Source organism: Podospora anserina, chromosome 1, assembly GCF_000226545.1.
Source record: "Podospora anserina S mat+ genomic DNA chromosome 1, supercontig 6".
Lineage (NCBI taxonomy): Eukaryota > Fungi > Ascomycota > Sordariomycetes > Sordariales > Podosporaceae > Podospora > Podospora anserina.
Genome location: NW_001914851.1, coordinates 519,224 through 657,274, shown reverse-complemented (window position 1 = coordinate 657,274; position 138,051 = coordinate 519,224). Strand labels below are relative to the sequence as shown.

The following is a 138,051-nucleotide window of genomic DNA, read 5'->3' as shown; positions in this document are numbered from 1 at the left end:
CGTTGTTGCCCGGCCTACCGCTGTGCTTGTCCCAGTCTGACTTGACCTTTTCGTAGTAGCAAGCCATCTCACGGAAGTAGTTGCAGTACGTCTCGGCCAGCTTCAACCACCGGGACATCTGCTTGAGGGTGGAGAAGGTTGTCCCAGTAGGACCGTTTTTGGTGATTTCAAGATCACCTGAAAAGGAGGGGAGCATGTGGCCCTTGGTGTCCATGTGGGGAAAATGGACGGCGTAGATACCGACAAAGGCTGCAGTCCAGACAGAAAACAAAACCAGTGCTGACATGGGCAGCTTGTCGCCACAGATTTCCACCAAGTCAACAATGTCCCTCGCCGCACGGAAGATCTCCTCGGCACTGGTGTCCCAGAAGCCGGCCGGCTCCTGACCCTCAGTGAACACGGGCTCGTCGAGCGGACCCACAGGCCTGTCACAGCGGATGGGGATGAACGGGATATACTCCCGGTGAAGCATTATCCTGCAAACAGCACCGAGCATATGCAACGAAACATACACGCTACTCGCTTGGTGGTTCTCGTGCTTGTAGTAGTTAGAGTCCGACCACTGGAAGTTGGGAGGTAGATCAGCGTAGAAACCCTCGAGTTTCTCGCGCAGCTGGCAAAACTTCGATGCCGAGTGCCATGGAGCTTCCGTCTCGGTGAAGCGACCACCCGCAAAGCTCCACCGTGAGATCTCGCCCCAAAGGTCAACCAGACGTACAAAACGCCCCAGGACACTGTCGCTGATAGGCCGCTTCTTGTCGATTCCCGGGACAGGGTTCAAGAATCCCGTAAAAACGTCCTCTGACAGATCAAACGACATTTCGGCGCATGGGAGCTGAATCCGGAGGTCCTCAGATCGAATCGTAGACACCCGGTCTTTACCACAGCCCAAAAGACGGTCCAGTATCAGACAACTGAACATGGTCCTCCTTCGAATCTCCTTGGCGATAATCATTTGTGAGTGAGGAATGCTAGGCCCTGACGCGAGCGCAGGTCGCATGCTGAACTTCTTTCCGGGTTCCCCATCGCCATGGCCGAGACCCAAGGCCTGGGCCATGCGGATAGCCACACCGACATACATCCACGCAGCCATGCCGCCAACTCTCGGGACCGCTTGGCTCCATTCGTACAAGCCAAGCATGAGGAAAGCTTGAACTCTTTCCACTGAGGCCACCGTCATGCTGGTCCTCAGCCCGCCTAGAGCTTTAGTCAGGATCTCGGCATAGTACTCCGACGCCACAGACGCCTTGAGGTCAGGTCCAGGGGGCTGCGGTTTTGGTGTTGCAGCAGCGCTTGATGCATTCTTCGGCACGGTAACATATGATACCAAGGTCTGATGGAAGCGCGCCGTCAAGGTCAGAATGCCGAGCAGCACAAGATTGATTTCTGGGGATGTATCGCTGGGCTTAGCCCTGAATCTGCTCCCCAACTTCTCCTTCAACGTTGCCAAGTGCAGGAAAGGCAACTCGGTCGCAAAGTGAAGCCGGTATATGTCAAACAGTTGTGACCAAACAGCCTCGTTTAGATACGGCATCGATAGCACATCCTCGGCGATCATAGCGGCCGGCACGGCACCCTCCATCTTCACGATATCCTCCATCCTCCGCACCCGCTTGCGTTCAGTGCCCTGCTCCGCCTTTGGACCGGCGGGGGGCTCTGAGCGCTTAGGCTGCACCGGCGGCGCTTCTGGATAGGTGCATTCTTTGCCATTTCGGATGCAAGTGTCGCACGGCGAATCGCCACCTGTGTTGTTGCACTTGATTTTTGACTTGCGGCAGCTCTGGCACGCAATGCTGGATCGCTGAGCTGGCCGCTTCGCATTGGCTCCCCGTCGACTGTCCGCAGTGCCCGGACTGCTGGGGCTGCCAGCCATCATTGTAGCCGAATTTGGTACCCGGCTGTCATCGTCAGGGACGACGACAGGCTTCGGAGTTGGTTGTTGAGCGCGGTTCCCGCCCCCGGCCGCAGAGGGGCGCGGCGGGCTGTGTGGAAGCGGCTGTCGAATATTCGGTAGCCGGTCTGGTGGTGCCGGGTCCGAGGGCGGTGGAGGGGCCGGTGAAGGCCACTCCGTGGGTGCGGGAGATGGTTCCGGCGCCGGTCCGGCAAAGGCGTCGTGAAACTTTCGTTTCGGGGGAGGTTGCTCCGACGGATCGGCCGGGGATAAGATGGACTGGATGCGCAGCTGGGACGCAATTGTGACGGCGGTTGGGTCTCGCGAGGGGACCCCTTGATACAGGCGCTGTCAAGAAACAAGGCCGTCCTTGGGCCACACTCCACAGTGCAACAGACTGCTACTGCAGAGAGACCGCTCGGCGGAAAGCGATGTGCAGGGCACGGGGAGGGGGAGGAGAGCCGAGGCTAGGTAGTCGGTGTCGTCGGGCGGATCGAAGAGCGGACGGGACTAAATAGGGTACGGAAGGTACTCACACTTCGGAGGGAGCGCGGCGAGATACCCAGATGATAGGATCAGGGAGGGGGGGAGGGCGGGCAACGGCAAGACGGAAGCACGACGGCGGCGCGAGAGAGGGGAGGGAGGGGGGGGAGCCCAGTCGAGGCAGCGCAGACAAGTGGCAGAGAGGGTTTCCCGGACGGGCCAGTGCTACCAGAACAGTCGAACGGGCGTTGGCACAAGGTATTACAGCGTCGACAAGAAATGCACGTAGCCGTCCTTTGCGCGCGCGGGTGGCCGGACGAGTCAAGGGCCACAGATAGCGAGAAAAAGGGTGTGTCTACCCGAAGAGCAATGTGACGCCGAAACGCAGCTGTTGAGTTGATCCGATCCTAACGATGCCGATGCTATCTAGCCTGCTGCGTGGGCCAGGCCGTGGGTCGTGGGTCGTGGGTCGTGGAGGTTGCGCGCGTGTGGTGGTTGTGGCCAACGGATACTCCGTACGGCAGGTAGCGGTAGCGGTAGCGGGAGCGGGAGCGGCAGTGGGACGCGCAACGGGATGGTCGACTAGTTTGCTGGTTAGCCTCTATGCTGCTTGATAAGAAGAGAGCCTTTGGAAGCTGATCTAGTCGGGGAGCACGAAGACGGTGAGGTGGGAAACGGCGGGCGGGAAACGGCGCGGTGGTGTTTGGGCTTGGGCGGGACTGGGACGCACACGAGATGCTACTGGCTGCACAGAGGCACGATGGTGCAGACAAACAACACAAGCCGTGAGGGTGGACGCAGCTTGCAGCTAGGGGGCTAGAGAAGAGGGGAAAAAGGATAATTCAGATAACCTACATCCAGATCGAGAGAAATTCGGAACAGCAAGCAACGGCCAACAAGCAACAAACAGTGTGTCGGCAGGGTCGGGTGCGTCAGTGTCAGGCGAAGCAGCTCCGAGTTCCGAGAGCGAGGGTGGACAGTTCCAGGTCAGGGATTTTTTTTTTGTAGCGTAGGTACGGATACCTGACGGGGGCGGCAGTGGACGGGATGTTTGGGGATCGATCGGAAAACGGACGGGGGTTTGGTTGGTGTCGTTGACGGCGATTCGATATCTCTTCGGCCTGGGCTATTTGGAGCTGGACGTGGTGGAACGGACGGGGAATCCCAAAAAAGAGGCGATGGGGAAAAAAAAGAAGTGGCCCGTTGCGGTCTTTTTATTTGACGGCACTGAGTGAGGACTGGCATTCCACAGAGCAGAGTCGCAGAGACCTCTCCTGCTGGACTGTTCATAGGCAAATCCCTGAAGATGAAGTGCCATCTGCCATCGAGGAACGGGGAAGCTAGCATCTAGCCAAGAGCCAGTCAACAGCCCTTCCGGGGACGGCTCGGACAGCATCTTCCCGGGTTACCATATCGCGAAGTTTTGCACCTGGGCCGGCCTGGGCTGAGGGTTTGGGCAGCCACCCACGGTCATAGTTTGACATGTCACGGATTGACATCAGGGACGAACGATGGGGCCTGCCTGGTATCAAGGAGCATTGCACTCCACGCTTGAAGACAGGTACTTTCTAGTCTACGCGACCCTTGACACATCCGCCCAATGTTTGATATGTTAGATAGGTTGTGAAACGATCTTCGTCTTGAAAACAATGACATTCTTTGGTACTAGGCGCATTGACCAACGGCGACCTGGGAAGCTCAACGCTCACACGGGCCACAGAACGCCCTCAGGTAAGGGAGATGTCGGCAAGAGGGGCCCTGGGTTAGCGCCTTTTTCTTTGACCTTGGCACGGCTTTCGAGCAACACCCCGCTTCCGCTGTTTACAGGAAGAAGATGGCGGCGTCGAAGAGTCAGGCACGGCACGGAACAGCAACGAAGCCTTATGAGTGGTTGACCTGAATACAAAACCCTTCGTTTACGCCCATTATCAATCTATGTTTTGCAGGACAATTTGGCTCACAGACTGCCCGCCTGACTCCCGGCCAGGATCTCTTCCTCCCACCAAAGGGCCGGCATCTGGATCGTTTCTAGGGCCGAACGGCATGTGGACACTCGCCTGTTTTGAGGCGGGCGGACCGCCGACGTCGCTTACGACCGACTCTCAGCAACTCCTCTGTGGTGGAACTGCTGACAAGACGAGGCTGGGCTTGTCCGTCAGGTCAGTGTTCCGAGGACGGTGGAACAAGCGCAACGGGTTCCTGTTTTCCAAGAGGGGCGGTGGAAGAGAAGAGGGCTTTTCGGTACGTCCGCAAAGGGACGATCTGTGAGCCATGCAGACGCACAGGGGACGGGAGATGCGTGAGGAGTAAGAAGTGACGAGATACGGAGTACAGGAAAACAAAACAGCACCTGAAAAGCCGGAAAGCCTCCCCGTTGGCTGGAATCCAACGGAATCAAAGACCGACGACCTGGAAGAAGCCTACTATAAGCAGTGTCGTTTTTCTCGCGGTAAATGCCTCGATTTGTTGGGTATTCACGCTTTGCTACGATGGGAGGACACTGCAGGTCGGCAACTGCACACTGATGGGTACCCGCCGCAGTGAAGAAGCCGAATCGGGAGTGCCTGCAGCCACTCGGCAACGGGAAATGCGCCCCTGATTCGATCGAGTCGAGCTCCCCCGACGCTCTTTTCCTCGGAACTCTCAAACAGTTTCGATCGTGACTTCCAGGTTGCACTCAGGCATCCGAACTCTGCTTTACCACCTTGTTCAGTATGCTAAAGAAGCCAGGTCTCAAGTTGGGCCTTGGATGAGGCTAGGGAAGGCCTATCTAGAAGAGCCTGTGGAAAGCAGCTCAGCCATGACAGCTTCGAGTTGAACAACGCAAGATACTGGGCTGTTTCCTTCACAGTTGCACAGTCTTCCAGGTTGGGCGGGACACGATCTCTTCGTGACCCAAACACCCTCGATCTGGCTATGTAACCAACAACTGTGCCCCGCCATCAACCACTCTTTGCACGCTCAAACTCCAGCCAGTCAGACCATCACAACCTAATTATTCCAAAGTACTGCACCCCCCTCCCCCGCACTCCCAGCAAAAAGGACGCCGCCACAAACCATACAAAAGGAAACACCGGCCAGAGCACGCGAGGCCCAAAGTTGACCTTACATCCGTCGGCCACGCTGAGTTGGATGAACACCTGGAGTTGCCGACTACCGACATGGAGCGTGGGGAGAAAACCGGAGGTTCCATGATCGCAACCAGCTCGCTCAGGGGTTCTATATGTGTACGCTACAGCGAGCGGGCTTTCATGCATAAACGACCCTTTTCCCTGCAGGTGACAACGGTGAAACAAATGCGTCATCAGTAACTATATCTGAAGATCAGAAAAGATGTAGAGCTAACCAGAGCATAAAACTCTCCACCTTTTGTTCCCTGTTTCATGATAGACACGGTGGCGGATGCAAGAGGTGTATCTTGTGGCATTGGAGGCTCTGATTTCATGCGGCAAACCAATGACGTCGCCCTTGAAGGGCGAGGCCTCGCGCCCATGCTCCACACAGGGGAGCTCTCTAAGCGCCCTGGGACCTCTTGCGCGGGGTGCTGGTGTCTCGCTGTTGCTATTTTGAACACTGGAACTGTTCGTTGGGGCAAGAACTGAAAGTGATAAGTGATTTAACCCCGCCTTCTTGGTCAAATCGTGCCATTGCGACAGAGCTATTCTTGCCATACACCAATCTTCCTGGGCGAGCGGTTTTTGGGTGATTTCATCGACTTGACGGCTGAGATAAAGAAGCCCAAGTCGCAGCGTCATCGCCCCTTTTTCGAGTGCAACACACCTGGACATCCCGCATCATCGCGCGGCGACAATATCGGCACATATTAACTGAAAGGACAGCCGACGTAATGGCTTCTGGACACAATGTGAGTAACCTACCTTGGCCACACCGATCTCACAGACACCCCAATCCACCAAAAAAACACATAATCTAATCCCATGCGCCAACCACAGGATCCAAAGCTGCTGTATGCCATCAATGGCGTAAAGGCATACCATATCGCCAATGGCAAGGAGCAGCCCCTCACGCCAACGGGCCCGCAGACATTGTCGCTGCTGATGGTTCCTACGAGCTCTGTTTTCGCCGACCCGTCCATCGACCCGGAGACGTCAAACGCCGAGCAGGACTTCTACCTCCATCTTCACCTGCCCCCTGAGCTCGATCTCCCACTGCCAGCCACCACGCAAATCTACCATCAGCCGCCAACCAGTTACCTGATTCCGCGGTGGGATTTGGGGCCGGACAGCGGCGCATTCACCAGGATTGAGTTTCCCTCGGTACAAAGCCGAAAGGGGATCCAGGAGGACGTCGACACATTCGAGACCATTTTGGCGCAATGCACCGCTTTCCTCGAGAGGGCCCCGCCCCCAAAAATTCATGGAAAAAGCGAGAAGCAGTGGTGGGAGGACACCGACCAGAAGGTCAGCAGCGGGGGTACTGGCTCCAAGGCGGCTGTCGCCACAGGCGAACAGTTGCCCGCGTATAACCCAGCAGACTTCAAACCTGGCGAGGCTTATGCGCGTGGAAGCCCCTCCAACACCGCTCACGCGCCAGGACAGATCGTTTTGGTTGATGAAGAGGACGGCAGCGTGATTGGCGAGCTTGCCGAGAACTTCCAGGTTGTTGAGCACAGTTCCCTGAAACCTGGATCGAAAGGTGAGTCCGAACCGTGTGGCACGGCATAACGGGTCCTTTCTAACCATTGTGATGTTGCAGATCCGGTCGAGATCACGCTCCCTGCCGATGGTGGTTCGAATGTTCAGGTGGCACCTATCTCCCCTGAGCTGTGGGATGCAGAGCTGCATCCAGCCTACAAGAATTCCTTCCTTGTCTCGAACGCGCACGCTGCCTCACGGCTCATCATCACTGGCTCCGACATGGTTGCCAAACTTCTCCAAGGCCAGGCCGACAATTACACCAAGCGATCCGAGCCTGCTGCGAAGCCCATGACCTTCAAGCCGACCACCAAGGAGCACATCCGTCGCATCGGCACCTTTACTGGCGGTGCGGCCACTCTGTCGGCCAAAACGGTAGGCCAGATTGGCAAAGTTGCACAGAACCTCGGAGCGACGCTCGGTGGACATGGCAAGAAGGCGACCACTGGTCACAAGGGGTATGGACCGGACGGCAAACCGCTTGACACATATAAGCCAGGCATCCTGAACAAGAGCATGATGGCTTTTTCCACTGTAATGGACGGTGTAGAGCAGGCCGGACGTCACTTGCTTGCGTCGACGTCAGATGCCGCCACAACTGTCGTTCAGCACAAGTGGGGACCCGAGGCAGGAGAGGTGAGCAGGTCGATTGGTGGTGGCGTCAAGAATGTCGGACTGGTCTACATTGATGTAACGGGCGTCTCGCGCAGGGCCCTGATCAAGAGCGTGGCCAAGGGGATGGTTGTGGGCAAGACATCGAAGGGCGAGTCTATCGTTGTGGGCGGGGGCGATGGCGGTGCAGCTGTTATTGATAATGACGGAGGAAAGTCGTCGGTTGACACACAGTCGCTGAGCGGAATGACAGTTGCGGAGGGGAAGCAACCAGCGAATGGCAACGGCAACGGAGATATCTATAAGTAGAATGTTGGCGAGGCAGACGAGGTATGGGCCATATTCTTTTCTACCATGACGAGTTGTTTTGGAATGTCCTGTTTTGATATCATAATTTAACGTAATATGAACGGGATGTTCGGATGAGAAATGTGTGTGATGATGAAGTGAGAGAAGATCGCAGGACTTACACAGGGGTATGAATACATCACGTGATGTCGACCCCCTGCCTTTTCATCAAGTCGCGTTGTGAACTGTCGAGTGGTGCCACCACTGACGGCATTTCATTGCTTCAGATAAGGTGCCTTCACACACTCAACAGCAGGAGCAAACAGCTGAGCTGGCTGATATAGGGGGCCCCGTCAGTCACACCTGCCGCCCTTTCACAGACAATGGGGCAAGTTTTGAAGACCGGTTTACGACTCTGACTACCTACCTAGCATCGACCGGTTGAGTTCACCGAGTCCCTGGCTTGTAACAAGTGACCGTTGGAGCTGAATCCGTCCACCGTTACCAAGTCAGAGCCGCCTTTGAGTCGCATCACTCTTTTGTTGATTGCCTGGTACGAACCTCGAACAAAACTCGACTTTTTAGTTACAAATTTCGTTTGTTTGCTCAAAACACGAATCCTCCCACTTTCACTTTCATTTGCTGCAAGTTGGCACTGCAACACGACCAGGCCGCTCCATGTGCTGCCGGTTCGAAATTTTGGGAACAATTATATTATTTATCCAAGCCCTGAGGAAGAGTTCAGACGAGAATACCAAACTCGATGAAAGAGGTCCGGTTATGACTGAAATGTATGTTTTGCATGTTTCACGCCCTTCATTCGTATGTTAGACTGACACTTCCCTCAGCTCACCCACATCCCAACCTCACCACCACCTTCATGACAAAAAGCCGTCACACCAGCCAAAATGCTCCACGAAATTCTGCTCTCCCTCTCTGGGCACCCCTCCCCGCTCCTCCGCGCAGCCGCTACCCTTTCCCCAAATGACCTTTCACCCACCCTCTCCCTCACGCCAAGCGAGGCCGCACTGCTCCAACCCCTAGCCACCTTGTCGACCCTCCACACAACAATAGCAAGTCAGTCAAATTTGATATCAACCAGCCACCCATCTGTCATCTGCCGATCTGTCGCCTCGTCGATTCTCTCACAGCACCTCCATTCATTTCAGCAATTTCTCCTCCAAATCGAAAGTGACATTCTCACCAAAGACAGCAAGATGGTCGGAGGGTACAACATTGTCCCGTTGACGCAGGTGGTGGGGTTGATCGAGGGGACGTGGAGGAGGAGGATGGAGTTTTTGGGGGAGGTGACGGGGTTTATGGTCACGGGGATGGGGAAGCAGCAGCAGCAGCAACAAGGGGAGCGGTGTACTGGACCGAGGTTGATGGATGTACTGAGGAAAGAATTGCAGACTGGTTATGAGGATGTGGAAGTGTTGGCGAGGGAGTTGCTCAGCGTGGCGGAGGGGACGTGGTTGAGGGAGGTGGGGGCTTGGGTAGTGTATGGACAGTTGCCGCAAAAGAGTGATGGGGACTTTTTTATCAGGAGGGTGGACAGGCGTGCTGTTGCTGGGGTGGGGACTGGGGAGACGGGAGTGACGGCGCAAGAAGAGGAAGAGATGAAATGGGAGGAGGAGTGGGTGGTGGAGGAGTACTTACTGCCGGGATTTGTCACGCCTGCTGCGGCGGCGAGCATGCTCTTTATCGGGAGGAGTTTGAACCAGATTCGCGCCAAGGCCGTGGGGGATTATTCTCTGAGAGGCAAGGGGCATTTGTCGACGCAGTTGGAGAGGTTGTCCAAGCTGCAGCATCCGTTGGATGCGGCGAGTTTCGGGAGGGCGATCTCGGATATCAGGAGATACCTTTCTAGGACAACTCTGCAGAAGCTGCTGCCGTTGAGTAAGGTTGTCGAGACGTTGGGGTTGTTGAGAGATTTCTTTCTGTTGAGAAAGGGGGAGTTTGCAATGGCGTTGACGCAGCAGGCGGATGAGAAGATTAGAAGTCGGTGGAAGAGGGCGGAGAATATGAGTTGGGAGAAGAGGGATAAGTTGGGAAATGTGACCGTCAAAGAAGGGGAAGTGGCTGCTGTGCTGAGCCGGACTTGGGCGGCGATGGGGAACATGAGGGGAGAATATGATGATGCTGGGGATGAGGAGGATGAAGGGGTGGAACTGGCGAGGGACTTGTTGCGGCTGACGATTGCGAAGAGACGGGCGCCGAGCGCTTCAGGGCCGGCAGCGGTGGAGAGCGGGTTGGTGAATATTGCTGACACTCCGTTTCGGAACCTGCTATTCTCGGTGCCGGTGGTGTTGACACTTAAAATACCATCGCCATTGGATTTGTTTCTGACACAGGCAGATCTGCAGACATATACTGCGATCAACTCGTACTTGCTGTCACTGAGACGAGCGCACATACGGTTGACAGATCTGTGGAAGATTACCTCGTTGAGGAGGCATCATCCTGCACCGCCAGGGCCGCCAAGGGGAAGCACACGAGGCGGAAGAGAAACGGTATTGCTTCTAAGACAGCGGCAAACGGCAAGGTCAGATATGCTTCGCAGTGCCTGGGCTACTGCTAGCGCCGCTATCTTCTTCCTTGGGGAAACAGAAGCTTATCTGCAGACAGAAGTCGTTGCTGGCTTGTCAGATGGCTTCCACAGGTGGTTAACCACAGGCGAAGACGACTACCATCCTCAGTCACAAACCGATCTGAACAAACCTGCCCAGCCACCAGCACCACCTACCAGTAACACCACCACCACCACCAACAACAACAACAATAACAACAACAACAACAACAACAACAACAACAAAAACAACAACAACGAAGAACAAGAAGCCAACGACGACGACATCTGGCTTAATGAGTCAAATACGTCTTCCCCACCACCGAATGCTTCTTCCTTTTTGGGTCTTCACGACCCAGAGACACTGTCGCATGCCCATAGACTCTACCTCCGCACGCTTGTCTCGCTGCTGTTGCTCTCGCGGCCTACATTCACCGATCCCCTTTATGAATTGCTTGTCCAGATCGACCAGCTTGTCGCTTGCGTCAACCGTCTTCATCAGGTGTGGCAAGCCGCCGATTTGGAAGCCGATGTGGGTGTTGTTGATGCGTTTGTTGATTTGGCCAAGGAGGAGAGAGATGTTCAGGAGGTGTTGAGGGAGGTGGAAATGAAGGTCAAAAAGGGAATCGAGGGGTTGGTTGGGGAGCTGAGGCGGCTCGAGGGGAGGCATGATCATGAGGATGTGGTTCTTGGGGAGGGAGGGGAGGAGATGGAGATGGTTATGAGGGAGAAGGGGGAATATGTACCCCGGAGAGTTGGGGGGTTGGATAGGTTGTTGATGAAGTTGGATTTCGGGAGTTGGTTTGGTGGTGGTAGTAGTGCTAGGGAGGATTATGGGGTAGAAGGGGAAATAGGGGTGGATGTGGTAGGGGGAGAACATTTTTGGTCGTTAGGGTCGGCTGAATACATGTGAGGAAGAGCTGGAAGGTGAAAATCAGAGTGAGGAAGTCGCTTTCGGCAAAACTAACGACCAACAAAAGCATGATTATGACAAAATCCCAGCAGAAACGGGAGACGGACAGCAGCTGCCGCGTCTGCGACGGGGATGCATTTTCGGATCAGCAGTGAGGGACAGCGTGGACGAGTGTCCTGGCAGCAAAGCAAGCACAGCAGGGCGAGAGGCGTGAACAGTTTTAGCATAGCGAAGAGTACGAGAGGCAGTGTGCAAAAGTGGCAAATTCAAGGATCATGTGACTGATATCATTGTATCGAGGACAATAATTTGTGTATACCTGCTGGGAATTCCCATTCGGTCATCAGAACCAAATGAAGCTCTCACCAGGTCCGACATGGACCATGGCCATCCCCGATGTCTTCGCTTACCTATAGTGCAAGGTTGAAACCACTAGCTGCAACGAGGGTACTAACAGAGCCGTGCCACGTTGTCAAATATATATACCGATATCGGGATATGAGTTTGTAATCCGAGTTTGTGGATGAGATGATTGCTTGTAGGCTGGGAAGAAGGAAAGATGATCAAGGCAGGGGATTAAGAGGTCATAGGATGATGGTCTGGACCTCGACAGCTGTCCGAAGAGCAAATAAAGTTGACAGGTACATGTCTCTTTATCAATTACGAGGCAAGTCGTTCTCTTGGTGGCACCGGGCTTGGGGCTTGCCCCAGATGACAATTGGGCCAAAGTCAAAGTAGGGAATGGTTCGGGTTGAAAGTGACCATCTCATTCCACGGTGAAGAAATTCATGAAAGAATTGCCTCTCTATAAACCCAACTGATCTTCGGACTCTACCAGCAGATGGAGGTAGTACCATTTGAGCTTGTCGTCCGACTTGGGTGGTGAGAAGAAAGCAGATCTGCGTGGTGTACCACACCTACCCTGGGGTGTGTCTTTTCGAAACCCCACCACCGGCACTCCCCCACCCGCACGCGCCAAACGTTCGAACCTAGTATCTCGGGGCCGAACCGACTTTCAAAGAGGCTTTAGAAAGACTGAACTTTTTTGTAGCTTCCCGTACCTGATCATGGCTTGTATCACCTCGATTTCTCATGACTCAAAGACGTACAAGCCCAAAATTCAACTGTCTGGTGTGCATGTATTGCGCTGCCCCGCGGTTTCTAGCTCTGGGATTGGGTGCAGCGGTCTTACATGACACCTGTTGGTGGAGAAGCCTTTTTTTGGACATCCCTGCCTATTGTGGGACACTGCCTAGCTTTTGGAGGCCTTGATTGGCCAGGCAGTGCCAGACAAACAGGTTGCTCCCACAGTGCCAGGGCAGAACCCAGACAGTGCCCCAGAGGGATGGGTTCTGCGGGTTCTGCTACCACCCGGTCGCGAGGTTTTTACACCCTCCCCCATACTCTCTCTTTCTCCATCCATCCCCAGTTGCCCACACCTCCCTACTCGGTACACGCCCGCCCACGATTTGGTGACGGGATGCCAGAGAGGGTCGAGACCCAGCATACCAAAGTTTACTTTTTTTTTCCTTGTTCGAGCTTCTGGCTTCCTTCTAGATAACATGTCCACCACAAATAGTCACCCCGGACTATCCTACAACGTCGGTAACATCAGGCGAGCCTTTCCGCCACCGCATCCACACAACCCACCCAACAAGCCATCGCCATCGCTCCCGCAGCACGCGTCCCCGTATCAGTCTCAAGCTTACCAGCCTCAGCCGGCGCCGTCGAGCCAGTACTCTGTCTACCCATACACTCCTCCCGCCGTCAACAGTCAACAAACGGTCCAAAATGCCGCACGACAGCCCTCGCAGGTGCCGCCCACGCTGCCCGGACCACGCCAGCGAGGCCCTCCTTCGAGACAGATGCAACCCGCCCCGAGCTACCTACAGCAGGCCATGAATCACCAGCCCATGGCCCAGCAGCCGATGACTTCCCAGAGCATAAACAACCAGCCCATGAACCCACAGCAGCTCAGCCAGCAGTCGCTGAGCCATCAATCTCTGAGCCAGCCCAGCCTGTCCCAGCAACCCTTGAGCCAGCAGACTCTCGGTCAACCATCGTTGAGCTCACAGTCTCTTACTCCCCAGTCTATCAGTCAACAGATTCAGCAGCAGCAGCAACAGCAGCAGCAGCAGCCCTTGAGCCAACCTCCCCTGAGCCAGCCTCCAATGGCACAATCCATGACCCAGTCTCTCAGCCACCAGTCTCTGGCCCAGCCGGTGCAGAGTGTGCAGTCGGTGCAGCCCACCCAGCAAAACGGCAACCCGATCATATCGCACTCTCAGCAGTCTACTCCCCAGCCTCCGCCCCACCCGGCCCTTCCCACCTCCCTGCCGCAGATTGCCCAGGTGCAGGTGCCACAGGTGCAAAAAGTCCAGCAGGTTCAGCCTGTCCAACAACAACCAACGCCTCCGCAGCCCGAGTCTGCCGAGCCGGTACAAGGAAATCAGGATGAAGAAATGGAGATGGGAAGCCAGGAAGAAGGAGAGGGTGACACGTCAATGGAGCCCAAGCTGATCGAGGGCACCCCGTTCGTGCCGCGTCAACCAATGGGGCCAATGATGTCTGCCCCTCCCGAAGGTGGTAGTTTCCCGACTCTGGAGGCTGTCCACAAGCATGTTTTAACCTACTGCACGTCTGTTGGCTATGCCATTGTCATCGGACGGTCCAAGAAGACGGTTCCCGGCCTCAAAAAGGTTCTTTTTGTCTGTGATCGTGCCGGCAAACCCCCAAAACGCGTGAGTCCTGAACTTCGAAAGCGCAAGACCACATCCCGGAAATGTGATTGCCAGTTCGGATTCTTTGCCATCGAGCAGAGAACCCAGTGGACGGTGCGTTACCGCCCAGATCCCGCTCACCTGCAGCATAACCATGGTCCGAGTGAGAGCCCACTGCTGCACCCGGCAGCTAGGAAGCTGGATAGCAAGATGGTTGAAGATATCAAAAATCTGAAAGAGAGCGGTATGTATCATCTCCTCCCTTGGGTTTACCTGTTCGTCCACTGACTCGACCCTCAGGGGTAGGTGTCACGCAAACGCTGGAGATCCTTCAGCAGCACAACCCCCATGTCCCTCTTCTTCCTCGCGATATATACAATGCCAGGGCCGCCATCAACCGACATCCTGAAAAGGTCGCAACCGGATTAGCCGAGAACAGGCCGACCATCTACAGCAAACCTCATCCGTCGGCAGAGGAAAGAATCAGGGCCGATCTCCGCCGCGAATTGGCCAAGACGAAAGAAGATTACGAGAAGATGGCTGAAGAAAACAGGAAGGAGATCGAAGAATTAAAGAACAAGTTGCGGGAAAAGGACAAGATCATTGAGAAGTTTGAGCAGTTCATTGATATCTGCAACCAGCGTGTCATGGTCAGCCTTTCGAGCAAGGATGATGCTAGTCGTGCAGCTGGTGCGGCAACTTCCTGAGTTTTTGGAGACGGTCAAGGCGTTTTGCTCTGGGTCAGCATATTTTCCAGCCTTTTTTATTGTTTCTTTTGAGAAAAAAAAATGAACGTTATGTGGCGAGCATGAGCGGTTGGTCGGTCATAAGGCATGGGCATGGTTTTGGGAAACGGCTTTTCACGAACAAAGCATGAGGCGTCCAGGTGTGGAGTTGAAATGGGATTGATGAGGGATGAGATGGGATGGACGGATGGATTCATAGTCCGGCCTGTGTGCTGGGATTTACGTATGAGGGCATTTATTATGGTGTGACTTACTTTTCAGCTGGCGCATAGTTGTTATGGGGATCTCGAAGTGGAGGGGAAAGAATGGTGTTTTCGGTTCTCGGGATAAAACGACATTTTTTGACACTTGAGGATGTGCTGCTTCTCTATGACACTTGATATGTGTGTACTTCCAGACGTCACACCACCTTCACAAAGGGGGTGTAAATAGCAACCGGATACCTACCCCTAAGTGGGAGTGTCTCCCTTGTGTGTTGATTCCCATGTAAAACCGTTCGGGCTTCTCTGATGATGGGAGCCATCTGACGGTAAAGCTGCAGATCAAATACTTTTGCAAGAGACTCGATTTCATAGGTAGATGGGTAGATGTACATGTACCGAGAATACAGTGCTGGCAAGTAGGTGACACTTTGATGTGGACATCAAGTTGTGTTTGTAGTAGATTTCTACTTGTGTTGCGGGGAGGGAATCTGTCTCGGTATATGGTTTGCTTATATGAATCTGAAGCGTTCTTCTCTCGCATTTCATTCTAATTCCAGTGATACATGCCACAAAGCTGTGTGCACTTTCAATGCCGAACGACAGCTGCCAGGCCTTGTCGGCGGCGGGACAGTTGCGTGGGTGTTGCTTCTGCAGCGCGCAGCATGAGGGGTTGGCCAATCAGGGCGCAAGCCACCGCATAGGGATCCAGGGCCCCTGACACATGCCCCCATGCTCATTCCGCGACAGGGATTCGGGGAAGTCGCGTCAAACGGGCAATCATTGGGTCGAGTTGTGGATGAGGAAACACCAGGCCCTGGAGCGAGCTTCCCTTTCAGAGATGCTCCATTCTCGACGACTACCTCCTTGCCACAACATCATCTTCTCTGACAGAGGAGGCTCGCGATAATAATCATCCATCATCCGCAACCTGAGATACCCCATCACGGCCTTCGCTCTTTTTTCCCGCCTTCTCTTCTCGGTTTGTGCATTTTGTTTGCACCAAGATTACTTTTTTTTGTTGCAGGAAGCCACACCGATCACATCCAGTCACGATTGCTTCGTTTACGCTTGTAATTTGTCCCCCCCCCCCCGCGGCCCCGAACTGAAAGACGTCCGAGAAAACGAACGATGAGATCGGCTTTTTCATAAGTCAACAAATCCAATACTACCTCCAACCCAACTCCCGCTCTTTGCTTCGCGAACGAAAAGAGGGGAAATCAAAATTACCACACAAACATGGAAGCGGCAACGCCTCCCCCGGCCACGAGCCCGGGCCCCTCGAACGGCGTCGGCGGTACGCCCTTTGCCTCTGTCGATGTAGCCCGGGTCATCGATCATATTGCTGTACTGTTGCAAGCTACGCTCGGCGCAACTCGACTGGAGCTTGAATCCCCCGGCAGTTTGCTATCTGGAACCCGGTATCAGGATACTTGGCAACGATGCTCTCGATGGGCCTTGGACACACAAGTCGCCCTTACCATTCAAAAGGACATTGTCGAGTTGGAGCCTATCGAGGAGGACCTCATCGAGGAAGATGTTAGTGTCATTTCTGAAGGTCAGAACATCGATTTGGTGAAAGAGGCACGAAAATCCAGGATTAACAGCGGTGCAGATGGACCTACGCATGTCTACAGTCTTACGTCTGATATGTCCTCGTCTGCAACCTCGACCACCGTCGGTTTTCTTGTGATCCTGAAGCGTGCACAGCCTCTGGACGCATCCATCCCCTTGACCTCCCAAATCCAGATGCTCAACCTTCCCGGCCCAGCCTACACGGCGGTGAACGCTGGTGACCAGGGCTCCATCACTTCCCCGTACGAGGTTCTTCAACTTTATCTTCATAACGGTCTGGCGCCATATTTTGATGCGAGCACCAAGAGCCGGCAGCAGGCGGCCAGCACTGGAAGAGGCCGCGCAGATGCAGACGCAAAGACTGGCATTCCTGTCACCAAGAAGCGCTGGACCGAGCTCGAGCTCAGCTTGTCCCATCTGCAGCAAAATGTTGAGATCCCCGAGGTTTCTCTGCCCTTCCACCCTGTTGTGCAGGCCGCACTCGACCAGGCAAGAGAAAAGCAGACGAAACCTACTATTGATCTGATTCCTGCGCAATTCCTCACAGACAGCGGTTTTCTCAACAATCTCCAGGCCACGGTAAACAGCTGGATCAAGTCGATCCAGGTTATCACTAAGATGACGAGGGACCCGAACACAGGCCCGGCTAACCAGGAGATCAACTTTTGGCTTTCCATGGAATCAGCATTGGAAGGCATCGAAAGCCAGCTTAGGAGCGAAGGTGTCACGCTTACCCTTGAGGTTCTCAAGCATGCGAAACGTTTCCAGGCTACAGTCAGTTTTACCGCAGACACTGGCTTGAAAGAGGCGATGGAAAAGGTGCAAAAGTACAATCAGCTCATGCGGGACTTTCCCCTTGATGAACTGCTCTCTGCTACCACCCTCCAGAAAGTGGAAGATTCGGTTGGCCAAATTTTTGCTCACTTGAACAAGAAGCTTAGGATCTGTCCCTACCCAATTCATCGCGCCCTTCCGCTTGTCGGGGCTATCTCGGCCGATTTGGACGAGGCTCTCCACCGCCTGTTGCCAGGCCTGGAGCTTGTCAAGCTCGACTACCAGGAGTTCAGCCGGGTTATCAAGCAGGCCGATTCCATCTTCAGAGTCTGGGATGACAGCATCAAGGAATTCACCAACGTGGCTCGTGATGTTACACGTCGTCGAAACGAGAGGTTTATTCCCATCAAGATCAACCCTAGGCACGGCGACCTGCAGGCTCGTCTTAAATATGTCGCCACGTTCCGTGCCAACCACGAGCAGCTGCAGCGGACTATTGTCAATGTTCTTGGGCCCAAGACCGATGTGAATGGTGTCTCAGAGGGTGCCAACGGCACGGTCGTGGTGGAGGAGATTGGTGACGTTGACGCCGTTGAGGAGGTGAAGCAAGCCTGGGAGGGCTTGAAAGACGTTGACTTGCTTGATGTCACTCCTGAGGGAACGGCCAAGTGGGCTCGCGCCGAGAACACGTACAATGAGCGAACGTCCCGCGTCGAAAACTCCATCATCGCCCGTCTTCGCGACCGGTTGGCGACTGCGAAGAATGCCAACGAGATGTTCCGTGTCTTTTCCAAGTTCAACGCCCTTTTTGTGCGCCCCAAGATTCGCGGTGCTATCGCCGAGTATCAGACCCAGCTTATCGACAATGTCAAACAGGCCATCACCGCCTTGCACGAGCGGTTCAAGCAGCAGTATGGTCACTCAGAGGCACACGCCATGGCCCAGCTTCACGATCTTCCTCCTGTTTCCGGAGCCATCATTTGGGCTCGGCAGATTGAGCGGCAGCTTGACACATACATGAAGAAGGTGGAGGATGTTCTCGGTGCTGATTGGGCTATGCATGCCGAGGGTCAAAGACTCCAAGCCGAAGGTGATTTGTTCCGCAAGAAGCTCGATACTCGGCCTATCTTCGAGGCCTGGTTGCATGATGTGCAGCGGAAGCAGATCACGATCTCGGGTCTCTTGTTCAACATTAACAGGATCCGCTCCGCCGGAAATGTGCTGGAGCTCGCAGTCAATTTCGACGCTCAAGTCATCGCCCTCTTCAAGGAGACTAGGAACTTGGTCTGGCTCAGCTTCCCAGTTCCCCACTCAGTCAACAATGTCGCAAAGGAGGCCAAGCGAGTGTATCCCTATGCTGTCAGTCTCATGGAAAGCGTTAGGACGTTTGCGCAGACCAACCGCCAGATCAATGACATGTCTGAGGTTTCGGTGCTGCTCAGCGGTTACCGCGAAGGGGTGTATCTCTTGATCGCCAAGGGAATCTCTCTGAGGTGGGAATCGTTTGTCAATACGTACGAAGTGCATTTTAAGAACCACGCGCAGAGTGCCATTGACAGCAATTACACCAAGAACGGAGAGAGCAAGCATGTCAAGTTTGTCAAGGATTTCGCCCTAGCAGTATCCCTCCTCCAGACCAAGACACTTCAGCTGGCCAACATTCATGGATCGGTGGAAAAAGCGCTTGCGGAACTGGAGAAGTGCCCTTATGAAGTCAAGGAATTTGAGGGCCGGCTGACTGCCATTCAGACAGCCGTTGATACACTCAACTTGGAGCAGTATGTTAACCTTGGCTTCTGGGTGGATCGCATGAACAAGCAAATCAAGGCCATCCTTCTCGCCCGTCTTCAGCATGCTGTTCAGGCTTGGATTGAGGCCTTTGAGGAGGAGTACTTGGAGGACAGGAGTGATCGGAAGAGAACACTCGAGACTGTCAACGCCCCCAAGACTGATGTTCCTGTCATCAAGAAGCTCATTCACGAAATCACCATGCGGAACCAAGTCATCTATCTGGACCCGCCTCTTGAGTTTGCCAGAGCAAGCTGGTTTTCCCAGTTGCAAGAGTGGATCGGTGTCATTTGCAACCTGAAGAAGATCAAGGCCACCCGGTACCAGATGACCATCAGCACGACGGTAGAGGACGAAGCGCGCTTTGACGACCTGCCTAGTGAGTGCACGGATGCTCTCTTGCGTGTGCAGACGTCAGTCGAGAAAAAGATTCGTGAGATTGGCGCCTATGTCGACAAATGGCTGCAATTCCAGTCTTTGTGGGATCTCCAGTCGGAGCATGTGTATGATGTTCTCGGCGACCAACTGTCGAGATGGCTTCAGCTTCTCCAAGAAATCAGAAAGACGCGCCAGACCTTTGACACCACCGAGGTCAGCCGTTCCTTTGGCCACATCACCATCGACTATGACCAAGTTCAGACGAAGGTCAATGCGAAGTACGACCAATGGCAGCATGACATTCTCATGAAGTTTGCCAGCCGGCTCGGCACTCGCATGCGCGAGGTTCACGCCGAGATTGAGAAGGCTCGTAAGGACCTCGAGGGCCAGGCTATGGCGGCCAACTCCACGGCCGAGGCTGTGCAGTTCATCACCATTGTCCAAACCTGCAAGCGCCAGGTGAAGCTCTGGGCGCCTGAGGTGGAGACCTTCAGGCAGGGAGAGTCAACCCTCGTGCGCCAGCGCTATCAGTTCCCTAATGACTGGCTGCATGCTGAGCAAGTGGATGGCATGTGGGATATGCTCAATGAGTTGCTCGCCCGCAAGTCCAAGATTGTGCAAGACCAGACCGACGCGCTCCGTGCCAAGATCATTGCCGAGGACAAGGTGGTTATCGACAAGATCAACGAGGTTGCCGTTCAGTGGAACGAAGAGAAGCCTGTCTCGGGTACCATTGCCCCCGATGTTGCTTCTGCTACCCTCAGCACCTTTGAAACTCGTATCACCAAGCTGCAGGATGACTCGGCCATGGTTTCGAAGGCCAAGGAGGCTCTCGACCTGCCCGCCACTCCTGACACGTCTCTCGGCGTGATTCTTGAAGAAGTTCAGGACTTCAAGTCTGTCTGGGCGTCACTCTCCACCATCTGGAAGAACCTTAATGAGCTGCGCGAGATTCTGTGGAACAGCGTCCAGCCAAGAAAGATCCGGTCCTCTATCGACAACTTGATCAAGATGACCAAGGATATGCCCAGCAGGATGCGCCAGTATGCCGCTTTCGAGCACATTCAGAACATCCTCCGTCAGTTCATGAAGGTCAACCCCATGCTGGCTGAGCTCAAGTCGGAAGCTGTTCGTGACAGACACTGGATCAAAATCTACAAGCAGATCAAGCCTGGCAAGCGGTACTCGCCTGTCTCAATGACGCTGGGTGACGTGTGGGACCTCAACCTTGTGGCGACCGAGGTCATCGTCAAGGACATCATTATCCAGGCGCAGGGAGAAATGGCGCTGGAGGAGTTCTTGAAGCAAGTCCGCGAGACCTGGACTGGCTACGGACTCGAGCTCGTCAATTACCAGAACAAGTGCCGTCTCATCCGTGGCTGGGATGATTTGTTTGCTAAATGCAGTGAGAATCTCAATTCGCTGCAGGCCATGAGGCATTCACCTTATTACAAGGAGTTCGAGGAGGAGGCCACTGCTTGGGAGGACAAGCTGAACCGTGTGCACGTTTTGTTTGACGTCTGGATTGACGTGCAGCGCCAGTGGGTGTACCTCGAGGGTGTGTTCACCGGCAATGCCGATATCAAGCACCTGCTCCCCATCGAGTCTTCTCGCTTCCAGAACATCAACAGCGAGTTCTCGGCTGTGATGAAGAAGGTGTACAAGCAGCCCAATGTGTTGGATGTTCTCAACATTCCCAATGTGCAAAAGTCTCTCGAGCGTCTGGCTGAGCTGCTCAACAAGATTCAGAAGGCGCTTGGTGAGTACCTCGAGAAGGAGCGTGTCTCATTCCCGCGCTTTTACTTTGTTGGTGACGAAGACTTGCTGGAGATGATCGGTAATAGCAATGACACCATGCGCATTGCCAAGCACTTCAAGAAGATGTTTGCTGGTCTTAACGGTCTGACTATGGAGGAGGAAGGTGTTATCACTGGCTTCACATCAAAAGAAGGAGAGGTGGTTCGTCTCAAGAAGGAGATTAACCTTGTCAAGACGCCCAAGATCAATGATTGGTTGGCCTTGTTGGAGAATGGCATGAAGGCTACGCTTGCTGAGCTGTTGGCTGAGGCTGTCGAGGACTTCACTCCTATCTTCAACAGCGGTGAGATCAACCGGGAGGCGCTCAACAAGTTCATGACGGCGTATCCCAGTCAGATTGTTGTGCTTGCCACTCAGGCTGTCTGGACTACTGCGGTTGAGCAGGCGCTTGCTGAGGGCGGCCAGAGTCTGCCAGCGCTCTTTGAGCGTGAGGTCCAAGTTCTTCGCCTGCTTGCTGATACGGTCCTGGGCGATCTGGAGGTGCTGCTGAGGAAGACATGCGAGCAGCTTATCACCGAGTGTGTTCACCAGCGGGATGTCATTGAGAGGTTAATCAAGGTCAACGCCAGCTCCAACACACACTACCTGTGGCTTCTTCAGATGCGGTATGTGTACACACCTGAGGGAGACTTCTTACAGCGTCTGCACATCAAGATGGCCAACGCCAAGCTCAACTACGGCTTTGAGTATCTTGGTGTTCCTGAGAGGCTTGTCCGCACTCCTCTCACGGATAGATGTTTCCTTACCCTCACCCAGGCTCTTTGCCAACGCTTGGGTGGCTCGCCTTATGGTCCTGCCGGTACGGGCAAAACAGAATCCGTCAAGGCTCTCGGTGTCCAGCTCGGTCGGTTCACCTTGGTGTTTTGCTGTGACGACACGTTTGATTTCCAGGCCATGGGTCGCATCTTCCTTGGTATCTGCCAGGTCGGCGCTTGGGGTTGTTTCGATGAGTTCAACCGTCTGGAGGAGAGGATTTTGTCTGCCGTCTCTCAGCAGATTCAGAATATCCAGCTTGGTCTGAAGCAAGGTGCTGAAGACGACAAGGCTCAGATTGAACTCGTTGGTCGCCAGCTGAAGGTGAACGCCAACACGGGTATCTTTATCACCATGAACCCTGGCTATGCTGGTCGTTCCAACTTGCCAGACAACTTGAAGAAGCTGTTCAGGAGTGTTGCCATGTCCAAGCCAGACAAGGAGCTCATTGCCGAGGTCATGTTGTACTCGCAGGGTTTCAGCCAGGCCAAGCAGCTGTCGAAGCACACTGTTCCATTTTTCGATCAGTGCTCGCAGAAGCTGTCCAAGCAAGCTCATTACGACTTTGGTCTTCGTGCGCTCAAGAGTGTGCTTGTCAGTTCTGGCGGGCTGAAGCGTGCTCGCTTGACGCAGGAGGGAGAGCTAGGCTCGGAGGAGGTCGTTGAGCCTGAAATTCTTGTGCAGAGTATCCGGGAGACCATTGCGCCCAAGCTGATCAAATCGGATGTGGAGATTATGATGGGCATTGAGGAGACTTGCTTCCCTGGTGTCAAATATGTTCCTGCCAGCCTGGAGAAGCTTCGGGGGGCGATTCAGCGGTTGGCTGCGGAGAGGCAGCTGGTTGTCAACGATACTTGGATGACCAAGGTGTTGCAGCTGTACCAAATCCAGGGCATTCACCACGGTGTCATGATGGTCGGTAGTGCTGGTTCGGGCAAGTCTTCTGCTTGGAGGCTGCTCTTGGATGCGTTACAGCAGGTTGAGAATGTGGAGGGTGTGTCCCATGTCATCGACAGCAAGGTCATGTCCAAGGAGGCGCTGTACGGAAACCTCGATTCGACTACCAGAGAGTGGACCGATGGTCTGTTCACGAGTATTCTGCGCAAGATTGTCGACAACCTGCGTGGTGAGGACACAAAGCGTCACTGGATTTTGTTCGATGGCGATGTCGATCCCGAGTGGGTTGAAAACTTGAACAGCGTGCTCGACGACAACAAGCTTCTCACGCTGCCCAACGGTGAGCGTCTCAACCTGCCACCCAATGTCCGCATCATGTTTGAGGTGGAGAATCTCAAGTATGCCACCCTCGCCACTGTCAGCCGCTGCGGTATGGTCTGGTTTAGTGAGGATACCGTCACACCGAACATGCTGGTCACCAACTATATTGAGACGCTGCGGTCTGTTGCGTTCGAGGATCTGGATGAGGATGCTGTCGCTACTGGGCAGAGCTCGGCCAAAGCTCTTGCTGTTCAGGCTCAGGCAGCCGGCTTGCTACAGGCCTATCTCACGACTGATAACCTCATCAATGAAGCGCTACAGCAAGCTGAGGGCTTCAATCACATCATGGAGTTCACCATTGCTCGTGTCCTTAATACCATGTTCTCTCTGCTGAACAAGGCTGTTCGCGATATCATCGAGTACAACAGTCAGCATGTCGACTTCCCTCTGGAGCCTGAGCAGGTCGAGAATTACATCTCCAAGAAGCTTTTGCTGGCACTCGTCTGGGCTTTGACGGGTGATTGCCCATTGAATGACCGCAAGCAGTTTGGTGACAAGGTTGCTGGTCTGGCCAGCTTCGGCTCCCCTCCTCTGGACAACACAAACTCGCTCATCGACTTTGACGTGTCGTTGCCCAAGGCTGAATGGACACCTTGGCAGAACCAGGTACCTACCATCGAAGTCAACACTCACTCGGTCACGCAGACGGATGTTGTCATTCCCACGCTGGACACTGTTCGCCATGAGGATGTTCTCTACTCGTGGCTTGCTGAGCATAAGCCTCTGTTGCTGTGCGGTCCTCCTGGTTCCGGTAAAACAATGACGCTGTTCAGCGCTCTCCGCAAGCTTCCCAACATGGAAGTCGTCGGCCTCAACTTTTCTAGCGCGACGACGCCTGACTTGCTGATCAAGACGTTTGAGCAATATTGCGAGTACAAGAAGACGCTTAACGGAGTCATGCTTTCGCCCACACAAATTGGCCGCTGGCTTGTCATCTTCTGCGACGAAATCAACTTGCCCGCCCCCGACAAGTACGGTACTCAGCGTGCAATTTCTTTCCTCCGTCAGCTCGTCGAACACAACGGCTTCTGGAGGACTTCAGACAAGTCCTGGGTCACCCTTGACCGCATCCAATTCGTCGGTGCTTGCAACCCGCCTACTGATGCTGGCCGTACCCCCATGGGTCCCCGTTTCCTGAGACATGCCCCCCTTATCATGGTTGATTACCCTGGCGAGGTCTCGCTCATGCAGATTTATGGCACCTTCAACTCGGCGGTTCTCAAGATCATTCCTTCGCTCCGTGGCTATGCCGAGCCGCTCACGCAGGCCATGGTTAAGCTGTATCTCGAGTCACAGCAGAGGTTCACACCCAAGATTCAGCCCCATTACGTCTACAGTCCTCGTGAACTCACCAGATGGGTGCGCGGTGTGTATGAGGCTATTCGGCCGCTGGAGACGTTGTCAGTGGAAGGTCTCATTCGAATTTGGGCCCATGAAGCGTTGCGCCTGTTCCAAGATCGTCTGGTTGCCGAAGAGGAGCGCAAATGGACCGATGATGCTGTCCGCAGAATCGCCATGGAGTACTTCCCCACCATTGATGAGCAAAAGGCGCTTGGTGGACCAATCCTGTTCTCCAATTGGCTCTCAAAGAACTATGTGCCTGTTGACCGCGAGCAGCTTCGCGACTTCGTCAAGGCCAGACTCAAGACCTTTTGCGAAGAAGAGGTCGATGTCCCGCTTATCCTGTTCAATGACGTCTTGGAGCACGTGCTGCGCATTGATCGTGTGTTCAGACAGCCGCAGGGACATCTTATTCTTATTGGTGTCAGCGGTAGTGGCAAGACTACGCTGTCTAGGTTCGTGGCTTGGATGAATGGCTTGAAGGTGTTCCAGATCAAGGTTCATGGCAAGTACTCGGCGGAAGACTTTGATGAGGATCTGAGGGAGGTGTTGAGGAGGTGCGGCTGCAAGGGGGAGAAGATGTGCTTCATTATGGACGAGTCGAATGTGCTGGATTCGGGTTTCCTGGAGAGGATGAATACTCTGTTGGCCAATGCTGAGGTGCCGGGTCTGTTTGAGGGTGATGATTTGGCTGCGTTGATGACGGCTTGCAAGGAGGGTGCTCAGCGACAGGGGTTGTTGTTGGATTCACAGGAGGAGCTGTACAAGTGGTTCACGGGGCAGATTGTCAAGAACTTGCACGTGGTGTTCACCATGAACCCGCCGGAGGATGGCTTGAGTTCCAAGGCTGCGACGTCGCCTGCGCTGTTCAACCGTTGCGTGCTCAACTGGTTTGGTGACTGGTCCGATCAGGCCTTGTTCCAGGTCGGTCATGAGCTCACGCACTCTGTGGACTTGGACAGGTCAAACTGGGCTGCTCCCGATACAATTCCTGTGGCGTACCGCAGTCTTAACCTGCCGCCGTCGCACAGAGAGGCGGTCGTCAACTCCATGGTGTATATTCACTACTCGTTGCAGCGGTTCAACAGCAAGCTCCTCAAGCAGCAGGGCAAGGTCACTTTCCTTACTCCGAGACATTTCCTGGACTTTGTGGCGCAGTATGTCAAGCTGTACAATGAGAAGAGAGAAGATTTGGAGGAGCAACAGAGGCATTTGAATGTTGGGTTGGAGAAGCTGAGAGATACGGTCGACAAGGTTCGGGATTTGAGGGTCAGTCTGGCGGAGAAGAAGGCCCAGCTTGAGCAGAAGGATGCGGAGGCCAATGAGAAGCTGCAGAGGATGGTTGCTGATCAGCGTGAGGCTGAGCAGAGGAAGAATGCTTCGTTGGAGATTCAGGTTGCGCTTGGGAAGCAGGAGGCTGAGGTTGCTTCTCGCAAGAAGTTTGTGTTGGAGGATTTAGCCAAGGCCGAACCGGCTGTTGAGGCGGCCAAGGCTAGTGTCGGCAACATCAAGAAGCCCCAGCTTACCGAAGTCAGGTCCATGTCTGCGCCTCCACCTGGTGTCAGGCTGGCGCTCGATTCAGTCTGCACATTGATTGGTCACAAGGTCAACGATTGGAAGCAGATTCAGGCTGTTGTCCGTCGTGATGATTTCATCGCCAGCATCATCAACTTTGACAATGAGAGGCAGATGACCAAGGCGCTGAGGATGAAGATGCGGAACGAGTTCTTGGCCAACCCCGAGTTTACCTTTGAGAAGGTCAACCGTGCCTCCAAGGCTTGCGGTCCGCTTGTCCAGTGGGTTGAGGCGCAGGTGCAGTACGCCGAGATTTTGGACCGTGTTGGGCCGCTGAGAGAGGAAGTGCGGCAGCTCGAGGAACAGGCTCTCCAGACCAAGGCTGAGGCCAAGGCGGTCGAGCAGACGATTGAAAACCTCGAGGCTAGCATTGCCACTTACAAGGTTGAGTATGCGTCGTTGATCAGCGAGACGCAGGCTATCAAGTCGGAGATGTCAAGGGTGCAATTCAAGGTCGACCGCAGTGTCAAGCTGCTCGATAGCTTGTCGAGTGAGAGGACACGCTGGGAGGAGGGCAGCAAGTCGTTCGAGACGCAGATCAGCACACTGGTGGGCGATGTGTTGGTTGCTGCTGCTTTCTTGGCGTACAGCGGTCTCTATGACCAGGTGTTCAGAAAATCGATGATGGAGGATTGGCTGCACCAGCTGCATCTCAGTGGTATTCAATTCAAGCAGCATAATCCTGTTACGGAATACCTCTCGACGGCCGATGAGAGGCTCAGCTGGCAGGCCAACACGCTGCCTGTGGACGACCTGTGCACAGAAAACGCCATCATCTTGCAGCGCTTCAACCGGTACCCGCTCATCATCGACCCCTCGGGCCGTGTCACTGAGTTCTTGCAGCGCGAGTGCAAGGACCGCCGGCTTACCGTGACCAGCTTCTTGGATGATTCGTTCACCAAGCAGCTCGAGAGTTCTCTCCGTTTCGGTAACCCGATCCTCATCCAGGATGCCGAACATCTCGACCCTGTGCTCAATCATGTGCTCAATAAGGAGTACCAAAAGACTGGTGGTCGTGTGCTGATCCAGCTTGGAAAGCAGCAGATCGATTTCTCGCCTGCGTTCAAGATTTACCTTTCCACGCGGGATCCTTCGGCCACCTTTGCTCCTGATATTTGCTCGCGGACGACATTTGTCAACTTTACTGTCACTCAGAGCAGTTTGCAAACCCAGTCTTTGGCTGAGGTGCTCAAGTCTGAGCGTCCTGATGTTGATGAGCGTCGTTCCAACCTCATCAAGTTACAAGGAGAGTTCAAGGTTCATCTTCGACAGCTTGAGAAGCGTCTGCTGCAAGCGCTCAACGAATCTCGTGGCAATATACTGGATGATGACAATGTCATCGAGACTCTCGAGACTCTCAAGACGGAGGCGGCCGAGATTTCAACCAAGATGAGCAACACCGAGGGTGTTATGGCCGAGGTGGAGGAGATCACGCTGCAGTACAACATCATTGCCAGATCTTGCAGTGCTGTCTTTGCTGTCCTCGAGCAGCTGCACTACATCAATCACTTCTATCAGTTCTCGCTGCAGTATTTCCTGGATATCTTCCACTCGGTCTTGCACGGCAACCCGCACTTGGAGGGGGAGCAGAATCATAACGTCAGGAGAGATCTCATTGTCAAGGATCTCTTCGTGGCTGCCTTCAAGCGAACTGCTCTGGGTCTGTTGCAAAAGGACAGGATCACGCTTGCCATGCTGCTTGCTCAGGCATCGCCCTACAAAATGGACAAGGGCCTGTTGGATGTTATACTTGATGAAAAGGTTGAGGGTAAGGACCTCTCGACTGACATTGGCGCCAAGGACGAGGTCTTTGCTCGGGCCAAGCGTATCACTGCTCTCAAGGACAAGATTGAGAATGTGCCTGAGGCGGACTGGGACAAGTTTCTTTCGGAGGAGCTTGCTGAGAACTTCGTGCCCAAGATCTGGGATGACAGTGTTGCTGAGACGGATCGTGCTCTCATATCGCTGCTCTTGGTCAAGCTTTTCCGTCTTGATCGGTTCGTCCCTACTGCCGAACGGTTTGTAACATTGGTGTTTGGCAATGATCTGTTTGACATTGTCGAGGATCTCAAGCAGACTGTCGATCAGGTTTCTGCTACTCGCCCCATTTCCCTTGTCTCTAGCCCTGGCTTTGACGCCTCTTACAAGGTTGACAGTCTGGTTGAGCGCATGCGTGTCCGCTGCACCAACATTGCCATGGGTTCCAACGAAGGTCTGGCCAGTGCGGACAAGGCTATCAGCAATGCTGCCCAGACTGGCTCTTGGGTTCTCATCAAGAATGTCCACTTGGCTCCTACTTGGCTTCAGTCACTTGAGAAGCGGATGGAGAGCCTGAACCCGAACCCAGAGTTTAGACTGTTCCTGTCTATGGAGTCTTCGCCAAAGATTCCTGTTAACCTGCTGAGAGCATCCCGAGTGTTGATGTACGAGCAGCCTGCTGGTGTGAGGGCCAATATGAAGGACTCGATGGGCTCGCTGAGCACAAGGAGCGTCAAGTCACCTGTGGAGAGAACGCGACTGTATCTGTTGCTGTCGTTCCTGCATGCTGTGGTGCAGGAGAGGTTGCGGTATGCCCCCAATCTGGGTTGGAAGGGGTTCTGGGAGTTCAACGATGCTGATGTAAGTCCCTCCGAACAACCTTTGCTGGAAATTGACAGGACGCTAACATGGAAAATAGTACGAATGCTCCGCCTTTGTCATTGACACTTGGATCGACGTCGCCGCACAAAACCGCACCAACATTGCGCCGACCAACATTCCCTGGGACATGATCCGGTACTTGATCACAGAAACCTACGGAGGCAAGATTGACGACGAAGGGGACATGAACATGCTGCGGCAAATCGTATCTACTTTCTTGACCCCGGCCGCGTTTGATATTGGTCACAAGCTTGTCGAGGCCACGCCCGAGACGGGGAGCGAGGAGCTGGTTGTTCCCAGCGGAACGTCCCTTCAGGAGTTTATGGGGTGGATCCAGAGGCTGCCTGAGAGAGAGCCGCCTACGTATTTGGGGTTGCCGGCGAATGCGGAGAAGTTGTTGCTTGTTGGGTTGGGGAGGAGCTTGATTGGGAATCTGAAGAAGGTGGTGGATTTGCTGGATGAGGGTGAGGTTTTGATGGAGGTTTAGGGGAGCCGAATGGTGAAATGGGGGTGGCTTAAAGGGGTGAGAAGGGTGTATGATAATTTGTTGGGTCAATATTGTGTACAAGTCAAGGTTGTTGTGAGGACATGTTGGAGTGTGAATAGTGGTATAGCCGTTTGACAGTGTATCTTGTTTGTTTTGCTTGGGGAGAATAAATGTTTGGCGCAAGTTGTTTTATGGAGTTGAATTGCTGTGAATGTCAAGTTTGGGTGTACGTTCTGCAAGGATCCCTCCGGTTCTGGGCTTCGAAGAGTCAGCAGCGAAACCGGCTTGTCCAAGGGAGACACTTGACAGCATCCATTCACCAAAACCCTCTTGATAACAAATCGTTCCATCATCCTTGCGAGAAAAAAGCCGAGCCGTGATTGCACCTGCAAGTCCTCTACGTCATGTAACCCACCCCCAATCTCCCAACCGCAGGCAACTGGCAACAACCGGAAAAGTGATTGATAGAACTCCCATCCGCCTCGGCCGGTCATTTTCCTCCGGTTCATCTCCAAATCAAGCTTTGCAACTCATCGGTACCGGCAGAATGGAGCTGCGAGCACGGCAACGTCGGTGATAAAGGCCGAGTCCGCGATCGTTTGATGTTGAGGGTTGCTGTTGTATCTGTCCGCGTATCGCCTTCTTGGTTGTAGTCAGCATATCCACTACATCTACCCGGATACCTGAGGGTCCGGAGATATGACGAAGTTATTCTGCCACCTCTCAAGTTTGCGGATTCTGTTGGTCGTCTTTTTTGCTGCAGAACTGTCAATCGTTATTTTGTGAGTGGGCTGGCGGTGTTTCAAATTGATGATGACATCACATCTCTCTTCATCCTCACCACCATCCTGGTAACCATCTCGACGGTTTTGACAAACATGGAGGCTTTTGTTTGTTTGTCTCGATCTCAAGCATCAATGAATCGAATGCTATGCAAGGTACGGGAGACAGTAACGATATACCACCCCCTCCTCCCCATCATGGAGGGTGACCACCAAACGGCATTGGGTGCACGCCGTCAGGGGATCTTCAGGGGTAAAAGAAACCACAACCTCAACCACCCATTGTTACACCCAGCAACCGGAAAATCCGGCTCCCATTTATTTGCCAGAGGAGAAAAATGATATTCAGGCACGACTTCCCTTTCCATCCCCACCCCTCCCTACCAAAGCTTGTTCCTGTCTGGATCGTCCCCAAATCTCACCCAATCCCATCGTTTGATGATGTGGTGGTTGGTTTCATGCATGTCAAAAAGGAAGATGCGATTCTCGATCTTGCCAACCAGAACCAAAATCGTTGCGCTATTCACGCAGTCACCTGTAGTATGCCCGTAGCACCCACAGTCGTCATCATCATCATCATCATCATCCAACAGCTCCACTTTGTCAAAGAGGCAGTGTCATTGCTTTCAGAATCCGGGGGAAGAAAAAAATCAGGTACGGGCGGCACAGTTCGAATCTCACCGGTTCGGAGGCCGGAAATCACGACCTCAGAGCTCCAAGCTTGGCCAATGATATTTGGATAGCCGTTTCTCATCTGCCTAACTGCGGCGCAGTCCACGCTGAATATTATCCCCGTGGAGAGTCCGAGGTTGAAGGATCTCAAAGACTGTTCAGCAATTAAGCAATATGAAAAAAATAAAAACTTTAGACATAAAATATGTGCTTGTGGTCTTCAGATCGTGGGTGACAGCAGCCTCGACAATGTCAATGTAAATATGTACAAATAAACCATCCGTTGACCAGCACTTGGCCAACTTCATGTGTTCACCCACCCTTTTGCCATGTCAGTCTTTTCCAGAATCGCTTCATGCCAGTCAGTCGATTCAGGCCCTAACCATCCCCTATTAAATCCATCGCCACAGCTGTCACCCAGAACGGAAAGAACCCCATTCAGACCGTACCTTTTGTTTCCAGCCCAAAAAGAAAACCTATCTTTTCTTGACCGCACACATAACTTTATCTTGCCTCCCAACCCAACTCAAGCAACCACCAGGCAAGCAGTAGCGATTGCAACGGAAGTGTCCCCCTTCCCTTATCTCCTAGTGTATCCACCCAGCCCGAAAACGCCATTGGTATCGTGGAATGCAAATGCAGTAATGAAGAAAACGAAAACTCGTCGCGGAAAATGCCCCAGAGAAAAAAGATAGTCGGGATTCGTTCGTGTACGTCATGAAAACCCAGCCCAGCCCGCCGACCCCCTATTTTCCAACCCAGAAAATTGCAAAACGAAAGAATTGATCGAGAAAAACCCCCAGTCTAATAATCGGGGTCTGGATTGGTGGCTCTCAGCACTCGTGGCGCATCAAGTCGTCTGGAATAGTCGTGGTTGTCTTGTAGGGAGTTGACGCTGTCGCGGCTTCGGTTCGGATCGCGTACGTAGAACGGGTCGAGTCGCGGGTCAATGGGCATGAGCTGGCTTCGACGTTTGGCCTCCCATGTTAATGGCTGCTCCGTCACTTGAGGGGCTTTTGACCCCATAGAGCCCATGCCCGAAGCACTACCACCTCTCATGGGTGAGATAAATCCCTGCTGCTCTTCTTGTCTCCTCTTCTTCCACAAGAGCCAGACGAACAGTCCAAGAACCGACAAGCCACCGATGATGCCTACGGCAATGCCGGCAACGGCTCCGGCCTGCAGGCCACTGCTAGAACTTGGCACCGTCCCGCCGGTGGCTTGGGGAAAGGCCGCCGTCACAGTTTTGACGACGCCTCCAACGGTTACCGTCTCCACTGCGCCGCCCGGTTCCGACGTGACGACTTGATCAGGCTATCGAAAAGTCAGCAATGTTCCATCTCAAATCAAAACAATAAAATGTCGCCAGACATCGCAAACAAACTAAAAATATATATATATATATTCATAAAAAAAAAACAGGGCATACAGGAGATGAAGCTGAAGATACACTCGCCGAGGAGATCGACGGTGTCACGGTCACTGTGATGTGCAATGTGCTCTGCACAATCTCAGCCTCAGTGGTCACGATAGTCACAGGGACGGGTGCAGGGACATGGGCCTGGGTGGTATGGGAAAGTTAAAAACGGCCGTAACTCCAGGGCTCTCAAGCGCGGCCAAGAGATGGAACAACGACTCGTGGTGCTGAGGCAGACAAAAGAAAAACGGCTGCGGGAGGGCTTCGGCGGGCATTCTGTGCTGTGCGCTCGAAAACTGGGGAGTACTTACGGATGCTGTTTTGGACGGCTGTCGGGTGGTGGAAAATGAGGCTGGCGGCGCTGTTGCTGTAGGCTTGAACTGGGCAATCTCAAGATACCCATAAACAGGACCCTTTCCACCGCAAATATCGTCGGGATAGCCCGGGCATGGAAAACTGCAGTCCGAGATGTCGTTCTGATCGGCCTTGTTAGGGACGGTGCTTGAGCACCAGCACTTTTTCTCGAGCAAAATTGCGAAAGCAAAGTTCAGATCCGTGCAGTTTATTCTGCAACGACCCATGCTCTGGAAGTCGCTGACAACTATCAGGAGTCACAACGTCAGTATACTGAAGCCGTGTGCCAAGATGACTGACCACCTACATGGGTCAAACTTGAGACCAGTGTTGTATCTGGCACAATACTCCATTGGGATAGAGGGCGTTGCCTGAGAGCGGCTGGATAGCAGAGCAATGATGCCAAAGAAAGCCCAGACAAGGGCGGTTAGTGGTTGCCCCATGGTGGGCGAGGCTGTATGGTGTGGTATTGGTGTGTTGTGTCGGTGTTCGTTGACCCTAGGGAGAGCAGCTGGTGGATCTCTCGTTTGGTACACGGCGATGTATTTCGTTGTCAATCGAGTCGAAAATCCCACGCAACTGTTCCCAGTAGATCCTCACACACGAATTGGCTGGGATTGGGCCACGGCCATGCCAGGTTGGACAATTTTGTCAGGTTGGGTAGTGGTGAAAGAGAGATTTGCTGACAGCGGGTTTCAGGGAAAGTTGGAGACACCTGAGCCCGATCAGACCGGCTGGAGATTGGAGACCTGATGGTTCGTACGAGAGACCTGAGCGAGAGAGCCGGAGATGGGATGAGTCCGTGAGCTAGAATTGAACACGGCGAAGCCGCGCGACGGACAGAACAGGACAGCGATGGTGTTCCCGCGAGGGTGTTGAAGGAGGAAGGAAGAGGAGAAAAAGGTGGTGTGTGTGGCGGCGTGGGGAGCGTTTGCAGGTAAAAAGAGAAAACCAGCCGGCCGAAGCACCAACAATGAGCAGGTGGGGACGGCGAGGAGAGGCGGGTGTTTGATGACAAGGATTGGGTGAGAAGGAGCCAGATCTGACCAGCGCTGTTGCCGATAAGTCAACTGATGGGCGAAGATGGCTCCGCTGTTGCTGGTTCAAGAGCACAAGTAATGAAATACTGGTACGGAGTGAGTACACGCTCAACGCTTCCCCAGTGTCAGCAGTTTCACCTGTTGCCTCTTTGTGTTTTTTTTGGGGGGGGTTTTTTTTTTATTTTTTTAAAATATTTGATGGGACACAGCTTCACACGTTTCTTGGGGACGGGAGAGCTGGAGGAGGAGAGGGGCTGCATGAACACCTGGAAGGCACAGCGCTGCCGCAGGGAAGGGTTGACAGGGCAAGCAGCCCCGCTGAGTGGTGAGGCCAGCGGAGCTCGGGCTCACGGGAAACAGCAACAACTAGGAAATGGATAATGGGCCCATGGCGTCACTGCCCTCGCTTCTCTTCGTGATTCCCACAGCTATCCACGCAGCCCCCCGGTAGCCAGTACTTGGGATTCTCTGGGTACGTTAGTGGTTCTGGGCGCTGAAAGCCACTCGTGGCCAATGGCGGCACGCTGAAACCGCTGGAGCGGCCTGTAGTGCCGTGAGATGCGCAGGATGCCCGGTCCAACCTTAGCACTGGGCCGCTTGGTGGGGTAGCCGGTACCCATTCTTCAGCTCACTTGGGTCTTGGGCATCGTGGAAATCGAGCCGCGAAAGACGCCGCCCGTTCCTGAAGATCTTTCTCATCGGTGGCTTGCGGAATTCTCGTTATCCTTCGAACCAATACACGCCTCACCCGAGATTGTTCGCGACCTGTCCACACAACCCCTTATCAAGGGCTTCAGAGACAGCTCAACGCGGCAGCAACAGCAACGCTTTAAGTGGGTGGTTGGCATGCTCGGCGCATCTCGGGACCCCGTTCTCCTTGGACAAGGAGGACGTGACTGGCAGTGGGTGGAATGCAACAGAATACGGGACAGTGCGACTCCACCACCCTCGTCGAGATATTCTGATACGCGCGACATTTTTTCCAGGCACGTTTCCTGACGGCTATCAATCTGTTAATAATTAGTGACAGGCTTAGCGCTACTAGGACCTCGATGGCCCTTGTAACGGTTGTGGACCACGATACGCCGTGGGTCGACAGCACACACACCACCATATGCCCTAGCACTAGGGCGTCGAGACGTCAGCCAAGGCTTATGAGATTCTCAAGTCGGGGCATTTCGTGGAGGAGGAACACATTCATCGCGGTTGTGAGCTTCCATTCCCGTTCCGACTGTCCGTGATTGATATGGACGGCTCCCAGCAGAGGAAGCCAGCAAGTGAGACAGGGCGGCAACCTGCATAAACCGAAACAGCTGCTGATGAAGGCGCAGACAGACGTGACAGCTATCTCCTTGCTCCCGACGGCCCCTATTTCCTACTACAAACCTCTGGCACCAGACCCGTGTTCAAGCGACTCGCACATTTCACCTTTTTGTTTGAGGCTTTCGTCGGCAGCAACGGCATCTCAAGCTCTCGGCGGAGGGCTCAAGCTCTCGCACTTGCTGCAAGCACGAAGCACCCCCTAATGCAGTGCTCTCTGCACACGACATGGATATCGCCCTTTGTGTGCACCTGTGGCCAGTGACTCAGCTGCTTCCATCTTCAGGTGAGGACACCTGAACGATTGGCTGATGCCACCCTCACGAACCTACAAAGACGATTCGTATACGACACCCTGCTCGAGGCCGGCTTTGGTCAGAGATAGGAGACATTTGTCCAGTGGAAAACGGTGGTTGTCAACCCAACGGCAGCGACCAGCCCTTGGAGATCTTCCCGCAGCGTAGGATGGGGTCACCAGAAACGACACCACAGATTATGCAGCAAAAGTCCATGTGAATCGATGCCCTCGTATTGCCGACTGCGCCCCTCAAGACGAGACGACACGCGTCCGCCCCTATAAAAGCCATTGTCAGCCAAGACAATACAGAGAAGTTGTGGTTATGGCTACTCGTACTCCATGAATGTTCCCAACATGTTCGTCAGCATCCCGTCCTCCCAAGACAGAAGAAGCGTTCGACGTTGAAACCATCAACCGCACGCGGGGGTCACTACCCGCATCAACGCCCAGCCTCCACCCCGCGATGTTACCTGTGCAAAGGCAGTGTAGCATCCAGGCTACAGGTGGGAAAAGGCCTCCGGGATCGAATTGTTCTCTCCTGCATCGTTGTATGTCAGTCTTGGTCCTGCGGCTCAACCAGGTTTTACCGGCCGCAATACCAGCGATAAATACAAACCTGAGGGGCGAGATAACATTGATGATGCGGCCGTTACTAACTGGTTGTTGTGGGGGAACGGAACAGCTCATTGTTTACCCTCTTTTCCACCCTGTGCGCGCATTCTGTCCAACCAAATTCTGGACGTTCAGGAAAACATTGTCTCGAACCTGTCGTGGTTGCTGTCACGCAAGACCCTTCGGCGCTGCCACAACAGCAAGCAGGCCACAGTCAAAACTTCCGTAGCGTCCTGCCCCCAAGGCGTCACAAGGCAAACCGTCGTGAACAGTCTCTTCTCTCTCGCCTATCACTTTCTCTTTGTTTGTTTGTCTCGATCATTTACTCAAGGGTGGGCGAGCTGCTTACCGACAAATTCACCGCCTGTCTATCTTGCCCAGCCTGCGGGCGGGATCCAGCAAGAAACACTGCTGTGTGTGTGCGAGATGTTGTCTCATCTGGTGACGATTTTGCTCATGATGGCGGTGAGTCCCACAGCTAGCAGAAATGCGGGGGGGGGAGAACACTGCACTCTGGCCCTGTCTGAACAGATGTCGCGATCTACCCTTTGGGAAAAAGCTTCCTTGGTGGGATCTGCATGAACCGAATTCATCAGCACTGCTTTTTTTTTCATCTTTGCCAGTCCGCGCCAGCCAAGAGGCTCGTTTTCGGAATGGCCAAATTCTCGTGAGAGTTAACGATTTCCCGGCTGAGGCCGGGCTAGCTCTTTTACTCTTTAGCAGATCTTAGCATTGTCGATCGGTTTGTCTTGGCGGGGAGCGTGGCTGGACGGTTGATGATCTGATTGGCGATGTGATATCGTGAGGTGCCGGGTCAGCGAAGCCGGTGTGCCCAGGCTGGTCGGCACGGTGTTATCGCGGCTGAGATCATCAGATCTCGGGTGAGAGATGAGGGTGGGTGAGAATCGTGTTTTCAGGCAGCGCTGTCACCTTTCGAGGAGCTGTTTCTGAGGTATGCCTCTGAGGGCTCACGATCTACCTGCTACGATAGCTGGTATCCACGGGGGTATATATGAGGGTGGCAGAGATGCAATATATCGAGGACACGATTAATGAGCTGTATCAACGTCCCAGAAAGCCCTTTCCACACATTATCATCTTTTCACCTGTTATTCTCGCAGCTATCTATAGATCTTGGTCAATTACAAGGTACCTTTGCTTTCCTCTCTCAAACGAATGCTTCCAAAGACTACTGCTACACCTCGTATCGCACTGCCGAGTCCATCCACCACCAATTACAAAAACGATAACCCAAGAATAACCCCGTATAAACGCCTTTTGACCATTCCAAAACGAGCGAGCACTATCCAGGTGCTTAGTTCATGACCAGTATCAAAGCAGTCGAAGTATCTATTCACCCCTTTTTGGGCGTCACCTCGTCCTCTTCACCCCCTCTCAGCGAGCTTCTCGAGCTCTTCGTTTCGATGCTCTCCACCATCTCCAATACCCTCGACCTCGACTTCTTGGGTCGCATGACTCTCTCTGGTGTCATGGTGGTGGGACTCAGGCTCACCCCAGGGTTCACCTCCAACCTCTCATACCTAACCGCCTCGGCAGTGTGCAACCCCTCGGTCTTGATCTCCGCCTGGCGCAAAGACGTGGAAGGTGATATCCCCATCGTATGCGTGGTCGTGATACTGCCCGCGACTGACTCCCTCTTCCTGTCTCTCTCCTCGGCTTCCTCCCCCTCTGGTGGCCGTAACAGCTCAATCTCGGGCAGCTTGCCCTTCCCCTTGTCCTGCTGTGTCGGAGCAGGCGGCCCATCCGTATCCCAAGTATCATAGTACCCGGCGTCAAACTCCCTATCCCCCTCCCTTACCACCTCCCCCACCTCCCCTTCCTGCTCAATCTCCGCATTCACCACCCTCAACCTCTCCTTTGGGACAGTAAACATGACCTGCACCAACCTCTGCTCCACCGCCCGCTCAACATCCCACTCCCCGTCCTGCGTCTCTTCCCCACCCCAGCTCTGCCGGTTCTGCTTCCGTCTTTGCAGCGTCCCCTGCCTCCGAACCAACCCGCCATCCACCCCCGTGCCGGCCTCCAGCTGCCCTCCCGGGCTGCCCAGATCCTCTCTGCTCCCCCCCGTCGCCGACGACTCCGGCGTTCCCTTCTCAAACACCCGCCTTATGCTCCCCAACCACGACCTCCGCTGCGGAGCTTTTGATTTCGAAGGACTCCCGGGCACGTAAACATAATCGGCATCCTCCTCGTCTTTGTACCCGTCATAGTTGTAAATCTCATACCCGCCCTGCCCGTCATCATACGTCTCAGCCTGCCGACCGCCGTGCAGCAGCCCCGGGCCTTCGCTCTGCAAAACAGGAAAACTAGACCTCGCGGTGCTAAACGTCGGTGCAGAGGAGGAGCTGCCTCCACTGCCACTGCTGGATGGCTTGGCCTCCCCAGCGGCCGTGGCAACCCTCAATTGCTGTCTCTCCGCACCAGGAACAAACGAGAATGCGCTCGCTTCAGACAGGTTACTTCCTGTCCGTTCCTCAACCAAGAGAGTAGGCGTATCGGGTCCTCTGGTCGGTGACCGGGTGCCAGTAACGCTATTCTGATGGCCCAGATACAACCTCGGGGGCGTCTTTGCCGCGATGGACTTGCTTCTCCCGATTCTAGCGGCGAGTACTGCGTCGGCGACATCAACGTCGTTTTGCCAGTTTTGCACCTCTGGATCTTGAGGTTGCGGAGGTGGTGCTGGTGCTGGTGGTTTGCGCTCGGGGCTGGAGCCGCCGCTTCGGGAGCTGATGCTCGGTGGGGGGAAGAGGCCGCCGATGGGGGTGGTGGCTGCTGTCGGCGTCAAGAACGGGTCGTCATCCTCGGACGAGTCCCGTGGCTTCTCTGGGCTCGCACGGCCAAGGTTACGGTGCCGGGGTTGCTGGCCGAGGTCGCCCTCGTCGTCCTCGTCGGCTTCGTAAATCGGCGAGATGAGATTTGACCGGCCTGCTCCTCCTCCGGGCCCAAATTCGTACGATGTCGACTTGTTTGTGGGCTGGTATAAACCTCTCGCGTTCTTCGCCGAGGGTGGTAGTGGTGGTGGCATATACAAAGAGCCCCCGGTCTTTCTGACGCCACCTCGCAAACCCTCGTAAGCTAGTGACTTTCGCCCTTGAGAATAGGGGTCGCCGCCACCAATGTACCATTCCCTAGCCGAAGCCGCAGTCCAAGGGAGCATCAACCCGTGTTCCCGCTCAAGCATCTCGTCGTCATTATCATCCGACGTAATCCCCCTCGGGAGGGAACCATTGATACCCTGTGACAAATCCCGGAGGGCATCGTTTCGAGAGCGAGTTTGCTGTTGGCGCCGACGCCAAAAGATGAACCCAGCCACCGAAAACAAGACCAGAAATCCAACACCCAGTCCAACACCAAGACCAATCTGCGTCTTCTTGGTCTCGTCACCCCCTTCTCCCTGGCCGTCGTCGCCCGATCCGCTCCCCTCGCTTCCCTCACCCCCCTGCCCACTCCCCGCCGAACTCGAACTCGGGTTTGGAAGTACATACTCATCAACCCACTCCATCCTCTTCAAATCCAAAAACCTCAACCCCTCCCCATCCCCGTCCTGTCTCTTTCTCTTCATCTCATCCCCACCGATCCCCCAGCCCCCATAAACAACCATAACATCCCCCGGCAGCACTGCAGCCCCATGCCCGTATCTCCCTTCCCCCTCGCCACTTCCTTTTACTCCCTCTCCATCCGCCCAAGCCCAATCCCCCAACCCCCCCAGCCCCATATCGACCACCACCACCTCCGGCTCCGCCCTCTGCCCCGTATCCCCCACCCACCCCCCATAAATCACCAGCTTCGTCCCATCCTCACTCAAAACAGTAGTGTGCCCGCTCCGACTGTCCACTTTCTTGTCTCCGTGAATAGGGATAAAACTCCACGTTTCTTCAGGCAGTGACCAGACTGCAGCGGTGCTCATGTTGATAAATGCTTGTTGGGTGTGTCCACCAAGCAAAACCCAGCCGTTTTGCTGGGTCAGGGCTCGTTCTCCAGACGCGGTGGTCCGGTTGGAGAGGGAGGGCTGCAGAGCGGTGAGGGTGAACCCCGCGTTTGGGATGGGGGGGCCGGGGGAGGAGAGGTATTCCCCTTCTTGGGAGGAGGTAGTTGAGGAGGCTGAAAGGGGGAGGCGGAACATGGAGTTGGAGTAGATGGCCGAGGATTGTTGGCTGTCGTAAGGGATGGGGTCGGAGAGGTTGGTGAAGGGACACATACCCCCGTACAGGTAAAGGGTCGGCGGGGAGACAGCAGGAGCTAGCTGGAGGGAAAAGGAGATTGTACTTCCCAGGTGGAAGGGCGCAAGAGAGGGTTGGGGGTGGGGGTGCCATCGGGGAGGGGTTGATGATGCTGAGTCTGGGGACCATGTCCAGAGGAAGCCATCAGACTGGGAGGAGCAGTCGCCGGCGAAAATACCCAAGGTGCCGTTGGCGAAGATAGTCGGCGTGAAGGCGCCGGTGATGGGGGGGGTGGAAAACACTGTTGTGGTGAGAGATGAAAGGTTCAGTGACAAGAGCTCGACGGCGCTATCGTCTCCGGTGGGCGTGAAGATGTAAGCTGCGCCGATGGGATGCCCATTCTTGTCTGGTGGTGGGAGAAGAATCGTTGTTGGAATGTATGGAAGCTGTGCCGAAGCCAGCGTGGAAAATACGAGTGCTGTTGCCGTCCATCTTGTCCTGGACCCCAGCCGGCAAGGTCCCGCCATTGTGGTCGCCCCCCGAATGTCGCACCACAGGAATGTTGGTGTTTAACTCAGGGACAGCCCGTCGCAAGCCTCAATCCAACTCCTCCTCACAAACAATGCATTGTTCTCTGCCGTCTTCGAGATGCTTGTCCTTGCTGGGTCCAATCTCGAATCCAAACAAACACTAACCCCACCGCGCCCGCTGTTGCATCCGATCTTCGATCTTAGTTCGCCTGTGGAGTTGACGAGCGTGTCCTGTATAGACCAGGGTTGATAGTTGTATGTTGTATATTTGCCGTCGCAACCCTCAGAAGAAAATCGGAACCAGGTCTTGGTGAGCCGGCGCGAACTCTTGTTTTGCTGTCCTCTCTCTTCCGTCTTTCCCGCCACGTCAAAAAAGAGAAGGCGCCAGCCTGGTCAGTCGCAAAAAAGAGGTTCCACCAAAAACCATTCCAAGAAGATGGCAGGAAATATCCACTCTTGCTACTCAGCTCCGGCTCCGAAAACTGCTTCAGCAAGAAATCGAGATGGCTGGAGAAATGGAGTCTTTTTCTTCTTGTTGTTCCCCAGAGCAATCCAGACCCTTGAATCGACAGAAAGCAAAAAAAAAAAAAAAAATGAGGGGAAAGGAGGGGAAAGTCAACAAACTGCCGTTTTCGCCATCATCCCGCGCTAACACTGATATGGAACCGGGGCTCAGGTTATCTGTTCAATTCAGCGTGCACCTGCAAAATGACTATCCCAAGAGCTTGTGTCTGATCGAGAAAGACCTGTCTCTAATCACGATTGGTCAATTCCCCTCAGTCCGTTTCTCTTTTGGGGGTCCCGGTGGGAAGCTGTGCCGCTGGTGCATGCACGGTCAGCCATCACCCTCACAGAGTCGAAGTCGTTGCCATGGCGACTATCATCCCGTCACACACATAGGTATACCGAGGGGCTGTCACACGCACACGCACACACACACACACACACACACCACAATGGATCCGTGTATCCGTAAAAGTCTCACATTGTATTAAAACGAGCAAGAGACACGTCTTCCGATGTGCTGTCGGTAATTCAAGCTACAACAGTACCACCACAGGTGAAATTGAAAGGGCAAGGCATCACATTTTCTAGAAGAACAGAAGCCAAAAGAAGCTCCCTCAAGATTTTTACTCCCAAAACGAGCACTTGGCTCACAGAATCCCGCCATCTCCCTCTTTCTCTTTCTCAAGCTGATTATCGTCTTGTCCAATTAGCGTTGCCGACATGTCCGCGATCGTGTCTTCTTGATCATCCGCCGGCTTTTGCGTCGAGAGGCTCTTGACATATTCATCCCACGCAAAGCAAGTCTGCTTATACTTCTCAGCCTCGGCCTTGGCTGCCGCGACGTCAGCCCTGGCCTTTTGGGCCTCCTCCTTGCTCTTGTTCGCCTGGTCGCGCGCATTCTTGAGCTGGTCCTTGAGCTGTTCGATGTTCTCCTGGTTCTTGAAGAGCTTGTTGATCTTGACCCTGTCCTTGGCATCCACGGTGCTCATGAGCTCATCGCGCACCCTGGCGAGCCTCTTGTGCTCGGCGATGAACGTCTTGAGCTCCCTCTCCATCCTTTCGTTTTCGGCCTTGAGCCGGTGGACGTCGATGGCGTCCTGCTCCGCCTTGGCAATGCGCTCCGTGTACCGCTTCTCCAACACCGTCACGCGGGCCGGGTCCGTCGGCGCGATGGCCTGCACAACCGTAGGCTGGGACTCGAGCAGTCTCGTGTGCGCCGTGGCGGGGTGGACATCGTGCGCGGGAATCACGAAGAGGGTATTCCTGCCCTGCCCGGCCAGACGGTAGAATCGCGACGGGATGTCGACGTAGACGATGCCCTGAGTGTACAACTCCGTACCCTCGCTCGACACTATGGTGACCTCACCCACCGCTCCGTTTGACTTGTTGATGGTGTCCTGCGCTTGCAGGAGGGTCTCCTGCTTGTCGAGGATCGAGTGGAGGTACTGGAAGATGTCGTCACCGGCATTGACAAGCACGTACTTGTCTTGTGGATAGACGATGGAGCGTCCCTCACTCGCGCCAGTAGGGCCAACAACAGAAAGGTGCTGACTCGGGATTAGGGCTTCGCCCGCCAGGGCGTCAAGAGCATTGTTGTAGGACCTCTCGAGCTCGTGCATCCGACCAACGAGATGCTGCGTGTACGCCAGCCACTGACCTAGGAGGGTATTGCGAGCATGGTTGAGGTTCTCCCTGCCCTCCTGGTCCGTCGGCAAGATGCTGAGCAGCCCGCCGGTGGTGCTGAACTCGTGGTCCAGTCTTTCCAAGCAGGCGTTGGCGTGCAGAACGAGGTTCTGATGGGTGGCATACGGCTTTAGGTTCTCCCCGGGGTTCCTCGGCTTGGGGGCATCGGCAAAGGGGCAATGATACGAGACGCCTTTGAGTTCATCGCGGGCGCGCACCTCGTTCAAAAGGGCCGTCAGGGGAATCTGATGATTTGCATCGTCGTTGGTGTAGGGGGTGCTCAAGTCGGAGAGAAAGTCAAACGCGTCATTGAGATTGGCTTTGAGGGTAAGAGGATCACTCTTGTCGGTGCTGCCAGCTCCGGCCCTGCGGAGGCTGCCGTCTCCAATCTCGGAGATGCCAGTTGTCGGGTTCAGTTGCTGGATGAGGATGCACAGTGACTGAGCATGCTGTTTGAGGGCGAGAAGTGTTGGAGCAATTCCCTCGGTGGACAGATAACCACAGTTGACGTGACGGAGCAGACCCTGACTGACCGTCTGCGCATAGATTCGCGAGAACTCGGAGTAGTAAGGCAGGGAAAAATCGGTAGCCTTGATGTAGCCGTCTTGTTCTCCATAGGGGTCGTCCTCGTGCTCTGCCGTATGGGCGTAGACTGCCGGTGCGGATCCCATGGTGTCCGATGTCTGCTCAGGTTGATGTGGTATGTGTTTGGCAATTGCTCACGGACTGTCAGACTTCTCGAGTATGCGAGATCAACCTGATGAAATCGTGGTTTGTTGATTATGTACCGTGGGTGAGTTTAGAAGCCCCATTGTCCTTTGTCTGGAACACAGTGTTGGGAATGCCGGAATGCCCGGAAGCAAGCAAGAGCATTGTATTCAGCACTCGTTGCAAGACCACGACAAAGAAGTTTCTCTATCCGGTCAAGACCATCGACGGAAACAGGAAACTCGAAGTGCCATTGTCTCCTAAACTACAAAGTGCAAGCCAAAACTTCACTGTTCGGTCTCGAGGCTAGATGGAGCTTAGTTGACGCTCAGTTGTTTTCAACAATGAGAGGCCCGAGTTTATTCTGCACCTGCCTTGTCTTGCCCATCTCTGAGTTCAAAATAGTGTCACATTTCTCAAGAGTTCACTTGGCCCCGGCTAGTTTGGGATTTGACCTGTTGTTCTTGACGGGTTTATTAAACAAGAGCCACGGATTGATGCGGGGCCCCGTGAACCCACGCCGTAGGGACCCCCAGCTTGGGTGAAAATCTGGGGAAGCGCTGCATTGCAGCACATGCCAGGAGTCTTCTCGGCCGGAGCGCAACGCCTTATCTTGGGTGTGGTTGCTTGACGACTTGACAAGTTGTATGTTCCAGACCGCGGAAAAGACCGACCCACAACACAACATAGCTGAAGGCCACAAATGGGTGGCTTGAAAAGGTGGTGCTTTTCTGGTCGCAAAATGTCAAGTGTCGCGTGTTGACGTCGCACAAAAGGGAAGCCGGACGCTGGGCAAGGGTCTCTGTCGCTCCAACCGGGAAGAAACCCCTGCTCAATCACCGATCTGCGTGACGGAGGAGGGTCCTCTGCCGCAGCCCACCTCGATCGTCACCTGGTTTTTTTCGTCCGCTCCAACGATGCGGTTGCTCCGCTAGGCGATGAGCTCACACATGGCAAAGCCAAAGTAAAAGAGTTGGAAGAAAGACAGAAAGAAAAGCGTTCTTAACAGTTCTCGTGGGCTGACGTTGGACGTAATTAGCACAAAGAGACACCAAACGTCAGTGCCCTTCTTGTACCTTGAATGTGTGACGCGGTGGCACTTCCAGCACTGCTCAACACCACGAGCTGAAGAAAAGCGGGCCACTTCACCCTGCAGCAGGACAGCCCAGTCCAGACCGACTGCTGAGTTGTCCATCTCTGTCACTCTGGTCTAGCGCTAACAGCCAGACACGGTAAATCATTTGAGACATGCTGGTGATTGCTGGTGGTTGGTGACCTCTTGTTTGGCTCTTTTTGGTGATGGGCTGCACTGGCTTGGGTGATGGCTATGCTTGGCTGGTGACGACGGGAAGCCGACACGATCGATCAGAAAAGGCAGACTGAGGTGTGTTTTACATGTAGCATATGCAGACCGTAGAGACTTACAATGGTGAGCTCAAATACCGAGAACAGGAAATGAGATGTTCTTTTACGAAGTTGTATGGCAGCGATGACCGCAGCCAAGCACAGGGCAACAAGTGGGAGAGGCTGAATCGAGGTTTCGTGGAGGTGGGGCAGCGTCGCAGTTGGAGCAGAGCGATTGCCGTGACCCTGGCCGACCCTGCTGAAAGGTGCATGGGCCTAATGAAAATGCAACGTCTGGATTGGCAACGACTTGCGTCATTGGATTCAGTGTCCCCGATGCAAAGAACACAAAGCTAGATTTGGTGGTGCAGACAATGATGAGTTGCCAAAAGTCGGAGACAAGGCCGAAGTGGCTGTCCATTCCGTAGTTGATAAAAAGCCCGTTGGCTCCCCCGTTGACGGCGGCCGCCTCCAGCGGTCCAGCCGTTCCAGCGTGTTTGATACACCAAATATCGTCCAATCCCAGAAGGGAGTAGCTTCACGACCCAAGCTCCCAGACCCAGCCCAGTAATTTGACGCCGTCGTGGCTTCCCCTGCCAAACCACCAAATTGTAAGGACCCTCCTCCAGCCCGCATCCCTGCGCCGTTTCCCTTCACCTGCTCTCCCGTCCACTCGTTCCACTCCGTCGGCGCACAAGCTTTGGGCGCGTCCAAGGAGCTCTCTCCTCCATTTACCCTTCCGCACCGCCCAGCCCGTCAATTTTCTTCCGTTTCCCGAGGATCTCTGATCTGTGATCTGTGATCTGACACGCTCCTTTCAGGCCTTCCGGTTCGTTTCCCTTTTACGGGGAGGGCGACTCGACTCTGTTTCCTAGAGACATCAACATTTACGACGGCATTGACGACGGTTCACGAACCTCTTCAGGCATAATTGCCGGCTACTAACCCTACCCCTAAGCGCGCAGACGCTGAATTCTGCAATACCGCCATCATGAGCAACAGCAACAATACTTCCAGCACTGGAGAAACGGCGGAAAGCTCCTCGCTTTCGGGTAAGCTTTGCTCCTGAAGATGATTTGGGCACAACGCAGTTGCAGTACTGACACACTTGACAAAGCATTGGTTTCGACCCTCGCCCCTGTCGCCGTCATCTCTGGGGCTTATCTCGCCGTCTTTCTGATACTGAGACGTAGCAAGAGACGCTACTACGCACCGCGAACCTACTTGGGGAGCTTGAGAGAGAGCGAAAGATCGCCCCCCCTTCCCAATGGGCTGTTCAACTGGATAGGAAGCTTCTGGAGGATCCCCGACATCTACGCCCTCCAGCACCAATCTCTCGATGCCTACCTCTACATTCGGTACCTGCAGATGGCGCTTGTTCTCTGCTTCGTTGGCTGCATCATCACCTGGCCCGTTCTTTTCCCCATCAATGCTACCGGTGGCGGTGGTCAGAAGGAGCTCGACATACTCTCCTATTCCAATGTTAACCCGGACACCCACAAGAACCGCTATTTTGCCCACGTCTTCGTGAGCTGGGCTTACTTTGGCTTCGTCATGTATCTGATCATGCGGGAGTGCATCTTCTACATTAACTTGCGCCAGGCCTTCTTGCTCAGCCCCTTTTATTCGGAGCGCATTTCGTCTCGCACCGTCTTGTTCACCTGCGTCCCGGACAATTACCTAAACGAAGCAAAGCTGCGCCAAGTGTTTGGCCAAAATGCCAAGAATATCTGGATCACAGCTCGCACCGACGAGGTGGATGACTTGGTGAAGGAGCGCGACAAGGTGGCCATGAAGCTGGAGAAGGCCGAGATCAAGTTGATCAAGCTTGCGAACAAGGCCCGCCAGAAGGCCATCAAGAACGGCGCCAATGCGTCCGAAGCTGACAAGCAAGCGATCACGGGTGATGCCGAGTCTGGAAGCATTGCGGCCCGATGGCTGTCGGCCAAGTCTCGGCCGACACACCGAACCGGTCCTCTTGGTCTGATTGGAAAGAAGGTGGACACGATCAACTGGTGCCGCGCCGAGCTGGAGCGCCTCATCCCGGAGGCGGAAGCTGTCCAAGCCAAGTACCGGAGCGGCGCTTTCAAGAACATTCCGGGTGTCTTCATCGAGTTCACGTCGCAGCAGGCCGCCGAAGCTGCCGCTCAGATGCTGGCCCATCACCAAGGTCTTCACATGTCGAACCGTGTCGTTGGTATTCGCCCGAGCGAGGTGATCTGGAAGTCTTTGGCTGTTCCGTGGTGGCAGCTTGTGATTCGGCGTTACATTGTATTGGCCTTCATCGCTGCTTTGATCATCTTTTGGGCCATCCCTGTTGCTGTTGTTGGTGCTATCAGCAACATCAACTATCTCGCAACGGAATATTCTTGGCTGTCGTGGCTCACCGATATTCCCAAGGTCATCCTGGGCGTTATCACTGGCCTTCTGCCATCTGTGGCCCTTGCTATCCTCATGTCGTTGGTGCCCATCATCATGCGCCGTAAGTAGACCGACCATAAGCTCCTGTGCAGCGTCCCAATTAAACTAACGAGTCTTGTAGTTTGTGCGAAATTGGCCGGCGAGCCATCAATTTCCGGCGTTGAGTTGTTCACCCAAAACGCATATTTCGCCTTCCAGGTCATCCAGGTCTTTTTGGTCACCACCTTGTCGTCATCGGCTCCTGCCGTCATTGAACAGATCATCAACGCCCCCAATGAGACACCGAGAATCCTGGCTCAGGGCTTGCCTAAAGCATCCAACTTTTACATCACATATTTCATCGTCCAGGGCTTGACCATTGCCACTAGCGTGCTCACCCAGGTCGTCGGGTTCTTCATCTTCACAGTTCTCTACAAGTTCCTGGCGAACACACCCCGCGCCCTCTACCAGAAGTGGTCTAACTTGAGCGCCATTTCATGGGGCAGCACCATGCCGGTCTACACCAACATTGTGGTTATCGGTATGTCCGCACTTTGTCCCGCTTTTTCAATGCTGTCGCTAACTACAATACGTAGCCATTACTTACTCGTGCATTGCTCCTCTTATGTTGGGCTGGGCTACCATCGCAATGTTCCTCTTCTACTTCGCTTGGAGATACAATGTTTTCTTTGTCACTGATACCCAGATCGACACCCGCGGTCTGATCTATCCTAAGGCGCTCAAGCAGCTCTTCGTCGGAGTCTACCTCGGCGAGATTTGCATGCTCGGACTGTTCATCGCAGGAACGGCTCCTGGCCCGGTCATTCTCATGGTGATCTTCATCATCTTCACCGTTCTGTTCCATTACAGCCTTAACACCGCTCTTGACCCTCTCCTCTACAATATGCCCATGTCGCTGCTCGCTGAGGAGGAATCTGTTCGCCTCCTTGACGGCGAAGCTGGCGCAAGCCACAGCAACGGAAATGACAAGTTCGTCGATGAGCATGACCTCAATGGCGACGGTATTGTGGAGAGTGCCGAAGAGCAAGTTGCTCATTCCCGGGCGGCCCGAAAGGCGGCGGCTGCTCATAGCAAGGGCAACTTCCTCACTCGGTTCCTGAAGCCCTGGATTTACTCCGATTACGCCACACTGCGCAACCTTGTGCCCCGCCACGTGTCGTTGCCACAGTATACCCCCGAAATCATCGAGAATGCATACAACCCGCCCAGTGTCACCTCCCAGGCCCCTCTGCTCTGGATCCCCGCCGACCCGGCGGGAGTTTCCAAGCAGGAGATTGCCCACACCAGCAAGATCATTCCCATCACTGACGAAGGGTGCACTCTGAACGAGAAGGGCAAGCTGGAGTGGGACGAGGAAGGAACCAGGCCGCCTGTGTGGGAGGAGAAGATTCTTTACTAATTTGACTGAGCGTATGCATATCTGATCTGCATAGCATGGCTTCGGGCATTTGGCTTTTGTTGTCAGACTGAGAGAAAGATATATGATACCGGCAGGGAGAGAGAGCAAGAGGGAGAGAGGCGAGAAAAAAGGTTGTAATGGATATGCGCAGATACCCCCCCCCCCCCCTTCCAAGCCACACTTTTGATGGATGGATAATTCGATGTTTTGTGTTTTCAGCTCTTAGGCTGAGCACGTAGTTTTATGATACTTCTTTTTTTTGATGGACCTCTGTTTTCTTTGTTCTACTTGTATGAACAAGTGTGAAGAGTGATAGGAAACTTTTCGTTGTAGGGAGTTGATGAATGCTATTTTGTTTTACTTGTTATTTTAACTTGTTGATTGAGGTCGGAGAGGGGTGGATGATGATGTCGCACTTCTTGAAATTCTTCAAGAAAAACGACATCAGCTGCTCCTTTTCTGCTTCGATCAGCATACGGTGCATAGAATCGCCTTGATATGTTGTTGGTGTCAAGTGTTTTTTTTTTTTGGCAAGTTATGATTCCGCTCGGTCGATCTCTATCACGCAGCAATACCAACTAGTTTTATTTTAGTATTGTAGTTTCAGCCGTGGTATCATATCATAAATCACCACTTCCCCTGGATTACAGCATATCTGTCTTGAGTTCGTCTCATCTAATTCTAATTCCAGTCCAAGTGTTGGCGAGAAGATCAAAGAAATGTTCTGCGTGGCAGCAGTCGAGACAGTGACATCGACATCCAGATTTGCCTGCCCGCACGTTGCATGTGGGTGACGGAAACGCAAGGGGCCGCAATGGCAAACAACGGCTCCAGATCCACACGTTACCTCCAGGCTCCGATCCGTGAGCGAGACTCGTGCGAATAAAACAGTGAGTAAAGACGAGGAGTGGAGCATGAGGCCACAGTTTCGGCCCATCGGTGTTCAGATGGGGGGTAAGTGTGGTTGATATTGGGAAGGAGCTTCGATGGTTGGAAGGAGCCATGAACATATGGCCATGGTTCTGCTGCCATGTGATGAGGCTCTGGCCCCGAAGGCTGCAAAACCTTTTCGCCCGTTAGGTCAAGCAATGAAAGTCGAGGAAAAGAATGTGCGATGTGGGGAACTGGGAGCAAGTGAGTTCTGTATCGACCTGAGAGGAGGGCTGTGTTTATGAATATCGCGTGAGCATGCTTTGACATCCACATCAAGTCGCTCCCTCCCAGATATGCTCACTCGCCGAGACTGTCCCCTTTTCTCATCGCCCAGCGACCTCGTCGTTTTATTTTCATGTCAAGCGGAGCAGCATCACACACCTACCCATCGACACCCATACAAGTCATGAGTTTTCAGCGTTTGTAGGGATTAACTACTAGCGAACCAGTCTTTTGTCAAACAGCATATCTTGACGATATTTTGCACTTCATCCATTGGTTCAGTCGTTCGAGATGGATTTGACTGCATTTTTAGTCGCTATTTTTTTTTCAGCGTGCCTACAGGCTGTGGATGGGCTTCTCGTCCCAGCCAACAAGTTCATCGATCTCGCGCTTCCTTCCTACGACTACATTGTTGTCGGTGGCGGTGTTTCCGGCCTCGTTGTAGCCAATCGACTCACGGAGAACAAAAATGGTGGGCTCCTATCTGATTCATAGGCATGTTCTTGTTTGACTGACATGAAGGCATAGTGACTGTTCTTGTTCTCGAGGCTGGCGACTTGTTAGTAGACACCCAGCAGCAGTTCAGTTAGATATCTGCTAACGCACAACTACAGAGACTCAGGCCCGGACCTCGTCACTATCCCCGGACTTGTCGGCCACGGTTTCATTCCGTCTCAGAACTGGAACATCACCACCGCACCACAGGAATCCTTAGACAACCGTACTCGGGACTACGGCCAGGGTCATGTTGTTGGAGGTGGTAGCATCCTCAATGGTCTCGTCATGACCCGCGGGGCCAGGTACGATTATGATGCCTGGCGTACGCTGGGGAATCCCGGCTGGAGTTGGCACGGAATGCTTCGTTACTTCAAAAAGAGCGAGAACTTTACTGCCTGTGTGGCTCCAGAAGACAGTCAAAATCTTCATATTCGACCACATATGAAAGTTCACGGCCAGAAAGGTCCCTTGCAAGTAGGCTACCCGAGATTCTTTTACAATTCATCTCGTATGTCACCCCCTTTTTTCCATGGCAGGGTCTCACGCTGACCACTCCAAGGTAACTTCCTCGAGGGCATCTCTGAGCTCGGGATCCCGCTCCTTCCCGACATCAATACCGGTATTGCAGCAGGCGCTTCGGTTGCCCCAGCTACTATCAACGATCGTAACCAGTCACGAGCGGACAGCCGAAGGGCGTATCTGGACAGTGTCCTAAGTCGCCCAAACCTGCATTTGGCGACCCAGCAGACCGTCACTCGCGTCCTCTTCGGGGCTGAGGCTGTTGATGAGGACTCCGAACGGCCTGCTAAGGGTCTCAAGAGAGCATTTGGGGTTGAGGTGAGCTGCTTTAGTGATTTTGAACTAGGATTTAGAACTAACAAAGCAGTTCGCAACATCGTTTGACTCCCCACGGAAGAGAATGGCATGCGATAGGGAGGTGATCCTAGCAGCGGGGGCTATCATTTCACCATCGTTGCTGCAAGTGTCTGGCATAGGTCCAGCCTCCGTTCTGGATGAACTGGGTGTACCTGTTCAGATCGACCTGCCGGGGGTTGGCCAGAACCTCCAAGATCACGCAATGGTCGGCGCGTTTTATAACTGTGAGTGACTATCCGAGGTTCTCCACTTCTCAGATGAGTAACTGATGATTGTTAGACACTCGTTCTGGAATGTTTACGGCGAACAACCTCACTGGCAGTATTCTTGAGGAAGTTGAGAGCCAATACTTTGCCAACCGAACAGGTCCCCTGACGCACCCATTAATCTCAACTCTCGCGTTTGCCTCTCTCCGACATCTCGACATGAACTGGGAAACCCTCTTATCGAACATACCTGGTTCCGAACCCGAGTCTCACCTCCCTCCTGGACCAGGTCAACACCCCACGATCCTGAAAGGCTATGCCCGTCAACAACACCTCCTTACCTCCCTCCTCGCCCGCTCAAGTGTGGGTGCGCTCGAGGTGATGGCAGACAGCATCGGTACTTTAACAGCAGCAGTTCAGCATCCTTTGAGCAGAGGTTTTGTCCGGGCATTGTCAGCGGATCTCCTCGCCAATGGCTCCGTGGCCCGAAATATTCTTCTCGACCCGCGCTATTGTTCACACCCATTCGACTGCGACATCATTGTGCGCGGTCTCAAGCTTAATAATCAGTTAGTCAAGACAAAGGCCATGCAGCAGCTCGTCCCTCAGCCCGCGTACCCCTGGGATGATCTTACCAGCCAGAATGATACAGCCCTGTTGGAGGCAGTCCACTCCAAGCTGCAAACCGAGTTTCATCCTGCCGGATCAACATCGATGCTGCCTTTGGAGTTTGGGGGAGTCGTGAGCCCGCGGTTGATGGTGTACGGGACATCGAACTTGAGGGTTATCGATGCTGGTATTATACCTTTGTTACCGGCTGCTCACATCCAGGCAGCTGTGTATGCTATCGCTGAAAAGGTTTGCCAACCTGACCCCCACAATCCCCTAGCTTTTCGACGACACTAACAGCGGATCCAGGCAGCAGATATCATCAAACAAGACAGCAGCACCATAAGCGGCTCGGACCCCAACGATGGTGATGTAACACCGCCACCAAACCCCTTTACGGATGGTCCTCCAGGCCTTGGACCTGGTATCGCGGAGGGTCCCGGAGTTGCAGGGCGCGTCAATGATGACCATGGTCGTCCCTACCAGTCTTGAAAGGCATGCATACCACTCAACTTTTCATGAGCTTTGCTTCATTTGTTTTGTTGCATTTTTTGTGCTCATCGATTTGTCATTATCAAGGACGTGTACAATACTACACACGGGATAGTTTGGTAGCAAAGTACATGTTATGAGAATCAGAAAGATTTCTCCCCGGGATTATTTCGCGCATTCTGGGATTGAACATGTCGTGCCAAACAAGTAAAGGATACCACGTCAAGTGTCAGACACGTAAAAGGACGGACAAACTTATCGGCGTTGTTGCAAGAATTTCGTCGTCAAGCCGAGTATTCAGAAACCCCGAGGGCGTGTAAACACCACAAGGATTGCCGGTAAAGACACCGTGAGACAGTCCGGAACCTCTTGTGAATACGTGCCTTGCTACCTATTCTATATCGTGTATCTATGGGCATGAGAAAGCTCTCCATGTTTTTCACGTACAAGTCGTTGGAGGGGAAAAGAAAAAACAGAGAGCAAGTGTCAAGATGAAACCGAAAGAAGGAAAAATAGTCATTCTAGTATAGCGTATAGACTAGGAAAAGACAACATTAGGGAGGAAACAAGAAAGGCAAACAAAACGAAATAAACCCGCTGATCCAAACTACGCGCTGGCTACCTTATATCAAATGTGGAATGGGAAACGCGCCCAGAAAAAACTTGAGTCTATATAACGAGAGAATCGAGAGAAAACAACAGTGCCCAGGACGTGAAAGGGAGGGGGCGTTTTTAGTCAAGAATAATATCTTCACTATCCCCCTCGGCAGAAGCATCGCTCGCCTGGCCGGTGGCATTTCCGTTTGTGGCGGGTGACTGGCTACTGCTAGTAGCAGAAGGCGAATGCGATCGAGATACTGAGCGTGATCTGGCCCCCCTTGGCGCCGGGTGGTCGTGCAGCAGGTGAAGCACAGGTTGAGAGGCACTCCGGTCGTAAAGTTCCCAGCTCGCAGTCAAGGGTACAATCACCGTTGCTCTAGGTTCCAAGTCGGGAAGAATTTCCACGCCGAGATTCTGTGCCAATTCCTTGCGGAGGAGGTTGAGTTCGCGGATGTTGACTTCCTCGGGCTGCTTCCTCGAAAGGTTCTCAAGCATGATCTCCACGTTCATTGAGTTTGCCTTGTCGAGGAACCGGTCAATTAGACCTGTATTTTCCTGGTCAAGGTTTGACTGTTCCGCAAGACTCTTGACTTTTTGGGCGCCTCTCAGAGCCCACTCCTTCAGTGGCAAGGGATTTCGGGAGAATTCCAAGGATGGCGCTTCATCGACTATCAGGCCGACCACGATGCCGAGAAGCTCGGTGTAAACACTTGCAAACTGGGCATGTGCCTTGTCGCTTGCAATGTTGTCTAGAGCCGTCGTTGTTTGCTCCCGAATCATAATCTGCTTTTGAAGAGCACACAAAAGAGTGCAGAAAATCTTGTTGGCCCTGGTGGTCTTGTTGTCGAGTCTCAGGGGATGAAACTCGCCATTTGAGAGCTCGGAAACACAAAAGTCCAGAGTTTTCAGCACGAGTTCCCATTCCAGCCGAGGATCAACGCTGGAGTCCTTGATTGCGGGTTGGGTGTTCTTGAACTGCTTCAGGAGCCCCCCAACGTCAATGGGCATTTCGTCCACGGCTGTCGGCTCATTGTACCTCTCCAACGCATAGCTGAAGATTTTGTACATGAGAAGGTCGAAACGGTACTTTCTAGGCGTCAGTGTCTGCAGCTTTTCGTGGCCTGCCTCGTCTGCTTCGACGGTGGTTTTGTTGATGATCTCGACAATCTGTATAATCGAGCTTTCAGAATTCTCCGAATCATAGGTCCTCGAGGTGAGAATGCGGAAGAGAACACTCTCCCAGGTGTTGTCATCAGTATCTGCCCACCTCTCGTACAAAAGGTCATTCTGCTCCAGCATTTGACGGGCAGCTTTTGCGTCGGCCTCGGTTTGTATGATGCAGATGCAGTCAATGACATATCGTCGTAAAAGCTGTCGTCTGATCTCCTGATCAGTAAAGTCGCCATGGCCTGCCGTGATAACCCGGTAAAGCTCCGCTTTGATGGCGAACGCGTTATTCAAATCACCGAGGTACAGGAGGCCGTCTGAGAGAATGTGGAATGCAGCCAGTTGCTCAGACGAGTAACGTGAGAAATCCAAAGCTGGCCTTGTCATGGGTGAAGGGGGATGAAGGGCAACAGACGAAAGGTCGGGTGAGGCTGGGTTCTGCCTCAAAAAGGGGGGTGTTTGGCGATGGCTCATCCACGACCTGAGGCTGTCCTCCCTTGTATTTACTGATATTCCATTTTTTGCCCAAACGGTGAACATATTGACGCCGACTAGTTGAAACCGTTAGAATATTAATTGAACAGGGGCAGAAATGACCCACGATGCTTTGAAGTTGTATTCCTTTTCCATATACGTTTTGGTTTTATCGAGCGTCGACTCTTTGTACTTAGCGACGATAACATCTTTATAGTGCTCCCAGCGTTCCTCCTGTATGCGCTTTGCGTGCTCTTTTTCGGGGTGGACGAAATTATCTCTCTCGGACATCCTGGCGTGTATTCGTCTTGAAACTCGAGACTGGTGCTTGGATCGAGACACTGGCTGTCCTACTTTGACTGTCATCGGAAGAGATTTGATGATTCCAAGCAGTTGACTCTTGTTCCTAATATACCCAATGCCATCGTGCCTGGCCGAAGACAAGCGAACTCCATCTTCTTAAGGCAAATGGAAATTGAAGCTCAGGTCGGTTCGCGGACGACCAAAGGAGAACTGGAAATTGTGCCTTGCGCCTCGCAAGGCGTCCAAGTCAACCCAATAAGCCGTATCTGAAAGACGCATGCTTGGCTCTCATAAACGGTGAACAGTAGGATGCGGCCAATAGGAGCGAGTCGTATCATGCTGGACGCGACGATTCACTAATGCATATGCATACTGAGGTGTGCGCTGAGCCGCTTTGCCCGTCAACCCCAGGAAATAATTGTTTTGATACTGAAATGGAATTCCAGAATTCCAAAGCTGACCGCCACTGTTTCGCCATTTGTGAGCTAATATGCTGTGTATCAAATTGGGCGATGACGAAAAAGGTGATGTTTTGAACTGCCTCCTATGTGAGTGTTGGACAAGGAGTCCAAGAAAGAGATTCAAGTACGGTGTCTGCCCAAAGTAAGGCAGCCTGGACGGAATGAGAGGCAGTAAAGATTGTCCCCAACATTTTTCCCCATGTTTTCACCATGGGTCTATCTTCAGACTCAGCCGTTGATCTCCTAGAGATTGGGGCTTGGATCACAGATGGTATCCCGAGCACATTCCGAAAGAAAAAACTCGAGCTCAAAGCACCATCGGCAGTCGCTTCCGCCGAATCTCAAGAAGACCAGCCGAACTCGCACACGAACGAACCGTCAAAGAAGCCCACACCGATGGTACCCAGTAGAGGACTTCCAGAACATCTACCAGAGATCAAGCTGGGAGAGCACAACCACGCAAGGGGAAAGCGGCCCACGACTCGAAGAAAGTACACTGGTTTCCCGCCGGGCTGTGAAAACAAAGCTGGCAGTTACGGAAAAGGGAACTGGAATGGGCGAAGCAACCGGCAATCTTTGAGTCCTCGAAGATACTCATGTTATTCGAGGTGAGACCCCTTCAGCCATCACGGAGTGCCGTTGCTAACTGATGACAGAGGTAATACGCCTGGCAAGGCATCGGCTTCTGAGAGCAGCAGGTGTGGTGTGTAGGGAATGTATGTGTGCAGGTCGATGTATCGTGTAATTACAAAGAAAAAACAGCTTGGTGCCCACAAGAATGTAGTGTACAATTAAGAGACCCGGAATCCACTTGGACCTAGAACATCATGCTGACAGTAGCGTTGCAACTGTAGTGATGGCACCTGAAAGGTGCAGGGAGTCCCTCACCAACCAGATGATGTGATACCGGGTGGGGCTACCAAAGCCGGGCGACGAGATCATGCAAGCCACCTGCAATCCACCAGCCTCTTGACACTTGACGTGGCTGCTTAACTTTCAATGCCCAAAGGGTCCAATATGCCATCTCGAATCTGCCTTCGCGGTCGATATCGATGCGGTGTGCAGAATGCCATGAATTGGAAATGTACAATCTCTCCATCTAATGACAATAGCTCAATTAGGAAAGTGAACTTTTGACAGTCTGGACAAAACTAGGTCCTGTTGTGGCAGTGTACATGACATGACTGACGGGATTCCCAAACTCACCATGTCTCACCAAGCTGAACTGGATTTCCCGTCATCTCCAAGTTCAGGCAGGCCTCGTGATCCCTAATGGTGTTTGGAGATCGGCGATGTCACCTGCAGTGGTGGTCGGTCTTGAATTGCCCCGCACTTTTTTATAAGGTAGGTCCGAAATGACATCTGGCTGACAATGAAGCTTGTAGCTTAGATGGTTCGACTGTCGAGGAAGCCTTGGACTGGTTGGTTTGGGCTGAAAATGAGCGATACCAGAATGCTTGAGGTCCACAATCCTCATGTGTTTTTTTCTCGAAGCCAACACGAGGCGGGAATTTGGCCTGGCCATTGAGGTTCACAACAGTCAAAAGTGGAACGATTCAAAGTGAACTGTGGAGGGGTATGATGTAATTGATTGAAATCAATGGCCAACCATATCATCGCTGGCCCGCAGCATCCTTCCTGTCCTGCATGTCGAATTCGCAACTTCATTGCTGGACTTCATGTTGGATACTGAGCAACTCTGCAGTTATTGTCCATATTTCAGCCATATCGGGGGGATCAAAAATGAATTTCTCTCCTCTGTTCCATCGCTATTTTGGCATTAGGAGCACCAAGCTTGGGGGAGTCTTACCTCAAACTGATCATCTGTCATAAACAAAACCAATGACGCAGTTGTCAAGGTGACCGGTTCTTCAACGGCAGGTAACAGGTAACGCATCCCATGTAGGCAAAGTAACACACCTTCATCCAATCCATCGACGCAAGACCGCTGCTTCAAACAGATGGGGTGGCAACTTGGAGCTCAATAAGGCCAATCGGCTGGTTTTTGTTCAACCAGGAAATCTGCAATTCCCTGCCTCGTGCATCCCAACGTGCTTTGCTTCCCCGCAACATCCGCAACACTGAAACCAGAAGTAAAAGGCAGCCACTGACGGGCAGCTTCCCGAGCATTCCATCCCGTCTCCTCCACTGCTGATAGGAAATCCTTCCTTGAACACAAAACACCGACCTTCCTACCATTGCTTCTTGACAACCCGACAATCCAGCAAGTCATCAACTTCTCGAAGTCCTGGCAATACACGCTGAACCGGCAAAATGGATCGCTTCCACCAAAGTACGCTTCGCATCCCACATCCCGATCTCAGGATCAATACTAACCATCGTGACCGCAGTTAACCCGTTCGCCAAGCGTGACTCCCACACTACAACCTCCATCACGACCTACAAGATCCTCTCACTTCTCACCTGGCTCTTGTCCGTCGTCACCACCGTTTACTACGATACCCATGCGCCTGCCGACGGAAAATATCTTGGGGGTAGCATTTGGCACCAGAACTATCACCACTACTCTGGCTTCACCCAAAATGCAGTCATTACCTCCATCTACTTTGTCGTCATGTTTATCCTCCAGTTGATCTATACCTCTCACCTCTTCTCCTCTGATGCCACAACCGTCAACGCCGCGGCTTCCGTCGGTAGCCATTTCATTCTCAACAACCTCCTCCATTTCGCCTGGGTTATGCTCTTTGTCCGGTCGCACTTTGTCTGGTCTGAGATCATCTTGATCATCAACTTCTTCAACCTGTCAAGCTTGTACTTCCGCCATGCGACTTACACCAAGCTTATCCACGCAGGAGCTGTGAGCTGGCCCTTGGCCTGGACGTTTGTGGCGATCTACTGGAATGGAGCGATCATGGTTCCCCACCAGCATAGTCTTGTTGCCAGGATCTTTGCCAATGTCTTTATTTGGAGCTTGTTGGGCTATGGCTTGTTCTTCATCTTTTTATACAAGGTATTTTCTTCCATCAGACAAAGAAGAATACGGCGCGGTGCTAATAGAACATAGGACTACACCATGGGGTTTGCTCTCAGTGTCTTGTCAGCTTCCCTGGGCGTCGCGCAGTTTTTCAGACAGATCATTGCGTTCCAGTGGATCTTTGCATTCACCATCATGTCGGTGCTGTTTGTGGCCACTGTGTTGGTTGCCGTGCCGGCTTGGACTGGGCGGGAAGACTTCTTCGGCAATAGGAGAGAGCCTGTTGGAGATGCCGAGAGAGCGCCTCTGTTGGCTGACAATTAGGGGTTTTTGAAGAGGGTGAGGTACAGATTGAGTGAGAGCTGGAAGTGGATATGGAGTCGTCCATAAAGGACGAACGGTATTTTAGTAATATGGAATGGTTCAGGAGGCGGGGGTGGGGGTGGGCACAAAATTGCTGTACTGTTGGGTCTTACGAGGTCTCTTTTCTACAACCACAACATGTAACACCTTGTGTTCTTTTCTGTTCTGTTTCCAAAGTCACGATGTTTGCATGGTGTTTTGGTTTGGTTCAGGTATGACGTATGCGACATGCTTATCGATAAGAGTTGTAGCCTATCGCGATCAGAAAGTTCTCGCTTGGCAGGGTTGCAACCGACAGGGGTGTGTGCTCAAGCTCAGAGCTCAGTTCTCTTCATCACGATCCCACGACCTTGACAAATTTTCTTTTGTTGAAGCAGCCTGAGATATCCCAAGATGAAGGGTGTCATACCCTTCCCGTTGGGTCTCACCCTGGGGACAGATGTCTGCATGATCCCCCGAGTTTACTCCCTCATCACCACAAATCAGGGCACGCCCATCATCCCCACTCTCGCCCGGCCCTTCAACGTGATCAACAATGTGGACAGGTTCACAAAGAAGCTGCTGACGCAAAACGAGAGGGAACGGTTGGAGGAGCTGCCCGTCTACCTCAATGCGGTGAAGGTCATGTCGTTTCGGGACGGGGTCGGTCCGGTAAAGCACAAGAATCTGCTTGGGAGACAGCGATCGGAAAGAAGGGGGGAGATTTGGAAACTGGCGGAGTGGTTGGCTGGGCGGTGGGCGGCGAAGGAGGCAGTAATCAAGGCTCATGCTTTTCGGGCGGGGACGTCAGCAGGGAAGGTCACGTTTGGGGGGGTGGAGATTATGGTTGAGGGTGAGGAGAATTTGGGGAGGAGGGTGGAGGAGACGGCTGAGGAAGAAGGGGAGGGGGCGGGGGGACGGGTGCAACGGAAGGATAAGGGGGATTATATCCTGGAGAACATAGATGGTTTGGGGCCGAGGGCGGAATTTGGGAGGGTAACGGGACCGCCAGTGGCGGTAATATTAGGAGATGAGGAGGTGGGGGTGAAGGGGCAGGTGGCGCTGTTGAGTATCAGTCATGATGGGGATTATGCGACGGCGATTTGTTTGGGATTCAAGCCCGATGCTTTCAATGGGAATAGGAATGGGAATGCAAAAGTCGAGGGAAAGAAGAAGGCCCGGTGAGGAAGAACTTTCAGATACATACACAATGCCTGGCAATCTGGGGCACTCTAAGTATGACGCATCACAGCGGATTGTACGAACACCAAGATTTTCAGGAAGGAAAATGTGAAAATCGAATCACAACATGTACGGGCCATCTTGAGTCTCATTTCTTTTGGTCAATTCCTTTGCTGGAACTGGTGGAATGTACTTCCCTGCCCGAGCACTGTGAGAGCTTTGTTGTTATAAGGCAGGAAAAGAAGATGACATCGTGTACGACCTCTCGTAAACTCTCCAGTGGCACAATCACGGTCAATAAGAATGGCTCCTTTCCAGATCGTTGTTGCAGTAAAGTGAAACACTTAGTAGTTCTATTTTGGTATGCGTTGTTGAGTTTCTCATCTGCAGTGTGTTTTGTTCTCGTATTGCCTGCCCCCCTGGGCTATACACAGAAGCTTTCAGTGCTCTCGTAATAATGACATTATTCCACCTCTGTTTTCAACAAATAAGATGGCCGTCTAGCGCAATGGTAGCGCGTAGCCCTCCTAACAAGGAGATTAAGGCTAAGGTTGTGGGTTCGAGTCCCATGATGGTCGATTACTTTTTCCACTTTCAATAAACACTACATAGTATATTTTTGCCTCTGGGTTGGCTTCAGATACATGCATTTTACCTTTCCCAAACCGTTTTTCCCCAATGCCCTTTCAGAGGTAAAGCCTTGCTCCCCATTGGACAATGGCAGCGCAACAACTGCTCCCAGTGGACTGTGGAGTCGCATCAGCATCAGTCGGAGCTTCAAGCTTCAAAGAACTGTGATTCAGACAAGATTGTTGATAAGCGGGGCTGTGATGGCAAGTTTGCCGGCCATTGGAAAAGATGAATTGAGTTTAGTGAGGGTATGAATGGCCTCGTGGTGTGTTGCAACGACCTGAATGGCCTGCTTGGCCTTGTCTTGTTGCTCTATCACTCCTTGAAGGCAGGGCGGGGCATTTTTCTTTTCTTGACTCATCATTACCGTTGAACTCTCACTCTGTGCCATCGCCAACCCCAACGGGCCGAGGCGAGATAAATCTAATTTTTAAGTATCGTTCTGTTCAAACAACAAAGTTTGAGCACCTTTTCACCACATTGTTCTGAGGAATCGGCTTCATCAACCTACAAACCACCAAGACAATGGCCTTCACAATGCATTCCCACTCGGGCCAATTCTGCCCCGGCCACGCCGTCGACTCGCTCGAGTCCATCATCCTCCACGCCATCTCCCTCGGGTACCAAACCCTCGGCCTGACCGAGCACATGCCCCGCACCTCCGTCTCGGACCTCTACCCCGAGGAGCTCCTCCCCACCCCGCAGGCCACCCTCGATTCCCTTTTCCCCCGGCACGAGGAGTACCTCTCTACCGCGGCCGCCCTCCAGCAGAAGTACGCAGACAAGATCCACATCCTCATCGGGTTCGAAGGGGAGTGGATCAGAGGGGAGGAGTACGGGTCGCTGATAGGGGAGCTGGCCAAGGACGCGAGGGTGGATTACTTCATTGGGAGTCTGCACCACACGGCTGGGATTCCGATTGACTATGACAAGGCGCTTTACCGGACAGCTGTTGAGGCTTGCGGTGGCACCGAGGAGGGGCTGTATGAGAAGTATTTTGATGAGCAGTTGGAGATGTTGAGCGCGCTGAAGCCCAAGGTGGTAGGGCACTTCGACTTGATTAGGTTGATGAGTGAGGATCCCGGGAGGGAGCTGAAGTCGAATCAAAAGGTTTGGGGGAAGGTAGTCAGGAATCTGGAAAAGGTGAAGGAGTTCGGGGGTTGGCTGGAGATGAACACTTCTGGGTTGAGGAAAGGGATGGCCGAGGGGTACCCCAAGAGGGAGATTGCTGAGGAGTGGATCAAGATGGGAGGCAGGTTTACGTTCTCTGACGATAGCCACGGGATTGGGCAGGTGGCGACGAATTATTTGAGAGGGTTGGACTATCTCGAAAGCCTGGGAGTACGGGAGGTTTGGACATTGGAAAGAGAGACACACCCAGGGACTGTAGACGGAAAGAAGAGCGGGCTGAGAGAGAAGAGCGTGGCGATTGATGACTTCAGGGCGAGTTTATCGCTCCCATGATGGAGATTGGATAGGAAGGAGTTGTTTGCAATGTAGAGCGACGATGGAACTAGACGTTGGATTGTCAAATAGCTGCTTGAAGCATTGCCAGTTTGATTGTGTAATGCATCAACTAAGATCATGGCAAGAATGGAGGCGTCAAGATGTGGTATTCCGAACGGTTTCTAGGAAGTTGAGAGCTTGACACAGGGATCCAAGAAGCTGGGATGGCCGTGACACCCATAACCTTGCAAATCGTACCACAGCTGATTATATCCTTCCAGAATGCTTAAAGTGGGATTGGTATAGTAGGCTGTTGACGAGCACAGTCTCGAAAAATGGATGATGCCCGTGGATATGGTTCGAAGGATGCTGCGATTCATCCCCGGCGGTGGATTAAAAGGAGCGGTTTCCTTGGTAGAAATAACCTTAACATAAATAAGGGTTTCCCCTGGTCTTCCTAAGAATCAGCGCCATCTTGTCGAGACCCTGAGACTTCCTCTCCCTTCTCACCAACCGAAGCTGGGAACAGAGAAACATGTTGCTTCTTAAGCTCACAATATGCTGAACGCAAGCACATACGACCATAGGCAGTTGAATACACGGGATCCCGTCCGCTCTCCCCTAGTTAAGCAATTGACCGCCAGACCAGTACTCAGGTGGGTGACCACTGGGGAATCCCTGGTGTTGTATGTTTTTGGTGTTTCGTTTTTATTTTTTTTCATGCTTGTTGGTGTAATTTGGAGATTGGATGTTGTTGTTATTATTGTTGTTTTGCAGGTGTTTGCGGCTCTGTTTAGGCCCGTTGGTTGGGTTAGGTGTTAGCATCCCCTAAGATAATCCTGGGGTTATGTATTTGCTAGGGGAGAGTGATTGATGTCCCACCCTCTTTTGCTCGTTGCATAAACCTTTGGCAAGAACTAAGACCAAAATAAGATTGATTGACAGTAAGAAGAAAGTCGCAAAAGCTCCCCGGTCAGCTCCCTCATGAGCAGGGGAGGTGATCGGCTACCAAAACCCAAGGCTTTTACTTCAGATCGAACAGGTGCTCACGGTGAGCCGGGAGGGGGGGGGGGGGGGGCGGTGGGCGTGAGCGGCTCCAATCCCCTTACCAGTTGACCGCAAGGGTGTTGGGATGAGGGTACTAGGGCTGGCTGAAGATTGTGGCTGTCGACCTAATACATAAAGCCCAAGCTCCTGCGCTTCGCTCCTGTAGTGACTGCTTGTTGCCCAAACCCTCGATGACCGGGCTGTGAGGACCGTGGTTGCGTTGGCTATATGCTGGCTTTGCGATACCAATGTTTCTGGGAAGCCACGGTCCTGTCGCCTGTTCCTTGCCCGAGTCTCCTAATTGTTCGTCGTAAACGACTCATCCCGTTTGGTTTCTGAACAGGAAGACCTCCGTTTATTTGTTTATCTTATGTGACGTATCCGTTATGCGTCTTTCAATCTGTCTCTCGGGGACTGTCTTGTCATTGAGAAGCCTTTTGGTCGAGTACCCATCCTCCCCGCTGGCTGCCGAAGTCTTTCAAGCCGTCCCCTAGGTACGAGTCGCGGCCATATTCGAGGTTTCTCGTCTTTTGTCTTGGATATTGGCTTCGAGGTCGTTATGTTGCTATTGCCATCTGTTGATGCCGATCCCTTCACCCCTTTCTGATCCCTTCTTCCTTCCTTGAGTCGAAAACAACGGTCATCATCACCCTCTGTAGCCATAAGAAATTGGAACATAAAAGCAAGGTGACAGTCTGTATTCTTTATATCTCTCTGCCTTGTCCTTTCCTGGCCCCCTGCCGCATTCTTTTGCCTTGTTTCTTCCCGAGGTCCTCGAGTCCCATCATGAAGCTGACCACCCTCAATCAACACCATACACAGCCGCAGTGTCTTCTTTCTAGCCACAACACACCGGGCGCCGTTTAGCCAAATTTTGCTTTCTCATAACCTCTACTCTATCTCAAACTTGACGGCTCACCATAGCGGTGAGGCTGATTCTTTTGTGACAACAACGACAACGAGGCTGAAGTGACATCTTGATAGCCGATAAGAAAGACGCCACAACAACAAAAGCCTCACCAAAAGCTCAACTTGAGCCGGCGTCTGAGAGTTGACCGAGGCTAAAACACCAGAAACAAACTCCTCCCGCAACCTCAAACTGCGGCCAGTGTGAGAGATGACAGTGAGGTCAGCTGACTTAGGACTTGTCCAAGAAGACGAGCCCAGAGCAGCACACAGACAGAGAGACACAGGAGTGTGAACCTACGCTGATCCCTTCCAGAAACCCCCAGATCCTTTCCCAAACCACCTCACCATCCCATCTCCTCATCTCATCTTCTTGACCATTACCACCCATCACCTCATCCCCCATCAGATCACCACATCAAAGCCCTGTCACTGTCCCCCTCTCATCTCACATCCCAATTCCTTCTACTGCATCTGGAACATCTCGAACACACAATCCGATATCCGATCCGCTCTAGATCTCTTCTTTCGAGAAGACCTTCCATCCCGACGGGAAGAAGATCTCGCATGAATCGGATATCCTCATCAAGCAACATCCGTCCTTCACCTTACACCAGATGCTGCAGCAACGGGATGATTTCCCGCTTTCTATGCTGCGTGGCAAGCAAGGATAGACCTAGTTCCGACCTCGCCTTCCTCTGCTCTACTGGAGTCCCATCTGTCACCAAAGGAAAAGGGCATGTGTGTATGCCATCAAGACGTCTGTGCCATCTACCACTTGGTAGGCAGTCATTTCCCGCCGTCACAGTGTCTTCCAGATCAAGACCCCGACGCAACTTCACTGCCGTCATGAAAGAGTAATTGCTGCGCGGGCTTGGGCACACTGCAAAGGCGAGAAGGAAGATCATCATACCCTCCCTCAACCTCACCGGCCGACTCCGATGAGCAACAGTGCCCGTCCCAACGGCAGTGACCCAGATCCTTGATCGTCTCCTCAGGTTGAGATGAACATCAGATGGTAACCTAACGACAGAAAAAGGGGTAATAAACAATACCGTTATTGTTTGGCAAGGACGGGCCAGTTCATTCTGAAGCTGCCTTCTCGAACTGTGTGAACGGACTTCGCCGTAGAGGTAACCAACCAACCCAGCGGTGGCAAGAGAGCAAAGAAAGAAAGCATTGAACCGAATGTCCGCTCTTGCACCCCCCCCCCCCTTTCCCCTCGAGCCCCAGTCCCTGTCGCAGAACAAACTGCTTTGCCTTCCCAAGATCACGGGATAGATATGCGCAGCAGCAGAGCAACACCGACCAGCGATTGGATCGGCATCTCCCATTCCAAAACGCGGATCTGGTCTGGGGGAAGTCTGCCGTTGAGTTGCCGCGTCCCTCTGTCTGCTTTTGAGCCGCTTCTCTCCTACAACTCTCCCTCACCCACCCACCAGCCACACCAGAGACCAAAAAAAAAGGAGAGCCTCATGATATTTACCAGCCGTCTGTCCCAAACCGGATATCACAACCGATCATTTCACGAGGCAGGGAGGATTATTACCAACCAACTGAACGAGATAACTTCCACTGTTTTCCAACGATGAAGCCAAAAAAAAAAAAAATGGGGGGGGGGACCAGAACTGAGACCTCAGGTGAGGGAAGCATGCAAAGACAAGGTCAGGGGCGGAACGGCAAGCAGCAATGAACCTATACCGAGGCACCGAGGCACCGAGGGAATGAAAATAATGAGACCGTGTATCTGCATGCTGTTGGAAATTTGCAAAGACGGCTTGGGGATGTCATAGCGGGCAGGAGGGCGATGCGGTCAACTCCCAAAATGCAACAACGACAACGATGATGATTGTCGATGACAAAGTATCTACATAGATGCAACGTGATCTAACAACAAAATGTCCAAAATGGTAATCTTCTGGAAAGAAGGATGTCAGATCCACCTTACCTATCGATATGCCATCCAAAGGGTTCAATTCAAAATGAGTCTATAATGCGTCGAGTACCTAGATGGTAGGTGGTCGGAAGTCGAAAAGCTACGTGGCGAATGCCAGCCAAGAACTGTGGCTCTTTGAAACGACGGAACTATTCTGGCTGATGTTCATTCATGCGGAGCTACTAGCAGTATACGTAGCAAAAGTTCAGACGATGGGTTTGGGTTCGGTATGAACGGTGGTCCCCTTCGAAGAGAGAGATGAACGGTGGATGTTTGATCAACTTGCTGTTTTGTGGATTACGTTATTCCCACCCATTCGAATCATTGCGGGGTGACCCTTGCTTCCCGCTCTTGAACTGCTGGCTGTCGTCTTCTCATTGTTTCGTGGGCACCGGCAGACGGCAGATATCTGCAGAGCACAGGCGAACTCGAAACACAGACTGTGTCAGTCCAGTCAACTTCTGCCGCTCTCTTGGACTTTTCGTTGTGCAGTTCCAGCGTTGCTTCACCGGCCCTCCGACCGTCGATACAAGAGGCATGGCGGGCATTGTGCTCGACGTCTTGTTGCAGTGCTAAGAGGCAGTAGCTGTCGTTGCGTTGCTTTGCAAACCAAGCTGCCATGGAACTTTACTTGATGGAGAACGGAGCAAGCCCTCTCCCACGACATCCGAAACATGCATCTAGGTGGATACATTATCAATTCCTCCCAGGCAGCGGCAATGTCTAGGTGATCAGGACATGCCTCTGCGTGTATGTGTAATCGCCAGGGTGCTGTGCTGCTTCTGACCCAAATGGGACGACAGATCTGCTCGGAGAATATCTCGTGATGTGTCTTGTAGACAGAACCCCAGGATGGGGTGGGCCATCATCAAGATCATGTGCTGCTTCCCCTCACTCTTGCCAGCGACAATCCCTCGAGCTATCTGGACTGGGTTGATGATCACAGCCTCGGAACCACAGTGGTCGCCAACACATGTTTTCTAGCCGTCCAGGGTACTGCGATCCCCAGGATGGTGCTTTAAAGGAACGCTCTCGGAATACCACCCAACTCTCTTTCCCCGCAAAACCCCTCCTGGGCTTAAGCTTTGAAGATCGTACAAGTGCCGTACGAGGCCGGTAGGATGGGACTTTAGGCGGAGCACCCTTCCGTATCGAGCTGTGGCGTCTCGCTGACTACCACTACAACACGAGGTAACGGGACTTCACGCCCGGAGCAAAGTATTACCGTTTTCGACACCCTGTTCGCCTTGACCTTGATCTTCACCTTGTTTGACCGTTGGGTCTGGATTAGTTTGGCTCTTAACCTCTGCTGAACCATCGATGATAGGTACTTCCGGTCCCCTGCGTACAATCTGATTCAGTTACAACTGAGACCAGCTTCCGGCAAAGCCCCCTCAAGTCGTACGGGAGAACGGTAGGTATTGATCACGGTGCCATGACTGTCATCTCCAGGGGTATTGTCAGGGCATCTCTTGATTGCGATAGCCCCCCGCTGTCACGCTTGAGATCTGCCGGTGTTCTAGTGCATGTCAAACTAGTACTAATGCTTCTCTTCGGAGCTTTTCTCGACGGGCTATTGACATTGTTGAAGCGTGGTCCCTGACCGTGGAACACAATGCGAGACATCGGTCACCAAGAACCACGGTCTAGCCTCTGAAATGGCGACTATGCATACAGTGATCAAGGTCTGTTGACGTCGCCGCGGCGACCTTGCAAATTACGCCGTAGATTAAATCCAATATCAGACCGCTCTGCTCTTCCGACGATAAAGACGATGGAGCGTCTGCTGTAGAGAACGCGGCGCCTAACTAACCCACGTTCGGCTCTGTCAAGCGCCTTCCGCCGCCAGACCTCGAGGTGTGTTCGTCGTAACAGTGGCTGGGGGAAGTGGTAGCTGTCACCATATCCAGCCACTCGTTCATCGGCACACCGCACGTGGTGTTAAACTGCATGCATGTCTCATCCATTTTCCCGACGTGATCACCGCGGGTTAGAATCCGCGAACACCATGCAACGAAATTGGCAGTTTATTGGTAGAGGATGTATGGCATTCTACCACCTGGTCATAACAAACTCCTCCGGCGTTGGAGATAGATAGCCACGATGGCAGCCGTTCCCGGCGTCAAAGATATGGTCGCACCGAGGAACCGCCTGTCGACCAGGTTCATCGCCTACGTACCTGCTTGACACCTGCAGCTCAGGTACGCAAAAGTGCGGGACAGCGTGCCGCTGACTGATCGCCGCTGCCGTCCTGAGGCCGTCTTGTCCGCTGGGCATTAGACGGCCCCGGGAACTGGAAGCTTTTCTGGAAAGCCGGCCCCTTTATTTTACCTTTGTTGATCTGCAAGACTGAAGCCCATGAAGCTAAGTGGTGGTCAGCTAGATCTCGGAAGCGCTTCAACCACTCTTCAGATGAAGACTGATGCCGACCACGGACGACACGTAACCTAGTGATATCCAGATCCCATGATCTTGCCGGAAACAATGCCGCTGTCTTGGCACAGGATAGGTTCGGTCTGCGGAGAACAGCTTGATGGCCACGAAAGGAAGGTGAGTAGAACCTATTAATGAGGTCCGGTCTTCCGACTCAAAGATTGTCGCTTCAGGAGGACAGGGTTCACACACATGTGTTGTGGCCAGATGGAAAGACGGTCCCTGTTCCGTAAAGTGCAGCGGGGTGTGCCAACATGTAATATATGGTTACCCCAGAACCGATCAACAGAACGCACCTTTATGGGTAGATACCGACTGCAGCCTGTCCCCAAAACAGCGTAGGAGAGGCGAGACAATCTAAGATGTTGGATTCTTTCCATGTGGCAGGGGGGCTCCGGCAGCTGTCTGACCTGGGCAGCTCTGTCTGTCGACGTTGTATTGTTGTATCGTCCCCGCGGGAGCTGGGTAGCGGGGTACAGCGGAGACTTTGATCGGCAGCTGCCGATGACACCCCAACAGGGTTGATGGGTGTAGCGAGGAGAACACCACATTGACTACCCATCCATAGTTTGTGGGCTTGTGTGTTCGCAGCCAAGAGCCTGAAGGATTGCTGCGAGACGGAGCAGGAGAGCAAGGAAGAGTACTTGTCAGACACTCTCACTCAAGCCCAATTCCCAAAGCCCGGCGAAGACTAAGCGCCATCCGCGTGGTTGAGGCTCGCTTTGAAATTCCATATTAGGAGTGTTAATTCACGTCCTGCTGGAGGAACAGTTGTGTTTGATGGCTGAGCCGGCGGAAGCGGGCTTTTTTGTTTGTGCAGTAAGTTGTCGTTGAGAACTTGGATTGAAACAGTCTGGAAGGTTGGCATACAGCGGACTAACTCCTGTGGCTCGCGCACGCCACGTGGGAGCCACGGAAGAAAGGGAGCTTCCCCAGAACAGAGTAGGTACCACCTGCAAGTCGAACGTATCCGAATCGAGTTCCCCTGCAAGTACATGCTTCGACTGTGGTTCCGACCGCGACACGGCCTTTCAGGTTGTACATGCCTCTTCCTTCTATGTCCACTTGAGGAGTGAATATTTGTCGCTGGTCTGCAGTCGGCAGAAGAAAGTGATCACCTCTGATGGTAAGAAACTTTTGTCGACGTTCTTGTCGTCGATGTGGACGGGGTTTCGGGGCACGCTCCTGCAGTGGGCCTTTTTGGAGAAGCATCATTGGTTGACGGCCGCTCGGAACCAGACTTGGACCAAGAGGTCGTTTGGTTTGCTGGCCAATCAGGGGCATGTAAACATCTCAACGGTGTGGGCACGATCTTGCGTGCATGTGGAGTTTCGGTCCGCCGGCCGTTGAAGGATGCGCTACGCTAGGATGGTGACGACCCCGGTTCCCGTTGAAAGAAGAAAGCCGATTTGGTGGCGCACACGGCGTCCGGCTTCTGCCCGACTTGTCTGTTGTTGGTGGTCTCCCGGCGTCATCGATCAAATAGTTAAGATGGCCGGCCTCCCTCGGTGATGAGTTGTAGGTTGGCACCCGAGAGCATTGACAATGCGCCTCCGTCATCTCACCGCTCGGTGAGAACTGGATTGCACACAGACTCTGCTTGTTCTAGCGTGAGGTCTGGTGGTGTGTGTGGGTGACATGTGGCGCCGGTCTCGACCAAGGTTTGTGCAACAATCAAGGAGCGGCACTTGCGGAGGAGTGTTCCGCGCGCCGTGTGCTCCGCCGGTACCAGTCACCCCCAGGCCAGCCATAATCCGAGTCTATGCAGCTGAACACACAGGAGACACAACGAGGTCCTGGAAGCTTTGAGGTGGCGCGGATGTCCCCAATCAGTACCGCAGCCAGAGTCTGATCTTGACCATGTTGGCAATCTGGCGATCCAGGTACCGACTGAGGCAAGGCTGCACAGCGACACCAAGGTGGTAAGGTGTCATGGTCCATACTGCACTTCTCGGTGGTGAAGAGCGGCAGTGGTAGCCAGGTGTTGGATGTGCAAGCAGAGTAGGGGACTGTTGGTGTTTGACGGCAGCCATATTGTCGGGACCGAAGAAGGGGCGTAGCAAGAAAGTTGTTCATCGCTGTCTACGTGGTTTTTGTCGTCAGTAAGCCGGGATAACTCTTACAACAATATTTTGTTATGATCTCGCCTATGTACTCGTATTCCTACTCCGCGCTAAACTTTCTTAGACAGACCGGAATGCCCGCTGCCGGGGGCTAGTCGCCGTTGAAATGACATTGTGTTTTTGGTCCCAAGGGGAAGTCTTGAGATGCGTGCATACATTTAGATTGCGGTCTAGTACTATTGGTTCCCGGACATCAGGTCTGTTTCAACAAACTAGTCTTCCTCCTTCGCTGCTATCTCGGCCGATAATTGACGACATAAGGGTTCCGATATTGGCATGCCGCCTGGAGTTGGATGTCATAGCAGAGGCGCCAACCGGTTTTGCAATTTCGAGGAGGAAGACGATTCGGGAAACATCTGCGGAGAGAAAGAAATACTGAACAATCAGGTGTTTGTGAAAGGTAATGTCATGTGGCACCACAAGTCGCCTTTCATGGTTGTCAATGCAACTGGGATCGACGAAGGAGGGGATGGGAAACAACAAAAAATTTCGCCTTCGCGTAATGAAGTTGCTATGCATCTCCAATGGCCGGAGCTTTGCGGATGTTCCCAACCGACGACAAGTTGGGGAATCGGAGATGCAGGTCACCTCAGACTCAGAGAGTGCGATGCGAAAGAATGTCCCTTCCAGGCTACAGTCAGTCAGTCAGTCGATCTACTCCTTCCTTGAGAACCTGTATCTAGGACACGGCGGTGAACTGAGTGGGAGTTCCTTCCTTGGAATATCAACCTGGAATGTTGAGCAAGAGGCAAGTGCTGCCCGCTTCCAAGGTTGTCGAAGAATTGAGAAGGAGCAACCCTACCTGTAGAAAATTCCACCATTCAAGCCTAGTGACAAGCCCCGATCGAAGTGGGCGTCGCTTGGCGAATGCTTTCCTTTCTTGGCTTGACGAGCCCCCATCTTTTCATCTGCCATCTGCCGTGCTCCATCGACAAGGCCCGAATCTCGACACCCATTCCGTAGCCCACAATCTCAGCTGGGCAAGCTGGGCGTCCAATCGATATCCTCTGCGTCAAAGTGCATCAAGCGCATCATGTTACCTGCCACTCAGCGTCACTGATGTCTGTCATATCTGTCACTGACACAGGCACTCTGCCAGGCCGGTCTCAGGTCGCCACCATGTACATATCGTCATCTCCGTGATCGCCCTCCAACATACACTATGATGTACCAAATACGGAGTCACTATTCTCTTGGACGAACGCAATATCAGACCCCTTTCTGGACCGTCCCCTGTGGTGGCTGGAGTCGCCCGACACACAAGGAACGCTTTCCTGCTGCCTCCGTCCCCAGATGCTTAACAGCAGGCACATATACCTAACGTCTTATACTTACCATGGCGCGGAATAACAGGCGGACCTATGGCGTCTGGCGGGACGGATCTGGATGGACGTTTGAGCAAGTCTGCGGTACGATAGCTCTTCCGCTTGTCCAGGGCGTGAGGAGAAGTCGATGGCAACCCTAAGCGACAGGGGTGGCAGTAGATGTGCAGCAAAAGCACGCAGGACGTGCAGCGGCTCTGCAGCAAGAGACCCCTCGAGTAACTCTTCCGAAAGAGGGAGATTTGGTTGCTACTCGTCACTCGCTACATTGTCATTTGGTGGTGGTGGTGTGGTGATGGTGGTGGTCGAGAGGCAAGAGATCCATGGGTGCCGGATCATGGATGGCCAACCGACACAGTTTGGTTCTGAAAATCTGAAAGCTCCGAAGCTCCATTACGGCATCACCCATGACAGCTTTGTTGGCCGACCCCATCTTTTCTCCCCGGCTCCCCCAGTGCTCCCCAGACTAGCCGCCCCAGCTTCCCCAGCTGCTGGCGGTGGGCAGCACCCACAGAAAAAAATCCCCAGCACAATGAGGTGATGACTGTCCCTCGGCGACACTCTGGCCGAGCGAAAGCGATGCCAAGGCCACTATGAGCGGGGATGGCACAGTCCACACGCGCCAGCAACATGCTTCTCCGCCGCTTCCAGTGCCATCGTCTGCGCAATTTGTCAATTTTCTAAGTGGAGGCTCGACACCTTCAACCTGAAGCGATGAACCGCAGCATCCAGGGTGGAGTGTTGTAGGCGTTTTGCGAGGAGCGAACCCTCCTTCAGCGCCTGCCATCGCCTGTGCCGAGCGGCCCAGTGCCAGGAGGGCAACCCCAGGGCAGGGCAGACGAGGACGACCCTCATCGGAGTGTTTCTGTGGGCAAGAAACAGCTCGTCAGGAGTGCCAGGTGCCTGCCGCATGCCGTCTTCGCAACCTTTATGCTGGCACTACGACGATAGCGTCGTCGACTTTCTCCACCGAGACCAGCTTCTGGGACCCCTGCCCTGATGGGCCATCCTTGTCTTGGGTTGCTCCAGACTGGCTGGCAGATGAAGACGAGGCCCATATATCCTCAAGCAGACCCTGAGGTGCCCGTTTCCCCAGAGTTGCTGCTGTTGCCTTTCTTCCACACGACGCTACCCGCCCCGCGCTCCCACCGCACACCTCGCTCACCCCCATATGCCTCCCGTCCCGCCGCTTATATTGCGAGGGCAATATAAAGTTGATACTTGATATTGTGCTGAACCAGAACCTCGCGCCCCGGTCACCAATCGTAGCCGGCCTGATCAACAAGCTCAACCGCGGCTTTCCTGCTCTGTATGCACGCCAAGCAGACAATACAGACTCGCAGAAAGTACCCTGGGGAAGCAGGAACAGCTCGAGAAAAATTACCGACTTGCTACCTTGCTCGATTTGGATATCCTTTTGTCCTTTTGGCGCGCCTGTCTCGCTCCGGCCCCTCTTCAACACTATACGGCATATCGTCAGAGACTGAGAGGCCGACAAAGCCATCTCGTTCGTGACGGTCCACCGGGAAGACAGACGAACGACACATCTGAGGCCTTCGGGAAGACGTACCTCAGGTCGGCTTTTGGGTTCTAGGGGTTCGGGCAGAGCTTGAGAAACACGCTCCGGACTTGTCCAGCAACCACAACCGGCCCAGCCGTTCCTCGTCTTCACACCCCCCTCCTCTTGACCCGTCTCCTTGTACGTTGAAGATCCATCTTCCCTGCCCTCCACGTTCTCGACAAGGCCCGTTTACATGCCGTCACGCCCTGTCGGTTGGCCTGCCGTCTGCTCCTGTCTCCCACACCCCAACCCCGCCATGCGGGTTCCTCCTCGCTGCACCCATCTTGCAGATGGCCGTGCCGCCTTCTTTCATAACCGCGTTGATCCCCTCCCACTGTTTTGGTCTCTGTTATGCTCTTCTGCAGACCGTCAATGCTCATGCTGGTTACTGACCATTCCCTACAGGGAAGCTCACTTCGGTCCGTCAGACTGCCGCTGGTCGTTATACTCCCGGCAGCTCATCAGCTTCCATCCGCCAAGGGGAGATATAGAAGCTCCCACTTCCCCATCCTGGACCTTGACGACTCCTTCTTGTCGTCTCTCCTCTCTACCCATCACAGACGTGGCTACGCTTCAACCAACTGCCTGCACTCGCTCGAGGCCGTCCGTCTTTATATCCTCTAATTCACGATCTTGACGATCGTCAACCCCTTATTTCTTAATCCGAACACCCTCCTCACCGCCACCACGCTTTACTCAGAAGACAACAACGCCAGCCGTCAAGATGTTATCCAATCCTCTCCACCGGTTTTCTCCTTACCATGCCATCCCCGCAAACACACTCATGTCTAATGGCCACGTTCCGGGAGGCCATCTTCATCCGGGTGGACTCGATGGCTTAGCTCCCGGATCGCACTACGCCCTCCAGCAGCTTCAACAACACGTCGGTGTTCACAATCCACACCTCGCCAGAGCAGGGTCTCAGCAAAAGCACAGGCAACACCCATATGGTCCTTCCTCAAGGGCTACAGGGGCGGCGGGTCCTATCCGCAGGAGAATTAGCAGAGCTTGTGATCAATGCAACCAGCTTCGGACAAAGTGCGACGGCCAGCATCCCTGCGCCCATTGCATTGGTGAGTTTCTTTTGGTGTTTGTGAATACCTAACATGATCCTGACAACCATAGAATTTGGCCTTGGCTGCGAATACATCCGGGAACGCAAAAAGCGAGGAAAAGCTTCCAGAAAGGATCTGGCACAACAAGCCGCACAGCAAGCTGCCGCGGCCGCCTCTTCAAACGGTCAAAAATCCCCAAGCCAAGGAGGCGAGAACGGGCAGGCCACCGAGAACGGAAGCGATACCCCAAGTACCACAAAGCAGGAACGTCAGTCAAGCTCGGATGAGAAGCCAGGAAACGATGCCGAGGAGGCGATTAGAAGCCAACGAACAGGGAGCATGGACAGCTTGGCCGAGATTGCCGCTCATCAGGCTCACATGACGAGCCACCCTGGCGCTATGGATCGCGATCATTTGGACAGCCCATCAGCATTGGACCTGAACGGCTATGGCAATGTTCACCCGGCATACGAGCGTCAAATGGGAGGCCACATGATGAACGGCCCTCCTCATGCTGCGTACGGCTCCGCCCAGAGCGGCATGTCGAGCTACCCTGACCTTCCGTACGCTCTGCAAACCCAGAGCCCAACTGGCTACTCAGCAGGTGGCCCCAATGGCTTCCGCCTTGGAAACAGCCCTCTTAGCGCCTATCCTATGGGCGGAGAGCCAACATCGCCCGGATGGATGAACATGTCATCACCACCTCCACAATTTGCCTCGCACGTACCGCAAAACAATTATAGCCACTCGCCGCTCCGGTATCCGGTTTTGGAGCCGCTGGTTCCGCATCTGGGCAACATGATTCCGCTCTCCTTGGCCTGCGATCTCATTGATCTCTACTTTGCGAGCTCATCATCAGCCCAGATGCACCCCATGTCGCCATACGTTCTGGGGTTCGTGTTCCGAAAACGGTCGTTCCTGCACCCTACTAAGCCTCGTCAGTGCCAACCAGCTCTCTTAGCAAGCATGCTTTGGGTTGCTGCCCAAACCAGCGAAGCTCCTTTCTTGACGAGCGTCCCCTCGGCGCGCGGCAAGATTTGCCAGAAGCTTCTTGAGCTCACCGTCAGCCTGCTCAAGCCCTTGATCCACACGCCCTCCGAAGAGGCGTCGCCAGTCTCGAGCCCCATTGTGGATGGTGTGGCCCTAGGCGGTCTCGGTGTGGCGCTTCCTGGCTCCATCAGCATGGACGCTCTCACAGGCGAGTCCGGGGCGTTCGGCGCTGCCGGCTCTCTTGACGATGTGGTTACCTACATCCACCTGGCCACAGTGGTCTCTGCCAGCGAATACAAGGGCGCCAGTCTTCGGTGGTGGAACGCCGCTTGGTCATTGGCCCGTGAGCTCAAGCTCGGTCGCGAGCTGCCTCAAAACGCTCCATCCACCCGTCAGGGCGGCTCTACCGACAGCGAAGAAGGCGAAGAGCGTGGAGAGATTGGGAGTCTTCAGGGAGTTATCACGGAAGAGGAGCGTGAGGAAAGACGACGGATCTGGTGGATCGTCTACATTGTTGACCGCCACCTCGCTCTCTGCTACAATCGCCCCCTGTTCCTCCTTGATATTGAGTGCGATGGTCTGTATCAGCCAATGGACGACACCGACTATCAAAACGGCATTTTCCATGCCTACACGGACCCCAATGTGCTCGCTTCAGACCCCGAGTCTTCTCAAAGCGTTCGCGGCCGAGGGCCCTGCTTCGAATGCACAGGCCACAGCATCTATGGCTACTTCCTTCCCCTGATGACCATTCTCGGCGAGATTGTCGACCTTCACCACGCCAGGAATCACCCCCGCTTTGGTGTTGGCTTCCGCTCCTCACGGGAGTGGGACGATCAGACATCAGAAATCACTCGGCATCTCGAAATCTATGAGCGGAGCTTGAAGAGATTCGAGCAGCGCAACCTGAGCCTCAGTGCGCAAGCGCAAGCTGCCGATGAGAAGGCCGCCGAGGCTGCCGGTGTTCCTACGGCCAACGATATGCCTACTGATATTGGCACCCCATCGGTACACAGCGTTCACAGCGTCCACACCAACTCTAGCCGGATGACAGAGAGCGACATTCAAACTCGCATCGTCATGGCCTACGGAACTCATGTCATGCACGTACTACACATCCTCCTTACCGGCAAGTGGGATCCTATCAACCTCCTCGATGACAACGACCTCTGGATCAGTAGCCAGGGCTTCATCACCGCCACTGGGCATGCTGTCTCAGCCGCCGAGGCCATTAGCAACATCCTCGAGTTTGACCCCGGTCTTGAGTTTATGCCTTTCTTCTTCGGCATCTACCTTCTCCAAGGCTCGTTCCTTCTCCTACTGATTGCCGATAAGCTGCAGCTGGAGGCGTCACCAAGCGTGGTCAAGGCCTGCGAGACAATCATCCGCGCCCACGAGGCCTGCGTCGTGACACTCAACACAGAGTACCAGCGCAACTTCAGCAGGGTCATGCGCAGCGCTCTGGCCCAAGTTCGGGGCCGTGTTCCCGAGGACCTCGGCGAGCAACATCAACGCCGGAGGGAGCTGCTGGCCTTGTACCGGTGGACAGGTGACGGCACTGGCCTAGCGCTTTAGACGGCACACCCCCCTGTCTTACGCTCCCCAATATTCGCCCATATACCCCCTTATCTCTTGGCATTCGCCCCAAATGCCGAGCTACACTTATATATATCTTCTATTTATTTTCTAATTCTCGCTATACATACACGGTGGGCTTTGGTGGTCTTTGTTTTGGATGGCGTTCTTCACACTGGCTTGTTCTCAAACCCCAAAAGGGAAGGGGGAGGGGGGGGGAGGGGTTTGGATGGTTGGTTGGGTTTTTTTCTTGATGGTCAGGTTGGGCTTTCCTTCGGTTTCTCTCGGCGGGTGGCGATGGCGGGCTTTCTGTGGGTGGGTGGATATGGTGGGTTTTTTATGAATTTGTGAACGAAACTTTTTTGGGATGTCAGCCGATCGACCACATTACACGGGAATCAAAAACGGTCTGGTTTGTATTTTGGAATTTAGGTGTGTCTGTCTTTTATTGGATTTCAAAATAGGTTCAATGTCCTCTTTTTTCCTACGACGATGTTCAACAATGTGTATTTGTGCCATACAAAAAGGTTGGGTTCTCGCCGTTGTATTCAACTTTTGGCTTCCAGTTTACCTTTGCGGTTTGACATTACATGTAGATATTTGTGTGTCCAATGCAAGCAAAACATACTTTACAAAAGCCTGTTTTGAATGTAGCCAGCAGAGGCTGGCCTTGATCTCATGACCACGCAAAACTAGACTGACAGACTTTCCTCCAGCCGTTGGCACAAGTCGCTCAATGGAGTGGGAATCCCACAATGCAACTATCATGGAGACTTTGCATGCTGCTGCTGTGTGTTCCCACAGCCCACGCACCCGTCCGCTCGCTCATCACCGGATTTCCACATTCGTGGTTGCAGTTGTGGAGACCACCGAGGCATGTGGATCTCTTCTGCGAAGTCATGTAGCTGGAAATAAGCGGAGAAACACGGAGATAATGCGGGGGGTTAGGCTTGAGATCCTGGGGTGTTTGGGTCTGGGGAGCGGGGAAACCATTTTTTTTTTTTGCTTGGGGTAATAAGAAAAGAAAAGAAATGCGGGATGGATCGGGGATCGCCATCGGTTTCTGGGGTCGGGAGAGGCAAAAAGAGGGGGGGGGGGTTGAGGGGAAATGATTTCCCGAAAAACGGGGGAAAAAGAGAATACGACCAGCAAGATGTTGACGATGTTGAAATAATGGCGGTGAAAAGGGGGACTGGTTTTGCTAGTTGGGTAAGTAAAAGACGGAATAGGTTGGTGGGTTGGTGGGTGAGAATTGTGTGATGTAATGGATGGGGTTGGAGAAGACGGGGATAAGAACGATGGAGACGGTGATAGGTTGTATGGGATGGGCTCGGATTGCCTGTTTTTGATTAGGGATTTGCTCGGCGGCGCTCCTGGGAGGAGGCTGAACATGATGACATGACGGCAGCGGCGCGGCCGAGTGCCGGGGACCGCTCGGCCGGTACCGGGCAGCACATGGTTGGCCTTTCGGGATGCCAGATAGGGTGTGGTGTTGTGGATTTCTTTGGGGGCTTGGTGAAGCGGGTTTTGTCTGGGGGCTAGAGCAGATGGCGTGTAAGCCCGCGCAGAACGCTTGAGAGATGGTGAGGCTCGGTGTCGTGGGATATATCTCGCTGAATCTTGGGGGGCGAGCTAATCGTGAAGATTGAATTATGGGGGCTTGTGTGATATGAGAAAGAAGGAAGGTGTCTATAGCATGATGATTTTCGATGAAATAGTGTTGGAATGCGTACGTGGATGCTAGCCTCAGGTGAGGTAGGCATGTAGAGGCCCCGGAAGATGCGCAGCTGGAAGTCTGACGAGAGTAGACCCAGCTAACATTTTGGCGTATGATACCTGGTTGATTTAGCTTTTTTTGAAGTTATGTACCCTGTCTTCTTGAGTGATATTAGCGGCCAGTCCAGACGTTCAACGAACACATGCCAACGTGAGACCCACTGTATCCGTTGATGATCTTCACCTTACCCACGTAAGGTACTATGCCGGCCTCCAAAAACGTAAACCGAAAGCATGCCCGGAACTCAATCGTATTTGTGAAACAAGGTGATATCAACCTCCACCAGACACGTATCATTTGATCAACCTCCGCCTCGCTCAAACAGGGTATCATGAAAAACAAACCATCGCAGCCTCTCACGCGGCATCCCCCTCAATCTCCCTCATCTTCTCATCCATCCTCCTCGCCATCACAACTTCTGGATCCTCCTCCTCCTCCTGCGGCGGCCTGTCCCCCCCCAAAATATCTCTCACCTCCTTTCTCGTTATCATCCCCCCCCTTTTCTTTTTCCCCAGCACCCCTTCCTCCCCCATCATACCCCCAACCCACCCTTCCAAACTTCTCATCCCAACCACCAAGAACCCCAGATCCTCTCTATCCACATCAAATACCTCCCACCACTCACACTCCGGCATCTTGGCCCCCAAATCCTTCGCCGCATTGTAAATCGCCGCCACTGCCAGCCCGTTGGGTTGAGTAGTCAGGCACAGCAACTGTGGTGACAGCAAAGCAGTATTCAAATACTCGACCACCCTCCTTGTGATCTTCTCCTTGGGGACATACAAAAAGTCCATTGACTGGAGGTATGTAATCGCGAGAGGATGCGGCAACGACACCGTCGTGTCGAACGACAACGAACACAGGATGAGGTGCTCCAGCGACAGGATCCGCGAGTGGAAAGCCTGGTAGGAGGTTTCGGATTGGTAGTAGTCATCTGGGATGTTCTTCGGTGGGTTGTTGCCAGGAGGAGATAGGAACGTGGAAGAGCTCGAGAGGAGGTAGGCATAGACGTTGGATAGATCCCTGGGCGTGCAAGGGCAGGGACCGATTTTGGCGACCGTGTAGAGAGTAGCTGCTGATACGTCCTGAAGGCATATATATGAACGTTAGAATGGGAGACAGAAAAAGGGAGCGAGGGGTGATGTCGAGCATACGCTGAACTCATGTGACATAATTGGTTCTATAAGCCAGAAGCGCGCCAAGAGGACATTGGCTTGCGCGGTGACGGACTGGGGGAGTTGAAGGAGGATGCCAGCTGCTTGGGTGAGGCACTGGGTCGAGAAAAATATCGCATCTCGAAGTTCGGTAGGGGGGGAGTCCAATGAGCTTCGGTGAAATATCTGATCGGGTGTTGCGAGAGGATTCTTCATGTGCGCCATGGTCATGGATTGCTAATGTGCGTGGTTGTTCAGTTGGAGCGCTCTGAACCGAACATGCTGGGGTTGCAGCTTCAAAAGACTGATCAATCAGGGTTAGGGTCTAACCAGCCTGGCTCCAGAGCACTGAACTATGCGTACGAACCAGAAGCCATGCAGGTGCGCCAAAAGATGGCAGACAGCCCTTTACTTCAAGTGTCCCCTCGTTTTTCTCACAACCTACTGAGAAGCAAGGAGAGATGGTGTCCGATGACCTGACGGGCACATCAAATCATTGGAAGATAGTGGGACATGAACAAATTACATTGCAATTATCAAGATGAGCGACAGAAGCTATGTGAACAAAGTGGCGGAGTGTGTAGAAATGTCGGACTGACTGATGAAAAAGCTGAAGGCAACCTCAAACATAGTGCTTCAAGTCCACAGAAGAAAATGACCAATCATCGAAAACCCCATCTGCAATGAAACAAAAAAGGTAGCAACACAAACCGAGATTTCTGCAAGTTGACCCTTGAGGTTGTACACGCCAACCCGCCTTGGAAAAGCAAAGCAAAGGTGCGGTACTGATGGCCTAGTAGACCTCTGGCTCGGGCTTGATAAACGCATTATCGTCAGCACCCGGAGTACTCTCGGTAATGAGTCGCTGGAGATAGCCCCCTGCTGCCACCGCGGTTGTTCTCAGGCTCGTTCTTAACTCCAGCCATGATTTTGAACCCAGGGCGGGGTGAGACGCAATGTTAAGATGCGAAGCGGTCGTCGTGCGATTGGCCAATAAGCTGTCGCGTACTGAAAGACAGGGCAGGCACACACCGCGGATGGAATGATGAATCGCCAGCCAATGGACAAAGACGAAGTAAGAGACGAAAGATCGCAAGCTAAGCTGTCTCTCCCAGGCAGCTCAAAGAAAAACAATGGCGGAGCCAAAGCTTCACAGCTGGTTGCGGGAGGGAGGGAAGAGCTGGAAAAGTAAATTGAGAGACGCGTTTGAATCGGTGGAAACGCAAGGAAGTCGCGACTTCCCGTGACTATCTGCGGGGTGGTTAATAGTGGGGGAAGTGCTATGGTGGGGCTCAAACACAAGCTGTCGGGACAAGGTGAAGTGGAGGTGGTGATGTGATCGAGAACTCATCCTGTTTGGGTGAAATGCCCTCTGGGGAAGCTCCGATAGTGGTGTAGTCGGATTATTAGATGGTTAGTCGGTCAGCAGCTCTGTGCATATGTTCAAAAGGTGGCTGCAAGGCGTTTGCTTAGGCTATCGTGCCTTCAAGAAGCTTTGAAGCGTAAAACTTGGCATATGAGTTGACTGGTGTTTCATCGAAGTTGCGGTTTCGACGAGGATGGGAGATACGATTGCCGTACCTATAGTATGCCAAATCAGACCAGAGATGCCCAATCCTTGTCACGATGGGTAAAGAGTGTGTTAATCCAGTTCATCCAATTCAAAAACGCCCCTTCCAATGCAAACCGCCAAATCTCTATGCTACCTGTCTAATATCAGGGTGTGTTCGCGTGTGATCCAAGGGAGCCTGATGCATAATCTCATAAACCACGTTTCCATCATCATTCACCCCCTCTTCTCCCAAAACAAATCACCATCTATCAGGCCCGAACCTGCCTCCATCAGGCACCTCCAAATAGCTGCAAGCCTGCCAGTCACAGCCCTGCTTGTACACCTCTGTTCCCCACCAAGAGAAGCCCTTCATCCAGCCCGGATAGATGAAACCAAAGAACACCACCACTATCCCAAAGGCAAGGCCAGAATCCAGAGCGGCGCTCATCGTCATGGTATATTTCGCCCACCAGGCTCCGGCTCGGTTCTTGATGAGGTAATTGAACACGTAGCACACCACAGCCCAAACCGAGAAGTTCAAGCCCGTCGCCGGGGGAATCCATCCGAGTGATCCGAACAAGACCGGAAGATTGATCTTGCGAACGATGGAGTCCTTTCTCTTGCGTGCGTATAGCCACAGCGGAATAGGCAAAATCCCACCGACGGCAAATGCCCAAACCAATGGCCGATATGTGGCGTTAGGTCCGAAGAATTCCGACGGCCCTACCACGCCCCAGAGAATCGACCCGTTGAAGTGCACTCGTGCGATTGGGCAGGTGAACCCGTTGATTGCCTGCGGGGTGCAAATCCCAGGTACGTTGACAAACATCCAGTTGAGAACGCCGATTTGAGTCAACGAGGACACAATAGTGGCAACCATCTGGACAGCGAACAATATCCGGGGTGGGATTTTCATGTAGTGGCCAAGCTTGAGATCAGCAGCAAACTTGATGCCCTGGGCCGAGGAGATGTAACCGTAGGTTACAAAAACCATGTTGGCTACCGGACGGCCGGGAAAGAGTGCGCCGGCGACGAGCTGGCAGATCAGATAAATACTGCTGTGCTGGTTGGTGACAGCCATGATGATCCCAATGGGGATGAAGAGGACGCTGCAAATGCCCAGGGCAAGGAGGAGGCCGTACCAGGGAAGGTGGATAGGGTAGCTGCAATCGGTTAGATATGATGTGGCGTGAAGAGTATAGGGTAGAGCAACTTGCTATTCAACAATAAAGATACCTACGGCGGTCATCGACACAAACGTTATCAAGTACCAAAGCATGGGGGCATCTTTGTATCTCTTCATCAGGCGGTTGTGAACATCCTCTCGAGTCATGAGGTTGTCGATACTTAGAGACGACCTGGCTGGTTCCGTTGCTGGTACCCGACCACGGCCGGATCCCCTCCGGGGTCGGTCCTCGTGCACACCGGCCACAGGCTCGTAGGTGCCTTTGGTTTCCGCCGAAGCCTCCTCAACTGACCGCTTCCATTGTCTCCAGATATCCTTTCCATGCCAGCAGACCGTGTGTGTGATGAGGGCTGCAAGCCCGGCAAACTGAACGCCGTAGCTAAGCACATAGGTGATGGGCAGAAACACCCTACTATAATTTGAATAAGCCTCCCTGTCGAACAGAAAGTCTTTGGTAAGAACTCTGCCAACGTCGTAAACGCTACCGGTGTTGTCAAACACGGCTGCTGACAGAATCGGCATGTATGAAGAGTACAGCCAGTTGCTGTAGTACGCAATTGGTGCGATGATCCACATCACGATCACCAAGCCGCCGACCACATTCATGGCTGCCCAGAACGGGGTAAGCAGAGGTGACCCGATGTAGGCAATCTGAGCCCAATCAAATGTCATGGGAAACAGTCCCAGACCTGACACGACGCCAAACAGGTTGGCAACCACCACATTCTTGGGGGCAAACCACGTGATGACGTTGAAGTAGCTGAGGGCTGGCATCAGGAGCCCAGGAAGGAAATAAAAGACAAAGGCACCAAACCAGACGGCATAAAAGAACTTCCATCTGCTAATCCGCCAGCCATTGGCCTCCTTATTCTCCTCCTTATGGAGCGTCGTAAACATGGCTGCCGACATAAGCGTCCCGGGCCAAATCATGCCGCTTGGTCGGACCAAAAATCGCCGTGTGAGCCCGGCAAACGTGTAGCCCAAAATTTGGGTTGAAAGGGTGAGGAGGATTTGATAGGTGATGCTGGCCTCCTGCTTGTAGAACTGCGTTTGCTCAACGATGACGTCTGTTGCAAAAGCAAATCCAAACGATACGTTGCTGCTGACATAGACGCAGCTGTGCTCCTTTTCGTTCCAACGACCCTGAGAAAGCCAAAGCCGAATCTTGTCCAATACGCCTCTTCGCTCCCATGGAATGATGTGTGGTGACGGATACTCGGATGAATATATGGAGGCATTCTCGCTTCGAAAGCCATCGACGTACTCATCCGGTGGATCGTCAGACCGTTTTAAAAGATAGTCCCACAAGAGACCGAGGGGATGTACAAGTAGCAATGCGATGACGGGTGTGATGGCAACACTGGGGTATCTTAGGGAGAAAAACAAGTTGGTAGAAGATCCGAGAAAGGAAAAAAGTATGGACAAAGCCCACATACGTGGTGTGTTGATGGAAAGACTTGTGTTGTCGGTCGGCGCAACAGAGGCCCTGACTTGGGCATAGGGAGAGTTGTCTGGGGGGTCGTTCTCATCACCCTCGTCAATCTCCGACTCGAAAATATAGGATCTCGAATCGTCATCGTCCATCTCATCCGCCGTTGCCGTATGATTCTCCGTCAAATCGTTCAACAGCGACGTCTCGGTGGTTCCAAATCGGCCTTCCAGTCCTCCAACAGTAGTCGAGCTTCCCAGCGACTGGCGCGACGACTTTCTCATAGTCACCGACAGCGACCTAGCTTGGGAGCTGGTGCGCCGTCGCCGCGACCCAAAATCGCGTGTTGATCGTCTGCTACCATATCCAGAAGACTCTTGTCTTTGGTGCGCAGCGCTGCCCTCGACTTCAGGATCGGGTATAGACTCATTGGATCCTCTTGGTGTAATGGAGCCGTACGAGGGGCTCTGAAAGCCCGCCGTCGAGCGGAGCGGGGGCATGTCCTGCGTCATGGGTGCCGGTTGTTGGCTGAAGTCTTCAAGTTCGTGAAATTCGTTTTCGTCAAAATCGTCGTATCCAAAACCAGATGCTGAGACAGGCTCGCTGTAGGTGTCGCTGTCGCTGTCGCTGTCGCTCTCGTCAGCAGCGGTAGGCGTATTCGTCGTAAATCTGGATCTGCTGCCATGGGAATCTGCAGGGAGGAGAGTGACCTGGCTTTGATCTGATTCCCTGGCGTGGTTGCGGATGGAGGGGCTGTGGATGGAAAACTGAGAGGCCGGCGACGGCGTGGGGCCTTTGCCTTCTCTCTCAGCAGCGGAACCCGGCACTAGAGGTTGGAGTGGGATGGATTGTAAATCTTGCGCGTCTGGTTTGTCTGCTGGTGCTGGGGCCAATGGACCTTGCCTGCCACCTGACGACGACATATGCCTGTCTTTGCCCTGCCTCTCTGGGATAGAGATGCAGGTGATTCGAGGGCATTTACCAGTCTGGCAGGCGTAACCCACGCGACTGCGGGGCGATGGGGGTTCCCGGGTCTCAATGACGGGTGTGAGAAAACACGAGAGGCACGTTAACAATGGGTTGGAGGGTACGGGAGTCCGGGACAGATCAGATCCAAACGGCTGGATAAGTGTCCTGCAGGTCCGCCCCGCCTCCGATCTGATATCTCAAGATGGATGTGTGCTACACAGAGCCAGTTAGAGCCACCGAGTGCGCACTTCCAGCCGAGTCTCTATTGAGCGAGATGGCTGTGGTAGTTTGGGGTTTGGGGATTGCATCCGAGTTTTGTAGAGAAAAACCGGCCAGGAATCCATCACTTGCCGCAACCTCCAGATGTGCCCCGCTCAGGCCATCTCCAGTGGATCTGATATGGCGGCTCTATCCGCTGCCTCCTCGGAATTGTACTGGGCATCCGGAAGGCTGAAAAACACAAACACTCATGGCCGACTAGTTCATGAAGTATATGAGGGTTGAATAACGGCGAGAACTTTAGTTAGGAGACAGGCTTGGTTGGTGGAGAGAACGCAGCTACGAAAGGCTTGTTTTAATGCTTCCGGCCAAGAAGCATGGGCGGCTGCACTCTGACGACATATCAGACGCTTGGGGTTGAAGACTCCCGATCCCGAATCAGGCCAAGCCTTGAATTGCCAACACGCAGCCGTCCTTCCCGAACGGAGCTCCTAGCGCCTCTTTATCAGCCTCAATCTCAACGTTCTCCAGCATCACTGGGAACCAGCTGGGGGTTTTGGAGAAAGCTGGGAAGGAAATCGCATATCCGCATTCAGCAATCTTGACATCGAAACACACCAAGAGACTTCAAGCATTAACTTCAATGCCCGAAGGCGCAGTAACAGATGAATTTGCGATGGCGTCCCTCAACGCCGCCAAGCAACAACTTCGGACGGCTATGAAGCACAAGCTCCAGGCCATGACTCCCGAGTCTGTTCTCTCACAGAGTAGGATGCCGACCCGTAACTGAAGCCACACACGCGGTATTGTAAAACTGATTGCTGTTCAGGCTTGGTCGTGTTCAACAAGCTCAAAACCTTTCCGCCTTTTGTCAAGGCCAAACGAGTCAGTGTCTTTCTGTCCATGCCAGGCGGCGAAATTCAGACAGACGCCATCGTCAGACACGCTTTAGCCTCCGGAAAGGAAGTTTTCGTGCCCTACCTTCATAAAAACCCAGCCACATCTCCAGCTCTTCCCGTGCGGGTCATGGATATGGTGCGTCTTAAAGACTTGGCAGATTATGAAGGCCTGACGCCAGACAGATGGGGCATCCCAAGCATCAACCCAGCCACCGTACACGAGAGACAGAGAGTCTTTGGTGGCCCGGACGCCCAGCACTCGCAAAGCACTCTGCTCGACCTCATTCTCATGCCGGGGGTTGCATTTGACATCGATCCTAACAACGGCGCCATCAGGCGGCTTGGGCATGGCAAAGGGTTTTATGACTACTTCTTGAGCCGACACAGCGCAAAGTCGGCTGAGCTAGGGCAACAAGAGTCTCCTGTATTGCTATATGGCTTAGCCCTGTCTGAACAGTTCCTGTCTCCGTCCGAGGGGGCAGTACCTGTTGGTCCTTTTGATCAACCTCTGGACGGGCTCATTCTCGGGAATGGCGAGATCAAAAGCCCTCCAGCTGCAAAATAAAAACAGTCTGATAGTCCCGCGCCAATCGGTTGCCGTGCGCCTGCCTGTCCCGCTTTCCCTCTGGTATCCCAAATCGTGTAACGTCTTTTTCTCTTGCCAACCCCGACATATGTAGACAATCGAAACAAAATTATACCCATCTCCCGGCCATTCCCGCCCTCTATGAAACTCAACCCTTCACCCTGAATAGCTCTGGATGAGGGACACATTGTCGCCCTTGAGGAGAATTTGCTGGAGTCTAGTCAGCACAAGAATCGCCCGCTGCAGGAGGAACATCTCAACGTACCCCCAAATTTCTTCTCGTTTCTGTGTCGTTCGTCTTGGAGATTTGTTTGACCTCCACGGCATCGTCGATCTAAGGGGTACAGTGTCAGGTCACGATTGGATATGTTGTATTGGTATGCGCCAGACTTACAACCAGGTTCATGAATTCGTCGAAGCCCTGCAACGAAAAAGAGAGGGTTAGCGCATGGATGCGATAGACAGAGGATAAGAAGGAGCCACATACACGGATAATGCCAATGATGCGGATCGAGAGCTGCTCGTAGAGCCAGATTTGGACTGGTGTTCTCTGCTGCAGGAGTTTGAAAAGAAAGTTGATTGGTGGGAGCAGAACCCGGCGACCACCACCTCCTCCTCTTCCAGTCATTGTGTAGTGTGAACGGGTTGTTGGCGTGGAGCTGCTGTGTGGATGGATGCGATTGCGGTGGGAGGTGCGGTTGCGGTAAGCTGGTGTTTTTAAGACTTGTCGCGCTCAAGCGTGTCGTGAAATTCGCCCAAAGAAATCCATCTGGCGGAGCTGCCAGGCCTAAGGCCAAGACCCGGAGGACCACTAACAGACGGTCCGTGCCCACTCCCCCTCCTTTTCTCTTCCACAGGCAAGCCGCGGCGTCCCACTGCAATTGGCTTCGTTCATGGTGGGGGCGGTTTGTCGGGCAGCCTGACGTTTCTCTTTTGCTTGCATGAGGGACCGACGTCGCCAAAGAAAGTCTAAAACAAAGGACCCATCCCACCTTCCGAACAACACCAAGCTTTTGCCCGTGAACCAAACCTTGCGATCATCTTCCACCCCCCCGCGAACCCCGCCTAATCAAGCGGCGCCTCCTTCCTCTCCGCGCGAAGAACCGAGCTTTTCACCAGCAACCGCCAGACGCACCACGCCAGGAAAGCTATCTACTGCCGCTATAATTTGGAGGGAGGGGCCATCTTCGCATACGTCTTTTGCGGCTTCAACAACAGCTGCCTCATCCAACCCCACCAACTGGACAGTGAACCATCCACCCTCCTCCTCCACCACCCTCAAGCGACCGTCGCAACGCTCTCGTCATGGCTTCGAATGGCGTGGAGGACGCTTTTGCCGTCGGCAGTGTGCTGCAGGCCATGCTGACCATGCGGAGCGGGGATAATGACAAGAAGAAGCAGGCCGCCGATTATCTGGCCAAGTTCCAGAAGTCTGTGAGTGATAGGCTCATATCAAGGGGCATGCCGAATCAGTGCACCATGCTAACCTGGCCCTAACATCATAGAAAGCCGCCTGGACAACAACAATCTCGATACTTCAGAGCTCGACCGAGGCCGAAGCACAGCTCTTCGCGGCAACAACCCTGAAGGGCAAGGTACGAATACATGCACACTAGACGACCCCTGGCAAGAAACATCAGGCTGTGGTGAACCGAAGCTGACTGGACTCCAAGATCACATATGACCTCGCAACTCAGGTGTCCGAGGGCGACCTCCCAGCCCTGCGCAGCCAGATCCTGTTGCTGCTCAAGAAATATGCGCCCGGCCCTAAGCCGGTGCGGGTTCAGCTTTGTGTCTGCCTCGCAATCTTGGCAATCCAGATGCAGACATGGAAGGATGTTTTGCCCACCGTTGTATCAACTCTTGGGAACGACGTCACAAGCCACGCCTGCATCCTGGATTTCCTCCGTGTCCTTCCAGAAGAAGTCACGGAAGGACGAAAAATCACCCTCTCTGTATGTGGACCGATATCTTGCGACACGCCTCTGCCTCTATCTTTACCTCGCGACATTCCGTTTTTGGTGGATCGGCCTGGGATCAGTATCTAATTGGGTCATGACAGGAAGAAGAACTCTCCCAGAGGACATCGGAACTGCTGGGGGACAATGCTGAGCAGGTGGTGCAACTGCTTATCAACTATGCACAGTCTTCTCGTAAGTTTCCCCATCTGGTTTGGCCCCTGGATGACTCTTGTGGTTCCTCGCTGACGACTTGGGCAGCAGCTGCGGCTACCAACCCTCAGCTTTTCGACTGCATCAGTTCATGGTTGCGTGAGGTGCCCGTGGGTGTTGTGGTCAGCTCTCCTCTCATGAGTGCGGTTTTACATGGAGTGGCCAACGACAACTCGCTTTTGGCTGCTGCTGACTGCCTTACTGTGATTTGCCGAGAGACGAAGGAGGTGGATGACAACCGCGATACGATTGCCCTCCTCCTTCCGAGGCTTCTTGAGCTCAGGCCACGCATTCAGGCTCTCGTCGACGAGGACGATACCGAGGGATTCAAGGCGATCACCCGCGTCTTCGCCGAGGCTGGTGAGTCTTGGGCCTTGCTGGTTGCTCGCGACCCTCAACACTTCCGCCCTATTGTGGACTGTCTTCTTGAATGTTGCGCCAGAGACAAGGAGAAGGACGTGCTCCACTATACCTTCAACTTTTGGTACGAGCTCAAGCAGTACCTGACTCTGGACCATTACATGGAGGCTCGTGTGCAGCTCGTGGACGTCTTTGCCCAGCTGGTCGACATCCTGTTGAAACAGCTCGAGTATCCAGCATCGGACGACCCCAACAATGTTGACCTCTTCGACGGCGATCGTGAGCAAGAGGAGAAATTCAGAGAGTTCCGCCATCATATGGGAGATACGCTGAAAGATTCCTGCGAGGTGATGGGGGTCTCGGCATGCCTTACCAAGGTCTACGACGCCATCAAATTGTGGCAGGAGAAGTTTGGAGGCCTTGCCACTCCCACTTCTGTTCCCCACTGGCAATCGTTGGAGGCACCCCTTTTTGCCATGCGTGCTATGGGACGCATGGTGGATAATGGTGACAGTTCTGTCCTTCCCCAAATCTTCCCGCTTTTGGTGCAGATCCCCGTGAGCAACGAGAAGCTTCGATTCGCGGCCATCATGGTTTTTGGCCGCTATACCGAATGGACTGCGGCCCATCCGGAGTTTCTCGAGTCTCAATTCCAGTATATCGTCTCTTCCTTTCAAGCTGACTCGCAGGAGATTCTGCGCGCTGCGGCTCAGTCTTTCAAGTACTTTTGCACTGATTGTAAGACCCTGCTCAGCCCGCAGGTGATCCAGCTGCAGGCTTTTTACGACGGCATCCTTGACAAGCTTCCTATGCCTAGCAAGGAGGAGGTTACTGAGGGCGTCGCTGTCGTCCTTGGTGTTCAAAAGCCAGAGGAAATTTACCGCTTGCTCAAGCTGTACTGCGACCCCTTGATCAACCGGCTGATGGTCAAGGCCAACCAAGCAACGGACGAGAAATCCAAGGTTGATCTTGCTGGTACGTTCTCCTTGCGCGACACCTGTCTGGATTAGCACTAACATGGTTGTCAGATCACATCAACCTCCTTACTAACTTTGCACAATACGTGGTGCCATATATTCCCAGTGATCAGGAGAATCCTGCGGTCAAGTACTGGCAAGAGGTGTTCCCGATTCTGTCAACCATCCTGGATAACTTCATCACGTTCATCCCAATTTGCGAGCGTGTGTGCCGGTGCTGGCGGAACATGGTGATTTCTTACAGAACCGCCATCACCCCTCTTCTCGGACCATTGGCCAACAAGTTGGCTGAAGGGTTTGCCGCATCGAAGCAGGGGTGCTTCCTCTGGGCCACCAGTGCAGTCTTGAGGGAGTTTTCAGAGGACAGAGAACACGTTGAAGATGGCATTACTAACGACATCTATGTCTTCTTCGAGGCGCAGGCGACAAATGTTCTCCGCACTATGAGCGATATTAAGCCTATCGATCTCCCAGATGTCATTGAGGACTTTTACCGCCTGCTCATCGATGCCCTTCTTTATTATCCCACCAAACTTATTCCCTCTCCGCTCTTCACCCCTATCTTTCAGGCTGCTATCTCGGCTTTGTCCCTGGAGAAGCAGGAGCCCGTTTCGGCAGCCCTTCACTACATCCGCGATCTCCTCACATACGGTGGGCCAAACCCAGCCACTTCCAGTGATGCCCTTGGAACAGCCGGCGCCCAGCTTCGCCAGATTGTCAAACAACTCCTGCTCGAGCAGGGCGGAGCGCTGATCAAACAGACCATGGCGGGCATGATGTTCACCTTCCCCAGCGACTGTTTCGCCGATGGTAGCGGCGTCTTGCTGCACATGTTCCAGCTCCTTCCTCAGGAGACAGCTGCGTGGGTTGAGAGCACCATCCGAATGCTTCCCGCGGGAACCGTCACGCCCGTGGAAGCCAACCGCCTTCTCAGCAAGATTAAGGAGAAACTCAGCGGATCAGATTCCGACCGGAGACAGATCCGTATTCTGATGCAGGACTTTACCAACACATACCGCCGCCGGTATGTGGCGCCTCGGGATGGTCTAGGACAGTTGGAGGCGACCCAGTTCCACTTCTCTGGGTAGATACGCTGCGGGTATGGGTGGACTTATAGGATTGGTGTCAGGGGGGATTCTCGCGGTGGACAAGGGGGAAACATTTTGCGGATTGGGATGTGTCTGTGCATATATTTTCGAATTCGTCTCTTGGGCGCAGGAGTGGAGGATTTATGACGGGTGGTATATCAGGTAGCTGGTGGAGGGATATTGAAATGCATGCGATGTTTTTGAGGGGGGGCGAAAAGATAACGAAAAGGAAAAGAGGAGGGCATCAAAGGAGTGAGAAGAGATCGAAAGACAGCGGTGGGAAAGACAGTTGCATTACGACACCTAGATGGGATGAGGGCCACGACGACGGAAAGCGAAGATAATTGAATTGTGTTGTGGAGGATTTATATGTAGATAGTATCAACATCCCTATTTTTCGTCTTTTTTTGCTACCCTTTTGCTGTATCACCTTTTAGCCTGAAGTTTTCCCGCACTTTTTCTGTCTTTTGATTTTGTCATGTTTTCATACAACCTACAATTCTTATCGTTTCTCTTCAAGTATTTATAAGACTAGGAGAATGGTGGTATTCGTTGCTGCATAGGTCGATTGGCCTTTGGGAGAGGTTGGGAAAAGCAGGATGGGATAGGGCAACAGTTGCTTTAGGGACATGGGTTTATTCAAGAGGAGGAAAGCGAGTTAGGGTTGGTGAGCAGGAAGGGATGAAGAGGACAGGAAGGGAGAGAAGAAAACAAAACAGAAATGAAAAGAGCCTACAACGGGAGTGACTTGCGCTGCTGCATGGCAACCAACATCCACCCCCTGCCAAGAATTCAGGGGAATGGAGGGTCTAGGCACAAACGATGCTGAAGTTTTTGTCGATTAGACAACATAAAATTTCAGAACGGTTCAAGAAGAATGCTATTCCTCCAAGTGATCTCGTCGTCTTTATGTTCAGTAATCAACGTTTACATCAGCGCTAGGCAAGAAATCATTGCAAGTTCATATATTGGCTATATCCGCTCCAGGGAAAATGATATCACAAACATGCTGCCTCAACCACCATCCCAAAAAGCTCCATCATCTTTTAGACACATTTACCGCCCCCTCTCCTCTATCGCCGGCAGTACCAGCTCCAGCAGTCGAAGGACCACTTTGCGCCTCCCTCCTCGCCTTGGCCCCAGCTTTCAATTTCTCCCACCTATCCCTGTATTTCTCTACTGTCTGCTCTAGCCTGTCATAATCTTTCTCCCTGGCCACCATCCTCTTTGTCAGCTCAGCCAGCTGCTCCTCCAACTCCGCGTTCCTCTTCTTCAGAGCCGCTTCCTCTCCTGAACCTCCACCTGGGGGCAAATGTCCGTACCCACCACCGCTCGAAGCACTCATTGGCGATCCGGGTCTTTGCAACCGTAAGCTTTGTGCCAACGCCAGGTGGGAACTCTGGCTGTTGAGTTCGAACGCGTGTAGACGTTTGCTCACTCTATCCAGGGCGTCCTTGAGCGAAGCGTTCTCGAGTTGGAGCTCCTCGACAACATTTTTAAGATGGTCTTTTTCGTTTGTTGCCCGAGATTTGCCCGAGTGTGATGATAGTAGAGACGGTGGTCTGCGAGAGCCAAGTTGAGGAGGTATCTGGATCTCTTGTGCGTCAACAAAGTCGTCTTCGTCGTCATCCTCTAGGCTGTTGGGATCGCGGTGTATGGAGGCTGCAAGACGACGACGTTCTTTCGTTTCATGATGAAGGATGCTAGCGTAAGATACGGTATGCCCGCTCGTAGGGACAAAATAAAAAGAGTCGGCAGCACTCGGATCTCGAGGGAGGGATCGGAGGGCCGCGCGGGAGTATATCTTTTTGAGATCAGGTTCGGTAGTAGCAGTGGTCGTCGTTGGGGGATGCGCGGTCCATTGGCGCTTTCGTGGAGGGGTGGGTTCTGGGGGGCGGACGGGGCTGGTCTGATCAGAGGTGACTGATGACTCCTCCGAGATTAATGGCAGCCCGGCGAAGGCGAGGGGCGCGGAGAGACGATTGATCAAAGTGCCAAATGTGCTATAAAACCTGGAGAAGCCCTCCTCGCTAGGGGTCGAACTGCCGGTAGTCTGTTCGACCTTGTTGGGCTCATGAGATGCATCTTCTGCAATGACAGGGGGAACCCAGCCTGGCTTGCGTGAGTGGTCCAGAGAATCCGGGGTTCTGGAGCCTCTCATGGAGCCCTCCCTGCGGGGATGCACTTCCAAACTTCCAGGAGCCTGGTCGTTGGAAACGCTGGGTGTCAGAGGCTGGCTGGGATACTTTGATCGAATTCCTCGAGCGGATGCCAAGTTGTTTGCTATGGAGGATGACAGATTTCGCCCAGGGTACCGTTGATGAGACAGCGTGGGGATGGGCTTTGTCGCATGGGCAGATCCAGGAGCAGCAGCTGAAGCCTTGGAAGATGTTGCAGTTTTGACATCGTCGTGATCTGTAGAATCTTTCTCGTCTGCCTCGGCAGTATCGCTGTCGATACTATTCTGGCTGGGGAGTCCTAGGGGTAACTTCAGCAACTCGGACAGCCGCTTATGGTGTTGCTCCAACAAGCTCAGCATGCGCAAAGCCTCGATGCTCGTCGTCCCCTTAGCCGCGTTAGCGAACTCGCCAGCAGCCTGCGCATGTTCCGTAACGGCAACAGTGGTGTCGGATGTTTGTGTAGCGATGGATGCAGCGCGGGCATGGTCGTGTGCCTTGGGTAATCAGTGTCAATAGCTAACTGTCTGTTTGCCTATTCATGAGATCGAGAACAAGCATACCTTTGTGAGCGCGGCGGACTCCATCATGGGGGAGGCGCGCGGCGCATATCAGAAAAAGAGCAAGTGTGGGAAGTGGGTGACACTGCGACGGATGGAGATATTCACGATGACGGATTGGCGGGGTGGATGATCTGCTCAGTGGACATCAGGAGCCGGCCGGCGAAAGGCGTCCACAGGCACGTAGGGCTGGAGGATTGGCGCGGATGCTTATCTTATCGCAGCGACCCGGTGCAATACGACAGCAGCGTGCAGCACAAGTTGTCGCATTGGGATGGAACCAACCCCAGGACAGCCTTCGTAACAGCTTCCACAAAGAGGGGGCGTTACTCCCTCGTCGATTAATTATTAATCTCGGATTTGAAACATCATAAGCTTCCGAGTAAAGACACTTTTCATCCAGTGCAAATTGCAGCATTTTCAACAAGGCCAACCCTCAGCCGCCTTCTCGTCGTTCAAAGCGTTGGATTGATCCAAGTTGCTGCTTCTTGGCATCTCGGCTTATGACAATGTCATCATAGGCAAACGGGAGAGCTACCATTATCCGCCCCTTCGTATCTAAACAGCAAGTTCTCGCAACTCTATTCCCCGCCTCTCTACACCACAGTACGCATAGCACTAGCAACGCGCAGCAAGTCCACCTCCTCCAAAACCATAGACCGCGATCCAGCTTGCGTGAGGTGCTGCACTGGCAGATAAAAATGGACGGCACCTCAAACGGACTGGGAAAGCTATTGCCAAAGGCCATTGCGGCAAAACGGCGGCGAAACAAGGCCTCGTCCATTTACAGCAGCACCAGCAACGATGATGTCGCGCCACACAGAGGACCAGACAATTCCAATGCCCCTGTCGGCGAAACCAGCTCTCTGCGCCGCACCGACAGCCAGCTCAGCGAGGACAATACCGATTTGATTTCGTTCGAGTCTGACACAGCATCGTGAGTGTCTCTCTCTGTCCTTGATTTCGCCCCTTTTACCCCTTCAACAGGGCCTCGTCATGCAATTTGTCCAGCCTTGTCGAGACCTCTTGGCGGCTCTTCAGTGAGGATCCCGCCTATAATTTTACGGAAAGCTACTTCGTATTAGCACCTGCTAGGGAAGCGGGCCCGGGCACCTATTGGCGTATGCGGAGCTCCGGTCCACATCCAGCTCACCACCTACCTGACCTCTTGGCTCTCGTCGTCAACCAACCTGTGCCTCCCACAGGCGGCGTTTCTGCTGCTCGTCGTTGGCCGTCGTCATCAGCCTCTCCCAACTCACGTTGATAATTACCGGTTCTTCCGGATACACGCTCCTCTCGCATTGTTTTGTTTTCATTTGTGTTATTCACCTATAACCTCAACTGACACCCGTGACATTCGCTCGCTAGGCCAGACACCCGTCCCACCGCCATCTCAGTCCACCTGTCCCAGATCGGGCACCTAACTACATCCTCGCCCCTCGTGCAGGAGAAATACAAGCCAGAGTCGCAAACCTCAGACGTCCTGTCTTCTGAAATCTCCGGATTATCGACCCGATCTTCGACTTTGCCGCAAGACTCCTCGGACAGTCTGGAGTCTACCCCTTCGCTGAGAAAGTCCCGAACCCATAACCTCCTGCATCCCGATTCCGATCCACCGAAAAGGTCTACATCTGGAAACCGACTCAGAGACGTATTCCGCTCGAAAAGGGGTTCGGAAAAGAGTTCCAGTGACGAGAAGACTGTGCCCGAGTCTTCGCCAGCGGTCAACCCAGAGTCTGAAGCCAAAGTCTCGACCGGCCGAAACCGTGCCCTTTCACGCGGTCCGACGTTGGAACCTCTGAAAGCCCCGCCGCGAACACCACAGACTCCGCCACATGGAGAGCCGACTCCGCCAGTGATCGTGAATACCCCTCCCACACCAACCGATCCTCAGCTGCCCGTCATCGTGGCGACTAGCAGCAGCCCTCGTCGTCCGGCGAATGCGTCTCCCGTGGGGAATATGATAACGCAACGAAGAAGAGCGGGGTCAAATGCAGGCCCAAGCAAGCTGTCAACGATAACATCCGCCCCTCTCACGCCAACGCCGGAAGCTGGGCCAGTTTCACCAAACCCAGCTGCCACGTTCTTTTCGTCCATGTTCTCAGCAGTCCAAAATACTGCCAACTCGCTCAGTAGCACCATATCAACGGCGAATCTAGCTCCCGGGACGAAGTCTAGGGCCGGTACACCGTCTCAGGAAACCGACAGCACACAACAGCAACAACAGCAGCAGGACGGCGTCGAGGTTGAATCCTCATCCATTCCTGATCTGTCTTCAGAATCCCAGGAGCCAGCCGTTAAAACGCTAGGCATGGGCGATCTCAGTCTTAGCCAGCTCGGTATTTCCGAGACACCGAGCAATGCTCCTAGTCCTGTGGCCTCAAAATTTGCGGATCCTGATCCACGAAATCGATCAGATTCAGCCCCGGACCCCCATCCCGCTGTGACGGAAATTGTGGACGAGTCGCATCTTTCGCGGCCGAGATCGGTGTATTCTGCCAACGGAGATCGCACGCCACCAGCAGGGAGTGTATATGAGGGTAGATCAGGGGTTCACCGGAGCGGAAGCATTCGCAGTGCTCTTGGTCACCGCAGGAAGCGAGGCAGCAGCATAGCTACACACAACACATCTGGGAGCGCCATAGGCGCTGCTATTTCAGCTGCCAACTCTTCGGTGGCTAACCCGAATGCTGCGGGAAGCACCCCGAAACTTACTGGATTTGCTGTCGCTACTAAGAAGCGCAACCGTGACTTTCATAACCTTTTCAAAAGCGTGCCCGATGACGATTACCTGATTGAGGACTACAGCTGTGCTCTGCAGCGTGAAATCCTCGCTCATGGCCGGTTATACATCTCAGAGGGACACCTCTGCTTTAGCAGCAATATCTTGGGCTGGGTGACGACGCTGGTGATGAGCTTTGACGAGATTGTCTCAGTTGAAAAGCGGAGTACGGCGCTGGTGTTCAAGAACGGCCTGGAGATTTCTACTCTACATGCCAAGCATATCTTTGCCTCTTTTGCGAGCCGCGACACGACATACGATCTCATCATCAAAATCTGGAAGCTTGGTCATCCTCACCTCCAGAGCTCTCTCAATGGCGTCCGTCTGGAGGAGCCGGGCGGCGACCGTACCGAAAAGGTTGATGTGGAAAACGTCTCTGTGGCAGGGAGCCAGAGCATATCCGGATCCGATGACGAGAGTGCCGATGGGGATGACGATGATGACGATGTGTATGATGAGGATGAGGAAGAGGAGGATAGCCAAGAAGCAAGCTTGCCTGCGGACGCAACCTCAGAGGGCCCTGATAAGACAGCCACTCGCAAGGTATCTGGTCCAGTGCCCTCGGAGAAGGCCGACGACAATGCTCCCACAAGTGGTGGTGATTTCCCAGGTCCTACCAGTCACGCCCCGACAGAGTGCGGGGATGAAGGGACACATTATGAGAAGATTCTGGGCGACGAAACTATCCCGGCGCCGTTGGGCAAAGTCTATAACTTGCTCTTTGGACCTGGCTCGGCCGCATGGATGGGCAAATTCCTGACCGTGGACCAAAAATGTCTGGATCTCCAGATGGAGGACAAGCGAGGTCTCACTGGGGAGGTCAAGTCGCGGACGTTCACCTACATCAAACCTCTTAACGCCTCGATAGGACCCAAGCAGACGAAATGTATTGTTACGGAGCAGCTGGAATCCATCGACCTCGACAAGTCTGTCAACGTGCTTTGCAGTACGCAGAATCCCGATGTACCAAGTGGCAACATATTTGTGGTGAAGACAAAGTATTGTCTTACGTGGGGTGAGAACAATGGCACTCGTGTTCAGATCAACTGCACTATCGAGTGGTCTGGCAAGAGCTGGCTGAAGGGTATGTTGTTTCTCAGATGCAAGTCGTCAATGTTGATTTGCTAACATCATCGGCGTAGGTCCCATTGAGAAGGGCGCAAACGAAGGACAGACGCAGTACTGCAAAGATCTTTTTGCCAGTCTGCGAGCAGCCATTTCTTCTCGACCACGGTCTAGCACTCTCGGTATTGCCGCAGGGGCACGTGGCAAGAAGCGTGGACGCAAGGCGAAGTCCGCGCTGGCCTCTAACCAAGCCAGCGACGTTGAGAGTGTTGCCAAGGTGTCAGTAAAGGAGAGCTGGGGTCTGCTTGAGCCTGTGCGGCCTTTCCTTGGGCCCGTGTTTGATATCATCAGGCCTATTCTTACCGGAAATGTGGTGTACGGGTTGCTTGTCGGTCTGCTGGTGGCTAGCTGGTTCGGGTTTGGTACTCGACAAGGACCAGTACCCTATGGCCGCGACATCGGGTTTGCAAACTACCCACAGCGAATTGCGGCTTACGAGGAAATGTGGAGCAGAGAGGAAAGTGAGCTGTGGGAATGGATTGAGGAGAGAGCTGGTCTGGACCGGCTGAACGGTGGTAGTATGCCAGCCCCGAGAAAGAGGACCGTGGATCCAAGGACGGTAGAGGAGAAGCTGCGGGAGGAGAGGATGGCTGAGAGAGAGCTCCGGGAGGCGATCAGAGTGACGGAGGAGCATTTGCAAGTTTTGAAGTCGGTTGTCAACAGGAAGGAGAGGGGCGAGAAGGCTACAAGTGATTGATCTGATTTTCGTGCAAGACAGGAAGGGGGGCATCTCTTCGTTGGAATGGGAGTGGGTTGGGGATTCTTCATTATTCAGGCTGACGCCGCAAGTCTTTTTCTTTGTATAGCATAAGCATAGCAATCATTATATTGGGCAGTTCTTTGGGTATGTTTATCGAAAAAGTTTTCAAGAAGGCGAGAAACAATGTGTGCCCTGTGATAGTGAGCAATTCCGACACCAAGCTTCAACAAGAGACAAGGTCCGCTGGCGTAATGGCAGCGCGTCTGACTACGATTCTTTCAAGATTCAAGTAATCAGGAGGTTCCAGGTTCGACCCCTGGGCGGATCGTTTAAATCTTGATAACTCATTGAGTTGATTTTTGCATTTCTTTTTGAAGATTTTCGTGGCAGTGGATCCCTTGAGCAACTTGGGGTGACCCCTGAACCCCTGTGCACCTCACAGCAAGAACCCATCGCTACGCTAGAAGCCAGAATTCTTATCGGCTTCCCTATGAAACAATAGTGTCAATTCAGGTAGTCTATATTACATCGATTGACTCATTGATATATGCGTATAACCCAGCTCATCACATCCCCTGAGATCCATACGTTAAAAGACAATCTTATTAAGGAGTCTCTTCATTGTCATCGAAGAGAGGGTCATGGTCGGGACCTCTTCATCATCTGGTACGCTTACACTGCCATCGTTCTTTCCGCGAAGCCTTCGATATGTGGACCGATAGACCGTGCCAACGGCCGGAATACAACATCCTGTTCCCTCCTTCCCGTCTCCGCAACATCACTTCCCTTCAAATCGTCCGAACACGTCCGTCCGCATCATGTCCACCAACACCAAAAACCATAAAATACCGGGTCAGATGGTGCTACAAACACAACCCCAAGTACCTACATGAACTCCAGCACACAGAGAAGTAACGGCAACCTTGATTGATTGACCGGCGTCGAGCCGCTGCGGCTCTCACTCACCAATGCAACAAGGAATGAAAAAGGGTCAGAGCCCTACAGGCTGACGACTCCCATGGTTCAAGCCACTCGGGGAAGCAATCCGATGTAGATCCTTGAGGGGCGGGAGCGGGAGCGCGATCTGAAACTCCTCTGCCTTTCTTTCTCCGGTTCCCGTGTGTGTGTTCTAGTCTTGCCGGTCTGGTCTGTGTGTCCGTTCCTACATATATTGTCACCGCGATGATGTAATGTGATCGATCTGAAAATATGTGAGATGGAAGCTCACCGAGACACGGGACGGTAAACTCTTGCGGAAGGTCGGTATGCAAGGAGCCAAGCGAGGACTACGTGATGGGCCGGAGCAGCTTGATAACACGTGCTGTTACGTAGGCAGGCAAAGCTCTGACATTCACTTCCTCTTCTGCAGCAAATGACGGGCTGGATAGGAACGAAATTCGAGACCGGGCAGATCAAGATGTCAAATCATGGTCAGTTCTTTTCATAACGAGAACAGCCGGGGCTTTCTCGGGCCGGAGTTAGCTGTCCGCGGATATCAGGTACCAACTTGTATCGAACGAGGCGGGCAGAACAAAGGCAGTTTACGTACCGACATCAGGACAACACCCTCCCCCAGTCAGATCATCATCAATCATTCACCGCTCATCAACAGCTTTGCTTCCCATCAATATCGAAGCATCAGTTTTCCCCGCCTGATGGTTTCGGCCGCTCGCTTGCCCGCATCAATCTCACTGCACATGCAAAAATAGAAAAAAAAAAGAAAGAAAAAAAAAACGCGGGGAACACACACGCCGTATCATGCCATTGCCCTTTTAACAATTTGACTTTGACGTGCTTGTCACAAGAAAATAAAATTGAGTAAAACAGGTCACTAAAACACCACGCTACTGCACAAGATCAACGCCGTCGCCGTTGTCAAAAACGGCTGCGGGCGGTTGGGTGTCGAAAGAGCAAGGTGAGAAAGCGGGTCTTCCCGCGGCGCCCCAAGTCAAGAAACCATTTTCTCAGATCATCCTCTCAACAAAGCGTAAGAAACCGCCACCTCCGCAATTCTTCTTGATTTATTGTCGATAGCATGGGGGAAATCCCGATGAGGTGGGCTGATATGATGCGATTCTGGCTTCTCCACGTGGGGTAAATGGTTCGATCGTTGGCACATCTCTGGGCACGTCACTTTTTGTATGTATTTGTACGTATGCATGGGAACAGAAAGACCTGCATCGGATCGGATCCGGACCTACACTTGACTATGTAGGTACAGATAGAGATGTACACTTTGTTGCTCACCTTGCAGGGTAGAAGAAATGGGAGGGTGGATGTAACCCTTCTTCTTTTTTTTCACACCCCCATCAACAGAGGATTAGGTAAAACCAACCTCCTCCGAGTTCCTGATGACAGGAAGAATGATGAAAAACAAGCAATTGTTTTGGAAAGACTGAGAAACCCTTAACGAAATAGTCGAGAGTAACAGTGAACACAAGAGTAATAGAGGCACATGCTAAACAAACCCCCTCACCCTAGTCCTCGCTCGCTCGCTCTCTTGCACCTTGCATATCAGGGAACCGCCCCATCTGCACCCCTACCAACTCAGTGGAAGGGTTCCATTATAAAACAACAAGAATTTGGTTCGAGACAGGTGTAGAGCCTACGCTTTCTCGGCTGTTTTTTTCATCCTCCTTATGTCTTGGATGTTGTACTCAGTCGACATCATAGGTAGGCTTTCACATTCCTCGCCAAACCTCAAAGGGTCATGGTAGAAAAAACAGATGACGCGATAAATCTAATCAAGTTTCTTCAACAACTCTTCTGAGCAGATTGTGCCTCACACACAGATCGCCAGCCACAAGCCCCATTCGGCACAACCCGCATTTCGACCCTTCTAGAGTTTCCAAGCATCGTAGCATCACCCCCCCGCCATCCCCCCCAATCTAATTAATCCTCCGACAGGTACACTACACTCCGCATCAACTCCGCTGCGCAGCCATGTAAAGGGGAAACGCTAGATTAATTAATTGGCTTTGCATTGTGGGATTTTGATTGTCCTTGCATGTGTATGCAGATAGATATATTGTGCGGGCAACTTGGATAGAACAGATAGATAGACATACATAGACAAAAACAAGAGATAGTCCGGCCGGCCGGCCGGGTAGAGGCGGTGTTAGAGTACCTGTAGGTAGGCATGTATCCCAACAATCTGTAAGTAATCTCTTCTTGCGCCCCAGTAATATGACGAGGATATGACAGCTTAGGCGAGAGAGGAGTAGAGAACGGAGGGAGATGCGCCTACCTGATATCAGTGACACCACCGCTAGCCTTGCTCTTGCTCTCGATATCACCTCTGAACACAACATTCGCGCAGGAAGAAGACATCTTTTGACAAATTTCAGTTCAGAAAACGAGGGCCTCCCTGAATTTTTACCTGTGCTTGTCATCGACAAAGCTCTGACACGGCTCAGTGGACGGTCGGCAAAGAGCATCAAAGTGGGCGTCCAGACAGCCGCTACCGCGAGATAAGGGGCCACGTTGCAACCAAGATCGCTTATGATAGCCGCCGCCGCTCGGCAACAACGTCTCTAACCTCTCGGGCATATATCCCTATTTCTCGCCTTCGGCAGAATTTGAGTGCTGATTGCATGGTGTGTGCACATTCTCCCCTGCATTTTACCTAACCGCCGCCAGGCGCAGGCACAAACCACCAGCAACGCTCAGAAAACAGAAAGTGTGGTGCTCTATCCGATCACCCCGATCCCGATCGGTGACAAGAGGAGCACGCACCCTAATGGTGGGAAGACGAAACCTGAGTTGGCCCGATATCTGTGGAGCCGACCCGTTGTTCCTTCGCCCCAGGTAGCGAGCGGGTCGCCGTAACGGTTGCGTGGGGATGGGTTTCAGTGAGCCCATGGTATCGAGAAGGCCCGACAGATGCAAGGTTTATGATACGCGGTCCTCGACATTTTCATGCTTGTCGACGTCCTTCCCGTCATCATCATCATTGTTTTCAGTCTCGTCGTCATCATCCTCGCTATCGTTGACAACCAGCGTTGATTCTGGGTCCTTGCCATCGTCTGATTCCCCTTGTACGCCCTCATCAAGCAGATCCGCATTGCTCTCCGACTCCCGAGTGAGCAGAATGTCCTCGCTGCCTTGCCATTGCGAGGGCATAGGTGGGAGGGCACCTGGCTCTAGGTCCCAACCGTAATCTTCATCATCATCACCCTCGTCCTCGCTGTCGGCGATCTCGAAGCCGGTATCCCCAAGCTTGCGTTTTTGGACACCTGATGGCGTCGACATCGTCCTCAAGGGGCTTGAAGCCTGGTCGTACTCCACCGGAACCAAACCGGCCTTGTCGTAGCAAAGTTAGCAAAGAAGACAACAACATCAGACCCAGACTACTGATCGATCAAAGAAACATACTGCCTCAATATGGAACCCGCAGAGTGCGGCTGCATCATCCGCATGCTTGTCAACTCCGTTCAGCTTCTGGATGAACGCAAAGCGCAGAGCAGTGGAAGTCTCGAAGTCATTTTGAAGCCGGTCTCTGAACAGTGCGATCCTCGAGACAATACCTTGTCTCCAGACGCTTGCATTGATGGCGGGAACCAAGGTTGCACCGCGTTCCGCCTGCATCTTTGTGGCGCACTGCGTGAGGATGACAATAGCCACATCCCGGGTTGCTGCCAGCTTTTGAAGGTTGCTCAAAATATAGTGAAGTGCCTGTATTCTGCGTTCTGCAGGTATTGGTGCTACATGAAAAGTCAGTCTCAAGCTTGTTGGATCTCCGCGCCGAAAAATGTACCTCGGGTATCTTTATGCTTCGTCTGAGGGGCCTGCCTCAGGTCTGTATTCTTGAGGACGTCATGGTTGACCAGCGCCGAAAGGGAATCAACAACAATCAATGATGTCCACTCTGGGATACAAGACGCCGTGGGCCGACATAGCAGGGCTATGAGATGAACCAAGGTCGGGCAGCTATAGTGAACAAACTTGTCTAATGGTTGGATCTGCCCATCCTCAGAGTTCAAATCCACGACCTGGTGCAACCGCTCAATGGACATCCGGTGAAAGCCATCTGCATCCGTATAAGTGCCTGACCACAAGAGACTGCCAAGGCCCGACTGGAATGGGTTGAAAGGGAGGAGAAGAGGCTAAACAGACCTACCCAGACGACTCCGCCGCCTTCGCGAAGGCAGTTAGCAGTGAGCTGGATTCTAAGATCGAGGTGTCAGTTACATTTACTGCACGCACGGATGAGGGGAGTGGGTGTAAGGAGGATGAGATACCCGAATGCTGTCTTTCCCACGCCCGGGGGCCCCCATATTTCCGTCACACTGCCCTTCTGGATGCCATTTGAGGCATCGAGAACTGGAAGGCCGGTGGAGATGTGGTGGTTCTGGGTCCCTTCAAAGTCTTCCAGGGCCTGTGCAGCCGACACGGTAGGAAGACGGTCTGGATCCGACAAGTGTTAATCTTTTTTTCTTGTCTTTTGGGTTGGAGGGTTGGGTTGCTTGGGTCTTACGGATTGAGGAAAGGTCAAGGCTTGAGCCATGGATTGTATCCATCATGGAGGAGTCGACATCACCATGTCAAGCAACGGCCGCTGTTCTCCCGTGCTTTGGGCGGAGATGGTTCCAGGCGATTTGAGGGCGGTCAACGGTTGAATCGGGTTTGCAGCCTGTTGGTACCAAAAATTTGGTAGCTCTGCCAGTTCACCATTGATCGTTGCAGGCAAGAGCGGGGAATCGGCCCGCCAGAGCGTACGCATTGCTCAGAGGAAGGGCCAAGGCACGTGCAGCCAGCGACTCCCTAAAGTTTAGGCGACGGCGGGAGCACAGTGGATGCTCTTCCCAGGCGCTGAGATGAGATGAAGACAAGCGACGTTTCGTCTCATTTCGCGATACAAGACCGTGAGAATAGCCGCAGTGCATAATGCACCGAACATCAAGCGCGGCGTGCTGGCGGAAGAGTCGTTTGTTGAGTAAAACTAAGAGAGAGACCATGAAGCATTTCCGCCACATCATGGGCATCAATGCCGATCACAAAAGGACAGGGTTCGCTGAATAGAGAGCACACAACACAGTCTTGATTGAGGCTTCCTCTTCATCTTAAACCCTCTACAAAACAAAGCCCCAGATGGGGTTTATGTGTGCAAAAATGCAAAAGAAGATGCGGTTTATGTGGATCGAACACATGACCTTCAGATTGACTTCCTGAAGTTGACTTCAGTCTGACGCTCTCCCAACTGAGCTAAACCCGCTCCATGGGAGGTTTCAATAATCTTTAGGTATATAACAGCAACTGGGTAGGATTTAGCCGCGTGTATCACATGTTTCGTAGCCTCCTGAGCCCTTGCATGATGTCATTGGCACATGTTCATGAAGCAATCTCCATCCCATAGCTCATCAAAACAATCTGACCGCAAGCCACCTAACCCTACGTGCCGGGTCTTTCTCGTAAGAGTAGAAGGCTCAAAAAAATTCCACCCCCTCTAGTCATAGTGATCGCCATGGACTGCACTTCACCATGTCACTGACATTACGCCAACACTCTGTAGCTCCTTATCAGGCCAATATCTGGCCATTCTGTGCTGGCGCTTGAGCTAATCCGACAAAAAACGAAAGGTTGACGGCGACGGCGACAACAGTGACGACGGGCCTCGTTCACATGCCAAAGCCTCCCGTCATTTCCCCGCCGTGCAGGAGGAGCTCCCAAGAAAAGAAACATCTACCAGTGGTTGTTGGGGTCTAACGTTCGGTCGGCAATCCGCGCCCCGGATTTTCGGCCCCTTGCCGAGGGCAGATGGAGGTTAGCCTGGTACAATAGGACCCAAAGGGCCCGGGGGGAGAACCTCTTTAGTGGGGGGACTGCTTTTGACGGTCTCGCCCGTTTTATCAAGCGGTAAGCCAAGAAGAACCAGCCGACGGCTTTTCTGGATGGAAATCTCCGACATGGGATGTTAGCATCCCATGCTTGAGCCGCGGAAGAAGGGACACCCACGTTTGACATCGCCTTGGGATAGCGGACCTTGCTATCCCTGGCAAACCACAAAAGGGAGTCCCCTCCCACACGTGCCACCGAGGAGAAGAGGCTCAACAAACGCCGAGAAAGTGACAGCCGTGCGTAACGCGGGGGGTACCTTCGGATATTAGATGGGATATAGCCCACTTCTCCCCGTGCCGAAGCGGTGTTCGGGTCTCATGAACCCCAGCCCCGCTGTCGTTGGTGAGGCTGATCAGGGTGCGTGGGAGGTCCGCTTTCCAAACTCGGACCATGGAACAACTCCCATCCGCCCCTCGTTTCCAATTCCAGCATAATCATCATCCGCCGTGACGGAGCTTAGCAGCAGACTGCGATGTCCATGCGGTGTCAAGGTGCAAAACTAAGAGCGAGGAAACTGTTTTCCCATGCTCCTACTACCCCGGTCTTGGCTGCGATAAGAGCGAAAATTATCAGGACATGGCAACGCCTGTCTCGGAGTTTCTCGGCTCCTTCGACGGGAGTATTTTGGTGGAAGTGCCCCGGGGGATTGGTTTGGCCGCAGAAAAAAGTTGCACCTGTCCCTCCACACCTCCGCCCGTTAGCGTCGTGGTGCAATGCTTGGACTGCCCTGGGGCCCCACAAGATCATGCTGTCACTCGTCCAAACCCGACGAGTTGCACCGGGTTTTGCTGCGTGGAAGCTAGGGAAAACGCTCGCGGAGCCGCCGGGTAAATTGACGACTCAGGGCGATCGATCTCCGTTGCATGAGTGCAGCCGCCGCCCATTCAGAACGTCGGGACCAGGCACGCAGCAGTCATCGTGGTTCCTGTTGTCCTTGAGGTAGAGCGACAAAAAGATGCGTCCTTTTCCGTCGGATTTCTCCAGCTTCTTGTCTCTAGCCCGTCAACCTTTTTTCTGGGGCGGATCCTCGGTGTTTCTGTGGATCACGGCATCATCCGAGATCTCGAGCCGGCGCTATTAATGACTCGCGACAAGGCCGTCGTTTTCTCTTTATCTCGCGCTTCGGGCTCTCAGGGTTCGGGTACTGTCCCGAAACATTAGGGCTCAGACTGCTGGAGAACATCGATGACTGTGCTGTAATCGTCGTTGCGACCGCCAGACGACAGGGGATATGGCTTCCTCCCACTGGCGACCGGAGTGTGACAGCTCGGAGATACTGTGCTGATGAAACCAGGTGCAAGCCTGCTCAGAGAAGCCTTCAGCCTGTCAACCAGTCCACCCCGAACGCTTTGCTTGGCTCCTGTCGTTGGTGAAAGCTGCGAACAACCCCAGATCCCCGGAAGATGTTGAGCCCGTCCCATAGAAACAGTCAGCTGCTGGGAAAGGTCGAGGATAGCCTGAGATTCGCAGTTGCGGCTCTTTTCTGACTCGCTGTGGGCGATGCTTGTCAACGTCAAACTGGTGCTTAGGGCTGAAAGGCTGCCTTCAAAGACCAACTGCCGCTTTCAACCGGTTTCGGCGGGGCGGGCTCTCCCATCAGATTCCCAGAAAAAGGAGACCACATGATACGAACATTCTTGTGTGATCCCAACAACAAGCTGAAAGCCAAAGAAGCCCTCGGGCAGAAAAATGGATTTTGCCAGCACAGCGGATCCGCAAGAGCACCTTGAGGGACAAACGCGCGACAGCCACAGGCCAGGGTAGCAATTGCCCCTTTAGGTTAGTGCCAAGGCTTCAGTGAGTCAATCAACTCCAGGTCTGATGTCAATTATCAGAACCCCATCGTCGATAACTGAGACACAGGTCAAGTGGTGAATATTCTGATTTTCTCAATTCTCTGCAGTGACCCGTGGTGACCAGTCACTGTCACCTCTGCTATCCCCCAGTCTAGTTGAGTGTTGAGGTGATGTGATCCGGTGCCTGAGGTGCAAGGTGATTAAAGCGTTGTGGTTGAAAGGGTGCGACCCAAACCCCCACGCCCGCTCTTCCAAAAAAAAAATGCGGGTTAAGCGACAACATCAGGACACACCCAAGGTCAACGCAGGAGCATCACGCCAGAACAGGAGCTTCTGGTCCACAGCTGCAAATCCTCTGGAGCAGCCCCGGAGAATGTGAAATGGCCAGTTCGAGTTTGATCCTAAAGAAGCAATTGACCTTTGAATGGGTGATCGGCTTCTTCGGTCTCCGAGCCGGTCGCACCTCAGAGTGGAAGGAATGTGGCGCCTTGGGCCCGATTGGGGCTTATCGCATCCCCAGGTCCCCAAGGTGTTCCGGTAGGTACCCCGGATTTTGTGAGTGACGTGAGAGGACCCCTGACTGAAGGGAAGGAGGCTCCCCAATACCTCTTTCAAGAGGGCGGCGTCGAGCATGGCTTCTCCAGTCGTTGCAAGTGCCGCAAATGAGCGGCGTTATTTTCGCAGTGCTTGCGCGGCGATACGAGGTTCTCCTTTTCGTTTGTTATTTGATCGAAGCTTTTTGTTGGCGAATAGTAATAATAATGGGTAGGGCCGAGGAGCAAGCGATCAAATTCGTCAGCCGAGGGTTGGACGAGGCCTCGTCCATGTCCCATCGAATCTCTCCCCACATTCTGCCCGAACCTCCACACTTTGTGTCGTCGATGCTTATCTCTGCTCGCGCCACCCCCAAGATTGCTGGATACACGTCTCACGTTGCTCCTGGGGAACTGGTGTGGGACTGAAAAGCAAGTAATGAGGTCAGTCGAGGCCTTTTCCGCAACCGTGATAATCATCCATCGCAACGAAGAAAACAAGGAAGTAGTGGAAACATGATGAGGCCTTTCAAGCACGCTATCATCATCGTGGTGAGGTTGCTGCTTTCGCCTGTCGTAACTCCTCCTAACTCCCTCGGCCGGGCGGCTCCCCCAAGCTTCTTTTCTTGGCCTTCGGCGCTCAAAACGTCGACTCAGCAGAGATGAATGCTGCAACATGATCAAACATTGTGGGTACGGCCGAGGATATGCTCAAAGCCAAGGTAAGAGTGAGTTACCCACGGTCTTGGGGGATTTTCATTATAGAGGCTGGGGACTGGTTACTCGCGGATGCGTGGGTAACAATCACGGTTATAATGATAATCCATGTACCTTTTCCCCAGATGTGCAACTTACATCATGATCATGCCTAGTGCATCTCCCCCGGATTCGACGACACTCGAGTGACGGGAAGCCTTATCGGTCTCGGCTCTCGCCGTTCAGTTGGAGATCTCAGTTCTTGGTGTTACGACAAACTTTGAGCTCTTCAAATCAAGACAAAAAGTTGAGAAAATAACAAGCGGGGGAACGTACCGGAGCCCAATCGTCTTGCGCATACCGCTACTCAGCCACCACGCACACCGCCCCCCTGTCCTGTGAAATCGGCCTCACCCACATCGTGCTCCTTTGCGTACACAGGAGGCAGAAGGGAAAGGAGTCTTGTCTTGACAAAAGGTATAGCTGCACCCTCTGGAGAGGCCGCTGCATGACCTTCACCCTCGCACATGAAAGAAATAACACACACGGCGGCCTTCGCCTTGGTTCTCGGGTGATGGTGGGATGGCGGACGGGAGGGAATGCCTGAGTGCTGGCAACTTCATATGAATTGTGTGCAATGAAAAATCGAGAGCAACTCGGAGTTATGCGCTGGCACTTGTGCGAGAAGGCGGAGGATAGGACAGTCCTACTTTATGAGTTGCAGAACATCAACAAGACGGTAATATAACATAAGTCTTGGTTCACCTCGCATGAGACACTGGTGGACATGCGATAGCATCATACTCCGTACCGCTCTATAATCAGCCTCTGCCGAGAGAGTTGGCGTCTTGTGCCTTTGGGTGTGAAGCTGAGGTGATCGCTATCTCACAACACCCCACGCTCGGCTCCTGTTGGTGCCTTCCTGTTTGCCGTGTCCTCTCCGAACACAACTCCACCCGCCCCATACAGTGCCCCCGCCCCTCCCCCACAGCAGACCCCTTTCCACCTGGGGACTAGCACCGTAATACATTTCCAATAAAGTACCGCCGCCTCAACAGTTGCACACCGGTGAAAATTTCACCATGAACGGGCAGCAGAGGGCGGGTGCAGAGAGGGCTGCATGGAAAGGGTACATTTCCACTCGGGTGCGGCAGAGAACAAGCACATATGGACGGGTGGGTGGAGAGAACTGGAAGGGGGAGGGCTGTGAAATGGGGGTGGATGTACCTTACCGCAGCTACCTACATAGGCGTGAAATGCGGTACCCTTTGGGCTAGGTACCGATGACATTTTATTTTTTCTTTTTCCCCGAGATGCCCCCTCCCCACCCCCCCTGGTGTTCAGGGAAGGGGCGCGCTGAGTCGCTAGGGACCTTACCGAACGCACCCCCCCGTGGTGTCCACACCACATGCCTGGCACGCCCCGGTGTCAGCCCGCTCACCCGCCATTTAAAACCAGCATGGCAGCCGCCCCCCAAAACCCAGGCTCTCAGTGCTCCTGCTTGCTACTTCAGATTTCCCATGCTACATTAAAAGCTTTTCCCCAACAGCGCCCGCACCACGTCCCCAGACCCAGTCGTCAACCCGCACGCCAGCAAAACCTTAACTCCAACTCCAACCCAACGGGCCGCCCTATTCATCTCGTCCCAACTTTTGCAAAGAAACGAGGAACGTCTGGAACCCCAAAGGGGCTGAGAGCGTTGACCGACACTTTTCTCACCTTCGATCTTGTCCGTCGCCGGCTGCATGCATTTTGTGCAGCTCAATTGGAAGACAACTGGGACAACTATACGACCGAGTAGGGGTTAAACAGAGTCCCAGCACAAGGGCGACCGATCACATGCAACGAACGCAATCTGCAGTGGACTTTTCCAGTCTACTGAACCCGGAGACAACAACAGAGAGGGACCAGCTTTCTCCCCAACGGCAGACGCAAACGCAAACGCAGACTCCCGCCGTCGACGTCGAGATGTCTGTTGGATTGCTCCGTCCAAATGGGCCTTTGCCCACGGGCGCTCAGTCGGCTGACAGCACGAATGAGCTCCCCCGTCCTTACAAATGCACCATGTGTGACAAGGCTTTCCACCGCCTCGAGCACCAGACCCGTCACATCCGGACGCACACAGGCGAGAAGCCACACGCCTGCCACCACCCAGGCTGCAGCAAGAGGTTCTCGCGCTCAGATGAACTAACGAGGCACTCGAGGATACACAACAACCCCAACTCCAGGAGAGGGAACAAGGGACATCAGCACGCTGGTCTGGTTCACAGACTGCAGCCTGATGTCATGCCTCCACCGCAGCCCAAGACGATTCGCTCGGCTCCCCCGACCGCGATCTCTTCTCCCAATGTCTCGCCTCCTCATTACCACTCGTACAACTTCTCCCCTCAGCCTACGCTGAGCCCATACCATCGCAATGCTCTTGGTAGCCAGAGCGGTCCCGACATTCAGATGCTGGCGAGAGCTGTTGGTCAAGTCGAGCGGGACAAGATGGCCCCTTACGGCTCAAGACATGCTCACTTCTATGGCAACGGCATTGCCACATCAAGGAATCCCCTGATGGCCGGCCCTTCGCTGCATGCCTACCATATTTCTCGGCCCACTCACTCCCACGATGACGACGACCATTATCACAATTACAGACACGCTAAGAGGTCGAGACCCAACTCGCCTAACTCCACCGCTCCTTCTTCTCCCACGTTTTCTCACAATTCACTCTCGCCAACTCCCGACCACACACCACTTGCCACGCCTGCCCACTCTCCGCGTCTCCGGCCGTTTGGAACCGAGCTCGCGCCGTTTCGCAATCTTTCTTTGCATAGCCAAGTTCCAGCGCTTGCTCCCCTTGAGCCGCAACCCGAAGGTCAGCAGTTCTCGCAGCCACCCGCGCAAGCGCCATCTCGCAGCGGCATTTCCTTGACCGACGTGATCAACCGTCCAGATGGAGCTCGCAAACTTCCACTTCCAAGGATGAGTGTCAGCGACATGCTCACGCCAAGTGATGGCTACAGCCTCAGTGGCAGAAACTCGACCGCCAACAGCGTTGCTGGAGATTTCTTGTAACGAGTGTGACCACGGAAGGGCGAGTGAATTGTACAACTTTGTTAAAGTTTGCAGTCTCTTAACGACATGATATGACGACAACGAACAAACCCGGGACTATAGAGGATATACTACGGGGCGTTTGGGCAGGTTTCTCTTTGGATGGAACAGGAAAGGTCACGGGTACTCGAATCATTAATAGCGACCAAAAGTTGAGCGTTTTGGCTTCGCCGTGGTGGGATCTGGACACATAGGCACACGCGGTTTTTTTTTTCTTGATGTTTTTCTATGGCGGAACTTGTTTTTCCGAGGCGGGTTATAGACATCACCACTTCCTTTTTGTTTCTGGACGGACGGACGGATAGACTTGACTTCGCTCATATATATTATATATGATTCCGCTGTTATCTCCAATGAGGTCAGCGAACATGATAAACGCTATTAGTATTTTGCACTTTGCAACACTTTCTGTCTTTCCGGACCTTGCGACCACTGTGATATGCAATCCTTGAATTCATCTGATCCCTTCTGGCCTCTAAAGTTGACTATTTCATAAAGAAACTCGACAAGACAGAACTCCATTTCTGCCCACTCTTGCTCTGCTTGCCCGTGTGACAACAACCCCCACGCTCAAGATGGTCACATACTCACGAACAAAGTTGGGATGTGGTTTTTGGCGCTTTGTGTCTCGTGAACCCAAACATGAAAGAGTATGGCACCTGCCCGCAACACGAGATAGTGGGATGGAAGAACAGAATGTGATGTATCAACGTACACGACGTCCGCGGCCTCGCCTACCACCACCGCCGCCTCCATGTAATGTACTTGTCCGTTGGGGGGGGGGACGTGGAAGACACCCATGATGTAGGATAAGCAGCACTACCACACCTTTTTATGTGTCTCTGATGGGTCCAAAATATATCACCACGCGTAACCTGCCTACGTATGTAGGTAGGCTTATATTCATTGTACTCGGACTGTGGAGTACCGGTGCTGGTGTGGACTGTCTCACTCGGGACAGTCAACAAAGTTTTGCAAGGCTGAGAGACATGTCCTCTGTCAGTGGATGAGTCTAGACAAGGAGAAATTTCAGACCAAACAAACTCCAACCAACAGCTGCGGCGTAGAAAAAAAAAGCCTTGTGTGAAACCCGCTCCACACCATCCAAGCATCCCTCGATACGGCACTGCATTCTGCATTGCTTCTGCCAGAAAAAAAAAATCCTCACCCCGCCATTTTGCCCAGGTCGTAAATACCGAGACGAAAGGCTGGTTCGGTCAGAAAATGGCATTTCTCTACATTTCCATTGACACCAAAAGAAGAGTGGGTATGCAACCCGCATACCTATTAGTCAAAAGGGCTGACATGGAGAGTGACACCCAAAGAAACTTGACTAATAATTAGCCAGCAATGACGCCAACCCAACAAACCTCCCACCCGCGACACTCACTCGACTTTTTTTTAAAAAAATAATAATTTGTTTTTAGCCTTCTCCAAGGCAAGGCAAAGCGGCTCTTAAAAGTGGACGCTGAGAAGTTGGGATTTCCATTAGGCACCGAATTTCTAGAACAATATGCACCTGTTGGAGAAAAGAGTTTTTGACCCAATGTGAGTCAAGTACGTATTGTCACAACCAAGCCTCTCTGCTTCGTGTCTTGGGTTTTTTGCTCCGCCTCGGCCTCCCCTTTTCCCTTTCTCTGCCTTCTCTCCAGACGGCGCGCTTCCACACAAAATCCGGGCGCAAGTTAACAAAAACCTGGGGGGGGGGGGAAGGTTATTTCCTTGGCAGTTGTGTGCCAGTGAGGGAGAGGCCCAGGAGGCGTATGCAATGTGGGGAGGGCAATCGATTGGATCCCGGATTTTTGCCTGGTGTGTGTACTTGATGGTTGTAAATTCGTATCAGGTCAGCTTGTATGTAAGGTTTTTCTTTCTGTTCTTTGTTTTCCATTCAGTACTTTCTGGACAATCCATTTTCCGTATTTTACCGCAAGCTAACAACATCGAGTCTTTCCAGAAAACCACCCCCACCACGGGCCTCGCTCGTAAAAACAAGGGGCTGGCGCAAAAGGGAACTTCTTTAAACTCGTACCGCCGTCTGCGCGGCTTGGGGCCTGTAGGTTGATCTCCCTAGGCCGCCAGCCGGAACGACCCCCGGACTCGCAATGTGTGGGGTGACAACGTGCTAAAGTCTGGGGATGCGCGATGCCGGGACGACACTGAGGCAGCGCTTGGTAACACACCAAAAGCCGAGCAACGATAGCGCCATTGTGACCCCCAACTTTTCCTTTTCTCGATGACGATCCCGGAGCCTTGACGTGTGAGCTAGTTTTCTTCACGACCCGCGGCGCTCCTCATGGCTTCATCAATGGCTGGGCCCATTCTGGTCTAGCAGAATTGAAGCGGATGTAGATATCCGTATACGCATCCCGGGGCTAGAGTTTGGAGATGAGTCAGGAGACCTGTTGCCACGAGTCTTCTCCAAGACGCAAAAAAAACCTGGCCAAGTCGGTCCACGTTGTGCTGCGTGATCCATATTTCGGCACAACTTGCATCGTGCGGTTGTGCTGTGACCCTGTCCTCTGGCCTCCCCGCCCGATTTCGCAGCAGTAAAAGGCTGGAAGGTCACACTAATGACAAACCTTCGGGAAGATGGCGGCATGAGAAATGGTTTAGTGTCGTTTATAGGGTGGTGTGTACTGTATGTGTGTAGTCTCCTCCCGTCGGCTCTCGCGCTTTGAACGGGGCGGCTTGATTAGTGAGGGTGTAGAAAGTGATGTACACACATCTATGTCAGTCAGAGCAGCTTGGAGGCGTAAAATGTTACTCTCTTCACCGCAACTTCGGGAACAGAAACAGAACCATGGTGGTGGTTGGTTAGTTTGAACCTATTCGCTCTGGCCATGCCATGTGTGGTGGGCGCCTTTTGCTACAGCAGTGATGCAATCCATGTGCTTCTCTCGGATCATCTCTCTTGATGGCCAAGCGCCAATAAGTTGAACCTGGGAGTCTGGGGCGGCTCATCGGCTTCTCTCTGCTCAGTGAGCCTAGACTGTCCTTACATTTTGGCTGCAGATGTTCCTGCACGGCTTGCTTCGTGTCCCGGTCACGCCCTTCGTTGGCGAGGTGAGGAAGAGATAAGGAACCAACCGTCAGCCAGTCAGAGTCTGGCATATTCCGGGCCGTCGGGTGTGAAACAGTGTGCTTCCTACACGACGACGAGGGGTTGACGTTGTCAAGCCGGTGATGAGATGGATGACCCGACCACCTCCTGACCACATTGCATCACCCTGGCCTCCCGTTGGATCAGGGGCTGTCATCCCCACAAACACGGTGCGGCCTCGACCCCAAGATTCCCGAGCTTCGCTAACGCGATCTAGGGACAGGCGGAGAACCTTGTTTCGTTGCAGCTGCCCCTTTGAGGATGGAGCGAACACCAGCTCCGTGATAAAGCTCTCGGTTCGAAGGTGTGGAGGGATAAGATCGGCGAAAGCGTGACCTTTGCGGCCGAAATAGCATACAGATTGGAGTGTGAGCATGATGTTTCGATAGTGGGGGCTCCAGCATTCCAAGCAATCATAGCATCAAACCGCTGTCTCTCACCTGGTCTGACAGGTGAGGTAAGAAACAATCAACCCTGTGATAGTTGGAAGGCGGTTCGATGCAACCCTTGTACCTGGGTGCGAAACCACGTCAACCTGAGGCGCCCGGAGCTTCTTGCTTGAACGGTTGGTGCTCTCGAGCTACTATGGTTCCGGTAATGTGTAGTTGCGTGTTGCTTGTAATGCAACAAGTCAGATGCAGATGGTGTCAACAGAAGCGGCACTTCTAGGTTTTTGAGGCTGTATACCTAGTATTCAGGATTGCGCGTCTCGTAGGTACACGAGCAGGTACGAGTTGGTTCCTGCCGTCATCTGAAGTCGCAAGTTTGCGTGATCCGGAGTTTGGGATGGCAGGTCCCCACATGCCCCACCCCCACGCCCCACGGGGTTCTGAAGCTTAAAGCTAACCCCAGGCCGCCAGCCAAGCCACCAGGCCAGACTGTGATGCAACCCCACATTTCGACGACAACATCTCGCCCAGTCGCGGAACCACGAGCCTTGAACGATCAGCTCTGGGGCGTGATAACGATATCTGTGGCTGGACCCCCATATCCGACGGTTGCACCAGCCAAGTCAATACAGGAGGGAAAGGGGGCAGCTTTGCTCCCAGTTATCCTGCGGTACGTACTTGGCGCGATAAGAACCGTTGCGTTGTGTTTTCGGGAAGGACGTTACAAGCGGACAAGCCGGTCGAGACTCGGACAAGGCATGCTTCGAGCATAAGCCACAATCAAAAACACATTGCTCAACCACAGACCCAGCTTTCATGGTTGCCCAGACGGGCGATGGCATCAGGAAGACGGTCAGCACACCTTGACACCCTTGCCACAAAATAGTTGAGACACTGAAGTAGGTGAAGCATGCTTTGGAGGATAGTTCATAGGCCTTTAACGATGGTCCATAGGCCTTTAAAGATAATTAATAAGCCTTGAAAGATCGTTTAGAGGCCTGTTAATTTACTTTTAGGGCATAAGGTAGTTTACAGTATAGTATGGGTTAACTTACTTTTGCTGTCTCAATTGTTTTGTAGGGAGGGTGCTTGAGTCTCACCAGCAGAGCGTTACGTGCAGAAGGCAGCCAACCACACCTGGCAGCATGCTTTGGCGGTCCGAGGATGCACCTCGCCTGAAACTGAAGGATTTCAGGCGCTTGCGAATGGGACGGCGAGTGTTAGGTGCTGGTGAAAACGGACAATGCTCCTTTACTGGCCTCGGCCTGCTTGCTCCCAAGAGAACGCGGTAAGCGCGAATTGGAGAGAACCAGAGATGCAACTTTGTGGGCGACATTGTTTAACCAGAGCTTCTTAGATTCCACCAGGACTCTCAATGACTTTTGCGCCTCACGCATGCTTGCGGCCAACGCTCATGATACTCCGACGTCCCACTGCTCTGGTTCGTCGGCCGCTTCAGGCTCCCTGCTTCCCCGGTGTGCCATAGATGCACCATGGATGCACTGGATCCATCATTTCATTGTCGGCTCGATCTGTTTCCATGGAGTCTCTAGATGCTCCCCAGATATGTGTTGGCCCATACCTGATGATCATCCCTCCTTGCCACAGTCGAAGGGCCATGGCACCGTCATCTTGGTAGGGTCCGGCGTAACCGTTGTCCTGGCTCCGGAAGCCGCGCGGGGCGTCGGCACTCCATCCCATTTTGGATGGCTCTCCGTCCGCGAAGCGGTCATGACACTGGAACCTCTTGGAAGGCACACTAGGGCCATCCGTTACCCGACCCTGCCCTGACGCAGCCTGGCTCCAATACGACATTCAACGGAATATGTACCTGTCTAGTCCTCTACCAAGACCGCATCTAATTCAGGGCAACGCATCGAAGATGGTGTTGATGTACTCTATCATGGTATGTTGGAATGGTTGGCGGTAAGCACCTCATGTCATGGCTTTGCTTTGTCGAACTATTTTCATATACATGTCAATTTGCTCGATTCTTTGGAATCTAGGCTGTACCTACCCGCTAAATTTAATGTGCCCGGCTCCAAATGATGCCATCTGGGGCCCTGTCAATATGCCGGCGTCTATGAGTGACCACGGCAGGAACGACATGCAACGGTGTTCATCCTATCAGTCTGCTTATTCTGACGAATTGGGTATCTGGCTCACCATCACAACCATCATCACCATCGGTGGGGGCCCCTGCCTTATCAAAGGGGCTGCTGGTTTGATATTAATTGGCTTATTGCGTTCTCACCCGGAATCATCCTCACTTCATCAATCCACTTGCAGCCCAGCAACCCAGCGTGCCATGCTACCCGAGCACGGTGCGCTTCAGGCTATATCACGAAAGCAGCTATTAATTGCTCCCAGTGGGAGACCCTAGAATCTCAATGGCTGCAGCACCAGGTTAGCGAGCGTTGTATCTGCTAGTCATGACGCACTTCTGCACTGCCACTGGCACATACTTGGTAGATCTTATGGGCTAGGTCGACTTGTCGACATTAAACGCAAACGGCAGTTCAACTCCAACTTCAGAACTCGCTCACTGGCCCTTGTTCTTTTCATCACCATTTTTACTCTCAAAAGCTTCACCATCCCGGAAGTCTTGCCTGGTGTCTTGGCCATGTTGGCTATTAGCAAAGAAGTGGGAGCCATCTGCTGTGTCTCCGCCGGGACCAAGGTCCGCGTAACTTTTCTAGCCCAAAGGAGCCGAGTATATTCACGCCTTTTTGTGGCTGTCCATATCCATATATTTTTGGGCAGGGGTTTGATGTCCGATCCATTTTTGATCCAGACTTAGCGGGCATCCGATCAAGCCACGGAGTGCACTTGTGGAGAAATATTGCACCACTGCTATCACTATCAGACAAGTCGGGCTTCATCCCTCAGAAGAGTGCCAAGGGGTCTCGCCAGGTGTAGGAGCTAGGCTCGCGGATAAATCGCAGCAACCGGAGAGCCGGGACGCAAGTGGCTGACCGCTAGATTGCGGTCCAGACATTCATAACAGACCTCTCTGGAACTTTTCCGTGTCTGACTTGATATGCCATTTTCTTGTTCTTCTCCCTTGTCTTTGTTTATAATTTTACAAGTCATGACGTGAGCCTTCAGTGGCTAATCGGGTTACCAGTGCATCGACAGAGCGGGAGGTGCAATTCTGAGCCGGAACTGTGGTCGTTGAGCTTGAAGTTGCAGACTCCGGCATCATCCAGAGTCGTTCTCATGCGAATTTCCGCTAGGGACATGCACCAGCGGCAGCAGGCGCACGTAGGTTTTGCTTCTTTCTTCATTCTCGGGACGGGCCCCGCAGTAAAACGACGTTCTATGCTGCCTCTCAGCTCGAGTCTATTTATTCTGCATTCCGTAGATTGCAAAAGGTGCACCTAGAGGCCAAGAACGAGACCACAATCACCACCACATCCTGGGCATCGATGCACTCGAGGCCTGAGATTGCTGGTGTGGATGTAAAATGCTGCAGGATGTGCTGTTTCAGAAAAATTCAGCAGCTCAATAACCCTAAGTAAAGTGAGTCTGGAAGTTGACGGTTGTCGATAGTGAAGATTGAAGCAAGCTTGGGGTATCATATTTCACTTTTGGCAGCAGGTGGTAAGCAATGTGTGCAATATGTACCCTTGGTCTGGCAGGAGTAGCCATCAATTCAATACCTCACCGGGTGACTAGTCTAGTGGTCAGGACGCTTCGTTGTGGTTATTCTTAAGAATATCACATACGATCCGAAGAAACCCCGGTTCGATTCCGGGGTCGCCCAAATCTTTTGCACAGCTTTTTGCCCCTTTTCCAGCCCCTAAGTTACCAATTGGATCCATTTCACGGCAACACTCGGGACTTCTTTTTGCAAATTTTCTTCCCCGACATCCTCTGCCTTTGTCCGACTCATCAACTCAATTGACTTGCCATATTGGCAATTACTCCTGTTCTGCGCGCGAGCCTTCCCCTCTCCCTCTTCTGCCGCCCAAACCAATCCTTTGAGTGGTTCAAACAGACGCGAGCCGAGCATCAATTCCGCCCCAGACAAGAAAAAGCCACCACTCGAGCTGTTCACTGCAACCGCTTGCCCCCCTCAAACCGCAAGCGAGTGCAAGGCGCCTGTTTGGGAAACGAGGTGGTAGTTAAACGGTTTTGCAGCCTTGGGGAAGCCTCGACCGAGTTCTTCGCTTCCAGTTCGCTTGTTTGCTTGGAGGGGGTTTCGATCCACACTCGGTGAGCGGCTCTTTTGCTTTGGGAGTGGTGGTGTATCATTATGGAACGGACCAGCCCGTACATCTTTGGATGAGAAGGGGGCGGAGGTGCGGGGGATGAATCCTTTCCAGGCTGAAGAGAGGGAAGATCTTTTTCCAGGGATCTAGGGGTCTGGACCGGTTGCTGCTGCGAGCTGGCTTTTCTGGAGAACACTACATGGGGATGCACGGATTGATCGATGGTTAAGGTTGATGGTTGTTGTTGCTCCTGCTGCTGCTGGTTGGATGAGAGAGGGGGAACCTCGGCCCGAGAAGAGGTTGTGCTCCTCTCGGTTCCATACGACTGACCATCACACTCCGGTGGCTTTTGACCCGACCATTTGCATGCGGCCAAATGCCTGTGTTTCGAAGAGATAAGAGGCCTTCCCGAAGAAAAAGACACCACATGTGGAAAAAGAGCCGGCAAAGCGCAAGAGAGAGAGGTGATCGGCAAGATGCATTGCCGGAACCAGGACGCGGCCTAGGCTGGAGTCTGCATGTGAAGAGAGTGCCAGTTGATGAGCCCACTCACACTCAACGGATACTGACATACGGATGCTGGCACTGCGATACGATACGCGAGAAGCAGAAAGGGTCACTGGAAGGGTCTCCTGAAACTCTCCGGCCGGTAAGATGTTCGCTCAGGACAACCCGTTCTGTCAGAATACACACGTTTGACCGAGGTAGCTATTCGTCAAAGTGTGTGCTGCGGTTTTATGCCACGTTGCTGAGAAGATCTTTACGATTTGGAATTCGATTGAGCCAGGAAACAGAGTCGTGCTCATGTAAAGTATGTGATACAGAGAAGCACATCTGTATAGTAGGTAATTGTCTGTGCGGTTTTCGTCTGATCCTTCTTGCCTGCCGGCTTGGGTGATTGTGGTTCGTTGATTGGGATCTGAAGATCGCTCCGACGAGGTTGCCAAGACCGCGGAAGTGCTTCCGAACCACCAGTCATCGGTTGGAGACATGGGGTGAGGGTGGTATGGAAGACCACGGTCGTATTGTGTGTGTTGACAGCGGCAAAGCGGAAGGGAAGGACTTAGTGGCCGTGTTTGGGGCTGTAGTGTGGATGGTTGTATATGCGTAAAGTATATATGATATGATGGTGCATTTCAAGGTACAGACTGTGCCTTAGGCAGGCAGAACTGAATGGGTGGGATCTCAAGTCCAGGATTCTTGCCTGTCTAGGAATGTGTGAAGAAGGGAAGAGGTTCGCAAGCAACCAGTCTACTCACCGAGATGCTTGGCTCTCTTGGCTTGAGGTCTGGTGATGGTCACGAGGGATCCAAGCTGAACTTGGGTCGAGCTATGGTGGTGTGGCGGGATCTCTTTAATGGAGGCAAGTGGACGAGGGTATGCGTGGGCGTTGTTGCCGTGGCCTGCTGCCGGTTTTGCCGTTGTGTTGCCAGACCGGACAACCCAGAATTCCGAGTTGGACGGTAGTGATAAACAATTAATATTGTCATGAAACCTGTTTCTTGTACCAGCTATGGGATCATACTGTTTAAAGCCACAGTTTGCTCCTTTGAACCATTCGACGGTGATGTCTGATGGTCGAGATTTTGCCTCTCGCTACGACTTATGCCGAGCTGCCAGTGGAAAGCCACTTCACTGAACTCGAAGCGAAGGGAGTGGTGACGAAAAGGGCTAGGTGCCGCCTGTGATTGATGCCCTCTCCGGGACGGGGCGTGAAACCATACGACCAAGCCTTCGAGATTGAAAAATGGCAAGAGACCGCATCAAAGACGAAAGACCGCCACGGCGGAAAGGTCCGCTCGTGGGATTAGCTCCTAGCGAGACCGGGCAACCAGCCAGACTCTTAGTCTGGATGCCCAGAGGCCCAATATTTTACGTTAAAGATACTCTGGAGAATTGTAGCGGAATAGACAGCAAGTCCATTGGTTCCACAGCGTCGTTTAGCAGCGAGTTTCGGTACATGGTGAGCATGTCCAAGATACAACTTGTTAGACAGACACCGCTCCTTTTCTGGGCACAATTTATACAATAAAGCATTTATTTCCCATCACCAGTAAGGAATGAGTGTTCGATCCCGGTTGGGTGGTTCTGTCTGGTGATGTTGGAGAGCTCTTGCTGACCTACCTGCTGCATATACTGTTTTTTCAATATCAACAATTACATACGACCATAGGCAGTTGAATACACGGGATCCCGTCCGCTCTCCCCTAGTTAAGCAATTGACCGCCGGACCAGTACTCAGGTGGGTGACCACTGGGGAATCCCCGGTGTTGTATGTTTTTGGTGTTTTTTTCCCTCCACTCCTGCTATAGCGGCGACTTGTGCGGCATTCGCAGCAAAAGTACAGCATCACTATTCTACTATAAACACCGTACTACTCTCTCTTTATATTTATAGAAAGCCTTAAAAATTAACTAGATATAAGTATTTCTGTTTAGTTATTAAGAATAGTGAACTCATTAGACTGAATAGACAAGCACAAGAGATTCAGGGGTTACCCCTGAGTGCTTGATATCCACCTCCACAGAGGTGGAATAGTTGTAAAAAGCCAAAATGATAACTTAGAACTTGAGGTTGAGTTTTTAACGATCCGCCCAGGGGTCGAACCTGGAACCTCCTGATTACTTGAATCTCGAAGAATCGTAGTCAGACGCGCTGCCATTACGCCAGCGGACCTATTAGTTGTGGTTGGAACCATTGCTGGTCCTAGAATATATATTGACACTACACTGCTTTGCCAACGACCTTTTAACATCTGACAGTTGTAATATACCATAGCATGTGCATTCATATCATCATTATCGAATATATACCAGCTTCAACAACAGACAGCATGCCTACTGTCGCCCCAGCAGCCGCAGCTTCCCTCAGTCTATGAGCATAGAGAATGCAAATACGCAGCGCTAAAGCTTAGAAAGCCAGCCTCAACAAGAGAATCTTGCTGCTTCCTGGTAAACTTTGACGTCTTGCCGCCATTGTTAAGGGGTCATGGGTGCAGTGTGAATTGAGGGTTACAGGATAGTCGTGGTAAGGAAGCTTAATAATGCCAGTGTAAGGTAGTGGCATTTCCTCGTGTATATAACAAAGTCCGCTTCTACTCAATGAAGTTATGTTCATGCTTCCTTCTTCACCGGTCAATACTGATCTTGCATACATGACTTTTGCCAGACTAGGCGAACCCCGATCAGCCACGTTTAAGAGCAAAAAATAATCATACTTTATGTTTCCTTCGACTTAGCTGGAGGAAGAAGAGTTAGGAACGGTTCTCCTAGGCTAGAGTTAGTCTTCCTCTAGCCATACTGCATGCCGGTGTTTTGATGATGAACATGGAACCCGTTTTGCGTGATGGTAAGTAGTACGATGAAAGCACCAAGGTAAGAAGAATGGAATATCCGGAACACAAAACAAGCTTGACCATGGTCCTGCCCATTGTCAAAGACACACGAACAACCCTCTCAGTAAATAGCAGTATATAAAGATGACTCTAGATTATGGCTTGAAACTGTCGTTTTCATCCAGTTGCTTGCAACCCATGATGATACGGTGGTCCCCAGCCACCAGAAGATCTGGCAATGTCATCCCAATCAGTCTCCGTCATTGCTGCAACAGTTCATCAAGTATGAAGTCTCTTTTCAAGGTAGACTGCCCCCTCATACAGAGCATTTTACGATATTTTGCTTCGAACTAGGATGCTAGCGCTCAACTGCTGCCTGTGGGTTTGGAGATTTTACCCTGACACCAAATTTACCTAACCTTGATGTCAGCCGAAGTCAACCTTTTGCAACTATATAGCCTAGACATTTCTTAAATTGTCAATCAGCTCTTGATCAGAGTAGGCAAACTGGATTTGCCTGACTTGTAACGTCGTCGAAAGAATATTTCAGAGCTGCTCAAGATAGCCTCTAAGGAACACACTTGGAATAGGTCGATGAACATATCTGAATGCCTTAATCGGGGGCTTCATAATAATTGAGGGATGGCTCGTTACACTCAGAAACAGCTGGGCCTGTAGTCTTCAGTTTCGTGTGGCAGGGTATATGGTAGAGAAGCTCATCTTCCCCTTCACCGAACGGTGAAAGAATAATCCTTGGTATTAGTTACTCGTGTCAGCCCTGCTACAAGAAGTAACATGGAAGCCTACCAACGTACGATACAAGAAGAATGAGGATGAAAGGGATATTGGAAACCCAGAACTCGACGTCTTTTACTCTAATATTGTTCTAACTAGTCGATATCTATACATTTACGACTAATACGCAGTGCAGTGTAAATCATCCTGACGAGGACACTTTGAACTTCTTGGAGCTCTCTTAACAGATATCCAGACTCTTTTAAGGTCTTAAAACTTGTATATGACACTCTTGTTCATTCTTCATATAACTTTACGCGCCTGGGGGGGCAGCGTGAAACTTTCAGTCGGTAGACGAACCATCAAAGTGTCGGGATCAAGGGTAAGCCTGTACGCGATTTACTTCAGAGCTCAGCTGAATGTATATCACATGATTAAGGTGCCTGTCTGACCATGTTATCACCGACTATTCCCAAGGTTAGGTGATAATCGAGTGACACAAGAGCCTGTCTGTGGCTGGCTGCCATCACCAACGACAAAAGCACCAGTTACACCAATACCCCCAAGACTAGCTATCATTCGCTCGTCGTGCTGATCATAATCCAGAGAGAACGTGGGTGTCACAATTCTCGGTGACTACTCATGGTATGACCAACTTTGACGCGTCTACCAAGAGATTGAAGGGACAGTGTCTAAGATTGTGGTACACTATCCTTGTTGTTTGTCAGGGAGCTGAGAGAAGAATTGGGTCCCTAATGAGAAGCCTCCTTCCTTCGATGTCACGCTTGCATGTCTGTCACAAATAATGGGATCCCCAAAGAATAGCACCGGTAATGCTTCAATTGAGCTTGTGTGCCGTATTCACACCTTGCTAGAGGAGTCTTACGTCGGCTTCTGCTCCTCCCGCTGTAAGACTGGCTACTGTTTCCTGGCATCAAACATGCGCGGATTCATGTTGCCACTCTTGGTGAAGAGATATTCATTCTCAGTACTCCGCAGTCGCGCCCAAGAACTTCTCAAGGATGCTCTGGAACACTGTCAAAGTTGTTGGTTAACCTGGCCGAGATCTACGATTGCCTCGTTCAGCCACGGCTATCCTGATCTTAACAACCAGGAAACCTATCTATAGTACAATTTTCATGCGCGGTTTCATAACACATTCCCGAGATCATCCTGTGACTATTGTCACCCGGTTTCTCCACGACACCATACCTATACCCCTGACTCGAGAGTCCTTCAGCTTATAATGGCAACTAACATATTCCTATATGACTCGACACGAGGCACGAGACGCAATGGTACTGTAACACCAAGCTATGCTATTAAAAGTGACAACGCGCTTAGTCTCTGTGTGAAACCTACCCCCGCGGTAGTCAGTCTGGCTAGCCCTATTTGTGCAATGTAAACACGCCCCCCTATTACATTCTACCCTATTCATATCCTAGCGGAAGTATGTGTACACAGCAGGACAAACCCGAAGCACAACGGATACCAAGAGATAGTCTGAATCAATCACATATCATCTTCAGATTGGAAAGTAGAAAAACTCGATCAAACTCGATTTTCCCCTGCAGGAAGTAAACATCGTGGCAACCGCGTAGTCAGGGGCGAAACCGTCGCCTCCACCATGCGCCCTCGGCTCAACTGACTGACCGCCGTCCAACATTAAGCAAACCCTACCGCATCAATCTAATACGGCCGAGTGGTGAGCTTTGTGTTACTATTCCCACGTTTGTTGGTCGTTGCCAATCCTACATACCATGACAAGCAGCAGCCAAGACCCCAAGAACCCCCCAATCCAAACTCCCTGGGGTCGATCACATTTTAGGGCTTAGCGGCACCCCGGCCTTCCCGAAAACTGAAAAGCGCCACCCAAACTGCCAGAGAATCTGACGCTGGCCTTCTCCGAAACGGTTGCTTCCGGGCCCGGAAACGATCTCGGTCGAGAAATAAGCTGGTACCCGACTGTTTGGACGTGACCCTTGTCGGGATGGCAGCTGGATGTTTGTAAAGGTCAAGAAATTGGAGCTGTCAATATTGGGCAGATGCTGACTTTGACTCACCATTTCACCGACTGACAGCATGGTCATCTTCAAAAATGACTTTTCGGACTTGACGCAAACGATTATTTATCACTGAACCGAAGGCCGCGATATTTGATTGGAGCGATGGTCGGGATTGCCCTATCGGTCATCATCTGACCCCCACACCATTTGACAACTTCACCCGGATGTTGCGCGGGACTGCTTTGCCTCTTGAGGGCATGCTCTCATCATACTTTCTGAGGTCCGAACACCATCGGCTTCTGCCGCGTTATCATGAATGGGCATATTCTCACCACGCCGATGACAGCGGTATCTTCCATCAAACTAAGCAGAACGGATAGCTAGGACCCGAAAAGAAAACTACAGGCATCTCATCAGGTCATTTTCTCACCGGTGCCATCAAACAAGTTGTCAATAACCTCACCGGTACCCTTCCAAAAGATCAATGATAGACTCACTCCGAAACATTGACGACCCCAGCTGAAAATCCCGCTTTCCCTCATCCACGTGTGCGTCAGAAAGCGCTGAAGAAAAAAGGAACAACAGGATACTCTTTCTAATCCCATGCATGTCTCGCTCTCGAAGACCCTGTGCTAACCAGTCAGAGATCGTGGGCTTGCATGCCCAAATCTCAAAAACCAAGACACTGCATTTTTTTCGTTCTTCCCACACCCACTTAAAACGAAAAGAAAAAAAGATACATGGATGAAACAAGAGGGTACGTTCCGCCCAGTTAGAGGTACAAAGACAACTTTTCCCCAGCTCTAAGCTAGAAAGGGAATGGTCTCGTCTTGACAGTATGGGTAAACAGTATGGAATCCACAACCACACTTCCAAACAGAAAAACGGTTTCCGCTGCTCTCACCCCACCCCAGACGATGGTGGAAATCCAGACCGGCGAGAATTTCTCTCACCCTCAGCTCGTCATGGCCAAGCTCGATGCTCAGGACCTGTGTTGCATACTCATCCACAGCTCCCAATCAGGAAATCGGCGAATACATTTCGACACATTCTAGCCCGCACCTCCATCACCGACCCACGGCAATGACAATTCCCTTCTGCATGACCACCCGTGCGCAGGCCCTCCACACACCGAAAAGAAAACTATCAACACCACCAATACCACCCCATCTCCGTGAACCTTGTAGCCACCAACGTCACTGCTCACCCCCATGGACCTAACTGCCCCAAATCCGCTCAGCTCCCTTTGGCCTTTCCAGGTTCATTCAGAAGACATCACTCACGCTCCACACGCCAGCTCCAGCCACAAACCTGCAACCGGAATCCGGAGTAAACTCAACCCCCGCCCTCCGGAATAAGAGGCGCAAGGTCCATTTCTCAAACATAACAATGGCCGAAGGATAACCTCACAAGGCTGAGGGAGGCTTCATGAATGGTGGGCGATTAATCTATGCTTCTCGCCGTCGTATATGTCGCCTTCCACCGTCGACCTCAGGCACAGCCCCCTCTTTTCATGCGGCTCTTCGCCAGTGATAGGTAGGTCCAATTGTAAAGATCCATCCACCGGGGCATATCCAGCCTCGCGAATAAATCCAGCCAATACAGCCACTCGTGTATCCCCACCCCCCCTCTCATTTCGTCTTCTGAATGGACCGCACAATCCAACCAACCACACACCTACAACAACCCCAGCGTTTCATGTCTTTTCTGTCATTTTTGACGATCGACAGGCATGCATACATACATACAAGTCACTTTTACCAAACGGCCTACACGCACACATCTCAGCCCTACCAACTTAGGTGAAGTTGTATCTGCTGTGTGACCCAAGCCTACTGCAACCAAGTCTCGGTGCAAAAAGCTGTTAGTCCCAGCAACAGTTCCCGTTCTCTGGCGCGATTCCACCAACAGCACCTGCCAGACAATAAACTCGCCCAAATATTTGCCACCAGCCCTTTTTTAATCCCGCCAAATGGCAACCCCAAGACGAGCAAATATCCCACCAAACAAGCGGTCAGCCTAACACTTGTGGTATATACACCTTCATTCCCGGTAGCCAGCCAGCGCCAACCACGGGAAGCCCCAATTCCCCCGGTCTTTGTCGATCACCAAACTCCAACCTCACCCAGCCACCAGATGGATATGCCCAAAGCCCGTTGCATCACGCAAGTAGCTCCCACCCCGCCCCCCAATGTTTGAGGCTGTAAGATTCATCACCGCAGCATGCACGCAGATTGGTCCCGTCGGCTTGTTCCGCTAAAAGACCGCCCAAGATGGTGGCTTTACTTACAATGGAACATCATTCATCACCAGCCACGGCTGACAAGAAGAAATAAATGAAACAGATGCAGGACAAGGCTGACCTCACCGTGATTTTTACACCGACAGCGGCAATTGCAGCTGACTGGAATATGCTGTTGGGATGACAGCGGGATTTCGCCCATCGCTCTCGGAGATGGAGCTCCGGGACCGAAGCCTTCCCGCAGAGCGGATCGGAGATGGCGGCTGGCTGCAGGGGTTCGTCGCAGACCCCCCGGCGAAGGCCGGACCGACAAGAGCAGAGGCACATGGCAAACGTGAAAAAAGTCAAGAGCCGGTCAGAAGAAAATAGTATCGGCCAAGACAAGACCAGTCATCACTTGACGGCAGCGGGACGATCCGGCAAGGTCGTTAGACCGAGGTGAAACAACATCCAACAATGATTACTTTCTGAAAGGACGCTGCAGCAACCAAAACACGGGCCGCAACGGCAGCCGCGTTGCACCAGCATAATGCTGTGGTAGCGTGATGGTGTTGAGTTTGGTGGTGCAGTACCACTCCTATCTGGCAAAACCAGGTCCAAGAGATGGAGGTACAAGGCGTAATGGTTTGTCGGGATCGAGACTCAGCGTCAGCCATATGTCAATGTCTTGCACTGTCTCGCTGCCGTTATCGGCCTTCTAGTCGAAAACAGTTCGTTGATTACTTTCAAGCCTCGGTGCGTCCAGCTCAGAACTTTCGGAGCTAGTTACGGAGATCTCGTATCTTGTATTCAGGGGGGTGTGCTAGGGAAACAGATTTAGCCCGGTTTTTGTCTCTTTCTTCATGGCACGATATCTCCTGCCCCACCCACAGAAGACAAGCGTGTCCCAACTCTTCAAAATTGGTTCGTGAGCCTTGTGCATGGCGGCAGGCCCGACTTCGTGTGTTGCTGTTCAGAGGTTTGTGCGACGACACCAAGGGCGGGACGAGCAGAAGCAGCGCGCCTTGGCAACAGGTCAAGCCCTGGACACAAGTGGGCACGGTGGGGGCAGCCCCCAGGGTGATGGTGATCCTTGTGGTTTTAGGCGACTTAGCCCCGAAACCTTATTTAGACAACAGACGCTTCCAGTGAGCTTGCCCCTACCCTGCTTGGCCTCTGGTGTTGGTTCAGTGGTTGAGGCCTGATGATGCTGTTCGTCCGGCCCGTTCTAGTGCAAGCTGGGTGACTGCGCCGCACAACAACCCCGAGGTTTGCTCCGTTCGCGCCCGAAACTACGGAGTTGTCCACACGTGCTGACGCGGAACGGAGATCGGGTTCGGGCTTTCCTTGATCGTCTCTTACCAATCGCCAACCTTCGCCTTGTGCCTGGTTTATATTTCGCCGAAAGCTCTCGGAGTTTCAGCAGTGGGAATCAAATGGATAGAGCCACATGAGAAGAACCAAGAAACGGTGTTCCCAACCATCTGCCCTCGCGTTGCGGATAGCACAAATGGCCCTGGGCACTACGCTACTGCGCTGTCCGTCCTGTTGTGTTCCCAATGGCGCTCCCATTGCGGGGGGGCTCAAGCCCCTCTACCGCTCTCTCGGGTCGAGTTGGGGTGTACGAAAGGTGCGGGGAGTCCCAGCGGTTGTCCCCCCAGTTGGAGAAGTGCCTTCGGTGCCGTGTAAAGTGACAGATCGCCGGCGGTGGAAACACTGACCCCCAAACGCTTGCCATGGCGCACTTGCAGGGTTCTGGCACCACCACCATACGCTATGAAGAGCCAGGAGCCCCTATGGCTCCCACTAGCGCCTGCGCTTTTGGCCTCCAGTCTCCGAAGCCTTCCTTGATCTTTCGCTGCTTGATTTCTTATGACAGTGTTCTGCACGGAGCAGCCGAACGAGGGACCTCCGGCCGGGTTAAGTTGCTAACACTGCGCCGCGCCTTTGGTCACCCGGTGACATCACTCCCCTTCCTGCCAGTGATTTCTCATGGAGGGTGCCTAAGGTTCTGCGCAGCCAGGACATCTGTGACTCAGCTTGTTGTGTTGTAGTTGGGGATTCGGTCGAATCAACGGGGCTGGCTTCCGCGGCCTGAAAGGTTCGGTGGGGTTATCCTCAATATGAGTTCGAGGCAGTGCATTGGCAGCGATGCATCGGCACAGGGTGTGATTTCCGGGGGGGGGGGGGGGACTGGACCGAGAAATGAAACTCTCTCGTTGGTGAACAACCCAATGATGACGAGAGCTAGCAGACCGGTGTGCACGGATGGCATGCCGGCTGCTTTGGGGATGGGGTGCTGACTCTTGGCGGACGGGTTGTTAAGCCTGCTGCCCGTTAGCTTAGGAGGAAGCAAAAAGAGGCATAGACTACTGAGCAGGTTATGAGACGGACATAATGTGTTGCTGGCCCTTCGAGCTCGGTTCATGCAAGTCATCCTGAGGTAGGAGGGAGGGTGGACCAGCCCCAGACCGGCCTCTTCGGCAGATGGGCGGATAGGCGGTGACACGACACAGCCAAGCGTTCAGGGCTGTACAACCTCAAATGACCGTCCCCGCCGAATTTTGAAAAATGGCGATATGACCGTGGTTCAAGATGCTGCTGGAAGAATGTGCTGTGTCGTAATACAGTTACATGATGGCCCGGGGAGGTGAAAACAACAAAGTGTGGCAATCAGCTGGCATCCTCCCCAGGGTCGTTCTGCATGGTGGGGGGGCGTCATGAATCTGGCGGTTTTCCTTGCTGGTTGTAGCGCTCTTTTTTTGCTCAAATTGGTGTACGGTTTTTTGACATGTTGCATTTCCATGGCGTGCATAGTGATGAGATTGTTTGCTGCGGCTTACCCACCCTCACACGAAGGCAGATAGGAAAGAGCAGAGGACCTAGCTAGAGACATTCGCGAGGACGAGAGTAGGTCCTTCCACCCATTGTGGCCATGGAAACTGCGGAAAGATGGCCGGGCCACCCAGGTTGAGGCAGACTTGCGGGTACGCACACAGCCATACAACTGCAGCAGCGATTGGAATCACTTACTTGAAACGTGGCAGAGCAACTCGTCACTGTGGGGAATTTAAAAACGCGAGTCCAGTGCGATGCGATGAGTGTGATGCCATCCCGGCCTTCCGGCCGTCAGATCAAGCCGGGCAGCCAGCCACCTGCAGCATGGAGCTCTCGAAGCATCCCGGGGCCGCGTCGTATAGTCCGGGCCAACCTAGAATGCAAGTCTCCACGTATTCGATTTGCGATCCTTTCAACTCTTCAAGGTATAGGTGAAGCAGAAGGCATAATGATGGGAGGTACCCCGCCTTTTTGTGAAGCCGTTGCCCTTTTGGGGTCACCTTATCACCGCTGGTCAGCATGTTCCTCAGATGCAACCACCGGGTCCTTCCGCATCTCCTGACAGGCAAAACCAAGGGGACACGAAAACCAACAGAGCAGATTAGTCAGATCCAATCTGTTCAAAATGGTCCTCCGAGGTTGCGTGATAACTGTATTCCCTCTACCCACCCCTGGAGTATGCAGCATGCTCTGAAGCCATAATATCAGGGTCGCATTTAGATAGCCCCAGGTGTTTGAGGTCAAGACAGAGTTTGTGCGAGGTTTGGCGGTAGAGGTTAAGGGCCGTGGCGCTTCTCGTCTGCCTCGTGTCACCGGCCGTCAGATTCTGGCGGAGAACCAACCAACCGCAATCAGCTGCTGGGGCGATCCTTCGGTGTTCGAGTCCCTTGTGCAACCAAGCTTCGATTCTTGTGTTACATTAGATGAGAAATGGACTGCCACACTAACTTCTGTCGTGGGGACTAGAGAGGTGTTGCGCCTGTGCCTCGCACCAACGTACAATGGCCTTGCTCTTGTTAGGTCCTAGTCATGCTTGGCTGAAGGTGTTCGTGTTACACGGTTGACAATCTTGCACCTGGGTCCTGCCCGTTATTTTTGACGCGCTGGGTACACTGAAATGGATGAACCAGAAGCGCGAACAGGGCAAAGCGGCCAATACGGTAGACAGATCAGCTTGACAGGCTGGTTTAACCAAGTCAGAACAAAGATGAATACATTGAATGTTAGAAAAAAAGAAAGGGAGTGGAAATAACAAAATGAACACGCCAGAATGGAAATCCCCGCAGACGAGCGAAAGCCGGAGCTACCAACAACCTTGAACGGATTTAGGGGCGTTCGTGATCTGAGCCCTCGCAAGGTTTTCCCCTGCGCCCATCCAACCATTTCCCCATTCCCTGTTCCGAGTTGTATGAGCCGTGTTTTTGATCGCCCACGCTCAGTGCTGCCCGTCTGTCGGTCCTGTGTCTGCCCCATCTACCTGTTCCTATCGCAAAGGTCCTGAATTTCTCAGCGGCCTGGCCTGGGCCAAAATCATCCTTGCGGTTCCCTCGTGGCCACCCTGACAGTACAGACACTATTCTGCAGCACTTGCAAGAAAGTCTGTTTCGGCTTGTTCCCTTGAACCCGACTGACGCGGCTGAGGTGTTGTTGGTAGGTGACACAGGCCGTCGTTCAACCTCCCTGCGCCGATATCTCGCCGCCAAAGACAAACACATACCGATGATCGCTGAAAGGCAACAACGTCCAAGAAGTAAAGTAAATGAAACGCAACGTGTGGTGGGTTGGGTTGGTGAAATCTGACAAGGCAAATAAAAAAGACAAAAACAGAAATTAAAGACGATGCACCCGGGTATCCTTGCAATGCTCTCTGACCTGGTGGTTCCGACCCTTGTACCTAAAACCCTTTTTAAACAACTTTCCTAAGCCGAAAAGCAGGAAAGATCAATAGAAGTAGAAGCAAATAAGCCGACAAAAATTCCTCCCAGTAACAACCCAACCGTTTGGTGTTCTTTCCGATCCCAAGTCCCGTGTATGTATCCGTACTCATACCCATATCGCATGCGTGTGTGTGTGTCTGTGGTGTGTGGCGTGTGTTGTGGCCAGCATCAGGTAAGCTGTTCAAACCACCGTGCCGTGTAGCAATCACCCCTCCATTACTGCCAAGCACAACAAAGATAGAAAAGCCGAAAAATCCATGCCCCGTAGAATCCAGTTTGCCCGTCCAGCTCTTGATAACCGATTTCCTTGTGCCTATTCCCGACAGGCTCGATAAGCTCTAGAGACCTTTTGTGCTTTCCAGCCTGAGAGATCAAGAACCGGAAGAATAGAAAAATGCTCTTGATGTTCAACCACCTTTTCTTCCACTTTTTTTTTTCTTTTTTGGTTATATATTGTTCATGAGATTTTGCAAAGCTGTTGTGTAAAGAGTAGATCATCGCTCGCTGGCTCGTTCAAAGTCGTGGAGCGCCCAAGCCGTTGGTAGAAAATGTGTCGTTACGTCAAATAGGTACAAGCTGACCGGCGTCGTGTGTCTATCACGTCATGTTCATTGCGGAAGAAGAAGAAGGCGGTGGAATGAGCGTAGGGTAATGTCCAGCCGAGCTCGGCTTGCCTTCGAACCGGCTGCAGCGGTTGTTGGCGTAGTAGGACTGTGGTGGGTAGAAGATGCTTGGAAGCCCTTCCATCTCAGGCTTCACCTTGGCTGGGTCGAATCCTGTACTCATGGAGCTGTTGGTCCCGCTGTCCGAGGCATCGTGACGCGAGTGCGTGAAGAGTTCAACTGGGTGATGCTGGTGATGTCTCGGATCGTGTTCGCTCTCATAAATTGTTGCAGGGTAGTATTGATAGCCCTTCGTTTCGGCGATGGCCTTGACCTCATCCGCCGAGATCATGGGCTCCATGGTGAGCTCGTGGTGATGTCGAGTACCGCCATACGGATTAGAACGAGGGTCGTACGATGGATACCCTCCCTGGAGTATGGATGATCCGGTAGAATATTCACCACCGGGGCCCATCAGTCCCGGCGGAAAGCCTCCGCCGACACTGCCGCCGCCAGAACCTCCAGGCCCGCTGCTCGTGCTTCCCCTCCTCTCGGGCTGGTAGTGTCCAGGAGAGCGCCCACGCACGATCATCTTGGCAGACTTTTTGTGCGCAACTTTAATGTACGAGTCTGAGCCCTGCTGCTGCCCAACATCTGCCCACAGCTCCACGATAAGGTGATAGTATTGCTGTGCAGCCCTCCTCTTGCCGTTGTTGGCCGTGGCCTGCTTGAACTGAATACGCTCAAATGTGTGTTCAGTGGGAGCCGAATTCTGCGGAGGAGCACCAAAGCCTTGATCGTAGGGCCTGGAGGATGCGAGGCCGCCGTCTGGCCCGTACAATGCGAGTGGATGGTGTGTAGCCTGCTGCGGCTTTGCTGAGAGCCGGACTTTCTCTGGCTTGGCGATTGGCCCTTTGTCTCGCTTGGGCGTGTGCTGGACGAGCTCAATGGAGTGGTTGTCATTGTCTGCCACGACCGCAGAAATACACATGGCGAAGCCGAACACTGTGTGCGCCTGTGTAGATCCCGTTGGCTGGAACTGGATGCCCGCATGCGGGAGCACGGGCGACAGAGAGAATGAGCAAATGCATGAGAAGTAGTTGCGTCTATAGCAAGTCCACTCATTGTCGGCCAGGAAAAAGCCCTTGTCGATGATGCCGTTGATGTCCACCTTGATGGGAGTCGAATTCTGGTCAGCATATGACAAATGGCCGTGTTGTGTCAAACTTCCCAGTGGCGGGATGTTTTGCTGCGACTTGGACCCGAATCCAGAGTCCATCTTGAGAGAGGCGTAACTGGCCGGGCTGTTGGTGGGCGAAAGGTGAGGCCGTCGTGAAGGGAAGGAGGGGGACCGCGGGATAAAGTGGTGATCTGGCTGGCGCCTGTTGAAGGAGGGCGTCCCTGTCGCGTAGATATCACGCGCAGCACCCAAGTGTGATCCTGGATGCGGCAATGTTGTGGACCGAGGGGCATGTGCCATGCCCGAGGGGCTCGATGTGCTACTGCTACAGCTGTAAGCGCTGGGGAGAATCGAGTGCGCCATGGGATGGCGAGCTCATAACGAGAAGGCAGAAAAGAAGCTAAGTGTATCACGTACTTGGAGCCCAGTCGAGGCCTGACGTCCAGGCCGGGGAAGACGGGGGGGGCGGAAGAATAATAATGACCGCCTTCAGGGGAGTACGGAGTGACGGGAGGCGGTGGGATCAGGCTTAAATAGGAGGAAGGCTGCGTTGGTGCTTCCGGTATCGTTGACAAACTGTTAGTGGACCCCTGGGTGAAGCTGTGAGAATAGAGACTTCGGGTCAGCACACGCGGCCACGCCTCAGAACCATGCAGAAGGGGGAACAATGATGGGGCAGGCAGGTAGTGTCAAGCCAGTTCGTCCACAAGCAGGGCGTCCACAACGCGATGCTCGGTGTCCCCAGGCTCCCCCCTGCTGCACCACTGCAAAACACTTGTGCGCCGGTAGGACGGTGCTTGCTAGGTGGTACTGCCAACGTACTGCCAGCTAGGTGTAGCACAGAGCCACCTAGCAGCTGCTAACGGAAACCGGGGAGACAGAGGACGGCGCATGCGGCAACAGGCGCGGGAGGAAGGCTCACAAAGCTGCCGATCTCATGTAACCCGTCCGGCGCCGAAGCAAGCACCCATTTCTTCCGCCACCGCTGCACTGCAATCGAGCGAGGTTGAAGATGAGGAAGATGACAGCACCTCGAGGCACCCACCCCGGCCAAGTCCAGTTGCCACAAGATGAGGAGGATGCGGCAAGCCCGAGGCTTGGGGGAAAACAAGAACGGAAACTTGGGGTATGGGATACTGACGCTTGCCTGGCTGCTTGCTTGGATGCTTGCCCGCTCGCTGGCCTACTTGACGAAATCCAATCTGGAAGAGGGAAAGGAAGAGAAGGGGTGTGCAGAGGGAAAATAGACAGAGGGTGCAGAAGTGGAAAACAGCGTAATGCAGGGGAAAAAATAAACGGTGTAGTTGCGGGTGGAGAGCGCGGCACTGTTATTTGAGCAGTACGAACAGACCGAGTGCAATGCCACAGGACCCTTTACCAGTAAAAAAAAAGCGAGTGCCCCCCAAGGAAAAGACCAATGGAAAATTGCCCATTGACGTACGTACCACATATGATCAGTAGGAGCCGGGATATCGAGATAGCCCAGTCCGGGACCTGAGACTGATGCGGGCTCAAAGTCCTGCTATAACACGCACCTGTTAGAGCACTATTCCCATTTCTGTGTTGGCTGGTGTCTTTTTGTCTGTCCGTTCTCGTGGCCTTCGGTCTCGAAAGAAAACAAGAAACTCGGAAGAGCGAGGGTGAATGTGGAGAAGGCAAACGGCAGGGACAAATCAGGACCGAGGATCCAGAGGCAGCACTCGAATAGAGTATCTCATGGCTTGTTCCCGGGGTACTGCGTTGTGGTTGCGGGACTAATAAGCAGAAGCCGACGAGCGGGTGGTGATTGTCGAATGGATGGCGTGAATGAAACCTGTGTGGCGTCTGAATTGGCGAGCTAGATTAGCAAGAGCCCTGCCAGTCCGGCCTCACAGCAACACCGCAAGCTAAATAAAATAACAAAAAAAGGTGAGACGCGGGGAAGAGGTCGACGAGAGAGCAGGGAATGGTGGTGAGTGGTGGGGGCGAGGCAGTTGGCCAGTGACCGGTGAGGAGGATGGAATCAAAACTCGCGCTGGTTTATGAGGCGGGGAGTGGTGCAGTGAACGAATGAGCGAGACTGAATCAATTGCTGGGGGCGGTGCGTTGAGGGGCAGAATTGTTTGCTCTGCGTGGATGGGAAAATGGGTTTCGAGCCATGGACGAGATGAATAGGCAAGGTAGGTAAGGTAGGTAGGTGCCGTCCCCGTTCCGGTGCTGCTGGCTGCTGCCCGTGACAGTGGTGGTCGAAATATCAACGAGATCGATCCATCCAGCTGCTGATGCTGCTAGGTGCTAGGTTCCGCTGCCACTGCTGCCTTGGATGCCAACTTGCAATCCGAATAACACCCAGCGAGTACCTCGACAGGCTGCCCTGCCCGATTGCACCATGTTGGTAGGTAGCATCGAGGCCGCCGTCCAATTGCAGGGCAGAGCCAACAGGTACGTACTGCCGTGTTCAACAGTACATCAAGGTACCGGTGTGTGTGCAGAGGTACCTACACGTGTATGTAATGTCCTGCGAGCTCCTGGTTGGCTAGTCCGAATTTTGGTGCAACCTCACCAACCCCAAGAGGCCAGAGGCAGAGCAGCATGGAAACAGCACCCAGTGTCAGCACCGACAATGGGTTTCGTAGCGCGCCCAGCAGCCGGGATGCAGCCCTCATGTCGCACACAGATCCCCGTTCAGGCGACGCGCATCTTTGTATGTGCCATTGAAAGACCCTATATTTTTTTTTTGCTCTGACTCTCTCCTCTTTGGAAATGCCAACCCAGATAGAATATGTCATTCCTCTTGCTTGGCAAACTCGCCGCGGCTGCTGGGTGGACGAAGAAGGGAAATGGGGCTGGGCTCAAGGGAGATATCATCTCGGGGATGCTGGGATGAGTGCAGCTGCGGAGGTCTGCTTGAACTCCAAAGAGCTGGGAGCAGTTGACTGACGGACGGACGAGGGAGTCGGAACGGAGGGCATGGAAAGCGACTGCATGCAGCAACCCCCGGGCCTTGGCCCGACGATCGGAAAGGGCGGGCCCCAGGCCAGTCCAAGAGATGCATGACAACGGTGCAGAGAGTCGAGTGTGCCGAGTGTGGAACGGTGGGTGTGCTGGTGGTGGGTATAATGGGAGGTGTGTGTTTTGAAAATGATAAAGAGAATGGCGCCAAACAGCTGCAAGGCCAACCACAGCCTCGCCAAGTTGGCATAGCAATATACAAAGAACGAAAGGGGAAAATATGGAGAAAAAGACGACGAAACAATTCGCAGGGGTGGTTTTTTTGGGGGTTTTTTTGGGGTTTTTTTTTAAGCTGTTACTGACCTTCTTGTTCACAGTGATTTCGAGTGAGGCAAATCGCTGAACCCGAAAATATCTTGCCGTCGATGCTGGTTGCTCGAGTCGTTCTGCAAGGCTGGCTGGCACTCCGTACAACTGCCATTGCCAAGAGGTGCTCGCCGTTGGGTCGTCCAGGAGCCACAGCAGAAACTGGACTAAAATCCAAAGGCTCGGAAAAGATAGGGTTTGAAAGGGAAGGAAAAAGAAAGAAATTGGGATATACCTTGGGGAGTGGTTGATTCATGCGAGACGCCTCGGCTCCAGCGGGGAGCAATGTCTTGCTGCTGACAAGAAGGTCTTCTTCTCTTCGCGTTTGCGGCGCCTGTAGCGATAGCACCCATGGTCAGCTCATGGATTTCTTACATGAGAAGGTAGACGGGGCCCGTCCATGTTGCCTCTGCCGTCCCTGGGGCTGCACAGGTAGTTGCAAAAGCG

The 138,051-nt window shown here is 53.0% G+C and overlaps 25 protein-coding genes across 25 annotated transcripts in view, besides 7 other annotated features; 14 read left to right on the top strand and 11 right to left on the bottom strand.

The window, feature by feature from the left end:
- PODANS_1_23150 (uncharacterized protein) overlaps window positions 1-1,876 on the bottom strand; it is a gene marked incomplete at both ends in the record, with an annotated part of 2,529 nt that extends 653 nt beyond the window's left edge. Inside the window, one exon of the mRNA XM_001906601.1 lies at window positions 1-1,876. This exon is cut by the window's left edge and continues 653 nt beyond it. Within this exon, the coding sequence (XP_001906636.1) occupies window positions 1-1,876 (1,876 nt within the window).
- A 4,345-nt stretch (window positions 1,877-6,221) lies between these two features.
- Window positions 6,222-7,950, top strand: PODANS_1_23140 (uncharacterized protein; the record flags this gene model as incomplete). The annotated part of the gene is made up of 3 exons (XM_001906600.1): window positions 6,222-6,239; window positions 6,328-7,030; window positions 7,091-7,950. 3 exons carry the CDS (start codon window positions 6,222-6,224, stop codon window positions 7,948-7,950), a joined length of 1,581 nt encoding a protein of 526 aa, XP_001906635.1.
- Window positions 7,951-8,837: 887 nt separating this feature from the next.
- On the top strand, window positions 8,838-11,411 carry PODANS_1_23130 (uncharacterized protein; the record flags this gene model as incomplete). Its single annotated transcript, XM_001906599.1, has 1 exon — window positions 8,838-11,411. One exon carries the CDS (start codon window positions 8,838-8,840, stop codon window positions 11,409-11,411), a length of 2,574 nt encoding a protein of 857 aa, XP_001906634.1.
- A 1,562-nt stretch (window positions 11,412-12,973) lies between these two features.
- Window positions 12,974-14,838, top strand: PODANS_1_23120 (uncharacterized protein; the record flags this gene model as incomplete). The annotated part of the gene is made up of 2 exons (XM_001906598.1): window positions 12,974-14,375; window positions 14,432-14,838. The coding sequence occupies 2 exons, from the start codon at window positions 12,974-12,976 to the stop codon at window positions 14,836-14,838; spliced, it is 1,809 nt and encodes a 602-aa protein (XP_001906633.1).
- Window positions 14,839-16,316: 1,478 nt separating this feature from the next.
- PODANS_1_23110 (uncharacterized protein) lies at window positions 16,317-29,484 on the top strand (the record flags this gene model as incomplete). The annotated part of the gene is made up of 2 exons (XM_001906597.1): window positions 16,317-28,976; window positions 29,035-29,484. 2 exons carry the CDS (start codon window positions 16,317-16,319, stop codon window positions 29,482-29,484), a joined length of 13,110 nt encoding a protein of 4,369 aa, XP_001906632.1.
- Window positions 29,485-31,742: 2,258 nt separating this feature from the next.
- PODANS_1_23100 (uncharacterized protein) lies at window positions 31,743-33,152 on the bottom strand (the record flags this gene model as incomplete). Its single annotated transcript, XM_001906596.1, has 3 exons — window positions 31,743-32,252; window positions 32,667-32,956; window positions 33,017-33,152. The coding sequence occupies 3 exons, from the start codon at window positions 33,150-33,152 to the stop codon at window positions 31,743-31,745; spliced, it is 936 nt and encodes a 311-aa protein (XP_001906631.1).
- A 4,181-nt stretch (window positions 33,153-37,333) lies between these two features.
- On the bottom strand, window positions 37,334-40,687 carry PODANS_1_23090 (uncharacterized protein; the record flags this gene model as incomplete). Its single annotated transcript, XM_001906595.1, has 1 exon — window positions 37,334-40,687. One exon carries the CDS (start codon window positions 40,685-40,687, stop codon window positions 37,334-37,336), a length of 3,354 nt encoding a protein of 1,117 aa, XP_001906630.1.
- A 1,157-nt stretch (window positions 40,688-41,844) lies between these two features.
- PODANS_1_23080 (uncharacterized protein) lies at window positions 41,845-43,551 on the bottom strand (the record flags this gene model as incomplete). Its single annotated transcript, XM_001906594.1, has 1 exon — window positions 41,845-43,551. The coding sequence occupies one exon, from the start codon at window positions 43,549-43,551 to the stop codon at window positions 41,845-41,847; it is 1,707 nt and encodes a 568-aa protein (XP_001906629.1).
- Window positions 43,552-45,923: 2,372 nt separating this feature from the next.
- On the top strand, window positions 45,924-48,752 carry PODANS_1_23070 (uncharacterized protein; the record flags this gene model as incomplete). The annotated part of the gene is made up of 4 exons (XM_001906593.1): window positions 45,924-45,984; window positions 46,050-47,414; window positions 47,475-47,873; window positions 47,929-48,752. The coding sequence occupies 4 exons, from the start codon at window positions 45,924-45,926 to the stop codon at window positions 48,750-48,752; spliced, it is 2,649 nt and encodes an 882-aa protein (XP_001906628.1).
- A 1,446-nt stretch (window positions 48,753-50,198) lies between these two features.
- PODANS_1_23060 (uncharacterized protein) lies at window positions 50,199-52,393 on the top strand (the record flags this gene model as incomplete). Its single annotated transcript, XM_001906592.1, has 6 exons — window positions 50,199-50,379; window positions 50,436-50,466; window positions 50,522-50,913; window positions 50,965-51,242; window positions 51,322-51,505; window positions 51,561-52,393. The coding sequence occupies 6 exons, from the start codon at window positions 50,199-50,201 to the stop codon at window positions 52,391-52,393; spliced, it is 1,899 nt and encodes a 632-aa protein (XP_001906627.1).
- Window positions 52,394-53,320: 927 nt separating this feature from the next.
- On the bottom strand, window positions 53,321-55,038 carry PODANS_1_23050 (uncharacterized protein; the record flags this gene model as incomplete). Its single annotated transcript, XM_001906591.1, has 2 exons — window positions 53,321-54,906; window positions 54,957-55,038. The coding sequence occupies 2 exons, from the start codon at window positions 55,036-55,038 to the stop codon at window positions 53,321-53,323; spliced, it is 1,668 nt and encodes a 555-aa protein (XP_001906626.1).
- Window positions 55,039-57,867: 2,829 nt separating this feature from the next.
- PODANS_1_23040 (uncharacterized protein) lies at window positions 57,868-58,852 on the top strand (the record flags this gene model as incomplete). The annotated part of the gene is made up of 3 exons (XM_001906590.1): window positions 57,868-57,886; window positions 57,945-58,564; window positions 58,619-58,852. The coding sequence occupies 3 exons, from the start codon at window positions 57,868-57,870 to the stop codon at window positions 58,850-58,852; spliced, it is 873 nt and encodes a 290-aa protein (XP_001906625.1).
- Window positions 58,853-59,284: 432 nt separating this feature from the next.
- PODANS_1_23035 (uncharacterized protein) lies at window positions 59,285-60,055 on the top strand (the record flags this gene model as incomplete). Its single annotated transcript, XM_001906589.1, has 1 exon — window positions 59,285-60,055. The coding sequence occupies one exon, from the start codon at window positions 59,285-59,287 to the stop codon at window positions 60,053-60,055; it is 771 nt and encodes a 256-aa protein (XP_001906624.1).
- A 491-nt stretch (window positions 60,056-60,546) lies between these two features.
- Window positions 60,547-60,630, top strand: a tRNA (tRNA-Arg).
- Window positions 60,631-61,207: 577 nt separating this feature from the next.
- On the top strand, window positions 61,208-62,146 carry PODANS_1_23030 (uncharacterized protein; the record flags this gene model as incomplete). The annotated part of the gene is made up of 1 exon (XM_001906588.1): window positions 61,208-62,146. One exon carries the CDS (start codon window positions 61,208-61,210, stop codon window positions 62,144-62,146), a length of 939 nt encoding a protein of 312 aa, XP_001906623.1.
- A 554-nt stretch (window positions 62,147-62,700) lies between these two features.
- Window positions 62,701-62,825: a sequence feature (rRNA 5S).
- An 11,355-nt stretch (window positions 62,826-74,180) lies between these two features.
- On the top strand, window positions 74,181-77,076 carry PODANS_1_23020 (uncharacterized protein; the record flags this gene model as incomplete). Its single annotated transcript, XM_001906587.1, has 2 exons — window positions 74,181-74,529; window positions 74,582-77,076. The coding sequence occupies 2 exons, from the start codon at window positions 74,181-74,183 to the stop codon at window positions 77,074-77,076; spliced, it is 2,844 nt and encodes a 947-aa protein (XP_001906622.1).
- Window positions 77,077-79,209: 2,133 nt separating this feature from the next.
- On the bottom strand, window positions 79,210-80,238 carry PODANS_1_23010 (uncharacterized protein; the record flags this gene model as incomplete). The annotated part of the gene is made up of 2 exons (XM_001906586.1): window positions 79,210-79,938; window positions 80,008-80,238. The coding sequence occupies 2 exons, from the start codon at window positions 80,236-80,238 to the stop codon at window positions 79,210-79,212; spliced, it is 960 nt and encodes a 319-aa protein (XP_001906621.1).
- Window positions 80,239-81,818: 1,580 nt separating this feature from the next.
- Window positions 81,819-85,097, bottom strand: PODANS_1_23000 (uncharacterized protein; the record flags this gene model as incomplete). Its single annotated transcript, XM_001906585.1, has 2 exons — window positions 81,819-82,722; window positions 82,777-85,097. The coding sequence occupies 2 exons, from the start codon at window positions 85,095-85,097 to the stop codon at window positions 81,819-81,821; spliced, it is 3,225 nt and encodes a 1,074-aa protein (XP_001906620.1).
- Window positions 85,098-86,005: 908 nt separating this feature from the next.
- Window positions 86,006-86,826, top strand: PODANS_1_22990 (uncharacterized protein; the record flags this gene model as incomplete). Its single annotated transcript, XM_001906584.1, has 2 exons — window positions 86,006-86,129; window positions 86,192-86,826. 2 exons carry the CDS (start codon window positions 86,006-86,008, stop codon window positions 86,824-86,826), a joined length of 759 nt encoding a protein of 252 aa, XP_001906619.1.
- Window positions 86,827-87,003: 177 nt separating this feature from the next.
- On the bottom strand, window positions 87,004-87,475 carry PODANS_1_22980 (uncharacterized protein; the record flags this gene model as incomplete). Its single annotated transcript, XM_001906583.1, has 4 exons — window positions 87,004-87,057; window positions 87,113-87,181; window positions 87,242-87,268; window positions 87,335-87,475. 4 exons carry the CDS (start codon window positions 87,473-87,475, stop codon window positions 87,004-87,006), a joined length of 291 nt encoding a protein of 96 aa, XP_001906618.1.
- A 1,045-nt stretch (window positions 87,476-88,520) lies between these two features.
- Window positions 88,521-91,443, top strand: PODANS_1_22970 (uncharacterized protein; the record flags this gene model as incomplete). Its single annotated transcript, XM_001906582.1, has 3 exons — window positions 88,521-88,802; window positions 88,910-90,353; window positions 90,407-91,443. Coding segments are annotated over 3 exons (2,763 nt in total), but the record flags the coding sequence as incomplete, so codon positions are not given.
- Window positions 91,444-92,482: 1,039 nt separating this feature from the next.
- Window positions 92,483-94,210, bottom strand: PODANS_1_22960 (uncharacterized protein; the record flags this gene model as incomplete). Its single annotated transcript, XM_001906581.1, has 2 exons — window positions 92,483-94,117; window positions 94,184-94,210. The coding sequence occupies 2 exons, from the start codon at window positions 94,208-94,210 to the stop codon at window positions 92,483-92,485; spliced, it is 1,662 nt and encodes a 553-aa protein (XP_001906616.1).
- Window positions 94,211-95,645: 1,435 nt separating this feature from the next.
- PODANS_1_22950 (uncharacterized protein) lies at window positions 95,646-98,784 on the top strand (the record flags this gene model as incomplete). Its single annotated transcript, XM_001906580.1, has 2 exons — window positions 95,646-98,046; window positions 98,105-98,784. Coding segments are annotated over 2 exons (3,081 nt in total), but the record flags the coding sequence as incomplete, so codon positions are not given.
- Window positions 98,785-99,024: 240 nt separating this feature from the next.
- Window positions 99,025-99,115, top strand: a tRNA (tRNA-Arg).
- Window positions 99,116-103,125: 4,010 nt separating this feature from the next.
- PODANS_1_22940 (uncharacterized protein) lies at window positions 103,126-104,194 on the bottom strand (the record flags this gene model as incomplete). The annotated part of the gene is made up of 4 exons (XM_001906579.1): window positions 103,126-103,475; window positions 103,544-103,862; window positions 103,907-103,955; window positions 104,028-104,194. Coding segments are annotated over 4 exons (885 nt in total), but the record flags the coding sequence as incomplete, so codon positions are not given.
- A 717-nt stretch (window positions 104,195-104,911) lies between these two features.
- Window positions 104,912-105,001, bottom strand: a tRNA (tRNA-Phe).
- A 5,487-nt stretch (window positions 105,002-110,488) lies between these two features.
- On the top strand, window positions 110,489-111,712 carry PODANS_1_22930 (uncharacterized protein; the record flags this gene model as incomplete). The annotated part of the gene is made up of 1 exon (XM_001906578.1): window positions 110,489-111,712. One exon carries the CDS (start codon window positions 110,489-110,491, stop codon window positions 111,710-111,712), a length of 1,224 nt encoding a protein of 407 aa, XP_001906613.1.
- A 7,196-nt stretch (window positions 111,713-118,908) lies between these two features.
- Window positions 118,909-119,006, top strand: a tRNA (tRNA-His).
- A 2,607-nt stretch (window positions 119,007-121,613) lies between these two features.
- Window positions 121,614-121,737: a sequence feature (rRNA 5S).
- Window positions 121,738-122,040: 303 nt separating this feature from the next.
- Window positions 122,041-122,130, bottom strand: a tRNA (tRNA-Arg).
- Window positions 122,131-133,122: 10,992 nt separating this feature from the next.
- Window positions 133,123-134,996, bottom strand: PODANS_1_22920 (uncharacterized protein; the record flags this gene model as incomplete). Its single annotated transcript, XM_001906577.1, has 2 exons — window positions 133,123-134,629; window positions 134,725-134,996. Coding segments are annotated over 2 exons (1,779 nt in total), but the record flags the coding sequence as incomplete, so codon positions are not given.
- Window positions 134,997-138,051: the final 3,055 nt, after the last annotated feature.